This window comes from Syngnathus floridae, chromosome 11 (assembly GCF_059516105.1).
Source record: "Syngnathus floridae isolate MCC-2025c chromosome 11, RoL_Sflo_1.0, whole genome shotgun sequence".
Classification (NCBI taxonomy): Eukaryota; Metazoa; Chordata; class Actinopteri; order Syngnathiformes; family Syngnathidae; genus Syngnathus; species Syngnathus floridae.
This window is the reverse complement of record NC_142423.1, coordinates 11,412,066-11,517,500: the sequence shown is the minus strand read 5'-3', so window position 1 is coordinate 11,517,500 and position 105,435 is coordinate 11,412,066. Positions and strand designations below refer to the sequence as shown.

The 105,435-nt window shown below is 42.4% G+C and overlaps 1 protein-coding gene and 1 long non-coding RNA gene across 13 annotated transcripts in view; both read right to left on the bottom strand.

The window, feature by feature from the left end:
• LOC148391086 (uncharacterized) overlaps window positions 1–4,222 on the bottom strand; it is a 5,163-nt gene extending 941 nt beyond the window's left edge. For 2 of the 7 annotated variants that reach the window (XR_015861485.1, XR_015861486.1), the window contains exons 1-6: window positions 3,937–4,218; window positions 3,567–3,624; window positions 2,783–3,486; window positions 1,206–2,680; window positions 99–1,140; window positions 1–15 (exon numbers count right to left, since the gene is read on the bottom strand). The exon at window positions 1–15 is cut by the window's left edge. This is a non-coding gene — a long non-coding RNA (uncharacterized LOC148391086). Of the gene's footprint in view, window positions 1,141–1,205; window positions 2,681–2,782; window positions 3,487–3,566; window positions 3,625–3,802 lie in introns of all 7 variants that reach the window. The other 5 variants (XR_015861490.1, XR_015861489.1, XR_015861487.1 and 2 more) reach the window with 5 other exon arrangements.
• Window positions 4,223–9,257: 5,035 nt separating this feature from the next.
• Window positions 9,258–105,212, bottom strand: cdh4 (cadherin 4, type 1, R-cadherin (retinal)). Of its 6 annotated transcripts, none has more exons than XM_088390144.1 (17): window positions 104,984–105,212; window positions 103,621–103,732; window positions 43,823–44,049; window positions 40,516–40,698; window positions 40,307–40,339; window positions 32,434–32,589; window positions 29,482–29,626; window positions 25,124–25,296; window positions 20,183–20,320; window positions 18,387–18,572; window positions 18,051–18,304; window positions 15,859–16,010; window positions 13,318–13,554; window positions 12,535–12,768; window positions 11,858–11,997; window positions 10,727–10,891; window positions 9,258–10,657 (listed from the first exon to the last, which is right to left on the bottom strand). In XM_088390144.1, the coding sequence occupies exons 1-17, from the start codon at window positions 105,035–105,037 to the stop codon at window positions 10,451–10,453; spliced, it is 2,796 nt and encodes a 931-aa protein (XP_088246270.1). In that variant the 5' UTR covers window positions 105,038–105,212; the 3' UTR covers window positions 9,258–10,450. The 6 variants fall into 6 exon arrangements, with proteins under 6 accessions (XP_088246270.1, XP_088246271.1, XP_088246272.1 ...); XM_088390145.1 differs by having other exon boundaries at window positions 15,868–16,010; XM_088390146.1 differs by lacking the exon at window positions 40,307–40,339.
• Window positions 105,213–105,435: the final 223 nt, after the last annotated feature.

Below are 105,435 nucleotides of genomic sequence, written 5' to 3'. Positions count from 1 at the left end.
CCCATCCGCTGCCAGCTGAAAGGCAGAAAAATAAGGAAATCAAGTTAAAACCAACAAGTGTGTACACTACGCTTGCAGATTGGATTGCGCCATGTCACCGCCTCTGGCCAGCCTTGGCCAGTCATGCATCAGGCTCCTCTTCAACACTTGGCGACTGCTTTCTTTGGGTGATTCCTTCCTTTGCAACCCGCTCACCAATCGTGGGTCTGGTGGCCTCCGTCCACCGGCTCTTCGTTTCATCCATCGTCTCTTCCACCTTGCAAGACAAGCACAAAAGTCTCGCTGCGCCGTCGCTTGCGCTTGCCGTCGCTTGCGCGGTCGCTTGCGCTTGCCGTCGCTTGCGCTTGCCGTCGCTTGCGCTTGCCGTCGCTTGCGCGGTCGCTTGCGCTTGCCGTCGCTTGCGCGGTCGCTTGCGCTTGCCGTCGCTTGCGCGGTCGCTTGCGCTTGCCGTCGCTGCGCGGTCGCTTGCCGTCGCTGCGCGTTTGGCACTCAATGAGGGCTGCACAACATTTTGGAAAATCAATGATATGGCAGTATTGGGCCAGACCACTGCATTGAGGCAAGTTGTGCAAAATTCTTGGATGGAGGTCAACTATTTGATCGCAATGAGATCAGTTAGATTAGTTAACTTTAACTTACATCAATGACTAATCGTCTTAACTCATTACAAATAGTTAGGCAAGAAAACATCTTTCATTACAGACATGAAAAAAAAATCTTTGCTGTCTTAAAGTGCATGTCAATAACCTAGACCACCATATGGCAGTTTTCCAATACACGTGCAGCCCTACACACATGTCACCATTGGTGTCCAAATGGCAGCCTCGGGGCAACTTGATCAACACCACACGAATGAACACAACACTGCTTTGTAGCACTAAATATCAATGGCAACATTTCGTGATTGATTTAATGAATTTGCGTCAAAGAATTCTGAATTTGTTTCAGTATGCAGCCCTCAAGCAGACATTGGGACACCGCTGGTGTAATTTAAAAAAAAAAAAATCCATTTCACACATTGAAGCTGCGCAGGTCGACGCCTCCAGGGAAGCGCGTCTCCCTCAGAACTCGGCGACTTCAGAGCAATGCCACAGCGGTCCGTTCACCTCTGGTCAGATCGTGTCACATCCCGGTCGCCATCTGCAGAAACCGAAACAAATGTTAGAAACTCAAAGAGCACCCCAAGTTGTCGGTCACTTGCTTACTTGATCACAGCGGCTAGCTACTATTGGTGACCGTCGCCGGGTCGGAGCGGGCCGTGCGCCCCCCCCTTTTGCGTCCGGCCTGCAAATAGCAGAACATGCAATGAGTTGGGCGCTGCTCGCATCATTAAGTCCTCCTCGTGGACCGGCTCGCCCAAACACCGCCCCCTACACCTAGAGAACAAAGGACACAGCTTAGATCAAGCACGACAGTGGTAGGTTAGAAAAAGACAAAATGTTACCATCTCGCTCCAATGCTGTCCTACACCTAGGGGAGAACAAAGAACGCAAGTACCACAGTAGTGGTACGTTAGGGTTAGATGAAGTGCAACAGTGGCAGGTTAGAAAAAGACAAAATGGTACAAGTCAAATTGCAAAATTGGATATTCGGGATCGGCTCGCTCCAACGCCACCCTACACCAATGGGGGAGAACAAAGAACGCAGCAAGCACGACAGTGGCAGGTTAAAAAAAGACAAAATGGTACAAGTCATATGGCAAGCTTGGACATTGGGCTCCGCGTCAAAGTTCAGTTTTGTCTCCATCCAAGTCACCATTTCCTCCCCCAAGTGAGCCGTCAATGGCAACCAAGCACAAGACACCGCTGGATCCAGATAAGCCACAACCTCTTAAGCAAGACCAACCGTCAGACCCCCAAACACTGTCCACACCTGCAACCTTTCCGTCGTGCACCCATAACCAAAGGCAACCACACTGCCCCCTCCTGGGCACATGATCCGCACATGTTGACTTTTGCAGCGTGCTTGATTCTTGACTTGATATAGCATTGCTCCTTTGGATAGGCCATTGCGCCTTTGGATAGGCCATTGCGCCTTTGGATAGGCCATTGCGCCTTTGGATAGGCCATTGCGCCTTTGGATAGGCCATTGCGCCTTTGGATAGGCCATTGCGCCTTTGGATAGGCCATCGCGCCTTTGGATAGGCCATCGCGCCTTTGGATAGGCCATCGCGCCTTTGGATAGGCCATCGCGCCTTTGGATAGGCCATCGCGCCTTTGGATAGGCCATCGCGCCTTTGGATAGGCCATCGCGCCTTTGGATAGGCCATCGCGCCTTTGGATAGGCCATCGCGCCTTTGGATAGGCCATCGCGCCTTTGGATAGGCCATCGCGCCTTTGGATAGGCCATCGCTCCTTTGGATAGGCCATCGCTCCTTTGGATAGGCCATTGCTCCTTTGGATAGGCCATTGCTCCTTTGGCTAGGCCATTGCTCCTTTGGATAGGCCATTGCTCCTTTGGATAGGCCATTGCTCCTTTGGATAGGCCATTGCTCCTTTGGATAGGCCATTGCTCCTTTGGATAGGCCATTGCTCCTTTGGATTGGCCATTGCTCCTTTGGATTGGCCATTGCTCCTTTGGATTGGCCATTGCTCCTTTGGATTGGCCATTGCTCCTTTGGATTGGCCATTGTGCCTTTTCATATGGAATTATACTTTTCCCATTCAGCTCCTCTTGCAGCCTACAATAACACAGAGACAGTCATTAATTGTGTGCTGGGAAGCTAAAACTCGACAACCATTGTGTGTTGGGAAGCTAAAACTTGACAAAAACAGGTTTTCACCTGATTTAGGACTACTCTTCCTCAGTGTCCTCAGCATCACTGAAATAGCTCCTCAAGAGCCTCCGGCTTGCTTTGTATAGAAGGATGCTGGCTGGGCAGCCTTTTCTAGTGCTACAAAAGACAAACAGAAGTTATTGCAACAAAAATAGATATTTTAATTTCATACATACTAAGTAGAGTTTTGCAGTTGAAAAATATATCATATTGTAGTAAATTATAATAATTCAGGGTTATAATTCATATTTTAATTTCATCATTCATCAACTCACCTCACATTGGACAGATGATCCAGGTTGGCGGCGTCCAAAACGGGAGAAAATAACCCGCGCAAATGTTTGTCGCGTAACGGAACGAGAGCGGGCGGGCGCCATCTTTGAATGGATTTGCTCTGATTTGGACATGACGTAACAAATTCGGTACATTTATCAGTTTGCATAACATGGAAATGGCACACGCATAATATAAAATAATATAAAAGTGGTTTAGTTGACTAGAGTCAAACTAACATATCCTATAGTCAAACACGCGCTTATCGGCGGCATCATTTACGAACCTTCTACAAACAAACGAATGAAAAAATGCTGGCCAGCATTTAAAAAAAAAAAAAAAAAACGCGAAAGACATTTAAAATACCACCAAAACGCGCAACGCCGCGACGCAAAGTGCCGTGCCCAAACCTCAAGCACTCCCTAGACAGCAAAATCCTGCAAGAAATAATAAATGGCATCATAAGAAACTACAAACATTTGCTCACGGGCTAAATTGCCTGCGGTCTACAATTTACCTCCAGGCCCACCGTCGCGGTGGACGTGACGTTGCCGAGTCACGAGAGTACGACAATCCTGCGACAAACAAGATAAAAAAAAGCTTGTGAGAAAAGGCAACAAACCACACATTTTGGGGCCTATTAGAAAACTCTCCTTGCGGTCTCCAGTTAACTTCGACGCCTACAGTCGCCGTGTGAAAACATGGCGTCCGTCGTGAGAGACGGCAAGAAACGACAAACATTTGCTCCCTTACCTGAGAAAATGCCACGCGCTCGGTGGCACCTGCATTTGAGAACTCCCCTTGAGCGCGAAAATCATGCAACAAACACGGCGTCCGTCGTGAAAAACGGCAGGAGACGACAAACATTTGCTAGCATGCGAGCTTACCTGAGAAACCGTCCGCCGCCACGCGCTCGGTGGCACCTGCATATGATAACTCCCCTTAACACACCTGTCTTCAATTTACCTAAAGCCCTGACGTCACAGCCGTCAATTCAAATCTTCTTCTCCTGATCGTCCAACGGCGCTCGGCACACTGACGCCACCAGGTGGCTGTCATGGTGACTACTGTGGAAAGGGTTGCTTCGGACTATCCGTTGAAACTTCGAACACCGAACATGTTTGAATGGATACCCTGCAGTAGTGATGTGCATTCCAGTTCTTTTAGGTGAACGAATCTTTAGAATCCGTTCACTCAAAAGATTCGTTCAAACAAATCGTTCAACGAATCCCCCCCCCCCACACACACAATGATACGTTTTTTTTTTTTTTTTAACATCCAGTGGAAATAACCCATACACATTAAACAATACAACTACCCCAAAATTATTATGTTATATGGGGCAGCACACGAGCAACTGTGTTGCAATTTTTTCTATAATAAAACATTTTGGTTTGTACTGGAATTTGAACCTAGGCCATTGGGGCGAGAGTTCAGAGGACTAACCACATCACTATTGAAACCTCATTTAATTTGGGTGGAATATATATGCTTTTATGGATCAGCTCACAAGCAAATAGTTATAAATGGTTACATGGGGCAGCACACGAGCAACTGTGTTACATATTTTTCTATTATAAAAGATTCTAGGCCTCGCTGGGATTTAAACCTGGGTCGCTTGGGGGAGAGTCTGGAGTACTAACCACGACACTATGGAACCGTCGTTTAACTTCCATGGAATATATATGGTTTTAAGGAGCAGCTCACAAGCAAAGAGTAGTTAAATGGGGTAGCACACGAGCAACTGTATAGCAAATTTTTCTATGATAAAATAATTTAGGTCTCACTGGAAATTGAACCCGTGTCGCTGAGGGGAAAGTCCAGAGCACTAACCACTACAGGAACCCTCGGTTCCATCAAATGGAATATATATGGTTTTATGGAACAGCTCACAAGCAAATAGACCACCACGGACCGGTTACGTGTCAGAAATATTTTCGCGGACCGGCATTTATATGAATAAATAATACATTTATATACATAAATAATACTTGCCCTCTTGGGAACTTAAAATCAGGGTTGATTTTTTATATTATGTACTTTATGTGCTCTCTCTGCGTCCATTGCAGCCTGGTGATCCTGACAGCAGGACATGTATCACCTTTTCTCATTTTGTGTCCCCAAAGACATTGTCGGGTGTGTTCAAATGAGATTTAAGACGATGATGAGCATAAAATGCTACTTCAGAAGTAATTAATGGGATTTCCTTGAGCTTTTTCTTTGGCGCTGGTCTGTGCAGCTGTGAGCTTAAAGTTGAAACGCCTCCTTGTGTCATAAATTACACATGTCAAAGTCCTTCTTACAGAATTCTTGGAAGGCTTTTCTAAGCAGAGGCAACGTACACACCTGCATTTCCCTGAGCTCGGTTTCATTTTTGGAATAATTTCACTTATGAAGAATGAACTGAACAAGTTCATTTTAAAATTTGTGAACCGAACTATGAACTTTCCCAACACTGTCCCCGGTGGCCATATGGATGCAATATGGATGAACTGACATGGTACCTTGCGGATTTATTTGCTGTACTTCGTTGTCCGGATAGATCTACAAATCCACTACCTTCATCACGAAATGAGAGATAACTTTTTAGGGTCCATGCATCAGCAGTTTCAGTCTGCTCGCTTCTCCTAACAACTCCATCGCCGATGTGTCCATGACCTTGTGGCATTCGGGTTAATGCTGACTTGAGGACTCTTTTGTCACGAGGTTGACCGGGGCAGTTTGCTTTGGCCTACAGATGCTATTATAGGAGCGCTGTTTATGACTGCTGTTGAAATGGGTTTGTAAGTATGCTGTGCACCGGCAAGGTATTGATGTGGGGGTTAATAGCCTGTTGGCCTCTTTAATGGGGCTACATCAGGTCCGGCAGCAGCCCACGGGAGAGGAACATGCCCATTTACAAAATCATTGCCTGTATGGGGCACGGCAGGGACTGAAATGTGTTGCATCTCCACTTGAGCTTTACATGGAGAAATGTGCGACATGCACATCTCAAGCTGGAACAAACAAGCTGATGTCACGTCGACCCCGATGAGGTTGAAGGAAAGAAGATTAGATACACCTGGACAACATAATGACACTCTTCAAAAAGTAACTTAGTTACTTTGTTGATTGCTTGTCTTTGTTTCTTTACTGATAACTTGATTATAAAAACAACAAAGTTAGATTAGAAGCTCTTTTTTATTTGACAGATTCTGCTTAAAGGGTCAGTGTGTGGATATTCTTTCAACGTCACCTAGTGGTGGACTAACAGAATGCAACAATTTTTGAAAGACGTTTGTCAAATTATTAAGTCTCAAGTTTGAAAGATGGTGGCGAAACATGTCAGCGTTCCGTAAGGTGATGTGATGAAATATATCCAACGATTACTAGACATTAGATTATCGATATTAGATATATGAAAACTACATATTTTTTGCATATTGAAATGTTCTCTCCCACCGTTTAGGAATCACTGAAAGAAACAATTGTGGAGTTTGCAGTGTAAATAGATTGCGTCATGATGTTGCTTCTAATCCAACCTCGTTTGTACCGCCTAAAAATAATATGACCTTGTCAAGCTGTTATCTCAAGTGGTAGACCATCCAGGGAGCAAATGGATGCCACAAGCATGTAGCGCATTCAATTAAGTATCACACTAATTACTCTGAGACAAAAGCATTTTCTTCACATATTAGAACACGAGCACATGAATTATATATGAGAAGGGTTCTGATTTGAAATTAGCATGTATTTCATCTCATGCATTTGTAATAGCACAAGAAGCCCATTACAACATTGGCTTCAAACTGTGACTAATCAGCTTTCATTAGGTAGACAATCTCAAAGCTTGTCGTTCTTCCCTCTCATGTTACTGTAATATCATCACAACATTTACAATAATAATCCCGGACATGTGCGGCGATCAATTATTTATTTATACTAATGACTCTGCCGTGCATCTATTATTCATCCGAGGCTCTGCTCTGTCCTCCTGGAGTGAGGCTGACAGGGGGGAAATGGAGGGGCAGATGGGAAACGGAGCTTGATTGTACCCTTAAGGGCAGCTCAGTCCAACTTGTTGAAGGGCCAAGAGGTAGTCGGCCATCTTAAAATTTCCTCTCGACCAATCTGAGTACATTAAATGTTTGGGGTCTGCTTCAGCGTGTTAGCAATAAGTTTGAGCTCCATAACAGGACACGTGTAGCCGCACGAATCGGAATATTTTATACATGGCCACTGCCCAAGGAAAACGGATGCAATTCATTGTCAACTATAATTTCGCCATTTGCTTCCTCCAAGCATCACTTCTGCACATGCAGCATGTAGACTCAAATGGATTCTGACTGGTGGGGCTGAAAGAGTCCTGTGATTAATGGAGGGAGGGTTTTGGGCACGCTCGCGTCACATTTCTTCCGCTTTGATCTCATTTGAGTCGGAAAGTAGTAGCGGTGTCAGCATGGACGCATCGGTCTATCCTGCATGGATGAGTACCGCGAAACTCGGAGCGAGTGGGAACGCATTTGGCATCGCAACCAACAGCTTGTGGAGTTGTTATGATTGGACCCGTCCCAAGACACCAAACACAAGAGACTCCATCCATCCATTTTCTGTACCGCTTTGTCCCCACGGGGGTCACAGGCATGCTGGAGCCTATCCCAGCTGTCATCGGGCAGTAGGCGGGGGACACCCTGAACTGGTTGCCAGCCAATCGCAGGGCACAGAGAGACAAACAACCATCCGCACTCACACCTAGGGGCAATTTGGAGCGCTCAATCGGCCTACCAAGCATGTTTTTTGGGATGTGGGAGTAAACTGGAGTGCCTGGAGGAAACCCACAGGGTCGGGGAGAACATGCAAACTCCACACAGGGAGGGTCGGAGGTGGAATCGAACCGGCACCCTCCTAACTGTGAGGCCAGTTTTCCACAAGAGACTCAACAATGAAAAAAGTAACAGGTGGACATGACTAAAGAGAACTTTACTTACAACATGCACACACACGTACACACACACACACGAGGCACTGGCTGCCTGCCAGCAGCAAAATCTCAGCCTCCATACTTGTTCATTGTAATTCAACTCAGCGTTACTTTCTTCAGTGCTCACCCTGACCCAGGGAAACCAAGCGCGCCTCCGCTAATCTCTTCAAATACAGTCTCTAAAGCGGATCGATGTTCAAATGACTTTTTTTTACCGACATAATTAACACTTTAAGGCAGTGGATCAGTGCATCAACATAAAGCTAACATGTTGACTCTGCACACACACACACACACATACATACATGATGGGACTTCTTTTATTAACGCAGTGCTTCGATGGCACACACACATCAGATTTGCAAACAACTGCTTCTAAACTTCACTCAGTGTGATAAACTGCAGGTGGAGCTCATCAACAACAAACTGGCTTGCCTTCTCCTCTCGTGTCCGTACACAATGACGATGAAACGACAAGATTTATCTTCAAGCTATTCCCGAGCAAGTTTCCAATGATGTACATGGGCTGGGCTCTTAAATCTCTCCGCCTCGGTCCCTGCCGCCGCTGACCCTCTTCGATCCTACTAATCACTTGTGCGCATGGCCTACCTGCAGATTGCCACCAACTCATTTTTCTCCCGAGCTCACTGCCACGGCTTGCTCTCTGGATGTCTCATTAAAGGCGCTCTATCTAATGAGATTACGCCTTGGGGATTAATGGTGTGGCTAATTGATAGACACGCCGCCAGAGAGGATTTAAATCCCTTTAAATCCCCAGTGGTTTTTTTTGGCACTCCAGCTGACTAATTGAAATCACAGGAATGGACACAAATATAGTTCTTGACCCCCCACCACACACACTGCTTCGCCGCCGCTTCTGCCGAGATCCAATAATAAACCTAATTTGTGGGTGATTTATTAGGAAAATAAAGCTACGGCCTACCACTAAGCGGTCAAGATTACAAGCTGCAATAAATTTGCTGCACTGTATGCAAAGTCCATTATTCTACATTATAGATATAATTCTAAAGACAAACCAATCATCTTATTTGGGGTTTCTATTTCTGTATTCCACGGACATGGCTCATGAACATTTCGTCTCCCAGAGTGAAGGGATAATGTGTTTTGTATCTGAAAGGAGTATTTTTAAAATAAGAGAGCAAAAACAGCATTTGAAATGCAGAACACTAGCAAAACCAAAAGCTCCTTTAACCAAAACCGGCAGCAAATTTCATCACTACGTGAAAATGATGTATGTTACAGTGTTTTTATTTTTTCAGTGTCTTTATACAGAGTATATTTATACAGTTTCTGTTGACTATTTTCACATTCTCACCACATACTAACAAGTGATTTGAAGAAAACTTGGAAAAAAAAATCATGCACCTTCCAAGACTGTCGCTGGACTGTAAAAAACGGGAATGTTAAAGGTGTGGATAATGTTTCGGGGCTTGATTCGGAGTCATTTAAGGTCCCCGCTTTCTTCAGATCATGCCAATAGAAGCTTAACAAGTGTGGAGAAAGCAACACAACAACCATAGAGGGCAGGCAAACATCTCAACATCAAGGCTCCCTAAATGTCTGAGTCCACAGAGGAAAGGCAGGCATTCTCCACCAATTTACAAATCCCAAATCAGTATAAAAATGATGTAACACAATCCCGGCTCATCCCTGGATTTGTGTGATACTTGTGACCGAGAAACAGAACAACTCCTTGGGCAAGAAGTTTGTCCTCGCTAACTTCGGGCCTTGTTCCCGTGAGCGTGAATAGTGTGTCCTGGTTGTGCCTTTCTCTCCTGGACCGCGTTGAAGGGGAGGGGGCGGGGTTTCAGGGGGTAGTGACGGGCAAGGCCGAAGGGCAGGCGATGACGCACGCGACAGACCTCTCCCGTACTGCATGAATGGCAACCGATCCTGAGATAGCAGGAGTCTGATACAAAAATCACACCACAAAAGGCACTTTATAAAATGACAGTGCTTCTGTTCTAAGGAAATTCAAGTTGAGAGAGTCACAGGGCATATCCCCGGAAACATTCTCTTCAGCGTGAGACTAAAGCAAGACGTGGTCATTTTTTCTTGAACAATCAATCAAAGCTTAAGTTCAGGAGGTGCGCCTCTCACTACCGCCTTGATTTGTCCCCAGAGAGTTCGGGGTCCAGCACGGTGAGAGAACAACAACAACAAAAGAAAGAGAACAATACGGACAAATTTGAAAAGTATAAAGCCAGAATACAGTTGCAGTGGACTTCATTTTTCCGGTGAGCTTCAACAGCCCATGTAAGGGTCCACTCCTCACATGTCTCCAACCTGGGTCACGTCTCCGGCTTGAACCCGTGCTTTCCGGGGGGGCGTCCGTCCAAATGAGCCGCCTCACGCCGAAGAACCCCACCGCCCTCTTGCAAGCCGTCCCCGCCCACCCCATCCCCTCCCCTCCTTCGCTCTCAGTCATCGTCCCCTCCACCGTAGAGGTCCGCCAGCTTCTTGAAGCGAGGGCCCCAGTCGTTGAGGTAGTCGTAGTCTTGGTCACCCGAGTTGGTGGAGTTGAGCGAGCTGACTGAGCCGGCGGTCGAACCGTTGCCCTCGTAGTCAAACACCAGCAGGGAGTCGTAGGGCGGCGCCGTGGGATCGTTGTCTGCTGCCCGAAGACCCTGGAGATGTGAGAGATTCATTGTGACGGGTTTTTGAGTGGGACACAATGTAGGTATGGTGAGTCGTACATCATGAATGAAATCTCCAATGTCTCCAGGGTGGGGCAGACTGGGTCTGACGGGATACTGCGACTCTGGGATGACAGGCCTCTCATCCACTCGGCGTACTCCCACCGGTTTACTGATGATATGGTCCAAAGACTCTGGTTGCTGTAGCTGGCTCAGGTCATAGTCCTGGACAAAGACCATGGAGACAAAGGTGCAAAATTTTCCAAAGTCTGTCTGCAAGAATTGGAAAATCTGAGGCTGCAATATTTTACGAATCTCATTAATGCTCAAGGATTGTCAACTGGTGGTCCTTTAGTGGTTTGTGGTGGCATTGCAGGTGGTTCATGAAATTGGAAATGGAAAATAATTGTAACAATTGGTACTAATCCTAACAGAAGCCCTATTACACTAAGTCAACCCGAGAGAATAAGTACTGCGATTCCCAAAATAGATATACAGATGCAAATAAATAGCCTGTATAGGTCAATCATCCTTCGGTGCAAAATAAAATAATATTCCGCCAAAGCAGTGGTCTCCGAGTTGCTTCTTGGTTATAATGGTCCCTTTGAAAAGAAAAAAAAAAGTTGAAAACCCCCGCTGTAATACACTTGTGAATTTCTTTGCTTGTCACATGCTTATACACCCACACATTCTCTTGAGACGCAAATGTTGTTGCACTCATTTAGTTGCGATTTATATGTTCATTATTGTGAAGAGCTTGATCTTTCCTAATTATTATTCACCAACGGTTTCTGTCAGGATAAATAACTACATTCTATATCACATTTGCTAAGATTTTGTTTTGCACTTGATGAGTCATCGCAAGGTCATGCTCCAGGCAAAAGTGGTGGTGCAGCCACTTTTCTGAGAAGACTGGTTTGTGTGTCTGGGCATTTTCGCCACGGGAAGCATTTGTGAATAAAGAAAAAAAAAAAGAACAAACATTCTTGATCTTGCGTGTGTTACCAGAAAAGCATTTTCTGCTCCGCACAAAGTAAACATGCAGTCTTGCTGACCTCGATTTGCCAAGTCTTGTTGAGTTATACACCACCAGGGAGTTATTCTCCCAAAGTTAATGGGAGTTTTGTGTTCATCATGTCAAAATTGCTCGTGTCTGATAACAGCCTTTTGGTGACTGCATTCCCGACATACCTGGTCCTCCTCTCCTCCACCTTCCTCATCATATTTGAGGATATTGTCTCTGACGTCGTCTTCAGGGTCGATGAGAAGGGGCTTTGCCTGCTTCTCCTTCTCTCTGCGTTTCATCCATACCACAAACAGGAGAACCATGCCTGCAAGGAACACACCCAACATTTTCAGCTGCGTGTTTGAAATCTCAAAATAGCATTCATGATCAAAACTTAAGTGTGATGTCACTAATCGCTTTGATACAGTGGTACAGTGAGACTTTTATTCTCCAAAGGGGGAGGGGGGTGTCAAGGAGAGTGTTGATAAATGTGCTATGTTCTTACTGGGCAACGAGGAGGGCAGGGGGTTGTGGAAAAAAAATCCTGGAAAATTTTGAACCCCCTCCAAAAGCCATTTATAAAGCTCTGTTTGGCATTTTCAAAATTCAAATTGAAAAAACGTATTAATTATTAACCGTACACGTCACGCTAGAAATGAAAATACAGCGAGAAGGTTGAAGAGAATTGCTCGACCTTTTTTTCCTGCTCACGTTAAACTTTTATGTGGCTGTGTGTTACCAGGAAGATTTCATTGGCTCTAAAGGCCAATGAAAAGCTGCTATAAAGGAGGAAGAAAATCAGCCCAAAATAAAGACTCCATGAACGACACTCCTGTTGTTTCATTCAGTTAGTCGTACTTACTGAGTAGCACAATGATACAGATGAGTATGGCGATGATGGCGCCTGTGCCGAGGCCGGCGGCGGCGACGGCCCCTGTGGCGCTGCAGTCCCCGTTGTCGTCACACGGACACACTTTGACTCGGATCAAGGAGCGGTTGGAAAGTTGAGGGTTCCCGGAGTCCGACACGGTGATGGGAATCTCGTACACGCCGGCCTCCAAGTATGGAATCCTTAACCTCAGCTGAGCATGGTCGCCTGGAAAGCACATCAGGACATGAAGTGAATCGTGACGGGTAAGCGCACACTCGACTGTTTTTCCTCGTCATATTAGAGTTACAGACTCGTTTACGACTTAACGGCAATGTAACTTTCGGTATGCACGAATCCGTCAACATGGAGCCGTGACTCCCAGTGGGAGACGATTTCAAGTGTGTAATCAGCTTTGTCCTCAAGGCAAGTGTTGTGATACATTCATCCGGGTGGATTAGTTGACAGATGGGTTACTCGGGGGACAAGGGGATGTGAATAGATCTCGTTTGTCACAAATGGTAGATCATATGTCAACGCTGGATGCAACTTCTATCTCTCACTCTGAGACATTTTGTCAAAATTTTGCTCGGGGAGCTCAGGGCAACCCTCTGCTATGGGATGGCAACATTTCTTTTGTTTAGGTTTTGCACCTGACTGTTTGCTTGACATCATGGAGCCAGTTGGTCAAAATAATTGGCTAGCACTTCGTAAATTTGACATGCCGATGGTACAATCACTAAATCCTCCATATTATGATGTCAAGCATGATCTTACCGCTGAGTCTGGTAATGGTCCAATTGCGCCGCAAACTGGGAGGATAGGCCGGTAGATCAAAACCAAACGGTCCCACATTGGGGTCTGAATCAGCGTCTGAAGCTGTGATATTGATTTTGGAGTTTGGGCGTGCCCGCTGGCACACTTGCGCCTCCTGAGGTATCAGCACGGGCGGGTTATCATTCACATCGATCAAGTAGATCTGGAGGGTTCCTGTTCCACTGGCTTGAGGCGAGCCTGGATAGAGAGGAGAGCAACTTGATCAAATGAAGTAGGAGGGAAAACACCGGAGGAGTCGCTAAGCCAGATGAGGGCGAAGTAATGGTGAGAGGAAAACGCATGCAGATGGCATAAAAAAAAAAAAAAAAAAAAAAAAACATAAGAAGATTTAGAGGCAGTCTGGCAATGACGCTGTTATCTTTGCGCAGCACTGCTGGCAGACACAAAGTACGACTCGCAACACAAGCTCAGAGAAGAGCGTCACAAGGATTAGTTTGGGAGACGTTGGCGCTGAAAGTTTGGGGCATTATCACACAAAATACAATTATAATATTATAGGAATATATATCTCTATATAAAGAGAAAGAAATTATATTAATATTATAATTGTTTATTATTATAATTTTACATACTATATAATGATAATAATAATTAAATTATAATAATTATTATCATAATTATAAAATACAATTCTAGAGTAGAATCATTACATCTACAGTGGCTTCTATATTCTACAAGATTTTGGCAAATTTTTGCTCATTTGTCCAGAAAACCATTTGAGAGCGTTGGATGACGGACAAGAGGGCCTGGCTCGCTCTCGGCGTTCGACACATCCTAAAGGTCCTAAAGGTCAGGGCTGTCAAGCGCTTGCACTTCAAAGTCATCTGAGAATCCCTTGATGGCTCTTGCCAGTTATGCCAAATTCATGAGCGCGGAACAGAGAGAAAACTTTAATCAAACTGTTTCCACAAAGCTGGAAGCAGAGACTTGTCCAAAAGGATCTGATCAAAAAGAAGCCACCCACAATAAAGGAAAAGGACTTTTGAGCAAATAACTTTTTGCCGGAGGTTTGTAAAAACGTCTTCCGCAAGCCTTTGCTTGTCCAACGACAGAAGCTTTACAGGACGGGACAAGGATGAGTATTGAAACTTGCTTTTACATTAACATTAGTTTGAGTTTTTGGGTAAAGAAAGGATATTTTAAGAAAGATAGCCGAATCGATCATTCAAACAAATAAAAACTCGATTCTGGAAATTCAGGAAGCAATTTGGTTTGATTCCATCTGATGTGTTGGAAACTAAACAAGCTCCTCTGCTGAACAAACAGGCCGCAATGGCCTATATTGCTGCCTTGAGCAGCATGCAGCCCTTCCCCACACACGGTCAGGAAGCTCAACGAAATTAGTGATGCAAAAAGACTTTCTCACAGAAACTCATCAGTGTGACTTTAACACTCTCCCAGACAGCAAGTTGGTGCATAAACTATGTAAAAAGTCGATTACCAAAAGGCTTCGGGCTCATCGACTGTCTTGTCACTTATGATTGGCTGGGAGCTTTGTTGCTTCCTTTTGGCTTGAGCAGAATAAGTTAACCGATTCCGCAATCAATCAGCTGATGACACTGAGTCGGTGCACTTGATCTCTCGCTTGAATCACACCACCTGGGTCTTACACAGAGAGCGACCTTCTCTTTTGTAAGCATCTAGTTGGTTGTAAACTCTTGTGCTAAATACAAGCTGTTGACATTGACATTCATTTTACTATTATTTGCTCGACGTGGGCTGCGTGAGACTCATCCGTGACAAGCCGCAGCCTCGCTGGCTATGGAACATCGCATTATTCGTGCTACACTGTTGCAAGAAACTGATGAGTTGGAAAAAACAAAAATCACATTGAATGTGCTTGAGGTTGTAATTTGCACTTAGAGCGACACATTGGATTTCATGCAAAAGGTTGAGGTTGGAATCCTGCTGTATAATTAAAGAGCACGTTTGAGTGTGAAAGTAGCATACTGTACGTCGTGGCTTTTAAAGTGCCATTGGAAATAAGCCGGCGGCCATGACCTTTAAATGGGTGAATCACGTGGCTGTAATCAAGACACTCTGTTGACCAACAATGTCTTTAATTAGCGTCATCTAAGTGCAGTGGTGTCGAGTTGGATTTATGGTTTTCATCAGAGGGCTGACAAAAAATATATTGTAATGTGTAATCAAATAATATTATTACATATACACAATTGCATCTGCTTGTTTGTATGTATATTACCAACACACTGAATTTCAAGTCACAGGAAATATAAATGATTCCGTGAAAAGAAATGTTTGTAAAATTGGTTAAAATAAAGAAACAAAATCGCTTTTCAGTCGAATATATTTTTCCTTAAATGATAAGATCAAATCCATATGCCCGGAAACATGAGGTCAAAACAATTTATTTACTTTAATCGCAAACAGGCCTTCAATTTGATTCCTGTGGTCTAAGTTTATAAAAAAGGGCATGTTTGAAAAAACTTATGTTGCGCAAACGCTGTCATCCTCACTTACCGGACTTACCATTGTCGAAGGCCAGAAATGTGGCCTCATAGATGTTGTTTTTCACATACATGGATTCTCGGTCAAGTAGGGCCATTGTCGTTATCTGACCGTTGGTCCTGTTGATCCTAAGCCAGTTTGCGGGATCTGATAGCTTTGAATATCTGTGCACACATTCGTCCGGAGAGAAAAAAAAAAAGACAAATAGCTCATTCAATTTAGCAGAAAGTTTACAATATTTACATTTTCCTGCTAGAGTAGCTGCTCTATGAAAGAAGACTTTGGTTGAGCCCTCCTGAGTGTAAGAGTTCGACCCCGTGCTAAGCTAAATAAAGGCTGTAATGTTATTTTCATCCAAAGAGACTGTATCAATTCTCAAGATATTTGTATACCTGAAATAGCCATCAGGTTTGTACCCTTTGAAAAGTGCAGCTCCACGTGGAGATCAACATATGTTAGCCAAGTATCCTGTGGCAGTTAATTAGCGCAGAAACATGAACGCATCACGCAAAGCTGTTGAACAGATTTCTCGACTGCACGGCTCTTCATACCCATGAGGACAAACTGCAACTTCCGTTGTCGCTGATGCGACAAAGTTGACAGAGCTGAAACTGACAACCACAATTACAGATGACAATTAACAACTGACTTTACGACTAAGGGGGGGGGGGGGGATTCTGTGATTGAAAAAAAGAAAACAGCAAAAGACTTTGTTTCCCAATTAAAAAAGTGGTTGGGTTGTGCCAGGAGGAGAATCCAAAATAAAAGTTGTCATGCCAGCTACTCGATGGGACAAGCCCAAAGTCACTACAACTGTCATGGACATACGGCAATGAAGTTGTTATCTTCCATCATTTAAAAACAAAAATGTGGATAATATCTTACAGAGAGCGAGCTAAACCGTATTAATGGGCAAACCAGATGGCTAATGGCCTCAAAGCTCTTCTTGAAAAGGAATTTTTTTCCTCCTCCAAAAAAAAAAAGCAAGAACCTCAGAAAGCCAATCTGGTTCTTTTCCCATTCACCACTTACTGGTGTTTGTGGGGCTACTTTTGAGCATTACAGAGTCTTTTCTGTGCTCGTGTGTGGGGGTCCACGCAAGGTCACCCGAACCGAGCGCGGCGGCGGTAGACGTGAGCATCTGCTGGCAAGCTGCTGTGGTGGAGACAGCAACTCTGAGCTCATATCAATAACACCACCACACTGACAGAGAAGAAAAAGACCAGCGGTCAGTGGGAGCAAAAGAAAAAGACGAAGCACAAAAGGGGGTTGCCTCTCTCCCTGGGAAAAGCTTGTGAGACATGTAAGCAAAAATATAAATGCGACACTCAAACGCCATTTGTATGAAAACAAAAGTGGCCATTTTTATGTGTCGACAAGAAGGCCACTTCGGTGCTAAACATATGCGCTCGGTGGTTTGTTGGTGGAAGAGGTCATCTGAGTGACATTAAGAAAAATCAATGGCTCTCAGTGGCACTCACGACAGAGTAGAATGAAGCCGCCGGGCCTCGGAGTGCACGGGGTCGATGCCTGGGCGGCGCAACGTGGGTCGGCCACGCTCCCACCGATGCCCAACATAATCAATTAGGAGGAAGAGGGCCCGACGTCCCACTCGTTATACGATGACCTCTTCACACCGCACCGGACCACCGGGAGGCGACACTATCTTAAAGTTTGGGCACGGAGAGCCGCTTGAGAATGTCAGCGTGCGGTGTTGAAGGAGAAGCGTGAACTTTGGAGCAAGTGCTCCCCGTGGATCAAGGAGCGGCACCAAACTGAGAACAAACTCACAATGCGCTAAGAAGCAATCAAGTCAGGCTTTAACCTTTAAATGACTTTTAATGAAAACGAGCGAGTATGGGAATTTAAAGTCATGTTTGGCCAACTCACTTTAATGCTGTCAATTTTGATCAGTGAATAAGTGAGCCAAGTGGGCTAAAGAAACCTAAATTAATTTGATTTTAGCTAGCACAACTTTGTCTCGATTTACTGATCCCAAATCAATGCGAGCCCCATTACGATATGATTTTTGGAAGGTTTGAGCCAATCCCAGCAGAAGGAGCTTGGATTAGGGCCTCCACCCTTGGAACCGTGAGGGGAATTTTTATTGCGCCGCCCTTGTGGGCATATTGGTGGAAAACATGGCCCAGTGATTTCTTAGTTTACAATTTCCATGATAATGAATGGTAACTTTCTGCTAGTACCTGACAATCTGATGGACAAAGTGGTCCGGGTCCTGAGCTGAAAACACGGTAAGCGTCGTCCCTGCCGAAACGCCCTCCTCAAAGCGGATCGGTTTGGGGTTAACCGGGAAAACGGGAGGCTCGTTCACATCCTGAACCGAGATGGTGACGCCGGCAGTGGACTGGAGCGATGACTGGATACCACTGGCCAAGTGGGCTTGATTGGACACCACCACGGTCAGCATAAAAGCCCGGTTCATCTCAAAGTCCACTGGCTGGAGAGGACGCATGAGAGGAGATCAGGAAAATAGAGATTTCTCAGATGATTATCATCAAAGACATTTCATCAAGAGTCACCTTAATTACAGTCAGCATGCCCTCATTGGTGACAGGGTTTGTGCGGATGGTGAAATGTCCGGAAGGGTCTCCGCTGACAATACGGTACACCGCGTTCCAGTTGGGACTATGAGGCTGATCCCGGTCCACCACCGTCAGGTTGGCCACCACCACATTCACTTTGTTCTCTGGCACCTCTCCGGAAAACTGCATAGCGACACGAGGAGGACAAATTGACATTACATAGATGCAACAACAACCACATTTTGTATATTTGTTCAATCCATTCATTATCTCATTCAGGTTGCGAGTGAGCTGGAGCTCAGATGACTGGACAGAATTCTGCTGTGCACTAACAGCCTCATCTTTATGGGACTCAAGTAGCATCTGAGCTACCTCTTTGCGCTTGAGCCCCAACTTCCTCACATCTCTACCTCTCCTCCTGCCATGCCCTGCAGTACGACCCGAGCGACAAGCACGGGGAGTGAAATAAAAAATGCAGCACTGGCTTGCGAGCGCCTCTGTTTCATGCTCGCCCCAAGCTTTTAGCACAAACAACTAAAAACCTTCCAAGCCAGTTTGGCCATGCTGTCACTCAGCCAAATGGAAAAGACGCTCTCAGAGGCACACTTAATGATGCGGACTGGAAGTGAGGGTAAAATGGCCACTCTCTCGACAGAAATGTGAACGAGCGTGGGGCAAACGTTAATTGTTACAAGGGACTCCAGTGCACTTTGCAAATGGAATCGAAAAGTAAATCGGTAAAACCTCATTCAAATGCCATAAAACGTATTGACGACACAATGCTTTCTAGCCTCCTTTGCTGTACAGATAAAATTAAAAATATGAACAATTATAGAAATTAATAAACCTAAAATAAGAGTTGAGGCCCATGAGGATGGCAATGGGGGTTCGAAAACCTGCCAAAGTATTTAGCTAGAGCAATGCAAAATTAATGATTCAATTAGCATGAAATAAAATGCTACTACACTAAAAGGTTTTTCAGCAGTAGCAGTAGATGGCTGCTGTGGCTTCACTGAGGAACCAGCTTGCAACCTTATTCTTATTTTGCCACCTCACACAGCCAAGTCGCTTTGCATTCCTGCTGCTTTTAAACTCACATCAAAGCGGAGAGCAGCAGAGGGAAGCGTGAATCAAAAATCAAACGTTCTCATCCTCTTTCAGGTATTTCAGCGCTTCAGCTTTCGGTTTTGATTAGGACGACACGCGTGGACACATAGCACCAACGTTGGCATCCAATTAAAACAGAATTTTTTTTGGGCCCTATAGCAAGATTCAATTCAATGTGTCCACATCAATGTTAAACTTAAATCAGTGAACTAAGGAAAAGGTAAAGTGCCAGTTGTTGCGATACAACAGTGTCACAACTCTCGTTGATGCGCAACACTACAGTTGACTGCTATCGTGAGGACCGGCGTCGGCGGCCAGCAACACAGATGGAGGTTGTGCGAGCGAGGAGCTCCCCGTTTGCTGACATCTGGGGAGCTCTTATCAGAGCGCGCGACTGGAACTGTCCTGGCATGCGGCGGACAACAGCAAAGCCGAGGGGACGGAGATCACACTGTGTGATGCTGACACTGCTTACATCGCCTGTGGCTTCTGATGCAGAAAGTAACACCATCTCTTGACTTTCAGAATATAAGACACAATATATGGGTTATATATAATCTTACTTCTGTCTTGTGGTGTTAATGGAGCATGAAGGTATTATGTAACACCAAATCTTTCTGGGATAGTTTTCCCCTCAGGAGCAAGAAGTTCAAAATGTTCACTCAGTTTCTTCGTTTTGCACTCACCGTTCTGACTGTTAGTTCTGGGGGATTGTCGTTGATGTCTGTGATGGAGATCAAGGCTGTGGCTGTGTTGGACAAGCCAAAGTTCAAGTTTCCTTCCATGTCAGTGGCTTGGACAATAATAGTGTACTGGGAGACTTTCTGGAAAGAGAAGTGGAGAGAAACAAGGAAACATCAACACACATGTAAAGCCAGCAAAACGGAACAACAGATATCTTCTACTGCACAAATAACAAATTGACTGTATCATAAGTGAAATGATGGTTAAATGTTAAGAAGTCTTGCCCTGAACCCGTGTGTGCCATAATACACTGCAGGACAAAAAACAGTCACTTCATGAAAACAGCACCTTCAATGTCTCACTGTGGTAGCTGTCCATGGTGCTGAAAACGGACCAATAAGAACATACTGTATCTTCATGTATTTGCACCTATAGCAATGGTTGCAGTATTCATAGTGATCAAGTGGTCTCTTTCTAAGTCGATGCAGTCTGAGTCAGGGTGCAGAGATAGAGGAGCAGAGAATGGACGTCAAGGACAGGTCAGAGTCAGCAGAGCCGGCTGCTTTGTTGAACATGTACAGAGTAGCCAGTTGAAAATCTCCTGTTGACAGACTATACATTTGCCTTATTCATCTTTGTGCTGGCTATGTGTGTGTTCTAAAAAAAAAAAAGCTTCTCTATAAGCTGTACTAATGTCAGGAACTGTCTGAAGGGAAGGATAATAAAAGCAGCTCTTTGCAAAGATGGGGGATGGGGGGAAGGGGGTCGTGCCGCCACGGTCGGGTAGCGAGGCCTTTGCCAGATCATTTTCATTTATTTCGAGTTTATTGGGCGCTTTTTGTTCAGTGGCGTTCTGCGGCTCGTTTGATCCCCTTTCTGCATCATCTTGGTCTCTTGAACTCTCACTAACCACGTCCTTGCACATTCTCTGAAACAACGATTTTTGGGGGAATTAATATTGCATCTTATTGTAGATCCACTTGCATCACAAGACATTTAGTGAAAGCCAAAAGAGGTCATTAGGTGAATTTCATGAAGTACGCAAACGCTTATTGCTCCACACCCACGCAGTCGTATTAATGATTGATTCCAACCTGACCTCTATCAGACATGTAATGAAATATCAATAAGAGATCGCCTTCATAAAGCACTTCAGACTAAATGACTCCCTTGGCAGTCTCATAAAGATCCAGTCACATACATATCGATACAAAGACTGCAGCAGAAACTATTGCTTATTTCTTTGACGACTGCCAGCAGGTAGAGCTCTCATATAATTGGGGACGAGAAAGATGCATTCTCGCACCTGCAGTATTTTTTAATCTCTCATCGGAGGCTATTTGGGTGTTCATGGCCCTTCTAGTGCACACATGCGTATCGACTAATGGTCCGGTGTGATGGAACAGGTGGGAAACACGTGCAGGGACACGCACACAGCCAAGTGCACTTTGTAGTCTAAAAGTGGCCAAACAAGCTAGTAAGAGGCTCTCTAATGAGTCCTGTAGAAACGCTGAGCAGTTCAATTAGAGTCCAGCACTGCTTTTTCCCCAAATCCCAAAGCATTCTGCGTATATCCAAAGTGTGTTTTACGCCACTGAAAGCTGACTTTGAAAACCTCTTACCATTGGTCCACAATTAACAACTTTGTGTATTTTACATCAGGCAAGTAAGAGGCGTCGGGAAAACGTTGAATCCATTTGCGGCAAATATCATTTTCCTTAATTATTCTTTTTGTTTGCACAATAATTAGTGTATGATAACAGAAAAGCACAATGTATTTAGCTAGCTTTAAAAAAAAAGAAAAGAAACTTTGCACATTTCTTGTTGAAATGCATTCTTTTTTGGGTGTGTCATCAAGTGGGCAGCAATGTTGTTGGTCGACGAGATATAATAAGATGAAATACTGACAAATAGCATCCACTATTATTATTATTATTACATATCTTTTATCAACACAGGGGTTCCAAGTTTTGCCCACATGTGTATGTATAGAAGCTGCTACCATATTAGTCAGAATGTGATGAATTAAATAGGAACATGACAAGCACAGAATCCTCCATGAATAAGACACAGGGAGAAAGAGAAGCTGAATAAAAGTGACAAGGACACCTTGTTGAACACACAATATGTCTGTACAAACCATCAGTGGAAGGTTTTTGACACATCCATTAAAAGCCTCTTGGAATTAATTACATCACATCTTAGTGGGTGGAGAAGCAACAATGAGTTTGTTACCTCATTTAGTTAAAGAAAGAGATAGCATTCGTCTTAAATCAGTCTAGGTGCTACAGTGTTAAGTGTTCAGTATTTCATATCAAAGTAAATCTTTTCTGCCTATTTGTGAAAAGTGTCAAAAGTGGTTGCAACCGAGCAACAAAAGAAAAGTTTCTCAAGAAAAGGTCAATGCAAAGTTGACACTATATTGAGAACATCTTTTTCACCTCTCTTGATTCAGTGTTGGCTCCGAAATAGCCTCATCCACCTCCATGCATCATTACTTCTCATTCAGCAACCTGCTCACAATTCTCCAGGGGATTAGCTGGTGCAGACTAGCATCCAGTTAACATAACTCCGACCCTCATAGACCATACAGCTCCCATCCGGCCCATTTTAAGCATGCATTCTTCTCCAGGTGGAATGCAAAGACACTAATAGAGCCAGATTGTGGGAACTCATCGCCTGCAGCCAGCACAGGCCGCGTAGTCCTGCATCAGCTTGGCAACAGCGGTGCGGACAGTCTGGCAAAGAGCCACATCACATCGTGCCATACCAGACTGTTGGAGGCTCCGGGCTTGGGGGGATTGAGACATTCTGGGCTAATGAAAGACAGCGGTTGTCTTTGCCAGGCCAGCCGCTGCTTACAAAGAATGTTATCTCGCCAGCTGTGGAACCAAGATGCGGCTGGCTTGAGCATACTACTGAGGCGACGTCAAACAGAAATTTATCACATTGTATAGTTGAGTTGTTTATTTGTTTCTGTAACGTTCGCATCCCATACCATTCAGCCTGTTGTTGCCTATTCTATTTTTATTTTGTCTTTCATGACATGTCTGTTCTTGGTGTTGGATTTTATCAAATAAATCTCCCACAAAAATGCGACTTATACTCTGGTGCAACTTATATAAGTCTTTTTCTTCTTTATTATGCATTTTATGGCTGGTGCCACTTATACTCTGGAGCAACTTTTAGTCAGGAAAATACGGTATGTATACGTATATGTATACATATGTATATGTATACATGTATCTATCTTTATCATTCTATAGATAAATAGATAGATATAGATGATAAACTCTTGATTTGAATACACCAAGTCATCTTACGCTGGCATGATTAACACAAAGCAAGATGACTAAGGCTGTCAAATGAAGCATGTGAAAACACGTGGGTTGAGAGGAGCGAGCCCGAGGGAGGCTATTGCCAGAGAATGCTTATAACAATAATTGGCGTTCAGTAATGTCAGGGGAAGCGATAACTAGGCGAAAGCCCATGTAACCTCATCTCCTCACTATAAGACAAACTGCTTCACCTGTTAATTAGCACATGAATATTCTAATTAAACACCACTGCGGTGGATGAGGATTAGCTCAACTGTAAGAGGAAGCGATAGGGAAAGCTATAAAGGTGTTTATACGACTTTGATTGCTGACACAAACGGGATGTTATAGCACTGGTGTCTTTTCACTACATCAGCGAGGCACCTGGCAGCCATCTTATCATGTTCACTACTCCGTGTCACTGAAATGTGAAAATGCATTCGCAAAGGTGTCCGTGTAACTAAGTGTGTTTGATTTAATGAGCTGAACAGCAGGCCGGTACACTCGCAGTCACAGCTTTGGTGTGAGAAGCCTAATCACAGGAAAGGTAGGACCTAGTTCGGCAGGATGTGTTCAGATCAATCGCTTTTCTTTGCCTCCCATCAGCAGCTATCATGTCTGCAGAGACCAAAATAAGAGCAGGAACACAAAGATGGCCCATACATCAACTCTGAAAGTGTTCCATAAACATCGTCAGCATGCCAACCACAGACAAGGAATGAAAAATGAAATATTATGTTCAGGTTTTGTTCTTTAAGTGTAACTTTTCAAAACATGCTTACTTTCTACTGTTGAACGCAGCTTTCATTTCAAAAGTGTTGGCTCACTGGGTTTAGTGCTGAGAGGGACCAGTGAGACGTCTCAGAATATAAACATTATGAGATACAATCAATAGTGCTTTTATGCCCGCTGTAAAAATCAACCAAGTAAGTTACAAGATGAAATTACACTCATTACGACGGCATACAAATTTAAATGTTTCCCTGGATTTACTATTCGCATTTCCTTTCTTGCAGCAAGAAAAATGCTGCTCCGTGGAGCCTAAAGGCATGGACATAGATGAACCCTGAGTGATCTCCCTCGTTAGAAGAGTCGGGTGGAAGTGGGACAAGTTGTGCTGTTAGGTTTAAGGATAACCATAACGGTAAAAAAAATAAAATAAAAAATACAAGGACAGGGAAATTCTAAAAACCTCATCAGTAGCAATAACTGTTCTGTTTATCTTTATAGTTTCTTTGTCATTAGGTTGGTTATTTGTTGACAACCATTTGGCAGTAAGTTAGCATTTCATGTCTTGAAAGTTTTCTTTTCTGAAGACCAAACTAAAAATTATAGTCTGGCAATTTTTGGCTGAGACATGGATTAATATTTTAAAGCACTGGTTCTCAACTGGTGGGCTAGGGCCCAAAATCGGGCCGTGGATTCATTATAGGTTGGTCGTAGACAAAAATTGACGGGCTCCTTTGTTTCTGACAGTACTGATACATGAGACTGTTTTGAGTTATTTTGGGGGCTGGAACTGATTAAGTTCATTTCAATGAGGAAAATTCGTTTTTAATATTCAAGTAAATGAAGTTACACACTCGGTCACAGTATCGCGGTTCTTTTAAAATGTGTCCCACAAACCTCTCTGTCCAGACCAGCTGCAACTGTGACAATGTCTCCAGTCTCGCTGTTGATGGTGAACATGTTGGGGATGGGGCTGTGGGGCGTCTGCGAGAGAATGCGGTAGCGGACCATGCCGTTAGCCGTGGTGGCGTCATCCGAGTCGCTGGCTGTCACTTGCATAACAGACGAGCCTGCCCACAGAAAAGATGATGACGTCTTAAACACTTTGAATAAATGACAAAAGTCAAGCTCAGAAGATAAACATTGGTTGAAGTACAAAGAATATGAATCCCAATATGAGACAAAGTACTGCTGCTTTTATTAGAGTAGGGATCGTCAGAATGAGTCAAGGCCGAGTGCGTTTGTGTTCAGGAGGTCCATATGTTACTACAAAAGGCCATTTTGTTTCTGCAGCCTTCCTGAGGGCAATTATTGATGAATACATGTTTGTCAGATGGGCCTTCCGGTTCGACCGCGCAATTAGAAACACTTTGTGCTAGAACAAGAAGAAATCTCTGGCTGAGTTTCTAGGAAAATGTTGCCAATTGCAGGTTGTTGCTATTGATGGGATGAAAAAAAAAAAAGAGGCTTGTGTAATGTAAAAATGCTAGAGTGAGCTGACAGTAAAAAAAGGCTGCATTTTCTTCAACTGACATTTTTTTCCGATAAAATCAAGGCTGATCAGTGTCCGTGCTGGACCTCAGAGGGATTCACAGTAAATGGTCATTCCTTCGGAGAGTAAATATGAATATGTTTTCAATCCATATTTTTCCATAATGTATTTGACAAGACTGTCAAAGTCAAAGAAAAGTCAGCAGGTACATCCCCGTGACAGTGTAATTGTAGCCAAGAATTCCATTTCAAACCTCATTAAGCTAGAAAGCAGAGTTTGGCATATCCAGAAAGGAAAAGTTGACAGTTGAAAGAACGTCAAAAGTGAAAAAAAAGGTCCAATTTCTGGAAAGTATGATCAGCCTCTTCACATTTTGGCTCTACTACCTTTCATTATAATAAGAAGATTCATGATCGCCTCATCTCATATACAAAGACGCCCGCCATGCCCAAAAGGGTTCATCTCAGAGCCTGTTTAATTCCTCTTTAATTTGAATACTAATACTGAATCCTAATTGCTTTTTCACCAAAATCACTGGAGGTGAACATTTTTTCTGCTGGCAAATGCAAATATTATTGGTCATTTTGCTCGTGTGTTATTCGTGACCTATATGAGGCTCTTCCACGCTTTCTGCCAGAATCAACTTCTGCCTCCCATATTTGAAGAAATTAGAGAAAGAAGGCTGGATATCAACAAACGGTATGAAATCGCCAAATCGAAAGTGAAGAGGGGAATTAACAAAGTGAGCAGCAGTGAGAGTCTTATCGGAGCAGGAGAAATTGGGGTGGAAGTGCAGGTTGAGGAGGGAAGCAAGTCAGGAGAAAAGGCTGAAATAGTGAATCTTGTGGGAAACAATGAGGCGACGCAGGGTGCTGATAGCCTCTAATGGAGCCCGCTGCTCCCAGAGGAACAAAAAGGAAAGTAACTTTGGAAACTCGCCATTACCGCATGAGGTCACTGGCAGCCATTGCTAGCTCCATGCAAAGATCGCATTCCATGCAAGAGGGTTTTTTCGAAATACGGCAGAGTGGTTCTGTCTGATGGTCTCGGAGAGTTTGGCAAGATGAACTGACATAATTGCATACTTTCAGTCACACAAATCGTTTGGGGGGAAAAAAAAAGGCATTCTGCTGTAGGCCATTCTTTGAATTGTTTTCCATTCTAATCAGTTCTTGATTTCTAATATGCAACAACTGATTACAAAACAGCAGTTCTGAGTTTATCAGAGAAGATTACAGTGCGTGTGTCTAATATTTTGCGACCAGAAAAGTCATCTAAATGCCAAAATCTAAATATGAATTTCAGTCATAATAAAAAAAAAAAAAAAAGAAATCACACACTCTAAGCCATAGGTGTCAAACTCAAGGCCCGGGGGCCAGATACGGCCTGCCACATCATTTTATGTGGCCCGCAAAGACCAATTTTGCATTTGTGTGATTACTAAAATTATAAATTGTCTTCACTTTTCAAATATAGAAATATTGCTAGCAATTTTTATTACCATTCATCTTTTTAAACAATTTGAACAGTTTTGACTCGTCTCTGATTTCAAAACTAGTCATTCACAAGTTTGCTGTGTATTATTTAAAGTATAATAATATAAGGCATTGACAGTCATAATGGCCCTCCGAGGGAAACTATGACTTCAATGCAGCCCGCGACAAAAATTAGTTTGACACTCCTGCTCCAAGCTTTGTGGTTATATAAGATTTCACTTTTATACTGACTATGGCGGATTAAACACCTTTTTGATAACACTTTTGCGTGACACTTACACTTTCACCCGTATCACAGTTACCAATATAGTTTCTTCCACATCCTCCTCACTTTTTCAGTCAGCGAAATCATTATCAGCTGCAGAGCAAGTGTCGTCGATGTGCGACTAGCACCTCGCCTGCTAATACAGCTGACTACTAAATGTGAGATTGTCACGAGCGATGGATTTAATCATTCGACCCTGTGTACACTGTAGATGAGATGAAAAATAGGAAGAGGGTGATGATCACTGTTAATTCTGTAGCTGCTGTACATGTAATGAAATCAAATACATGACTTAATATTTCACACGTTAGTAGGTCAGAATTGATTACTTAAAAAAATCTGAACTCTCGTGAGAGTGAATAGGTCTATAAATGGCGGTGTCCATTTTTCATGATTCATACTTTGTAAATTGAAAGTCCCCGTACAGTGAAAATAAAACCTATTTTACATTTGTCACAGTGCAACGAACAGTGTTGTCATCAGGCCTGTCGAATTTGAATAAATAATTAGAAGAAAAAGTCGCCAGGTATAACAAGGCTCCAAAATCAGTGCCTGTCACCAAAACAAATTGTACATAAATTATTCTCAGTCTTTTTGACTTTTCCATATATATGTTAGCTTTTTCTTTTATATATTTACCGTACTTATTTTGTATGTATGAATTGTCAATACAGAGAGTGGCTTCAAGTGAGCCGGAAACGAACCACACAGATGGCCATCAAAATCATTTCAGGACCGTTAAAAATTTTACTCTGGAACCATGCGTGCACGTTTGGTGGTGTGGCGAGGTGACAAACAAAGCTGGCTCAAATTGATGTTTGCTGTTGCTTTGCTTCCCTCACGGTGTAACATCTGGTGACGGTAATGCTTCCCGGTAGATCTCTTTGGTGGCTTTCATGCTACATTACTTTGGGAGATATGCTGTAGTGCTTCACTGAACCTTTGATAAGTGTGTCTGCAGACGATGCTGCTTGCTATATGGGTGTGTGTGCGTGCATGTTCTCCTTTACTTGCCAATGGTTGGATAAATCTGAAAAAAAGATGTGTAAAAGTAAATATTTATGCTTTAATGCCTTCTTTTTTATTTATTTTTGCACAACTTCAGTTGAACGGCAACTAGCTCATTTCATATCTGAATTGTAAAAATCAGGTTATTGTTCTGTTAAAATTTATTTCATTGTTAGGGATTATTTCCAAAGCGCAATTTGACCTGAAGTGAACCTTAACTGGATCCATTATTCGTGTAGAAAAATATTTTTATCCTTGTGATCTTCAACTTTGTTTCCTAATTAAAACAAATCTATTCAGGATGCAATAACCCAAAACATGACTTGTTTTACATCAAACACAGACAGGAGCAACTACGTCGTAGACGTAACCTCCGTTAATTTGGTTGACAAAACGCGTTCTCATCAAACCTGCATTCAAGCGCAACACAATTGCCCTTTTACATTCTCATTTTGAACTAAGCAGTGAGCATGACAATGATGAAATATAAAAAAAAAGAAAGAGAAATGTCTGGTTGCTCTCTCTAATTAGGTTTTCTGTATATAGATCCACGCTCCACTGAGACGAACCCCCCCCTCCCCTCCCCACACGGACACACATCATGCCTTCCTATATTGTTTACAAATCCCCTTGAGATAAAACTTTGCAACAGAACAATAACTGAACGCTGTGAAAACAAACACGGGTCCTCAGGGTCTGATTGTTAGAACAAGAGTTCGTCCAGTCGAGACAAGAAATCTACTTAAACATTCCGCTCTCGTATTTAGCTTGCAACTGACCACGGCTCTGTTCCTTAATACTCTGGCAAGAGCAACTTCTTTCTATGGTCCACAGCGTTTACTAATAATACATACACTGTTATAGACATGTCTCATGAAGCAAACAAACTCCAAAAACAAGTGCTTTTAACAATTTCCCACAGTAGGAAAACCTGTTCCAGTTATACTGACTTCGCTTTGACTGTCGTGCATATTGGCCTCGGCTTTGGTCTTACCTGGTTTGGATCCTTCAGCTACTGAGCCGTTGTACACCTGATTCTTAAACTCGGGCCTGTTGTCATTCATGTCAATCACGTAGATGTACAAATCGATTGGATTCTCCACCTGGTTGCCGTTCATGTCCACCGCGTGGGCCCGCAGCTGTGAACGCACATCATTGTTACGATTCAACTCAAGGAATGAACAGCGAGGATAGATCTTGACAGCGAGGCTCTCGGTCCAACTTTGACTTGTTCAATAACAGCTTCATTTAATTAGCTAAGGTTTTATGAGATGAATTTATTTGTGGAAGCAAATGTAAGATGATGGCAGTGTTGGTGAATGTGGCCGTTTTGCTTGAACAGATCTGACAACCGTAATGGCCACTCACTTGAGTTGTCTTAATCTATAAGGCTGCTTTCACACCCTCATTTCTCTCCCATAACAACACTTGGCAGGAACTGAATGTAACCATCTTGGCTGTGTGACCCACATATATTGTATATTCACTAGAAACTTAAATTCTTCATCCACAGAAGATTATTTAAATCGGCATCAAACATGGCTGCCAATCGGAATGTACTAAAGCACAGTCCCACCTATCAGCAGAGCGCTGATGCAGGTGGAGCTACATCCCGGGAGAGCCACGGCCATTTACGAGAGCCTTCCTGAGCCACTTAATGACCCTCAAAGTGCAATTTTCCCATTGGCTGAGCCACAGCGACGACGACAACAAACAGAGCAGCTCAATTTGCTTTCGCTGCAGTGAATATGGCACGCTGAAAGATGCGCAACTTCATTAAGTGCGATTGCTGGTGTGCAAGCATGTGTGATAACGCCGCATTTTTGTTTGCATTCTTTTATGACTCTGTTTACTTAGGCCGTGTTGCGTGTGGATTTATATGTGTTATTCAGCATGCATGCCTCCGTCCTTGGTGTGTGTGTGTGTGTTCCTTGGAATATGCCCTGCAGATGGATGGGGCAGTGTGTGTGTTGCTCCTATCTGGTCGAAAAAAATGTAAATGTGATCTGTGGGCTTGGAGGAATGTATGCACTTTGCAAAAGTACATGTGAAATGACATTGGTATTCTGTTGGACTAGTTTTGGTGGAGCAGGTACACCTGAGCTTGTGTTTGCTCATTTGTCCTTTTAAAGCGTCAAACTCAAGGCCCGGGGGCCCGATACGGCCCGCCACATCATTTTATGTGGCCCGCGAAGACAGATCAACTTCATGTGTCGGTGCTAAAATTACAAATTCACTTGACTCTTAAATAATAGAGATATTGGTAGCAATTTTTTTATCACCATTCATCTTTTTAAAATATTTGAACAGTTTTTGCTAGTCTCTGATTTCAAAATTAGTCATTAATTGTGCAGTTATAGTAGTAGTCATAAGGCCCCTCCAAAAAAACTACAATGCGGCCCACGACATAAATGAGTTTGACAACAGCGTTTTAAAGTAAAAACCAAATTTCAATCATGTTTCCACACACCTTTGACTTTCATAGTCCACAAAGACAGCAAACTATGCATTATATTTGAAAAGTCTCTATGTAGAACTTATCTTTTGTCTTGGGTGACTGAGGCCCACTAAAATTCGTGTGCTCGCACAACACTAAGTGCAAAATCCTAAATGTCATTTGCCCGATTGCTTTGCTGAGTCACAGGAGCTTTGGCTGACAAAGCTAAACGCAGACTCCGATCCACTCTCTCCACTTCCCCCTAGTGCAAGTCTGTCAAAAACCGAGGGGGCATCTTTCTGTTCACGCCGGCGGCCAACTAACAAGCTAAGTTTGGCCCGTAAGAGCTCGGTGGTGCTTGGAAATCCCTGTCAAGTTGGAATAAAATGAGAGATGGGCTAAATTTCTCCTGGGCCGATCGCTTGCAGCATTCTCTAACCCTAAATCATCCATCACGTCGCAAGCAGCAACGGGTCCGCACAAGTCTAATTAGGGGCCCCATTCAAAAAGAAGAGTCCACCAACTAATCCACTCGCTCCCTCATACGGTGTGACTCTTTCCGAGGGACTAATAATCTGGCAGCGTTATCGATCCCAATTCACTGGCTGAAACTGCGTGCGGGCAACAAACACGCATACGTGTTCGTTCACACATCCTAAGCGCATAGGTTAAGAAGGCACTCATCTAAAACGGAAAGGAAAACATCCTCAAAAGTACAAGACAATTCAATCAAGAAGACATTCCTCTAAAGGTTTGAGTTTGTTGTGTGTGTGTGTGTGTGTGTTGGCAGAGGCGCTGAAGTGATCAACTCCCCTTTATTCCATCTCTCCTCGGAGACAGGCGCATGCGTTTGCATTCGTTCTATCAGCAGCGCGGCCATCCATCACGCTGACAGGCAGCACAGCCAGCACAGGTCTGATTCTCTTGTGGCACCTTGAGTGGAGGTGTCACACTCTTTGGCGATATCAACTCAAAGCTGCAACGTGTGTATATTAACCAACGGCCTGATATTAAAGGAGCTCTCATGTGCTCTGCATATTTAATTCACAGTAAAGCAGTTTGCACCAGCTTCCGGAGGGGACGCTCGACTCTTTACCGTCTCGTTGGGTGCATGTGGTGACAAAGCGTGCTTGCAGCATTTTTTCAGGGTGGCTCCTGGCCATAACGTTGAACGGGAGGAGTACAATATGTGAGTGGAGGAACCTCCACCTGCTTATGCCATAAACCAGCACTTCTCAATTATTTTCTGTTCTGCCCTTCCAGGAAGAAGAAAATATTTCACCCTTCACCCCAACTCTCCTCAGTGGCTATAAATAGCCTATAAAATCTAATAAGTAAACCTCAGTGGATTGGTTAACATATTCCCTGGGGTACATTGCATTTGAGGTGGTGGTTTTCAAATAGAAGAGAAAACATGTGGCCATGTTTGCATTGGAGCTAACTAGACCAGCTTGGGCGGAAAAGTCAATCTGGCATTGAAGATAGAAAATGATTTGTTTCTTGTCTTACATGGAAGGAGGCTCTCTCCTCTCGGTCCAGGGGTTGGGTGACAAACATGTTGCCGCTGATGGGGTCGATGTTGTAAATGCCGCTGGGGGGCTGATCGGCACCCGCCCCAGTGATGCTATAGCGGATGCCGACATCTTTGTCCTGGTCCGAGCGAATCTGAGGAAAGAGTCATAGTGGAAAAATCAAATCAATCATTTTGTTTTAAAAATAATATGCCAAGTATGGGACGATGTCTTGTTGTCAACTAGAGGATATGAACAAAAGCAGAGATGGTCATGTGACATTTTCTTTGCAAACTTGAGGAGTAAATGTGACTTCCTTTTAGCTACCAGGGTGCAGAACGGGAAGCTTGCTGCCGGGATGATGAAACCTGATAATTGCCAAGAACTAACGTCTTTGTGTGATATCCCATTGTGCACCTGGGGTGTTATTAACACATAATGCAGAGGAACATGTTTTCTTCTCAACACCTTTCAGCGTTTAGCTTTTGCTCCAAAAATAAAAATATCAATACTTTTGGTAAGCACCAAGCTGACAAAAAAGGATGGATTTGTAGGACTTCTTTTTGTGGCATTGATTTTCATTACCTTCCCAAAAGTCACCGTCATTAGAGTGACAGATCGGATCGCTTGGTTACAGTTACTGATGGAACAGTCGCACCTCCGCATCCTTTTTACGACACTGAATGAAGTGCATTGATCAGTCAACGCGGTAAAAATAAAAAGGCTTGTGTTGATGAAAATTTGAATCTATGACTCTTCCATAGTTTTGACATTTATTTATTTATTGGTGAGAATGTGATCAATTGCAAGTGTCTAGAACTTTTGAATTCAGTTCAGCTAACAGATAGCGAAACGTGGAAATGTTCGTTACCGTTTCATGCCCCTAAGACACGTGTAAAAGATGAAATTGCAGTTTGAGCTTGATACGACCTTTGACCCATTACCCTGAATCATTCCACTTTTCACCCTGTTGAAGGCAACGTTACATGATGGTACGTTTGGGGTTTCTGCTCCCTTGTTCAAGGGGCTCAAAAGCATCTCTCACAATCATGCTTTCCATCAGCACGCTCATAATATATTTTCTCAAACTGATTTTTTTTTTGGCGATTGTTTAAATGGGTCTGAACCATTACTTTGGTTACAATTCAGAGGGAATAATCACCGTCTCAAATGGAGAAAAGTGAAAGCTTGAATCATCTTTCTCTTCCTCTCCTATGCAATTTCCCCACTCTGCGAGTCCGCAGATCATGCATGAAAATGAAATGACTTCATCCGTTCAGCTTTGACGGCGGCTTCTGCATAAAACATCTCTCTGTTTGAACATGATACCCTCTCTTTTAATTTCCACACTTGTCTTCCTGCAGCCACAGAGCATGAACACCTTTGCTGTAAACCTTTTTCACAGGTTACAGTTTTCCCTCCGTCGGCACGGCAACGGATATCTATCAGTCATGTCGCCGAGCAGACGCAGCAATCTCCGGATGGTTCTGTTCTACTGATACCATTTGCATTTCCCACTGCCCATTGTTTATCTGCCAAAGTCAGATTCATTAATGAAAACAATTTTATTCACTTTGAATTCCAAGTGAACATTTTCTTCTAGAAAAACATGTTAATGCCAACGACTAGTCCAAGAGGCAGCTTAGTGTGAAATGTTTGGCAGCTACAAGTCACAATGTGTTCACAAAGTGTGGAACAAGCTCAGTTCAATAATTCAAACCCCCCCCACCCGCCCACTACCCCATCCTCTCAATTCTATGTTGCCGGAATGGTAAAGCGGTCCCCAAGTAGTAGACATGTTGCTGCAATATTCCTAACGTGACCTCTGCTGCCAAGCCCGCTTAACATTCCACACTGCCGCCACCTGAGATCGCATGTCACATTCGCTGGTGTATCTTAATAAGCAGACGATATGCGAATAAACGGCATAAATGAAGAAGCCTGACTTCTCCGAGTCCTGGGAATCCCATGAGTGACAACTCCGCAATTGAACCATTTGAAAGGAATACTAATGACAAAAGCTCAGATTCGTTTCTTCCATCCTCCCCGAGCGCTGTCTTTCTTTCACTCTATCGCCATGGTCTATCTGGAGTTCTCTTTCTTATTGGAGTAGTTCCCAGCGGAGTGACTGGCTACTAATCAGGCTAAAAATAGCAGAGAAAGGCAGATGTAAGGGACTTAACTTGATGTCTGTCTCCCTCAGATCAGACCAGACATCAGATAAGTGACCTATTTGTAGCTCTTTGAGAGTGATTTCCTTGATTACTGACAACTACTGGGATCCTCTGGGACAAAGCTATCAGCGTGAGAAGAAAAATGGCAAAGGGTGGCGAGAGGGAGAGAGGCACTGGAACTGAGAACTGGGTGGAGTTAGAGAAGATTAGATGAAAAATCATTGTTGTGTGAAGCTCCTGGGGGGGGACACGGGATGTGCAAAAAGGGATATTCATTGAGCGGAGTGACTCGCTGCCTAATTAGTGTGACGCAAATGTTCCGTCTGTCCAAATCTACTTTGATTGATCCGACCCTGCGCGATGACCCCAGCAGAAAAACACAACTAAATTTCGGCAAACTAACTTTGCTTTTCATATGTTTAACACACATCTGTTGTTTCGTTGATTGTATAAAGCTTCCAGGGGCTAAAAATATTCCCATCATAAGGTTATTGAAGGACAATGTCAGGCAGGGACCTCGATGTAGTACATACAGTATGGTGGTCTACTAACCGTAATGGGCTAATGGAACATAATAATGTGAAACTCTGGGTTTACACACTTTGGTGGCCATTTTATGTCTTATGTCCACTTAATGGCTCAGGCATGTGTTGCAGTCCTTCATTTCAAAGCCTTTTGCAGGCACAGGCATTCAGTTTCCCATCATGGTGCATGAAACACCCCCCTGCAGGTTTCAAAAGCAAAGGCCACAATGGAGAGAGAACGCAAAACACAGCTCCAGCGACCCAAGCAGTACTTGACAGCAGCAACCTTTGTGACGATTCAGATGTTTGTTTTGCGTTTAAATTGGGCATACTCTTTAATAACTGCTGAACCATTTAGGTTGAAATTGCAAGACTGACTCCATACTCATTAGTATTATATTATATAATATTGTATAATATATTATAGGAGTTGTGCGAGCACATGAAAGATTCTGATTTAGATCTGAAAAACAAATAAACAAATAAAAATAATAAACACACAAATAAATAAATAAATAAATAAATAAATAAATAAATAAATAAATAAATAAATAAATAAATAAATAAATAAATAAATCTGTTCAGGTTAGGAGGTTAGGATCACCGTGAACTGCTGTGTTAAGCGGCATTATCAAAAGCAAGTGCTCGTCTGAAAAAGCACATCGTTAACAATTCCTGTTTGATCGCGTCTCATGGCTCCCTGCTGTTACATCTGCGTACTCCACGATGAGCGCAATCCGGATGGCGACACTAAACGCCCTCCCTCTGAAATGTATGCTTTGCATTGCTTCATTGCCCGCTGCTGCTGTGCTGCTCATCCGAGATGATGCGCTCCACTTTTGATCGGTAAGATGCATTCCAGTCTGATAGGCCGCCCGCTCACACAGAACAATATTCCATAAGCGAAAACGGTCAAGCGGTTGATGAAATAAAAAGGTCGGTCAACAAAAGATAGAGACGGCCTTAAGACTTAATTTGCTGCCAAATACAGTGACGACCGTACATACATTCCACTGACTATAAAGAGTCGGGGGAGGTGTTATTAAAGTAGAATGCTGCGGCTTGCTTTATAAATAGTCACACAGGAGGTTTGTAAGAGAAAAGTGGCAAAGGGCTCTGCTTTAATACCTCTCAAATGATTCGTTGACAGCCAACATTCTGCAGTCTTTCCAGATACTCATAAAGAGCACGACGTTAGGGATCGGGAACAAAAGAGAAAACGATTAAAGCTCCAAGCGGCTTTGAGATATAATGTGTTTTTGACTCGTTTGTTGAGATATGTTTTGCTGTTCCATGTTTGGGTTGCCACTTTACTATATCATTGGTTGAAATCACTACTTGCTCTGATTAGTCACTCAGTTTCAAAAATTATTTTTCAGTCCAGATGTTGAACAAACACAATTTAACATCGGGACGATATCCAAGGCAAAATTAAATTGTCAGAGAGTGAAATTCAGATATTGTTTTGGTAAAATATTTCAGTCGACTAATAGCGAACGGTCTCTCAAATTTGAACTTAAAGCCATTTGCTCTTTTCACACTCCTTCGATGAGAATTTAATCGTCTCCATTGTCTGATTTTTGATGAGTTACCCAGCGGACAGAACAGTTTCCCGATTTTTACATTTTGTAGCGTTAAAAAATAGATGAGATGCTTTCTCAAGCATGCCCTTGTGCTCATGCATGCGCGTCACTGCCTCCACCTCAGACCGTTAACCAGACGGCGGAATGAAATGTAGGACCGGGCTTAAAAAAAAAAAAAAGCAATTACAGGGAGAACAAATATTAATGGGAGTTAAGAAGTGACGAACAAACCCAATTATGGCATTAGCCAGGCAATTTAGAGGAACTCCGCAGGAAGACGGAATCCTGTTGAAATGTACCAGCGGTCTCTCTGCATTAACAATGGCGTTAATTCCCCCGAATCACAGCGTGGGTAACGAATGAAGAAAATATATCTATTGAGTTCCTTTATAAAGAGCGGCAGAGACATTTCATGTCTAATGAGATGGAAATGAAGGATGCAGAGGCCCACAGTCTTGTCTTACTTACAAAACTGGCTGTAAAATCTCAGGTTGTATTGTATTATTCAAGCTATGGAAACACAAAACGAGAACAAAAGTAAACAACTAGGTTTTCGGGTCTTTCATTCTGCCGTGTGCTTCCATTAGGAGGCAGGAGGCCTCGAGAGCTCGGCCAATCAGCAGCAACCTGAAGCCCACTTGAAAGCATTTCTGGCATGCCCAAGGTGCGCTGGGTCCAACCTATCAGTTGAAGGCCCGGTTTGAAAGGAGGGCCATGTTTGGATCGGGGAGTGACTGGAGCTGCCAATGAGAGTCCAGAGGGGAGCCGCAGAGGTTCAGAGAGAGCCGCCAGTGGGGTCAGAGTGGTTGACAGTTATTTAGTGAGAAGCTGAGCTTCGCGCTTGGCCACAGCAGCACACGGCCTTTGTACTCCTGGGCCGGCCGGCTCTAATGGGACTGTCACCTTCTAATTGTTCAAGAGGGAATAGTGTGAATGACACACACAATCCCTTGCGGAGACATCCACCAAAGAGCATACAAATGGTCTATTTTGATATCTTTGTTCTTGCTTCAATTCAGAAAACACATTTCAATTCTACAGACCTGAAAGCTTATTGATCAGAGCTAGCGCATGTTTTTGAAATTCATTATTGAATGACTAGATTGTTTTATGAAAATTGTAGACATAATGAAGACAGGCCAATGCAAACATGCACTCCATATCTCTTGAGGGGGAACAAGATGTGGGCCACAAATAGGCAGCCAACGGCCCGGGGACCGCCTATTGAATACCACAGGGCTAGACAAAATTGATCTGGTCAATTAACAGTTGACCCAGAATAGCAGATTCTTATTGAAATATCTGCAGAGGTCCTTTTACTAACAAATGCCATATTGTGTTTGTTTGTCGATGCTAATTGATCATTCGGGAGTATTCGGGCAATTCTGTCACGACAAACAAAACAAATTAAAGGAGCCAATAGCTTCCTCAAACTCAGCATTTGTGTGTATTTGAGTTTCACATCCTACCATGTCTTAAAAGATCTTTATTTTGAAAGGCGTCAGTCGATGATTCTGAGGAGAATTGCTCATTATTGCACACAAAAGCAATGAAAATGTGTTAATTTGCGGTTTAATATGAGGTGCTGTTTCTTTCCACAAAACTTGTTAGCAATTGTTTATGTAAGAACTGAGTCTGTATTTCAAGACAAAGAGAAGCCTCGCAGGTCCTCTCAACTGACAGCTTCATTTAGTCCGACAAGAACAAAAAAACAGTTTTCGCTCAAGTCCCCATTACCATAGCAACCATTACTTTGTACCTTTTCCAAACACAGCAATTGTGTGAATCGAGTGCCTCTCATTATACATTTATCTGAGCGTATATTCAAGGAACAAATGCCCCTATTTCTTGCACTATTTTACATCTAAGTAACAGGTGAATTATTTAAATACATTGTGGAGAAAATGGATGAGGCAGCGTGTCCTCATCATGAAAAAGAGGAGCAAAATCAGAGCAACTATTCCTGGAAACCTTGTTAGTCTGGATGAGTCAGCATGAATGGCACAGATTCTAGGACGACCGAGTCGGGAGGAAATGGAAATTGGGCCCCGTCCTGATTCCAACCTTGAAAGAAAATGTCAACAAACTCTCATCCTGAACATGAAAACTGAAGTGACACTGAATGTCAGTCACAAATGGAGAGCGACACTGCACTTTTGACTCGGGGATGGATGCCATGATTTATATGTTTCAATATATGACAAAAAAAACAATTTGAGGCTAAATTGTTGAAGCAAGAGACAATTTAAGAAATTTTACAAAAATGATTCAAATGGCCTGACATGTACACATTAGTTAATAAATCCATTAAAAATGGGGAAAATGGATGTTTTAATGACGAAATTGTTTTCCTAACACAAGCAATGTGGCAAATAAATAGAAATATTTAAGGATGCTCTTAGCAATATCAGAGACAGAGCCCATGAAATGCCCGCTGTGCTTTCCTGTGGATGTTGCAGAGAGAGTTGAAGATTGAGCTTACACAGAGATTTAATTTGTTACTGGGAGCTACAGCACTGGGGATTCAATTCAAAGTGTAATGTTTCTCCCATGTTGCCTCTCTCCATTAAAATCATCCATCTCGCTGTCTCGCCATAGATCATCTATACCAATTATCCTGTGCACTATTCTATGAGTTTGAGTCTCTCCCAGATGACATCAAGAGAAGAGTAGCTGGTTGGATCACAGTCAATCATAAGGACAATTACATGCACTCAGCTTTGCTATTAAAAATATTGTGGAACCCTTCCGACCCCTCGAAAAAGATCTTTAGGCTAAAAAAAACCTCTCACCTGACAGAAAAATCAAATTCTATCGAGCAAAATTTTTATTCCATATTCGTCCAGTTGCTCCTCCAGTCAGGAGTAAAACTAGAATCCCAAAAAGGAAGCAAGTGGGGATTAATTCAACATCAACATTTTAGTCCTCAAGATGAAAAAGGGACTTAAGGAGTTCCCATTTCCCTGTGAGGGCAGCACATTCTGGTTCCACTCCATCTTGTTGTGTGTGTTTTGTTTGAGTGAGTGTTGTTGAGCTTTAGTGGAAAATCTGCCCTCGTGCCAACACACTTGGGAAAGGCGATTTCTGTAATGCGCCGATGTAAGCCTTGCTGTACAAATGGGCGTGAGGGACTTTGTGTGGATATATACGTGTGTGTATGTGTTCGAAATGCCGGCAGAAAAGCCGCATGTCTGTGTGGGTGACAGATAAGAGGCGGCCAGTAAGGAGAGTTTAGAGCGGCAGCAGTATGCCTTCCGTGGAAACTTTTCTTATTCGAACAATCGACAATCACAACCAGGTTACAAACAAAAGTCATCTCTCACCAAAATTGCGCCTCTCCAAAATATAAACAATCACATTCACGCTGCTGGACTGGTTTGATAAAATGCTGTGTGCAAAATAACAGTCAATAAGTTCGAAAAACAGACTTGAAAAAAAAAATGGAGTCAAATTTGGGCTTCCTGGGTGTTCTAAAAGAATTTCTGTCAATGCTCTGAAATGTAAAAACAACTCCCTTGACTTTAGGTGCAGTGGGATCAAGCTTTTGAGTAGAACATTGATCTATTCTTCGGAGACTAAGCATGTCTTACCTTTTTGTACGTCGTCTGTTCTTGTCTCATTATCTGGAAACGGGAATACCATTCAATATTTTCTGAAAAAAATCTGAGCGCAACGATTTCATCGTCTTGACATCGCACGGAATTACATTCGGTTCGGTGTAATATTGGTTTAGATTTGTGTCCTGGAAGTTATTTCTAATTGAATTTCAACCTCGGCCGTAAGATGCTATAACACTCACCCTGACAAGCATATGAGGAAAGGGTCCTCGGGAATTCTCAGGTACGTTAATGGGCGGGATGACCCAATCTCTCTTCTGTCGCCTGAGTCCATTCCCGTAGGAGCTTCTCTGATGTTTTCGGGTAAATTTGATGACTTTGGGTTGGGAATCCAAGACTCTTGATAGCATTTCTTCAATACTAACCTGGAGAGAGAAAAAAACAAACATAAGCCATAAGAATTTTTTTTTTATTTAAATGGGTATGATTTCTTTTTTTCAAGAAAATCTCAGGAATGATTTTTAATTGTTTACTCAGACGAGAAAAAATGTAAAATAGTAAATATCAAGCAACCGACAATACTTATTTACAAGGGGAACAAGGCATTTTTAAAAACGAGTCTGCCATATTTTTATGAAGCTCCTGGCAATGGCCTCGAAGCAGGCTCTTTGTGATTTTTCTGTATTCCTTTGCACCTAAAGATTTCTCAGACAGACAACATTATCCGCCCATGTCTTTGTCACTGCGAAACCCAGTAAACAATATGACATTTTCCTGTCAGAGTATCATCAGATAAAATGGATATTGAACTCCGGTGTCTGTCAGCATTTTCCCCATCCTCTGATTGATTCAGATCTACTTGAATGGGATTCATTATGTGAAGCTTGGAGGACGACTGTCAGATGTGATTGAAAGTTCATTTACGAGGCGGACTTTAGAAAAAAAATGAACAACGCTTCCAGCTGGCTGGCTTGTTTTAACCCAGTAAAAAATTGAGCCGAGACACTTCCCATCCCCGCCCCTCTCTATTTTGCTTCAGATTGTGTTCTCATCTGTTGAAATGAGGTTTAGAAAGATGGGAACATGTTTTTTTTAATTGTCATCTTTGGTGTTTCTCCTTGTAAAAGGGTTGCATTGCTGTAATCCACCTAATCCTATTGAAGGTCTTTCAGAACACACGCGCATGCACACCTAATCTGGCAGCAAGGTTGTAACCTGACGCACAGGAGAAATCCTTCAGATAATCCCAAAAGGACGCAGCCAACACAGCACACATGCTAACACTTCCAGTCAATGTTCATGTTTTGCTCAGGTGCTCTATTTGGCGTCTCCTATCCACAGAAAAATGATCCGGATTGACTTTGTCACCCTCTGGGACTATTCGTCCAACACAAACATACTCAAAACCCATTGGTCGACATTCAGCGGGAATGGAACGTACATAAAATACTCCACCATTTTACAAATGTTCCATTCATTTTGCTGATTCTCATCTCAAAAAGAATAAAGGTAAACATAATCACAAATTGACGGTCATCCTCCCTCAGAATGTTCTGGCAAGTCATGGCTCCATAAATCACAGCAAATCATCCAGGTCCTGGAATAGCAAAGCAGCACCAAATCTGGAAGTAATCCAGCTCGGATGTGGTCAGTGAAAATGAACTGAAAAATGTGATTAGCTCCAGTTCATTCATGACTTTCCCTCTGCATGTGGATGCGAGGCAGGTCTCAGACTGTTCATTCTCCCCGTGAGATTTCATCAAGTGCGGTGGACCTCCGGGCTTGCTCGGACAAAATGCTTGCATGTTGTTTCAGAACGGACAGCGACTGAGTCTCCAGTCAAGTGCATGCATGCATAATTACGTCAGCAAGTGTTTATGTCCACTTGTACTCAACATATTGTTATGCATACACATTTGAGTGTGTGCGTGCTTGTGCGCACACGCCACAGAGCCAGTTAGTGTGACCCTTGTGTACGAAGGGGGTTTGAAAAAGCCAGAGGCGAACGGGGCCAGCTGGCAGCTCTCTGCTCCCGGGTACGTGCGCATTGTGCGGGACATTCTACAGGCCTGAAGCCCCCCAAGCTGTGGAGCTGACATCTGGAAGTTTTCACTCTGACAAACAAGGAGGACAATGAGCTCATTGCTCACTCTGCGAACATGCAAGATTTCACCTCGTTCTTTTCATATTCAGTCTTTAGCATTGTAGGTCCTCTTGGTGAAGATGAAGAGATCACAGTATTCAGTGAGAACATCTTTAAATGATGCGCGTATAAAAGTAACGACTGAATAAAATGAATGTTAAATTCTGTAGTTGTATTTTAAAAATGACACACAATTGAGCTTTCTGGCCTCAATGTCATACATTAAAATACATGGATGAGAAGCGCAACTATTTAGCATTGCAGACTGTTTTTTTTTTCCGTGACCTATGAACCAAAGGTTCCAATGCATCTCCCACCTGCCAGCTCCATTTGTAATCTAACTTGAACAGGTGAGGCTATCTTGAACCGAGTGTGGTAAAAATGCAAATCAAATAAGCACTAAAACCTGTTCCGGGAACCAGTGGATTTCATATGCATTGGTGCATAACTAATAGGCCCTAAGCTAGTGGAGAAAGCGAGCCACCGTGCCATGAAATCAGTGCGGGTTGGAGAGCACTCAATGAGAGGCCCTACCTGTGTGCCGTGTGATAGCGTTGGTGTATAAACACAGCAGAAAGGCTCAAAGGCCAAAAAATGCTGCATTAAGCACGAGAAAATGAACATTGCAGGTGAGCTATTTTCTTTGAATAAAACAGGTGAGCAAGTGTTATTAAAAGAAAATGAATGCGCTCTCAAGATAGCAACACAAGAAGGCTCTGACGGGAGATAAATCTAGCATGTAATTGGCATCATGTCTCGCTGCACTTAACAAAATGAACTCGCTAGCCTGTCAGCTTTTAGCCGGTCTTTGAGCTGCGATCCTGTGATGTTTCCATGTTGTAGCAAAAATAGCAATGTCCAAAAAAAATTCAGATTTTTAGAGCAAATAAAAACTGAGGAAATTCTGTAGTTTATTTTACCTGCAAGCACAATGTTGTTTCCAATAATATCAAGAGTTTGTTAGCCTTGGAAAGCAAACACTACTACATCTAACATCTTTGCTAGTCAAAAGTGACTCATCGATTTAATGCAAGGGTGTCAAAGTCATTTTTTTCGCGGTCCGCATTGTAGTCATAGCTTTTTTCGGAGGGCCATTATTACTGTCAACCCAAATAAATGTATGAGCACCTCATATTATATACAGTCAAAGCTGCAAAACAAACTGACAAATAACTCGTTTTCAAATCAGACGAGTAAAAACTGGTCAAAATTAAAAAAAACATATATTAAAAGTGAGGAGAATTTGCAATTCTAGTAATGACACACGAATTTGATGCACAATTTGTCTTCGCGGGCCACATAAAATGATGTGGCGGACCGTATCTGACCCCCGGGCCTTGAGTTTGACACCTGTGAATTAATTCTTTAAATTATGGCGTATGGTTAGCAAACAAGTCTCAAGGTACCTTGGTCAGGGGTAACGGGTGCGGATGTCCAGCGGGTGCTAGCTTAACAGTGGTCTCCCAGATGTGCGGGTCAAACAGCTCTCGAGCAGTCACCATGAATTGCACGGGTTCCGAGAGGTTGGCAAAGGCCTGCTCGACATACACGACCCCGTCGGGCCTCACGCTGAAGTTGGGGTCGCTGCTAACAAAGCCCACCTCTCTGCTGTGTTGGCAGTCTTCAAACTTCACTGCAGGAAAAAAACACACACAGAGGGAAAGAGGTTACAGAATGAGAGAACATCAAAGTGAGATTTACTTCATGAGGGTTTGGCAAATCCTTGACACATTTGAAGATTAACCTGCAGCCATCAAAACGTATCTTGAAATATCTCATCCCTTTTGCTGTCACTTGTGATTCCTCCCTTTGACATCTCTGGCAAAATGAACTGCTTATCTTTTTCTGAAGCAGATACACAGGGGAGCCTAATTCTCTTTTGTATCATTCTTCTTTCCCAAACTAGACAGATAGCAATGTCAAAACAGAATTTCTCTCAGCTTCTCCTGGGACAGCATGAGGAGTAGCTCCAAAGGATATTAGGCTGACTGGGCTGAACGGAGCCGAGGCTCGGCTGCCAAGCACGTACAGCAATGGTGTCATGTTTGTTGGCGGCACATGGGGAGGACGGTGTTTTTACTTTATATCGGCATTCCGCCGCACGTGGACTTTGTTAGGGATTCCCAGTGTTCGATTAAGAATGCAAAAGCGGTCTGGTTTAATAATTACATTTTCTTCCCTGGGGCCTTCCACCTCTGTGCACGTTCATTCACACCAAGTTCATCCAAGCATGTCTTTATGGACCGGGGTGCAGTCAAGCTGGAAAAGAACGAAGCCTTCCCCAAATACTTCAAGCGAAGAAATGTCCAAAATGTCTGGGTAAAAATCAAGAAATCTTCACGAAGACGAAGGGATGGAGCTGCAGCCCCCGATCGATTACATCACTCGCCATTCTGTCCGCATGAGTAAATGTTTGGTAAATATTGCAAACACGCAGAAGAGATGATGGGTACTCTGGTGCTGATATCCACGTGACAGCTGATATTAATACAGACCAAACTGACGGCATCAGGAAAACACAACAGTTTCATCCAAGTGCCAATTTTTATCAATGCTCAATGCATCATCATCCCGCCATTCGCAGCATGGCACAACGCCACTCGTGCCGAGCATAAACAATGTCTCTGTTTTCTGCCTCGTTACGACACTCACAAACAGCAAGTTGAAACGCGAACACTATGATCATATCTCAAACTCTGGCCGCTGATAAAAAGACAAATTGATTTCATAAATCACCCTGGCAATCGAGCTCCTGTTATGAGCAATGGCAGAGTGATTTTTCAAAAATCCAGTCTGAAGAATTATACACAGCCAGCTTTTTCTTTTTTTTTTTTATCAAGCCATCTATTTAATTTATAGCTCAGCATCCCGTCAAAAGTAGCTTCCAAACAACAAGCTAATGAAGCAGAATCTTCTCCGCCGTTTCGGCGTAGCATCCAGCAAATGGCGCCGCTTGTGTTCGCCAGCTGAGTAATTGAAACGGAGGTAAACACGGCATCGACAATGTGTGCATCTGCCTTTGTTGGCATATTTGTATTAAAGCAAGACAGCCTATTGAACAATGGCCGCATGGGAGCGAAAAGCTTTGTGCAAGATTATCACTTGGCTTTATGCCGCGCACAAAAGCCAAAGGTGATTTAACAACAGGTTGTGACGAGATAACAAAGACCTGCTTCAAATTGGCCACAGATAAATTGTGATGGCAGGCATGCATTATGTAAATGGCTTCAATTTGCTTGAACTGAGCGGGCTAATTGTTGTCACTCCGATGGGTCTCTCGTGGTGCAGCTGGATCCGTGACATGTGCCACTTATACGTGTGTGTCCCTGTTCCTGCGTGGGTGCGTGGCAGTTCGTGTAGGAGTTAGTTCAGAGTTGAAGAAGTTGGAGCCAATGCAGAGCTTTTATTTTTTAGTTGTAATTCTTCACTAACACTGTCAAAGGCTCCAAGTTTGAAATCACTGGTGTGTATTTGTTTTATGAAACATAAGCAGCACTGTAACTTTTTTTTTCCCACTATAAAATAGTATCTGTGCAGTAGGATGGATTATGAGTAATTTTTGTAAACATATTTGTGTTTTTCTTGGTGTCCTACCATCTACGACAATAGCTGACAGGCTGCTGAGGGTCTGGACACATGCAGCAGAAAAAAAATGGTGGCATTGAGCAAAAAAAAATGTGGGAGGGAGCTCAAACTGAGGAGCTGCTACGCCGACCAAACATCAACTATAACTACATCAAGTCATGCTTTTGCACTTTGTCTCCATCTTCCTGCTTGCAGATCATCTGCAGTGACCTTCCACCATCGCAGTCTATCTTCTCCTTGTGTTGCTTCCACTAAATTCCTCCAACTGAACTCACTTGCACTGGAAAAGATGACAATAACAAAACTAGTCACAACAGAAATACCTCAAGCAGCCGAGCTCAAAGGATTTTTCCGCTCCTCTCAACTCTGAATTCTGATTAATATTGTAATCTAATCTTGCGTGGGTGGTTTTGACACTCGCTTTGATGAATATGGCTGTAATATGTAAGTATATATGCGAGTACATAAGTCAGCCACATACTTCTTGTTTTCAACTGCTGATTAGCCGCGGTACAATTACCAACACCTTTATGACATTGACAGCTCACACGCCATGTTTTTGTGGCCAACATCGGCCCACGCGCACACGAAGCATCCGCTTCCTTTGTTTTCCATCTATCACCTCCCTCCTTCTGCAGGTAGAACATTTGTAAAAGAAAATGCTCTCGCCATCCGGAGTGAAGGCGTAGGTGCCTACAAGCCTGTCAGGCTACCAAGATCTTCATACCGCGTGAAACCCGATGATGTGGCGTGGGCCTCGTGAGCAACACGCTTGGATTTGGATTTTCTTTTCTATAATATGAAAAGTGTTTTTCATCTCAGTATTTATTTCACTTGTGACTATACTTAGATAGAAATTTAAGCTAGGTCGCCGCGGTGGGGATGGAACTCCATCGGCCACTTTGAGTAGATTATTAGAGGATTTGGCCCTGCTGTTTATCTCTGCTTTAGCCGCCTCTCATGTGTGCATTGATGAGGAGGCTTGAGGAATGAAAAAAGGGGCAGATAAAGAGGCAGAGTGGGAGAAAAGCAGAGCGGATGCAATTAAACGGCTGGCTCGCAGATTGAACTTGCAGGCCTCGGTGACTGATACGGTTTCTCTCTTCTTGCCTTGTGCCGTAAACAATCATTTTTCACATGAGAGATGCCTCACATAATAATAAAAATAATTGTTCTTATTGGTCATATTGTTGGGTGCCTTTTTGATAGGTTTTTATTGTAACAAAATATAACTGCAATTATTTCACTCGGCTATAAATACTGTATTGTTATAATTCACAACCGAAATATTCAATGCCTCAATGCCTTGTGGATGTTAATGAGCACACACATTGCTCGAAATCTCATTTTTGTGCCTATTTTTTGGCTGGGCGTCAGTCACATCAGCAGCTACCCACGTTAGGGACGTGAAATCTGGCTTCCGATCAATCTGAAATGTGCATCAAGGCGGCAGACAAAGCCTGAAAACGTCCTCAATTGATCCACTAGCCCCATGTCGGATGGTAATGAGAAACATTTCTCTGAAATACAACCGGCTACACCAAACACCATTTTTTTTTCTTCTTTTTGTTTGTTTGTTCTGACTGGATGGCACTTTTAGACGGACGCTGCCCTACAGGCTTAGCATTCCATTTAGCACATGGCGAGAAGGAGCCATGCTTATCGCAGCAACATCTTTTTTAAAGAGGTGAAGTCGGGAAACAGCCGGAAGGCAATGACTGTCTACACAATGCCTGTTATCTCCTTGTACAATGTAATGATTTTACACAGCTCGAGGCGAGGTGGTGGGACACCGTTTGGGCCAAACCAACTTTGGGCTGGTATCAAGGAACAAAAGGGCCTTGTGGGTAATATCAGTGCCTCTCACTCAGGCATATAATTACTGTGATGAAAACTCATTATTCTCATGTAAGTACTTTTTTTTTTCAGAGGTCTCACACCACACTAAAGAAAATGGTTTAATGTGAGGAGCAAAACTTTTTCGTTTTAGATAACGTTTTAACTTTATAATAGCTGACATGAGTGCCTTCCATTAGAATGAGAGAGATGTTTTGGGCGACTTACACATTGTGGGTCACGTGTCGATGAGTGCAGAAGTATTTCATACTATGGAGGTCATCCTAAATGAGAAGTTGCCTTCAGAGACAAGGTCACTTTCTGGCACTTTCCTGTGTCGTAAAATCTGCTTTCGTCTACACCATCTTCCTCCTCATCTTCTTCACTTCCGTGTTATTAGCATAACTGCGATTGAAATCTTCCCTGGTGGTTGTTTAGCTACCGTGTTCAACATCCCGCCTTGATACCCAACAATTGGTCTAATTAGCATTACAAAAATCCACAGAGAAATGAGCAGAAATAGCTTATGCCTGGAATTGGGTGCTGAAGGATGAGGGATGAATTTAAGAGAGCTGTACCTAAATTAGCACATTATAAAAAAACAATCACGAGATAAACATATTATTTAAGTATTGACGTAACTCACTGAAGAATGTGTTTGCATTAACCGATTAGAGCAGCTTGAGCAATGAGGCAATGATGACATGTCAGTCTAACCACAATATAAAACATCCATCTTATCTTGTTTACCTCTCCGACACAGATCATGATTAGACTGAAGATAGATCCCATTTGTTGTTCCTGGCTAATCCAGTGTCTCCTCAAACCCCCCCTGGGGAAAGTTATAGTTAGTCTCGGGGCTACCGAGATGAGGGACACAACTAATCTGTTTATCCTTGAGAAGAGATCAAGGCCGTTATAAGGTTCAGGTACACAGACTGATAGATGACCACCCCCCAATGCTTTCAGTCATCATTCATCTTTGCCTTTCCACTCTGTAGTTCACACAAGGAGAACCAGAAGCATTTCTACATAGCCAGTTAAGGATGCTGAAGTCTGACTTCAATTTTGAACAAATCCATTCCACCGAGTTTCTACTGAGATGTTGGTGCTAGCTTGTATGAACAGAAACGATCGCATATAATCTCATTAATCACGGTCCTCTTTGAGATTAGCCACACTTCAGTGTGAAAACAACCTCGGCCTTGCAGAGTGGAATCCGCTCTTAAGCGACAAATCTCAATTCTTTTTAAAGGATATTTGCTTTGAGGTCACCACCCCAAAATAATCACTTGACTACATTTGCATCCAACATTTCCTTGCGCTTTGTAAAAGGCTTTATGTGGCTCATGGTCCAACAATGTACTGCCTCAAGTGTGGCCAAAAATATTTGAACGGTACACCAATGTCCAGCTCTTGCCCTTTTTCCATTTGGTATATTTCCTCGAGTTACCTTTTGACAGTTATCAGCGCCATCCATCTCTTGTGATCCTTCAAGCCGGCATGCAGCAATCCCATAAGAGGGCAGGGCTAAATCTCATTGTCTGCTATCGATGAAGGAGACACAATAGGGAGAGGGGCGAGCAGCTTTTTGCTCAACTATGAGCGGGAATGGGCGGCTGGTCTCCAATGGGCCATGCAGCTAAACCATTATTCTTATCACTACTGGACAACTCACCATGGACCAGGGAAAAAAAAAAAAACCTCTAGAAAGGTTAAATGAGTGTCTCCTATCATGTGTGTGTCTATGCACGCTTTGTATGTGTGTTTACCTCCTGCCTCCATCTTTCAAAGCAGACGTTTGCCCATTTCTCATTAACTGATAATGTATCACTCATGACCTTGATAAAAAAAAGAAAAAAAAAAGACCAGAAGTCATTAATTGATCAGGAAACATGGCCTTTCACTTAAAAGGTGAGGATCAATTACATGTTATCACACAAGCAATGAAGATATAAATTAATGGCTCGACTGAATGAATAAGGTCCAGCGTGATGATTATTTTCTCACTTTGAAGCACAACATTCATTCGGGCCACTGGTGGTGTAACAATTTGCTTTCGTGGTTTAAAATTATGGACAAGAATTAGCACAAACATGCTGGATCCATTCTGGTCAACATACAGAATGTCATCATGACAAAGGGACTTTGGGGTAATGGCAACATTTATTGCATTAGACCAGATGGAGAAAAAAATGTTTGCTCTCAAATTAAGAAGTTTCACAGGATTTGATATGGAGAAACAATTGTCTGCACATTATGACGAAGCTAAACTGTTTTTGTGTTGTGATCAACTATCACTGACAGTGTAGCGGTGTCTTGGTTCAGTAATCTTCATTAAGTGCCACTACGAATGTGGGTGTTAATGGTTATCTGTATTCCAACTCCAGCAGAAAAAAAGTGTAATGGGAAATGGCGAGATGAAAGTGATTGTGTTCTTATCATTAGTAACAATCAACAGATCAACTGATACCGCCACTTGCATGCCCTTGTTCTGACTCGTCCTCATTCGTTGCTGTTTGCACTCTATTTCCATATTAAAGTACAAAGAGGCATTGAGGGGATTGTTGAATGTGGGAATAAGTAAATTCTGCAGGCGGGACTACGTTTGAACACAGAGAGCGAGATTTGTAGTTACAACGGCAAACGAACTGCATTTCTATTTGGCTGCCAACTCACAGCTGGGCTTCCGACTGGTGCCAGCAACAGTTTGTAAGTGTGCAAACCGCGGACGTTTGCAACGCTTAGTCGGTCTTAGCCGTGAGCCAACGGCGTTAATTGCGTCATATGCTAACTTGCAAAACCCACAACATATGCTTTGACTTGAGCTGTCTGCTGTGCATAAATCTCAGCCTTGCTGTTGGCAGCGTGCTGACAGAGAGGCAGACGAGAACATCCAGTGGGATGAAGGATGACGCTAGCCTTACCCGCTCGGGGCCACGGCCACGGTACAGCATTGATCCAGCCACTCCTGAGCCTGAAGAGCAAGAGCGGTTTGGCTTTGTCAGCATTGTTCAGCTCACAATTGCTTGGAAACTCAAGGGGGAAAGCCCAACATACTGGAGCAAGAAAACGTCAGTTACCCTTAGCACACAGCTCGAAATCTTGTCCGAAATGGAAAAAAAAAAGAAACCAATCTTAATCGATATTTCTTGTATTTTCTATTAGTCTTATTATAAATTAGACCAGACCTGATTGAGGAAAAGCTCATAAAAGTATCCAAAGACATCAAATAATGGACTAAGATGGCATTTTCCTGCACTGAGCTCTGAGGACATTGTGTGTTTTAAATGAGTTTATCCAAGCCTGGAAATGTCACGACGGCTGTCATTACACAAAAGGTGACGGTTTTATTTCCTTGGCTATTGCTGTGATTCCATCTCTGCCAGCAGAGTTGTTAATCTTCACAGGAGCACATCAGACCAAAAAAAAAGACACAAAAGTGGCAATTATTCTTAGATATGAGTGAAGAAAGGAAACAATGCTTTACGATGCTTAATCTGGAGCAGGAAGGAGCAGAATGGGGGAGATTATGGATGGGGAGAGGTTGGAGATTGGGGAGAAAGCTGAACAAGCGCAGCCTTGAAAATGAGACCGGTGACAGGCGGCGTGTTTGCTCATCTCTCATGTTCTCTCTTAACTACAGTGTGACTGTGAGGGAGACGGCAGGCGGGAAGATGGAGAGGAGGAGAGTGGGCAACAGACAGAAAGGTAGACATGATGGAGTGACAGAATAGTAGCGAGGCAGAAGAAAAATGGGGGCGACAGAATGAGGTTTACAGCACAGGGTAACAGAAAGCAGACCCGATCCACTGGGCTTACACACCAAAACAAATTTTCAAAACAAGTATTGTGTATTTGGGCTCGCCATTTATCAAAATGTAATCGATTTTGGCCTTCTTTCAAACGTTATGATTCAAGAAAACAGATTAATGTGCAGAACCTGTGTGGTGAGTTTGCAAGTTCCAATATTGTTCAAATATCCTGAACACTCCATATTGATTGCGTAACAAGCATTTAGCGTCATGTGATTGTGCTGGGACTGCTTTAAAAAAATCGAGAGTTTGAGAAACGAGTGTGATGTGCAAGGGAGGAACAGGCATGAGGAGCTGAAGGTCTGAAGTCACTGAATAATCGTTTTATTAATTATGATTTGAATTCCAGTCTAAATAACCACGATTATCATTATTTCCATAATCGTCCAGCCTGTATTGTTCCAAGTATCAGTTGCAAGGGCTCAGACGAAAGCGGCCATCCTGACACTGAGCCGGGAGCTGACGAGCGTTCTGTGACTGCGGGGGCCATCTGTCAACAGGACAGAGGTCCCGCCCTCATCAATGTCGATACAGGCTCACAACCGAAGTCAAACACATGAGCTTTGTTAGACTGTAGGAGAACTTTTACCGCCCTCCTTTCAGATTCATCCGACTTATTCTGTCAGCCCTTCAAACTTGCTCCATTTGCACCTGCTTCAAGCCAGGCATTGAGAGAAACTGGGAACAATGAGTTCATCTAAACAAAAGAAATGTCTTTTGTGTTCTGTGTCTTTATGCAAATGCCAGAACATCGTTTGCCTATTTGTCGTTGCGCATTTGTGGTTATTCATAGATAAAAAAATAAAATGAAGAACGGGAAGATAATGAAGATATGATCGGAACAGAGCAGAGAAAAGCCATCCAGGAATATTGAAATTTACTTGAGCTGCTCCGCTGCTCTCTCTGCTCCGATGGCTATATGTGCTCATTAAATATTCATCTTTCTACTATCACATGAGAGCGGAAGTTTTGGTATGAAAAGATCGAGACGGATAATGTCTGGAATAGCTGTCGTATCGAGCCTGCTGTTCTCTTAAAGCTAGCTCCACATTAGCATGTTGGAAAGAAGTGATGTAGTCTATAATGAAGTAAAAACTTTCAGACAGAAATCCAATTAAGAGAGAGAAAAGGAGTAAAAAAGAAAATAGAATGCTTTTCTCATCTACAATGTTGTTTCATTGTTATATTTTATTTTTGTAAAATTGTGAAGAGGTTTTAGAGGTGGATCATTAGGGGCACTCAAGTTCCCACCAGGTCTGGAATGCGCCGCCCGCCAGCATGTTTGAGTACCCCCGATTTAGAGTCAATCATGTGGGAGCAGCAGTTCTGGCAAACGTGAACTTGCAAAACATAATAGTTGCTTCATCCAGTTACTAAAAGAACATGCAGTAATATCCAACATGATAACACGCACATATTATATTTAATATTTATGATTGAAAATAAAGAGCATGGAACATTTTGATCCACCGCCTGTACATCATTTTGCGATGAAAACTTGAGATGACAGTGACAGTTTTTAAGGCAAGACATGGGTTCTGACTGCAGAATGGAATCCATCAAAAGACATAGACGATCAAATAAGAGATACAAAAAGACCATCAAACGGTCGAGAGAAGAAAGAAAAGAAAGGGGAAAAGCATGAAGATTAGCAAGCATGCCGAGGAGCTTTTGAGGAGATAAAAATAGACCACAGAGCGAGGCAAAGAGGTGAAGAAATGAGTCCTGTTCATCATAAAATGTGCACTTGGAGAGTGACTGAAAAGAAAAAAAAAAACTCTCTGGATGATAGAATGGCTAGATCACAAAATGGGCCATTTTTTGGGGAAACAAAGCTCGCCTTTTCATGCAATAAACCGATACATAGCAAAAAAAAAAAAAAAGGAAGGACGCAAAATGTCCTCCCGCAACTATTTTTTTTCTGTTGTATTGGAAGCAATTGTAAGCGTTCAACAAGTATTTTATACGACAGCGCCATCTCGGGTATCCTCACGTATCAAATTTTCTGACTGCAGTATGTCGTTTTGCGGCAACTACAGGATCTCTGTGTAAAAGTCAAGTATCCGCACTGGTCATCAAACCAGGGTATATTTTTCCAAACTGGATTGCAGAGACTGTTCTAAACTGTCTTTTTTTTTTTTTGATAATTCATTGAACGTTGTTTACATTTGAGAAAGGAAATGATATCGTAATAATAATGAATGTATACATGGTATTCAGGTTTAGGATTTTCGACTTTCGTGTTGGGCACTGCTGGTTGTTCCTTTGTGATATTTATGTAATCTCATGGTGTCTTTGTATTGATTACTTCACTCTCAGTTATTGCCCAGTCAGCGAGAAGGAGACACTGAGATTTGTCTCAATATATGACGCTGCCCGAACCCGTTCTCCGGTCACACAACGTTTGTTTTTCATTTTTTGCTCCCATCCCACTGTGAGATGTACAGACGAAAGCAGTTTTGGAGTTGCAATGGTGAATCTTTCCTTCTTGCTAAACTTTTCCTGACAATCCTAATATGCTTTGTCAAACACTTTCCAGTGCTACCAGCTGTCAGACCACTTACAGTAGGTGTCCTGAAAAGACTCCATTTTAATTTATGAGGGACAGCGCTGCTCTCCGCTGCGAATTGCTTGCTCATCAGAGCTCTATAGGTGGAATGAAACTTCCAGGCAGTTTTAATGTATGAACTGTGTGAGCTAATCACTTAACAGGACCGCAGAGGGAGTGTGCTTGCTGAAAGTCTGAACTTCACATAGCCCAGTGTGGGAGAGAAAGCGTGTGTACCGCTGAGCGCATGCGGCGGGGAAGACGGAAGGCTTTTGGCAGAACGAGGTCATTCTGTTCTACCAAGTGAAAGTGCGCGTGGATGCAGCGAGTGACACAAGTGTAGGCCTCTGTGTTTTTAGTGTTAACCTCTTTACAACTAACACGGCGCTCGGGGACAGGGACGCGTTGTTAAGTACATGAACAGAGATGTAAGTCGTTTGCAAGTAATTTGCCATGCAAGCTGTAAGGTGTTGATGAGTTGTCATTATAAAACATTCTACACTTGGCTGGAGAAAATATTCAATATTATGCAATTTTACTCCTAGGGTAATGGCTGCTTAGAGTGAATTGCAGCTGATATAAAAAGATCGCTCAATTTTTGCTCTTTCATCTTAAACCAGATGAGAACAACCTGCAGCTAGCCTTGTTGCTATGGGGGGGGGGTCTGCTTGACAACATGATAGTTTCCAAGCATCGGCTTTTCAATTGGCCCTCAAGGCAAATACACGCAATGAAATATAAATAGACAACCGATGTAGCTGATAGTGACCTCAGTGTGGTGAGGAAGTCACAGTGATGAAAAGAATAAATATAATTTTAACAGTCCAGATCGAAAACCATTTTTTGAACATGTTGATTTATTTGTCTTATTGGCATAACATGAAATGATGTGAAAATGTGAAAAAAATGATTTTGTGTTTGGTCGATCTCATGTTCAAAAATAAACTTCCAATTCACATTTTAGAGGGCCATTGTAAGTACAACTTTTGAAACAGCTCGTACAAGGTTTATGGCTGGGGAGGTACTGACAGAATCCGTTTTACACATTTATGAGCCCAACATCTTTGCCATTACTTAAAAGCTTGACGTTAAAAACTAGAGAAAAAAAATGACTGCGTAAAAAATGGCAGTAATTTGCCGAGTACACTTCATGCAATTTTCAAAGCTCAATGTGGAGCACAAATTGCATATTAAAAGTGCTACAAAACATTGTAGAATTGAGAGACATGAACAGGCAAGTTTAGTTAGTTCGGGCCGTGCACAATCTGAGTCAAGGCTTCTCACTGCCATGTATTTGAATTTTAAGTCAATTTAGCAAGCTTTACAGGTGCAAAGTCGCTGTTGGCCTTTATGATCACCCCATGATTGCTCCCGATCGATTAGTAACCACCTAAACTGTACATTCGAATCAATAAAGACCTCTCAGTCCAATCTATTGAACTTACCAAGACAATTTTCTACTGACATTTTCTACTTCCTTTTTCATCTCTATTCACTTGCAGTAGAAACAATATCTAGCCGTTTTTTCCTCCAATTACTGCCTGTAACTCGTCTACCAATATGTGAGGAAAACAGAAAAATTGAATCTCAGGGGTGTGAATTTTTTTCTTTGAGTATTCCGGTTCAAGATATCTTGGAGGTCTGTTTTTATTTGTCACCCCCCAGGGTGTATTTTATTTTCTGCTCAAACAGCCTTCCGTTTATCACATCCGGCGCTGAAAAGACACCTGTCGCATAGTGGGCATGAGAAGAAGAAGGCAAAATAGAGCCTGGAGGAGAAAACTAATGTGCAGCGTGCTTAGTCCTATGAATCGGTAGCCTGCCGCTGGAAAAGTGTTGAGCGAAAGCATTCTTGTAAAGACCGTGGGAGGATCCTCCTGCCCACTCCGCCACGGACTACAGAGCCCTACTTGTGCCGAGGTGACCCCCCATGTGTACTGCGCAGCCACGACATTCAGCATGGTTATGTATGAGCAGGTTGGTCCTTCTGCAGGGACACTGCATGCCACCTGTTTCAGCAGCACCTCAAAGTGTCACGCAAAGGTGAAACTGCAGGCGCTGAAAGCAGCTGAGCAACATGGAGTCAAACTTTTGGAAGAAGACGCGTGCATATTTTAGGAAACGGATTTGAATTTTCAAAAATCCAAACAAATAATGACTCAAAATGTTATTTATCTGATTATTACTGTGGTTGTTTTGTATTTAATTTGTCTTTGTGCACATCTTATTCTATTTTCATGCATCTTTCTACATAATTAGTATTTTGATTGTTAATGAAAGGAAACAGGTTGCTAGATACCAAAATGGCTATCAGGTAGATAACGTGGCTCTGTAGCGCGAGGCTCCTGTTGAGTTGTGAAGGTGTCTTCAGCATGCGCCCTCACATGCGCCCTTCAACTTCCATTTTTTTCTCTTGCTTTGCTCAGCGGCCAAATGGAGGCACCATGAGGAGTTTGAATAAAAGGAATGTCAGACATCGATTTCTATGAGGTGACTGGATCAGCATGAGACTTGGCCTACGTCTCCGGTCAAGGACGCCGTACGCATCAACCGGGCCGGCTCTCTGTCCGTCAGGCATCAAATGAGCTGCCCCCAGTGGGACACTGAGATCAGAGAGCAGAGGGAGTCGTCTTTCATCTCTTCGGGATTAGTACTTCCATCGGGGCAAAATACAGGCTGTGGATGTGTCCATTCGGGAATACGCTCTCCGGAATAAGTATCTACATGTTAGCCACGGGCTAACTGCTATCTCATTCGACTGCATGCCAACCTTGCCCCTCAGGTGGCAATATATGCGGCTTCTATGGAAGCAGCAGGAAAAGGAGAAAACATCCTGCAATCTTCCTGCACTACCGTCTGATGTCAAATATCCAGCATTTAAAAACAGTCTTCAAAGCCTCCCGGTACGTTGCAGGCATGAGGCCATTTGTACGTTACAGGCAACACGCAAACGTGCAAAATGTTGACGGGTGGTGCAGTGAGATGCCGCCGTGCTAACGGTAGCGGAAGCATTAAACATGGATGAAAGGCTTCAGTGCCATGGGAGGCGGGAAGGTGAGACAAAGAGCTCAGCCTCATGGAACGCAGTCATCGCGTGGCAATTTGGAGACTTATGGGCCATCAACCACTTCACATACAGCAACACCTGTTAAGAAGATTCTGTTCACAAGCACAGCGGTAGAAGACCACTTGTGACACCAACACGTTGGATCTTCTTCTAACACCACCATTCACTCCTTTGTCTTCATTTCACACACATACCAAGACTGGCACGCATGCACACAGGTCCATTTCCTCCTCCTGTCTTGAATTTGGTCCACACAGTCTGACACTAATGGCAACTTTTCACACCCTTTATGGTGAGTCTGCACGACTCCATGCACTGATACAGGAACAACGACTCAGCTCTAACTTTTCAAAGACGCCTGTCTGCACACAGCCAGGCACTAAGAAGAAATGCTGAGACCCAACATGATTTATGTCCAATTATAGAGGTCTGAATGGGAATGCATCAGATGATATTTTCTGAATAAAAATAATGTCCAGAGTGTATTTATGAATTCAGTAGAGTTTTACTCTCTTCTACTGTACATCCACAATTAAATAATGAGGGTACTGGATTAACAAGCACTCGATGGACATCATAACGTCTAACACACCCAAGACCGGCTTTGCTTCTTCTCATTTTCCATCCTCTGCCTGAAAAATGGCTGGCCAATGATCATCACTAATGAGAACGCGTGACAATTCTACCCACAGGTGACTAAAAAAGCACACACTTGAGCAAAAGCACATATAGCAAGTGAAGGTATGCACCGGATGAGTGGTGGAGCTGATTGGCAGGCAAATTGTTACTGCTGTAGCAGCAGATTGACAGTGAAAACTGCCAAATGCACAAAAGACATTTAATGCAGGTAAAAAGACATTCACGGAACTGGACTCGCCAGAGTTTGCATAAAAGCCAGACTATTTTGCGCGTCTCTGAGAAGTTGAGGCTGAGGTGAAGCATTCGGTAAAATATGGGACTTATTTATCTATTTTTTTTTCAGAAGAGATGCTCTTTATAGAAACAGAGAGACTCAGGTGCCAATCATGAGCAGTAAACCCGCTTTCAAGGCTGGAGCTTATTCAAGTGTGGGTGTTGGAATTTCTTATTTCTTACACCTTGAAGAGAGGCGACTCAAGATGCTGTGCCACGAGTGGATAGTAAATAAAAGTGATAATAATAAAGCTGCTCCACATTTTTTCATCAAGAAACCATAATTCTAGTGTCCGTGACAGGCGAATGTGCTCGGGTTGGACCAGAAAAAAATGAACAGTATAATAGGGGAAGGTGAGTAAGAGGGAAAAAAAATCATCTCACGGCGAGAGGTGATCGTGAGAATGAGAAATACTAAGCAGTATTTGGCCATTTCTGCTCCTCATAATGTCCCACAGTGTAGGTATAATTAGACCCGGGAAATGGTGTATCATTAGTCCCAGCCAGGATGTTAAAATAAAGTGGGAACTAATTGGTGGAGAATATACCATGCCTGAAATAATAAAGCAGGTGATTATGGGAGTAGACGCCGTCCAATTAAAATTGATACTTTCAGCAGCGTAGGGCAGAATCCAATAATGATTAAAAGAGGCGAGAAATCCACATAAAACCGATCATCTGCTCTTGCTCTAAACTTGAGTTCTTCAAAGATGGCCGACATTAAACTGTTGTCAACTCGACGAACGCATCGTTGTGTAGGTTTTAATGAGAATATTCACCAGATTTCAGAAAGCTCTGCAAGATCGAACACTCTGCGAGAACAAGCCACATAAAAGCATGAAAGTCATGTTTTCGAAAATGAAGGTACATGGGATAAGAGTTGTAACACGTGTAAGTCCATTGGGTGAAAAAGCACTTATAGCCATTAAGCTCGCTCGCTCGTGTGTGTGCCTCGACACAAGCGTGTCAGCCTTTGTCGGCAGAAGCAGCAGCTCGGCTCTCTTGAATCAACTGGGACAGACGGTTCGGACTCGGCATCAAGCATCTGTCAGCGCTTTTATTTTACTGGCAAAAAAATACATCAGGTGTTTCAATCAATACTTGATGTTTTCAAGCATTTTAAGAGGGAAGCAGCTCAAACATCACCGCTGTTCGATAAGTCAAGCGCTATTCTTGAGCAGTTCCAAATTTGCTAATGGGGAGTCGCAAACCAGAAGACTTCTCACTGGAGACGGGATGCTATTTTCACGCTTGTTGCCTTCGTTCTTTCCCAGTAGCTTTTTGCACATACCTTTACACAAACCATCTGCCGCCCGGGTCCTTTGTGAGTTAGTTCGAGAGCTTAGTGGCTGTCTCCGTTTGTTCAAGAGCCGCTGCAGACAAAACAACAACTTTAATTGGAAATGCAGGGGCGAAAGAAGAGGAGGCCTCCGTAAGACTTGTACTTCACCTGGCTCAGAGTTCTTATTTGAGTCATCGATCACAATACTTGTCATGTCAATATGTGTCTCAAGACATGATAGTTGGCTCTTTTTAACAGCAAAATAACGACAGCACGGCAGGCTTCTATTTTTGGATATTTGGGTAAACGGTTTAGATGACGATACAGCAAAATAACCTTCAGCGATTACGTAGATGCAATTAATAAATCAAACACAACTAGCAATGATCAGCCAGCTTCATCAGCAGTTTACGTCCAGTTTATAGTTTGCTGATATGCATTGTGCTATGGCCAAGACAGAGTTTCCAATTGCACTTGATGGGCTTGAACAATTTGCACGGCTGGCAGAAAAAAACATAATCAATCCGGAGATTATAGAAAAGGACACTAAAAGCAGCCAAGCGCAGCATTTTCTCTTATCACAATTACACCTTCGCCTCCAGTCTCAGGTAGAGCCAATTAAGCTCCGAGAGGATCAGCCAGCGACCACTTCACATCCAGAAGCCTTTAAGATGACTGACTGCAGAGGGGCGGCACGCTAATACACAGCGAGGATCGATTTATAATGCAGGTATATGGAACACTCAACCCTGGTATTTTTTCAAAGCACACAGCTATTGATTTGGGGAATGACGTCGAGGTTGCTGAGTGACGAACGGCTGCATCAACCGTTCAAGGGCATTGGCCAAACACTTCCACCATTTACGCTTCCATCGCTGAAAGTTCATTCAATACTCCCAGACTTGATTTTTTTTCTGTCTTTCACTGCGAGAGATCCCTCATGGAAGGTGATGACTCAGCAGAACAGAAGTAGAAAAGCGTTTTAATATGAATGAATAAAGGCGAGTAAGAGATGTGCTAACAACCGAGACTATAAATGAACACGCATTCTGTCGTGTTTGTGTTTTATTCTCTGTAGAATTTGACATTATTCTTTTAACAACGACGGTGTTGGAAGTAAACCAAATATGGAAGAAGACACAAACTTGTAAGATTTTGCTTTCATACAACTACTTGAGGTTTGACGTAAACTAAAAGCTGTTGTTATAACTCCATTGATCTTGGGTGAATGACAAAGAGTGGCATTGCAAAATATTGTATACGAACATAGATCATGGTCATTGGTGGTAATTATTCCGGCCTTGACACCACCGCGAGGTGATGGAAAGAGAAGAGACAGGCTTGGAGGCTCCTTTCCACTGCCCTTGCTGTGTCCTCCATCAGCTAAGATTTGATCCGAAGCAATCTCCACAGCTCTTGTTTGCATTCCTCGCCCGGCTATTTTAATCAGGAACCTCGCTAAACAAATTCCAGCTGTTATCAGATCCGCTCAATGTTACCGTATCACACGCCGCACAACTTCAATTAAATATGAAAACCTTTCGACCTCAACTTTGCCAGGACAAATTTCATTATTGAATAAAGCAACAACATTTCAAATTAGCTTTCATCTTCTTCAAATGCAAGACCTGAACCATTGAGTATGCTGACCAGGTTAGATGGATTTGGCTAAAGAGGATGCCGATGGATGACTGACTTCCTCAAAATGATGACATCAAATGTAACGGCGAGGAACGCAGCTCATATGCTCGAAGCCTTCATGAAAGCTTTCTCATACTTTATAGCTTGTGGCAACATGGCCAACAAGTCTCACTAGCATTTATTTCAAGGCGAAACCTGCACTGTTGGATTGATGTACGCCGACCAGTATTTCGCTTGACCTCTTTGCCTCTGTCGATATGCCCCTCTTGGAGCCTTGAAACTCTCTGAAATGATTTGTGACGTCTAAACTGGCCATGTCATAAACCACTTTGAAAATATGGACTGAAAAAATAGACGGGAGGCTCAGAAGGCCCGAGATGATGTAAGGTCTTCCACAATAAGCAGTTGCAACAGTGTTGCAGTTAGGCCGAGCCAGTCTCTTAATTATTTAATACAAATATAAAATACATTTGCTGAGCGAATAAATGCTTTTATGGATCTGCTTTGTTTGCTTGCCAGCTTTTGCTTGAAGCAAAGTTCAAAGTTCCATCAAGTTTAAGTCTTAAGACAAAACCCATTTGAGTTCATTTCATTTGAAAAGTTTCCCTTATTGACTTGTTAAAAAAGCAACGAACATCCATCTCTAAATGAGGGTCTTGCTGATAGCAAGCTTGCGTCGCTCTATTCTCTCGCTCTCGCTCTCTGCATGGATATCCCAATAGAACTTCCCTCCGCACATGTTCAATTATTCATCTCCCTCTGTCAAAAATTCAGCCTTGCTAGCACTTGCCAGTATCCCACACAAATTGGCAGCCATGCGCATATTTGGCATATGGTGCCGAGCAGCACGGCTTTTTTTTTTTTTCCCCCCCACGTCTTATCAGTTAGTCCGCCCGCACTAACACAAATGGCAATAAACTCGCAAATACATGTACATTTACAGATACACTCACACAAAGTAATGATGTTCCGTGTTTGTCTGCCTTCCAAAGTGAAAGCTCCCGTTTGTCACCGCAGCGTACGCTTTTGCACTTTTGTCTGATGATCTCTTCACATGAACTTCCAATCTTGAAAATGTCATGCTTTGTTGTAACACACAATGATGAAGGAAACCCTTTATGACTGCTAACTATCATTCATGAGACACAGAATTACCCAATGGGAGACTAAAGATGGAGGAAAATGCAATTGTTTGACACACAGACCAAAGTGAGTGATGCAACCCACTGACAACAGTGACTGGAAAACGGCAATTTGTGTAAGCTATCATTAATAGCCAGCGTTTGCCCTGACCGGTTCCCAAAGTGGGAAGTTTGTGGTACTACCCACTGAGGCATCCAGCAGCCAGAAGAAAAATGAAAATTGAATACAATACATGCAGCATACAATCGGTTGGTTTACTAAAGGTTTGCTTGATCGAATGCAACACAGAAACAGTGATTACCCAACAACATACAAATTTAAAAAAATATGTTGGCTCTCATGCATCTACTTTGTCAGTTTAAAAATATCGGTCGGGGATCCGGTCACAGAAACCCGGAACCGTCACGTAGCTACAAACAAATACTTAAATACAACGTTGCGAATTGTTCAGAACATCATGTTGCACCACACAAACACACACAACCACCTGCTGGGAGCCTAAATGGGCAGTGAGCGCATATGTGTGTGTGTGTGTGTGTGTGTGTGCAGACGGAAGCTCATCCCAAATATTCTTCTTGCCCTTGTGATCATACGAGAACAATTTCAGCTAATAAATAATACACAGAAATCAAATTACATTGAACAAATAATGATGTCGACAAAACTATTAATCAGAGCGCAAACATGTATTTACAAATATAACACTGGCACAAACAATCAATTATTCATAAAGGACGGGTGGGGTAGTGGGCTTCTTCCCGGGTGAGATGCTGCCATAATTGGAGTGGGACTCCGTCAGCGCCGGCTGCTGTGTGTTTACATAGATCGGCTGAATGCAGATTATTGTGTACCTTTACACACGTTCACAAACAAGCATTCAAAAAAAAAAGGACCCCAAAACCTTTACCAGCAGTCAAGTGCCGGCTCATTATTACTTAATGACTTGTCTGATTAGTACCCAATATAAAAATCTTAGAGTCACAAGCTATATGTTTATCTTGATTTATTATTGGGCTAAAGTTAGTGGCAGAATGATGAGGCGTATTAACATTTTGTGGTCAAACAGCCGCTGGGAGAAGAGCAACTTAGTTCTCATTGTGACACATTAAACATTACCACTGGCAGAAGGGTCTTTAGTTTGAGCTCGTTGTCGGTCCGCTTTAGTGTTTTTCTCCTCCGTGTGTGTGGTGCATCTCCAAATAGGAAGCGTGGGTGATTGCACTTTATCAATCAACCCGCACATGACAATGTTGCGTGTTTTTCCACACACTTTTAAGTAGATTAGCCCTCAAACGTCCGCATTGGTGGCACTTTTTACTTTTTATGTCCCTCTCTTCCCTTTGGGATGTGTTAACAAAATACTCAAAGACCTTGCGATAATTAATCAACAAGGGATTTGTGTGTGCCAATCAATGTGTGTAAATTGTGGGGGAGAAAAAGATCTGGCGACATATGCCCACTTTGTTTCTACACATCTAAAATACTATTAAAGAGTTTGTGCAAACTACTATTGTTGACTTGGCTTTGTGTCAAAAAAATATTCTTGGTTAGCAAGTAATATTTATTCAAGCTAAGCCTCATAATCAATTACTAATTATTTTTGGACTATTAGGCTCACCGTATTATTGATGCAACATCAACGAACGGGTCGATTTTCATACATAAGGCACATTGAGTTATCTTTGTGAAACATTGCGTTCAGTCTGAAAGTTCAGTCGACATGATGTGGAAAAGTTGGCAGAAAAATAAATATGCAAGTACAGATACTTGAAAAACCTTTCAAAGAAATACAAAGAAAGTAACTAACAATACCCTTTGGCTAAAAAGTGAACATGACCTCCAATTGAGTAAAACCGCCTCCAGTGGAGCACGCGACTCTCCCGCCTGGTGCGTCTTTAACGAATTTCCATTTTCCGATTCGCAGCTTGTCCCTTTTCCCGTTGCCACCATTCATTGTCGTAACCTCTTGTTAACAACCCGAGGGCCAAATCATGTGTTGCGCAAAGTGCTCGCATTAATGTCAAATGTCGGAATAGCAATCGCGTTAATATTGAAGCACTTTTACCGGAGGCTAAAAGCATCTGATGGTTGGGGAAGGAGGGAGGGGGGGGGGGGGGGGTGGAGTTTCTCCATCTTACTGTTAATGCAGTGCAGGTATTCATTATCATAACCAATAGTGATGAATAATTACATTGCAGTGGGTGGCGGCTTGTACTAAATCACGTTTAGAAACGCTTTTGCATAACCTGTGATTGAATGATTGTACGAATGTTATGAGATAAAAACACTTTGCTTTTTGTAACTACTTCAAGCAAGGCAATGTTTTTTGCTTATCAGAGACCAGAGCAGGATGGAAACATCCTGACATGCTTCTTCCATCGTGTGTGTATGTCGCCTCTTTTGAAATTTCTGGGTGTTATTGTCTCCTGTCTCTGGTGTATGTCTTATTGTAACTTTATTGCCCGCATCAAACATGTACACCGCTTGACACCCATACTTGGTTGTACAATTTCTACTTCGGCTTCTCAAATGAAAGCGTCCTCAGGGGCATTGCACATTGGGCCAGATTTACTGAGTGCCACTAAATTACACATTTGCCCTATGCTGGTGGGCGTCTTGCATATGATTTAATATGATAATAACAGATTACACAGGTTACTGGTAATTTTCTTTACCTTCCGTTGACAACAATAACCTTCGCCTGGGCTTGTTTTTTTGCAGTTGTAAATCAGACCCAGAGCGGTGTTTGTGAACGTACTCAGTGACGGAAGCAAAAAGGGAAGGTGGGCGTGAAACTGTTGTCGCAGCTGTGATGAACTGGTGCTGACACAGCCAGATGTTTAGTTTAAATGCAAAGCCCCAACGTAGGATGATAGGAGGCGCTGACGCATGTTCTGGGGGCTTTAGGCAGCAAAGTGCTCCTCTGTTTACACCCCCCATAGGTAGAGCATGTGTGCACTTTATCACACAAAATTGACATTTAGCTGAGTGTGTACATTTGGAGGCATGTGCGCACATTTCCATATCTGTGCTACATGGAGCATACGTCGGGTTCTGCCGTCGCAGTTTTGTCATTGTGGAAAAAACACACATGCAAACACACTTGCCACCATAAGCAAATGATATCAATTTGGAAAAGAGCCATATCCCAGTGGAAGCTCTGCCGTGGAGAAATAGTGAGAAGGAATAAGTAAGCGACATCTGTGTCATGTGATGAAATGACATCAGTAGCTCATCATCATCATCACTTCTACTTGCACTATCATCGTAAATATGATCTCAGCCATTATGCACCTGCTGGGTGCGTTTGGCTCTGCTGCAGCGAACCTCGCGGGTTCATAATGACAAACACGCCTTCATGGTAACAACTTGAACTTCATGTCGGCAGGCAGGTGCTTCTTGATAGCCTAATTGACACACTTACAAATTCTCACTTTCTTCCTCACTCATCTGCTCATGTTCTCCCTATTCAAACTAATCTCATTTACCGGTATCGTGAATTACAGCCAACGAATGTTATTAAGACGGCTGGTAGACAGCCTGGGGAGATCAAGAGCAGGTACGTGGGGAGGGCAGAAGGTGATTAATTCCATCCTGTGGATTAAGTTCACAGAAGGAAATAATGGTGAAAAACAAACATGGACACTAAAGCCACTTTCAAACCCCCTTTTGTTCCCCTCGGCTCCATGCGTACGTCATCGAGATTTTAAAGGGGACTAGAAAGATATAATCAAAACTCTTACCACCAATAGCACCTCTGATTCTGGCTCCATGTTGGATTATCACCATTTGGGCCACCCGGCTGCATCTCCCAACAGTCCCATTTAGGCATGAAGCCCTTCCCGCTCTCCAATCTGTCTCTGTTTCCTTCTAGAGCCTCAAACCCACTGACAACCATGAGGTAATGGGCACTGTGAAGTATTTCGCAACCACCTGGGACCCATTCTTGCAGTTATGTGTCCAATGTGTGACTATTAGACGGCAGCTAAAGGCTGCCATCCATCGCTTGGGTATCTGTTTGATGAAGCCCACATGGGAATACTTCACCGCTGGTCTTCGTTAACCTGTCGTTCTATTTTAACAATCTCCCTGGGGTGGCTTTACAGTCTATTATATTTATGCCAGAGAGGCTGCGTGGTATATGATTAGATGAGTGTCAATAAACTATATTTCGTCCGTGCCCCTGTACGGTTCAATTTGTATCAGCGAAAGAAAATCATGGCTCGAGTGAACAACAAACGAGTTAAAACTGCAAATTTAATTAAATTTATGTTAATCTTAATCTTTCGGGAGATTACTTGGGACAACAAATTTACAAGACAATTTCCTTTTAATAATATTATAGCAACGTTGTTGTAAAGAATATGACTGCAGCTGAACTTAAATGACGTGCATCATGATGTCTCTGATTTCTGTTAATGCGAGGCTGTAAAAACAACTTTCTATGAAGCAGTGCAGGTCTAAATTCCCCAAAACTAAAATTAGACCAAAAAACGTGTCTAAATTCTTTGAAACCGTGGAGGCTGGTTCTACACCACTACAAACTACCACTGCAATTATAAAAAAAATCTCTCCAAAGAATCAATAAATGAGCCCCCATCGTATTTTTTTTTTTTTGCGTTGGGCTTGATTTATATGTTAAGGTGGGCATTAGTGATCGTCCCTTGAGGATAACACGCAGCAATTTTTTCCCGTTTGACCATACCTTTCGAAATGGCTCCACTTATATCATGCACATCAATATTTTATTTGTTGCAGAGAATGCAGCGCAGGTAAGCTATTATTCTCCCTCTCAAAGGATTTGTAAAAAAAAAAAAAAAAAAAAAATCCAACTTTTGCATCCTCTATGTTCAGGAGCAACAACAACAGCAGAGATAAAGCACCCGAGAGAGTAAGAGCAGAATTGTGTCTGCTTCCCGTACTCCCCTTTTTTGCCTCTAGTGTTCTACATCTCGCAAACACAAGCAGACCGCGGTGTCAAGTCTTCTTCACAAGCTACAAGTGACAAATATTTTATAAATGCTGGCAAAGTTTTACGATAGCAAACTTGATGGCGCAGTTATGCGGGGTAATGTTTGTGTTTTTTGTTTGTACGCTGACTTTTAAGCGGCGAGGGAGGACAAAATAAGGCAGACAAATAACCCAGGCAGCCCTTTTAATGACGTTGGGGTTTATCCGCTCCTTCTGCCTCCTCTAATTTCCATCAACCTTGACAAACCCATTAAATGAAAGCTGGACCTAAAATAAACAATGTTGTGTTGAGTTTAAGTGACAAGCAGTGATCACACCTCTCAGTGTCGAGGGAGGGAGGGAGGGCGAGACGATTTGAATTGAAAATGTGCCGCTCCGAAACATATCACTCAGCAAAACGCAATTTGCTAAGAAATCTGCACGAGCACATCAAGAAAGCAAATACGTTGTTTGTTATTGAGCAGGAAAATTGTGCGACATATGTTCTGGATTACAGATCAGGATTCATCAAATTTGGTGAATCCTGATAAATGGTATGATCCTGTTCCCTCAATAGATGGCGTGTTTTTGTTTTTCTTTCACTTGCAGTTCGGCTCCTCAACACTCATGAAATATGAAGAGCAGGACTCCATGTTCTCGCTACAGGTCATCGTCATGTCTTCTCTCCTGCCTGGCAATATGTTTTGTTAAACAGGCCCGGAGGGAAGTGCTCTTCAAATTCAAAGAGTCCAAGGAGTCGGCGGCGCCGTTCCAACCCTCGGCGGACCGCCGAGGACAATGTGACCTCGGCAAGGGTGATGTTAACACTCGTGGCGATTGACAGGCGCCATTCTTTCTCAGGGTGACGTCTTTATCGGTGGCCATTGTCATTCTGAAGGAACACAGTGCACCCGCCACCTTGCCTGGAACAAAATTTAGTTTCCATGACAACGCCATTCTTCCAACTTTCATGACATTTTTGTCACATACACTGACTTAAGGTGAGCCACTCAGAATATTTCTTAGCGGATTTCAGTTCAGCTCAAGACTCGTCTTGTACATTTACTGACACGGACATTCTTTAGAATCTTTCTTTCTCAGACTTGCCCTTTTATTTTCTTTGATAGCTGATCTACACTACAGAGCTGCACCTCAGGGATGTGAAGCTTTGGAAAGACAGCCTATTTGTATTTGACTCAAGGCAACTTGATGGTTGTTGACCATATGAAACCTTTTTTTTTTTTCTTTCCACTACATTCATCTCAAATTCTTTCGAGAATTACAAATCCGGGTTTTAGCGTGGAAAAATATGAGTTGGGGCATGTACAGTATTTATCTATAGATCCGTATCTGCCGTGCTCTATGTGAATGTCAGCCTGTGCAGGAAGGTGGAAGAAACACCTTTTTTAAAATAAATAAATAAATAAAATGTTTTCAATATTTCAGAAGCAAAATAAGGTTAGTAAGATTAATCAATGCCGAGCTTCAAATCAAGACCATGAGCGGGCCACGGGGTGCGCCTACCAAACCTGAATTACGATTGTGCGGAGTATGAAATGAATCATTACCTCGGCGGCAGAGAAAATATCATGTGTCGTGCTCCAAGCTATTCCCCCTCGTGAGGACTGATTTGCAATCCGAAGACAGATTGTGCATTCAAGCAACAATGCCGCTTTTAGCTTTCAGGCTGCCCCGGCGTGAGGGATATACGGGATGCAATCAATAGGTGAATTAATTACAACACGGGCAAATGGGACTATTGTGTGACCAGAGGAGGTGTGAGAAAAGATGGCGGCATAACAGTCAACATCAATTCTTAGGCCGAGTGTCACCGCAACATATGGGGTTCAAGGAAGCTCACGTGGGAGCCTGCGGCACGCCTTCATCATTTCTGCATCAGCGATACGCACAAATACCCGGCGGTTCGATTCGACTATGTGCATGACAGACGCGGCAACGCGACGCTAGCTTACAAGGGATGCTCGTGTCTCATTAAAGTGAGCGACTCATGCACATTAATGATATGAAAGCAATTAAGGAGTTGAAGTGAGATGGAACTAAAAGAAAAGGGCAGCTTTGAAGAGCTGGCGTGACACTTATGGCCGCGGTCCACTTCCCTCACTTTGCACCATCGTGAGTCTCAAGTGGTGGCGGGGATGCAAGCGTACTTCCTGCTAGCGTGATCGTCTATTTCGAGGAGCAGTATGTCGCTCCGTTTGCCCGTGGGCTACATTTGCCTCGCTGCTAATATATTCAATAACCACCCCGTGAATTTCTTAAGAGAACAATCGAGAGGAGGGGCGGGTGAAGGGGGGCACAGCTGCTGACCTTGCCCTGGCACTTACCCCGCTTCCTGTTACTCGCAGCGGCAATATTCCAGGCTGTTGTTTTGCTTCTATCAAATTTTCCATTAAAAGTGACATTTCATCTACATCAAGCCCCGAGGTGCAAAAGCCACCCAATATTAAAGGAGGTGAGGGATGGAAGAATACGTTTGCTAGGTTTGCACACACACATGCACGACTGTGTGTATGCCCCCAGCTTCGACTGTAACTGACTCCATTATCAACATCAAGGCAATTACATGCTTCTCTGTATTCACTGTAGCTATTAAAGCAAACAGCCAGTCATTTATCACAAGTATGTAAACACCGGAGTGTTTCTCTCTCTTTCTCATCATTTGCCGCTAATGTCACACCATATATTGAAAGATGCCCCAAAAGTAAACTTTTTGGGAAACGGCTACATTGCAGCATAGACCTGGAGAAAATGGAGTTTGACGTACAAGCACAGAAACATTTTCTTCTGTGACAATGTTAACACAATTTAAGTTTCAAAGAAATCAACTGGGCAAATCAGTTTAGTAGCCAGTTGCGCATAAGCTCGAGAGATTTATGTACACAAGGCCTTCAATGACTCATAAATCAAGAGACTGACTCATAACTCATGCGAGGGGAAAAAAAAACGTCAAAATACTAAGTGTAAAAAATCTCTGAGTGGTTTTCATTCCCTCCTGAGCATTAAAGCGTAATCAATTGTGATTAAATCGTCTTGCACTGGATGAGGTTTTGTGAAATATGATGTGCAGATAGTGACAGCCTTATGTGATTATCAAAGAGCTCTTTGGAACATTATAAAAATGCATTTATAGAAACCCAAACCGTTTGAAAGTAAGATTATATGTAACTATGGAAATTTAAGGACATCTACAGCTGTCAGGGTGCAACTTTATTTCTCAATATCTTTGCATTTTAGGAACTATCTGGTGGTCAAGGGCAGAATGATGACCCCAGTTATACTTTTTTAAAATTTGAACTAAGTTAGCATATTCTATATCACGACTTTTGCAATTCAATTGTGACCCTTGTGAGCACTCCATCGCTTTGTGAAATAAATCCTGACACCAATAGCCCCTAATAAATGAATACAAGCAAACAAGTCAACTGCAGTTTTAATGAGATGTAGGTATGCTTGAGTAAATATAATGAGACCTGAAAATGTGATTTTGCTCCAGTCTGTGCGCTTTCACAAAAGGTCGTGGGTTAAAAAGACACATTATTAGGCACACTCATAATGAGACAACAAGACCCTTAGTCAAAATTGTGACCTCTCCAAGATAATAATGATGCTCTTGGTGTACATATGGATTTTAAGAATCCTGAACAAAACTCACTAAAAGGTGTCCCCTAGAAAATCCCCCATAAAATGACACCCACCGACCCAAACGCAATTCAGTGAAAAAGCCTTGACAGATCTGATCAGATGGATCTGATTGGCAGATATTTTGCATTTTATAAAAAATAAAACCCTGTGATTGGTTATAATATTGCTGATCAATCAGCAAACATAATCTCATTCAGTCTAGGGACATTTTGTGCTCTCATCCTTAATAATCCAAAGCATATGCAGTTAAATTTTCTTTTCTTAATTTTTCTTTTGGGAAGCATTACCCCCTGCATTTTCCGTGTATTGAGTGTTTATCAGCGTTATGGGGAAACTTATTATTAATTGTGATTTTTTTTACCCCATTGCTGATTGGCTCCAAAATCCTGATCATATAAACTTTATATGATTTACATTGTAAAGCCTAAAATAAGTCTGCCATGCCAGGACGCAGGAAACACCCCCCAAAGTGTGCCTGAAATTGAACAGGAAGTCAACCACTTTGATTATACAAAGCCATTTTAGCCCCAGTAGGGATCTTGTAACCAAAAATCAAAACGGACAACATTTCCCTTCGAATCTTTCACATTCTACTTTGACAGGCAGTAATCTCACCCTTGGCTTGTACGGACTGCCCGCCCCAAAAACAAAGTGCCACTCGGATCCAATTCTGTGTGCCTGCCTCTGATTAGGAAAACAAAGAAAATTTTGGGAAAGCAAATGAGAGGGAGCGAGCCTAGCAATTAGATATCTCAATTTCACTGATTGGGGATGACAAGGGCAACACTGCGCACAGCTTCATACTCTCAGACATGCACGCAAACCCTGTCCCACGTTGTCTTCTCTCTTCATTTTGCTCATGCAAACACACACACACACATGCACACACGCACACAAACACACACGAGACTACTATGCCTCATTTACTGCTATTCTAAATTGGATCTGATTCGCAATTAATGGTTTAATTGGCCATCGGAGGGGGTTCTTCTCTCCCTGGAGCCTCGCTGGTTCCGCTCGGTAGTCATGTGGGGAAGGCAGGATGCGGAACTGATAGAGCCGGATCAATCGAACTAAATAATCCCAAACTTGTTAGCACACAGAGAGGAGTGATGACACATGGCCCTACAGGGCATCTAAACTACAAATTGCTCATTAGGAGATCATATGTGGCTGACAAGAAGAAAAAAATGACAAGATATTTGATGATTTCCTTTCAGATCGTGGGCTTGTTCAAAATATTGTGGAACTGAATGTTTCTTCTGGAACTGTAGCCTTATTTTCTCTATCTGTATGTGACAATGAATTGCAATGGAATCAAAGTAAAGGAAGGGGCAATGCAAACTAAATGAACGACGTAGCCAACCATGTAAATGCCTTCAAGGTATAATAATGTTAATAGTGTCTGAAATGTGTATCGATTAAACATTTATACACTGTAGGCTTTAATGGGTGTGGAGCCTAAAAAAAAAAAAAAAATGGAGCATGAGAACAATAGCTCCGTTGCCCCCTTGCTCGAGTCATATTGCAATTGAGTGAGTCAGCAGAATTATAAATGCTGTTCATTATTAATCTATCCAGAGGCACTGTTCCAGTGTGGAGGGATGCTTCTGTTATGTGCACAGCGAAGCTGTCAAGTCACCTGACGGGCTTTTTTTTTCCTTGTTAGCACACCTTAATTTGGCACTAAAAGTCTCCAACTATGCTAACATCTAATAAGGTAGCCAAGAACATAGCTTCCCAAGGTGTGAGCTCGACCCTCGAGGTTGTGAGGGGCAAATCTACTGCTGAGCACTGCAGGATTGCAGCGATTGACTGATTTTGCTTTTTAGGCACTACATTTCTTGTCTTCCTGGAATCAGAAGGGGCGAGCCGACCTCATAAGTGATCTGGCCGTCATCCCGCCCCACACACTGCCGGGAAAATGGCAAATGCAAATTTCCTAACCACATAGGCTCTCCCAGAATGGAATCAGGCAACTATCATGAACAATCGAAAAATCTGCATTGTGGCAAGTTTGCTGTATTTTATCATTGGCGAGAATATTTACTATGTAGCTCAGGCTTTTATCTCCGTTTAGCATTTTCTGAACGTTCTTGCCCGAAGATACACCATACTTGATGTGCAGAGTAAATTCCCTTTAGCCTGCAGCATGTCAGCCAAATCTCCCTGGAGGGAATATACAGTGGGAATTTAGTCCGGACTGACAGATGAATGGATAGACAGAGATTTGCTTAGCGCAGATGGAGCTGAACATTTGACCGCTTCACTTTGATGCCGTATTCTTTTATTTTGCTGCAACTCCCTGCTGCATTCTTCTGCGAGCGAAAACGCACAGGTGTGCACGAAAAGCAAGCATGCTAGGGCATCTTCAAAGCTTATCTGAATTTCCCCAACACGTTAAGTAACAACGAATCTAATATGTCCCCTGGGGGAGAGTGTCTGTGAGCTTGTATTACACCATCTACAGGTAGCACACGCTGCGTGGTGTTTGGAAAAAATATCCCGTCATATCATTGGTGACAGATCAAGCCGGACAGAAAATGAGCTAGCTGGAACATACTCTGTATACACTACCGTTCGAAAGTTTGCGATAACCCAGACAATTTAGTGTTATTTCGATGACATTCATCATGTTTTCGAAATACTATAAACAGATTCTTTTGTTCAGACAATAAAATTTTTTGACTCCAGTCTTCTCCAGAGCTCAAAATCTGACATGATGTATTAATGGTGCGCCTTATAGTCTGGTGCGCCTTATATAAGGACGTTTTAAAAATGGGGCATTCATTGAAGGTGCGCCTTATAGTCCGGTGCGCCTTATAGTCCGGAAAATACGGTACACTATTGCATTAAAAAACAGACGTTTGCAGCTAGAAGAGCCATTTATTAAATTAACATTGTAAAGAGTGTACTCCTGATTACTTTCATTGAATAATTCATTGAAAAGAGAGTTTTTAGTTGAAAAATAAGGACATTTCCTAGTTACCTCAAACTTTTGAACGGTAGCGTACATCAAATTATAAGATGCAAATTAAACAGTAGTGCAACCAAACAAAGGAGGAAACATGAGAATGGAAGGCAGATGAGATGTCCAGCACCTCGAGGTCACGAGAGCGTGGCGAGTACTTAATCGTACTGACACTGCGTTCCTTCATTCCTCTCTGACAATAGCTAAATTTGAGGCAGGAATGCTGATGAGGTCTCCCACTGAGCTGGATCTGAGGATGAGTCCGCCACAGACACCACCTGCTTACATGGCATCGATGCCAAGCTCCCCTGCTTTTATCCTCGCGTGCATTCCCCCCCTTTCCTCTGTTGTTGCCCCTTTCAAGTCCTATCATAGATTTGCAGGAGGCTTGTGCTTTTGCGGCATTTCTCTATCTCTCGCCACGATCTCTCGGCCTATCTCTTTCCATGTCCATCTGCTACTTTCTTTCGTGCTCTTCCTTCATCCTTTACTCTCTTTCCCTCCTCTTTTGGCTTTTCAGTGTGTACTTCCAATCAGACAACTGAGCCAACAATCAATGCCGTTTTATTCAAGCGAAAAAAAAAGAAATGGAATTCCACCTGAGTGCAAGGCAGCAGGCGAGGAACAAAGACCTTTCTGTGGCACTGACTCACACGGTCCATTCCTAACACTGAAGGCCAGATCTCAGCCTGTTCCGGTCCCTATCGCCTTCACACACACACAGGGTCGCTGACAGTGACCCTTTTGCCATTTGCACAATGTGAAGCTGTACAAACAAGTTAACAAGAGCAGAGTTGGTGGGGGAGAGGCGGGACACAGGTACAAGTGTCAGCTCAATTTTAATGATTGCATGGTAGTCAGGCCGAACGAGGCACGGACTGCTCGTTTTTGTTGGAAGGGTCGATATGCACTGCGCTTAACACGACGTAGCCACATTCATTTTGCATGCAGCGTGACGTTTAAATTCTGACTCTGACTTACATAAATATTAAGAGGAAAACATATTTAAAATTGTAAACTGAAGATGAATTTGCTGAAAGAAAATTCTGCAGTGCTGCAGTGATTTGATGGACACGTTTCAGCAAGTGCCCACCTCTAGCTGCTACTCATGTGACTGACTCATCGACTTCCTTGAATTTCTTCTGACAACCGAGGATCAAGCAGTGATATTCAAAAAAGCTTTCTGTCTGATGTACAGCTTAACAATGTGCTGAATCAAGACATAACATGAATGCCACAACCAAAAATAGAAATAAACGGGGGAGGAAGAGAAAAAAGGTCGACTAAGAGAAATTAAGAAGCAATATCGAATCAAGATTATGAGATATATATGGACTTAAATCCCTTGATTTGTTCCCAACGTGAGCGTGAATATTTGAGAAAATAAAACCAACTAATACGGACAAGTCCTTTTGTATTAAACCAAAAATTCTGTTGGAGACTTGGGTCTATCCAATTTTATTTCTGATGGCCCAACTTATTTGGTGCATAAAATAAAATCATTCAATCACTTGATTAGGGGTAACGGCACATTTGAATAAGACCCAATAGTTTCAAAGATTCAGCAAAAATACTTCTTATTCTCAAGTGTGACCAGAATTTTTTTTTTTGTCTTTACAAATCTACGAACACAGGCAAATGATTGCGTACATTGGCAGCATCAACTGCCCAGCCCAGGCTGCACCGCTATTTTATGTGCCAGCTGCACGGGGCTCCCTCCGGCATCAGCATGCCTGCATGTCTGGCCAGCTGTGGACATTCCCTGGAGCAAAAGAGAAGCGGGAAAAAAAGAAAAAAAGAAACCATGGTGGCATTTGAGCGAGATGAAGCAGCTGGCCAGCTGTGAGAGCCCAACTTCTTTTTTTGTCATGCGGTGCAAAATGCTGTTAACATTAATTTCACTCTTGGGCTTGAATACGGCTCTATATTGGAATTATTCAGCCACTCTCCAAAACAGAATGCAGCAGGTACAAAGTGAAAATGGAGAAATTCTCGGAATCTACACAACGCCGAATAAACCCACTGAGCTAAGGAACACCCAGAGGAATTATTAATGAATGCAGTGACATTTTCTTTTAATCACTGCGCCCTGTTAGATGCTGTCCAGCACCGTGGGAGGTGTTTGAGTGCAGCCACAAAAAATGTGTTAACAGATAATGAAAAACATAATGCATCAGCATATGGAGCACTGTGCAAAGGACGACGGAAATAAGCCAGCCATCCCCGAGGGAAAATTCTGCCACGCTAGAGCCGCCCAGGAAGTCCAGCTAACATTAACACGTATTACATGCCAGGCCAGACGTACAGCAGGACACCCATCACATGCTGTTAGCAACTTTTATCTCTTACTCGCTAACTAGAATTCATTATAGGTAGGACTGTGAGGTATGTGAATGTTTAATTTGCTCGCACAGAGAATATATGTTGGATATATACGGTAATCTTTACAGTAAATGTTTTCATTTTTCTTTTGTCCCCAGCAAATTTCCTATTCAGCAACTCAACTAAAATCCTCACATTCAAAATCTCTTAATGACATATGCATCAAAGATTTGCATAATAGTCTACAATGTGCTCCTTGGTTGAAATGAGAAGCACTTGCAAGTTTGATTAAATCATTTTGCAACTAGCATTAAGTGTAATCAGCCAGGGGAGAGAAAATGTAAATTTCTTTTAATAAAATTTGCATGTCATATTATACTGATAATGTATTCAGTTCTTTGGCAAATAATGTTTCCTTGCTTACAAATGCTGCTAAAAAAATTCTTGTGTTTGCTGTAATTACCCAGAAGGCAGAATTAAAAAAGGATTTGTTTGTTTCTTACATGTCCGGTAAATACATGCGTCGATATTTCCTACGCCGTGTCTGATGCCTCAATGGGAATACTTTTTATCACACACACACACACACATGCTTGAGTGTGTGTGCCAATCAGCAGATATGCACTTAACTGGCGTACATACACGCCTTGGTGAGCTCCATGTAACTAATGAGGGAATGTATTTATTCTGCAAAACGTTAATGATACGGAGGAATCATTTTGGTTCCATTGCCCAAATTCAACTCTAATCACCGCTGCCACACCTTGCCTGTTGCCACACTGATGGATCAACTTCCCCCATCATCATTAAAAACATAAAACGCTGTCACTGCTCCAATCCACTCTTCAGCATCCATAAAAAAAAATTTAAAATACGACTTTATAGACAGCCAAGCTGACATTAAAGCGGATGGATTTTCCCTCAATCCGCTTAAGACATCAGTTGCCGGGGACTTTTTTTTTTTTTTTTTAAAGAATCATGCTTTCATGTTGGAGTGCACTCCCACTTTTGCAGATATTGAATTAGCAGACCACTGCATGACAGATTTGTGATTGTTCAATATGAGTGATGAAGCAATTTTAGGTATCAGTTTGCAGTTCTGAAACTGGACCTGATCCTTATTCAGTGATCATGTGACCTAAGCAGTTGTATCAAAAATGGAAATGAATGAATGTTTGTCTATTGTGAATGCATTTTTTGGTGAATTCCAATGCTGGCTTGGTAACGTAGCCATCTTCTCAAATACAGCTCAAGAAGCAACTCAAGTCCAAAGGGACAAATTCATCCGATCCTCACACGGCATGGGTCAAAGGTTGTGACCTGTCTCTTCCATGCCATTTCTCTACAAGGGGCTTACATGAATATACTCGCACTGATATCCCCTCAAGAGCTTTTAGAATCAGAGTGGCACCTTACCCTCTGCTCAAGAGGAGAAAGGAATCCTCCTTCATAACGTGCATTTAGTCAAAGGTTGGGCTAGGCAAGGTTAAGTAATATTTTTTCTTCCTCCAAGCACTGACAAATATTTTGCGATTTGTCACGTCAGGTGTGAAATTGTTGTAGGCATACTAAAGTAAAAGAGTACTAATACATTCAGGGAGTGTTGAGTATTTGGGCCACGATTTGCTTGAGTGGGGTCCGCATGAAAGAAGCAGCACTGCAGCAAGTCCTACGTCGTAAATCATGCTCCGTTAGATTGGTTTAAATTCGGCGACTCAAACAACGTCCCTGTGCTTATTAGAGCCTCAAAAAGGGAAAAGTGCAGTATTCATCAGAAAACACCTTCAAAACAGAAAGGTGGCACGGACAAATTCTTTTATCAGAGGCCCTCAAAAGCAGATATTTGAAGTGTCTCCTTGTATAAAAAATTTTATTATAGTGAAACACTTATTATTCTCAAAGAGCTTTTTTTTACTGAAGGGTTAACATTTTCCCTTGTCACATTTAATATCAAGTACTTCAAAAACTCCCTGTTGTATAACTGCAATGAGCATCATTAAAATACAATTGTGCAAAAAATATTAGAAGACCAAAGTGCTTATGAAAGAGTGCAGAAGTTTTTATTCTTATGAAGGATAATGTCAACTTCATAAAACAATAGCCAAGTCCTTCCCCCCCCAAAAATTGAGCTAAATACAGATTAAGTAGCACAACAAGAGTTCAAGGTGATCTTAAATATAGGAAGATTTAAAAAAAGAGAAAAAAATCTATTCTACAAATACAACTGAAGTGCACTGAACGAATGTACTGTACAGAATTTTTAAAAATATAACTGTGTTCACGCGTGCGGTTTCACAAGCTGATGTGGAAGTGGTATAATTTTAGCTTCTCATTGTTCTGCTTTAATTATAAGGCCTTTTTTTGACAGAAAACAAGAAAAATATGAAGTTGCCTACGCAAACAAGAAAATTGGGCACCAATCATGTGCAGCCAAACAGAAAACACACGCTAAGAAAAGGGTTAGAAAGCAATTATTGCAAAACAGCACCGGCGCATTGTTGCAGTGAGCAACGAGGGATGCAAAACAAGCACATCTGCAGCTTTTCTTTGCTGATCAATACAGACAGGAAATCCAAGAGCCACATCAGGACACAGCCCCAACAAGCGTCTTTTCATCACTGGGATTGTCGACAGTTGACAAGCCAAATGACTTACACCTACACATAGGATATTGACAGAATAAAGATATTAGTCATTTTTTAATGCAGGCCTAAATGAGTTGATTTACGGAGTCCTTGACAAAAATTTCGTTTTTTCTCCCCCAAAGCGAGAAGGTGGAATTAGCACAGCGGCATGCTTCAAATAGATCTCGGTTCCGTTCATAGGGCAGAGTTCAATGCGAGTAGCCGGGATGGACAAGTTGGAGGCAAGGTGACAGCTATAGTGAGGCAGGTGATAAGCCCATCCAAGAAGGTCAGCCATAGCTCTTTCTTGTCAGAGATAATGGGTTCAAAGGCAGGCCAAAGGTCAAACAAGATACATGCACGTGCGTGGGTGGCGGGATAATCGCTGTCACACAACAATGTGCTGCTGCAGAGAAAATGGGAGTAGCAGGATATGCACAACGATGCACATGACCAACATTGATTTAAGTGGAGTTGATAATGTTTTGGCTTCTGAGTTATTGGATTTTTCTACCAAAAATAAGCCAAGGCAATTAATTTACATGCTGACTATTAGTGTTTGGTTGGTTGCCAAGTGGCGGTTGTCGTGGTGATCGTCCTCTCATACCAGCAAATCAAAATACCGTCCAAATTGTTTGGATTTTAACAAGGTATGCTAAGATATTATTTTGAAATGAAAATGTAAGTGTTGGAAGCCATGCCTAAGGAGTCCTGGAGTTGTTCTGGAGCTGAAGATGAACTTTTTAGTGGTCCATTCGGCCAATGGGTGGCATGATTGAGTGCAGAAGAAAATCACTACGCTATTACGATAACTATGATACAAGAGCCCGAGATCTACGTTGCGAATGGCACAAATGTGCTGAACATATGGAGTGGAGCTGCAGGGGCATTCCAAACCATATTTTGGTCGCAACATAAACACATCACGATAACAAAATTTGTTTTCTCTCAGCAGATTGCAGAGGAGTGTGATCAATTCCGCCTCAGAAGAAAGACTCTGCACTGCACCTCTCTGCCGTTCTATTTTCCTTGAGCGGCACAACCAATATTCTACCGGCGCATTTCCAATCTCTCTGCCTTAAAAACAAAAGGGAGGGGTGGGTTGAAAAATGAAAAAATCTGTGAAAATTGGAGAAGCTTGCCCCAGTGGAAACTGAGGCACTTTAAGGCTTCAAACAGAAGAGGTGATTCTCCCGGCCGGGCAATTTGGGAACAATCAGTGTGAATTGTCAGGCGGCTCCTTCTAGCGAGACTGAGGCAATGGTACCATTGTTCATGTCAGCAGAGCTAAACGTGGCCCTCCAGAGCACTCATTGAAAGGAGCAAAGGAGAGAAGGGCAGTGAAACCTGGAAACGAGGCTGACTAACACGCAAAACCTTTCGACTTCACATTAAGGTTCTCACATTTAAATTGAGCGCTGAGCTTTTTGGCCGATGGCGCCAATGATCTGCTCGGTTGCCTGTGTTTGCAGTTCCCTTCTGAACACTTACATTTCCACAAACCAGCCCTTAGGTAATCCATCATGAGAAATCAAGTCACATATCGCTTCTGACTTCAAACCGCGGTCAATATGTTGTTTGGAGCATAAAAGCCAGCCTGCTGTAAAAAACAAAACAAAAAAAACGACACCCGAGACGAGCAGGTGTGTAGTCCGAATCGACAACGGGTTCACGACAAACAATAAATACGTTTGGACGACTTTGACATTGTCCAAAAAAAATAAAATAAGATCCTTCATTGATGAGGGGTTCAGGAGAGGTTTTATCCCAATATTTCATTTAGTGCGGTGACCAGGCCATGAGAAACATGGTCAGGTATCCATCCATGCAGCACAGGATATTCATTTCATACATGAGAGAATAAAAAAAAGCTGTACATGCTACGGCGAAAAAAGGAAGTGCTGAGTCGAAGGGAACTGAGCTCGAACCCAAATAGTATGAGCTATTTTGAAAAATGACAAACGCAGAGCATCACAGACACAACTAAAATGGCAAAACCCACACCAGCAAATTTACAAAGAATTTAGGATTCAAATGGAGCCGAGTAAGGCATGACATCACAATGACTTACTGTGTACCACTTTTTGGTTTGACATTCAGAACTGAATTGTAGAATCCGATCTGACTTTTGAAGCTGAAAATCTTTTCAATTATTATACAACAGGATGTGTGGGACATGAATACATTGAGTATTTGCCACGTTATTTCAAACAATGAACTTCATTCAAGAGAAGCCACAGACAAACTCATTAAGAGAGCGAGAGAAAAAAAAGCTCTGCCACAAACCAAGAAGGATCAAACTGGGACATGCAGTTTGGGAAAACAAGTTGCTTCTTGAGCACTGCTGGTCTATCCTTGAGCAATGCATCCAACAGCCAAGACCCTAAGGCATGAGCCTCTTTTGTGCACAGCCCCAATTTCTCAACAGTATTGTACGCACTTGACCGTAAGCTATATCAGAATTTTCCTAGGTACTCCCGAATCAGGAATCATCATGTAACCAACGAGTGACCAAAAAGTATCACTAAATTTGAGCTCAGTGTCAAGAGAACGCCACTTGCAGTCACTTCAATGACGTTTACTTCCTTCTTTTTCCCGCTATGCAACTTTGCATAGGCGAGCCAGCCATGACAGTTTCTCGTTTGGCTTAGTCCAAGGTCTTTGGCAGCACTAATCCAAACTCGAATGTTGTCTCTCTAAGCTTTATTGTAGTACAGTTGCTTGAGCACTTGGCTGCGTCGCCGGATCACATCCAGCACCACTTTGCTTCGTAAAAGAAAATACAAGTGTTTACTTTAAGGGTCTTCTTGTATGACTCAGATTATAAAAAGAAGCATAACATAAAATTCCCCTCATAATATTGTAAAGTTTAAGGCTGTCGTTAGACCTGATAAAGTTCGGAAAGAATAAGATTACAGAATTCGGCCAAATTTGTTCTTTGACATTGGCAATTCTCTTCGGCTACTCCAGCGTAAATGTAATTTCCATTGCAAGTTCAGTTTATTATTGATGGATGCACATTGATATCAGCGCAAGCTTGTCAATTCTTCTGTCTTATTATCGTTTGGCATTTTGTCTCAGGGAGTTATTTGTTTGGATATGTCAGAGCATATGCTAAAACTTTTTCAAATATTGCCATCAATGTCTGACGTAATCAGTGAATTTCCCAACCCGACGCAAAACCTCCCATTGTAGCCATCAGCATGGCATTTTTATAATCCATTCTTAGCTTCAACGGGGAGGCTCCGAGCAGGCTATAGCAGGTGATGAGTCTTAGTGCTCCATCTGATTCTCTTTTCATTTTTCTGCTTGCGTGCACTTCACATTTACTGACCTTCCCAGTCCATTCCTTACAGTCTCTGAGCATGCTTTCAGAATGCAGCGGAAGGAAAATCTCTATCTCCAGGTCGGTAAATGCACGAACGTATAATCTCTTTCTTATTAAATTAATTCTCCCTACACTTTAAATGTCATTGCAACTCCAGTATATTCTTTCTATTCTCATGTATGTTTTATTCTTACGTATGTTTTTCTTAAAGACATGCTTTGTACTATAAAGTCTGTATTGAAAAGTGCTTTTATTTATTTAAAATGTACCTAGACGTAGGCAGCCTCTCCAATTGAATCATTTCCCCCTACACATTTTAAATGTCATAGCATTTTTATTTTTAACTGCATACTTTTGGTTTTAATAGATTCGTTGCTCTTATAAATACATCTATATTGGTCTTGGGAGAGAATATGTTTTCCTTCTGTCCCTGTTGAAGGGCTGGATGTGTCCATTAATGACAAAGAGGCACATGGGAAATGAATGGCTTTGTGTCGGCGGGGAGAACGAAGCGGAGCAAAGAAAACCAAGCAGGTCAGATGTGTGAGCACTAGTCGACTTCCGAGCTGCCCGCCGGCCGACGGCGGGCTGACGTGATCTGCATCTCAAAGGCTCGCGTCCTGTGGCTGGATCGCAACTTCCTCCTTCACAACAAGCGGCAAGGAGGAAGAATGAGGCTCACAAGCTTCAAGGTCAGATATGAGATCTAGATGGGAATAATAAACACGTTGAAATTGACAACCTCGTCCCTGCCGGCGCGACCATTCAATTACAGATCGACGGTGTGCTAATTTGATGCTAGATCTAAGTGGCTGATTGAGTTTGAATTGTTGCCGCTTATGGGATTATGAAACATGACAGGCTTTTTATAAGGTGTAATTAACGCTTTGAATTTAGTGGGGGCATGACAGCTATTAAATTGGTTTCAGATCTCTACGCTGAGACTCTTTTGACTTGTCAACTATGATCAATTAACACATCAAGTGAAACCTTTGACAAGTTCTCCCAAAAACTGTGACTTTGAAAATGAACATGATGAGCATTTTGACGGAACACATTTACTAATTTAGGTAAGAAAAGCTGCTCGAGGTTTCATTCTCAATTTTGTTTTTGTTTTGCCAGTACATTTTGTAATGTTTGACGGAATAATCTTAAAGGATTAATACAAAAATAAAACCTGTTTAACATACAGTAGGCAGCATGGTGTGGAGTTTGCATGTTCTCCCCGTGCCTGTGTGGGTTCACTCCCGGTTTGGTCTCAAATTCCAAAAACATGCATGGTAGGCCGATTGAGTACCGTATTTTCCGCACTATAAGGCGCACCTAAAGACCTCAAATTTTCTCAAAAGCCGACAGTGCGTCTTATAATCAGGTGTGCCTTATATATGGACCAATATTGAGCCACTACAGCAGGCGTGTTCAAAGTCCAAATCTACATATCTCATATATGGACAAAGTTTTAAAATGGGCCATTCAGTGAAGGTGCGCCTTATAATCCGGTGCACCTTGTATATGGACAAAATTTTAAAATGGGCCATTCATTGAAGGTGTGCCTTATAATCCGGTGCGCCTTATAGTGCGGAAAATACTGTACCTGTGATTGGCTAGCGACCAGTTGGTGGGTGTTCGCGGTTCAACAAATGAATATCCTTCAGTAGCTGACTCATTTGGTTATCTGAAAGCCAAATATTTTCAGGCGTCCTCAGTTGACTTTCTTCTGATTTCTGCCTCATTTTGGAGATGTTGTGTTCAACCACTGCATCTCTTGTTCTGTCTCGCGCTGATGTTTTTTCCCCCTTCTCTCTCTCTCTTACATTGTGAGCCCCTGCTGTTTCCATTCGAGTCTAAATGGGCAACAGCTACAACATCACCTGGAACAACATTTATGTGCAATCTTCCAAAACACGTACCCATTCCGCCATTTCTGTCAAAGTCAGCAATTGCTTTCAATCCCTTTTTTGGCACACATACTATCAATTTAAGTGTACAATAGCTGGCGAAAAAAAGTAGCAATTAGCAAGCCCATCTCTCCCTGAGGCAAAAGCTTTCATGGGTATTCAGTCCCATCGAACAGATTGTTGTTTTGTTTAGTTTTCCCAAACAATAAAGTCGAAAGAAATTTGGAGAAAAACAGGCTTTTGTGACAGCTTGACTAATCCTAGGCTTTAGACATATATATTGAAGACAGCTAATGGCATGGCCCAAATTGACGCCAACCCCACAGAATGTGTTTGCCCTACTCGGCCTTTATCCTCAGTGAAGAGGAGCCTCCATTTCCTCTCTGGAGGGTTCACGGCTCTGGGGCTGGGGCTTGTCAGAAACGATTACATCCCATGGTCCCCAGAAGGGCCTCCTCTTAATATGATCTGATAAGCATTTCCTTGCATATTAGCAGAGAGTCGCGGCGGTCGTACTGCTCCCGCTAGATAATGGAGTGAGCTGGCAAACAGCATTTGTCAGAGACAGCCACTTACCTGATCCGTGCACGACATGCTGAGCAATACTAATAATAGCCTCTCTGCCAGACTAGCAGTTAGCGGGCCACACAACTCTGCGGCTGGCCAATCGATTGTCATTTACGTGCCTTTCAAATCAACAGGAGGTAAAAGATGTAGCGAGGCCACTTCCTGTCGTCTTCAGACACACGAGACAAATTTTTTTTTTTTTTAACCAATGATGACACGCAAAACCTGTCATCGGAATATAAAAATATTCTGTAAAGATACAAGTTTAATGGCTAATTATTGTCCTCCAGTGGTATTAATGCGAAATATAATTTATAAATACATAAAAATCGTAACTTCAGAATTAAATACATATATTAAAATATTTGTACTTTTCCTTTTTGACCAAGTCCAACATGATTTTCACCGTAGAAACCCCACTGAAATGATATTCGATGGCAAGAAAAAGAATGAAAAAGAGCATGAGGCTGAAGGAGTCAGCGAGCTGAAAAGTGAAGAAACAAACAGAAGACACAGTGACTATTTTCCTGTTCATCATCTCCGCTCATGCAGAACACGAGCAATAACGGCATCCATTTGGCTGGCGAGGGAGCCTGAGCGGGACCTTGTTTCCTTATGGCCGTCGGTTGGCATTAGCCCAGCGCACTTATATCGTTAAATCGCTCATTAGAGGCGGAATAAAATACATAATTTGATTTACAAAGCCAGAATCACTCCCCCAGCAAACAGGTAAGCTGTGCAAATACAATTACATGGCAACAATGACTTCAGGGTGGCGGAACTTATCAGCAATGCCCAATGGCTTTCTTCAAGCATAAATGTGCATTGACATTTACCCAAAGTAGCTAGCAGCAGAACTCCTAACCATTTTTATTCACCATGTTGTGGGACTTGAGAGAAACCAAAGCCAAAAAAATCTCACAATGAGCTGAACAGGGTTATACTCCGCTTGTGGACAGCAAAATAAATCCAACTTGTTACACTTGAGATGAAAACAAAAAAAGATGAAAGTGGGCGGCATTAAAAATTGCAGCCGCGAAAGAGTTAACAGTCTGCTAAGACGAGCGCAAAAGTGACAATAAAAGGGGCACGGGACACTCATGGTGGATTCTCTCGACTCACAATACATCAACGTTTGGACACAAATGTGCGTGTAAACATGCCAAGTGCAACATCTTTGTGAGGACGTTCTCCAACTACCCTCACTCATTTGCACCTGAATGCTTACGCCATGTTCCACAATCCTTTCCAGACAATAGGGGACATTCCAGTCCAAGCGACAACGCCGTCCCAAATTAAAACGCTGGGAAACGTTATTCTCTCGGCCGCAAGAATGCAGACACGCAACCCAATAAAGCCTTTTGTACCTGTGCTCCATCCTGGTCCTGTGGGGCATTTTCATCCCCTCTGTGTAAGCAAAACTGACATCCTTTATAAAAGATTTATGAGGCAAAGATGCAAACGATGGAGCGTGAACTCTCTTGGGTACGGCATCTTCCATCTGTGAAGGATCACCTGTTCTTAGGCAGGCTAAAGTGCTTGTTCACCACTAGTGCTAACAGGCGTCTGGAAGCAGGTGGGGGATGTAGGCGGAACTGTGGATCACTTGCTACCAGCAGACAGAAAATCCCAGCACGTCGACTTCCTCTATGGACTTTACATGTTCTCTCTATTTTTCCATCACTTACTCCAGGCCTTATGGCTTCTTTGCCAAAACATGCATGGTAGGTTAAATGAAAATAATTAATTACCCACAGTAGCTGGAATAGACTCAAGCTCACCCGTGACCTAAATGCAGACAAGTGTTAAAGAAAATGGATGAAGATGAGATTTGACTGCAAGTTGAAATGAGATGTGCAAATACAATATATATATAAAAATAATGTATGAAAGGAATAAAAAAAAAGTATTTCTCAGGATATAGTCTCAAGATGTTGGTTACCCCCCCCCCCCTGTTCTATGTGCATTCTGATTAATATCGTGTTTGTAAATATTAACGTGTCGGCATCCACTTTGTTCTTTTTTCTTTGAATCATTCATCTTGTTATCCAGATAACTGAATAGTGAAGCACAGTGCCTTTGAGTTGTGCTCCTGGAGAGCGACATTCATCCAAGGCTCCCAAAGGGGAGGGGGCGGCGACAAAATGCCAGGCTTTGTTTGTTGCTTGCCTCATCCCACAGCTTCGCTACTCGCCAATTCTCTCTATTGACCTTCTGGGGCATCTTGCCACACCTCCTCCCATAAGTATGGAACACAAACGTAGCCTCATTCAAAGTGGGGTCACACTTGTTGCTTTTATCAAATCTTCTATTCATCCCTTGCACGAACTTGATACTCCTCGTCTCGAGCATCCCCCACAAGGTGGCTGCGAGTTTAAACTGTGACCAGTCTCCGACATCATCTTGCTACAAAATAGAGACGGCATTTTGTTAGTTGCCTGCTTTAAGAACACATCAGAGCTCGATTGAAGTCATAAACGGAACAAGAAATGGAAGGCAACTGTTCACACATTGCATTTGATCCTATTGTGCGGTTGGATGTTATTTTGTTTTCAAAAAGACTTGCCAAATAGACAGCCATAAATAAATAAATACATAAATGAACGGGCGGGTGGACCAATGAACAACCTAATAAATAAATAGATAAATAAATAAATAAATATCCCAAAAAGACATTTTGGAATGAGTGAAAGGGTGCAGATTCAGTTCCATCTCCATTTAACGTTTCGCCCCTCTGCCTACGTTTTGCGCTAACCTCGGTGTCCCTTTTGCCGAAGCAGCTCGCTCTACCTGACACGAGAAGACAGAAGGCTTACAGCTGAGAGTAATGTTGGGCCAAGTGACGAATGCCCAAGCTAATGAAACATTATCTCGCGCCCCATCCCCGCTGATTCCACAGCAGTCCTTTTTTCCCCCTCTATTCTTTTCGTGCCATTCTGCCAAATTACTGCGTCACTATCCATCAGGGGGCCCTTGAAAAAAAAAAAAAAAAGGCTGTGGAAATGCAATACAGGTGCAAAAAGACGAATCACTTGGAAGATCTGATTTCATACGATTCTGGCTCTGATCCCACTCTTCTGATTTAATCAGTCACATATAAACTTTATCCATCTAATTCAGGGCAAAATGTCACTCTTAATGAATGAACGATGATCAAATGGTAACCGTGTCAGCCTGGGCTTTTAAAACTGTCCACATGGAAATGTTCATCTTTTACGTATTTGAATTTCTAATCACCTATCACCAGCTGACATGGATTTGCTATCACAAATAACATATTAATTTCTGCTTGACCTATGTGCGCCCAAGCACCGCACATTCAAAGAGGAAATGACAGAATTATGATTTCATATTTTCCCATCTGTCTCTTGCTTTGTCCGTGCGGCTGCTTCGGTTTTGTCCCAATCCTTCGTCTCTACTTTCTCTCACGTCGTGTCTGTCTCCAAGATCTATGATGTGAAAAAAGGGGGGTGACAAAAAAAAAAAAAAACACGAGCAACCCAAGCGGCAGACTAAAGGCTTTTATAAGCCATACAAATAGGCTGCAAATCGGATTAGGGCGGAGAAGGGATCCTTTTCTATTGAAAATCCATCTCGTGATAGGGTGGACATTGTATGTACAATGACAGGCAGACATACACTTGTGAAAACGTGCGAGGGTGACAAGCACGGAGAATGCCGCTAATCTACATAAAAGAGGAAGCTTTCTTATTGAAAGTAACAGAGGAAGACGCTGCATTCGATTATTGCACTAAAGAATATTCCAGACGCTTTGTGATCAGCTATTATGATCTGTGAGAATGAAGCAAAAAGGGGAATAAGCAACAAGAAAGGACTAATGGCGGCCAAGAAAATACTATTTACATCAAAGAAAACGAAGATGCCTCATTTGATTGAAGAAAGGTTTGTTTGAAAATCGTTTCTGTTGCATTCAGCTCCCTTTTCGTTCGAAATGAATTCATATCAGCAGCATCGTATCAGCACAAACACACAGTTGCATTTTTTTCAAAATGGCTGAGTCCCGCAACTTGTTCAAACCCCAACTTTCATTTGCAATCAACATCTGAAATATCCGTCTATGGTGAGCTTCAGCCGGGACACCATTAATAGATTTGAATTAATCTAACCACATTCAATCATCAACATTCAGAGGTTCTTCTTAAAATATATCACACGATTTTTGAATATTTTTGGATTCAGTGATTGGATTTCCAAATAAAAATAAAATGCAACTACTGATCCGTTTGCATACACATACAAAAAAAAATCCTCTAATTTCAAACGTTCTCGCCAAGCAAGTCCCAACTCCGAAAACCGTCGATTTAAATCAGTCTCTGTCAGGTCATGCAACCTGAGAGTCCCATCGCTGCTCGAAGCTTTTTGGCCACAAGAAGCCTCGGTGCCACAGAGGGCACGAGCTTTATTTTGCCTTAGATGCTTTCTCTGAATACGGAACGCTCTGCTGAATGCCAGCCTGTGTGGGAAAGGAGAAGCAAATTGAAGCCCACTTGCACTGTGCTCCTCATCAGGGAAAAGGCTATTGTTGTGTGTGCACTCCAATTCCCGAGTGACAGGCGGACTCTGCACATCCGTTAATGTGCGGAGCTCGGAGATGGACAAACCACGCTGGAATTTCATTACCTTACTTACTCATCCTTTCTGTCTCTCTAACTCTCACTCTTGGCGAGTTGATGAGAGGCGATTCCGTTGCTCCAGCAAATAACCGGGAAAAATAGTACAACTCAAATTCAATTAATGGGTAATGATTTAGTGTTCCATTCACCCTGAAAGAAATTGGCATTCCATTCTCAGAGCTGCTGGGATGTCGTGTTTCCTGAATGGATAGGACCTAGCTAGAAGGACAAATGGTTTAATCACAAAACCAAACTCGTCTGAACAGAAATGAAACCATGCTCGGAATGGTCTAATTGTGACATTTGGTGACATTTGAGAAAGCAATGTTTACACTGGGTGACATTTTTTCTTGAGTTCGGTCCAACAGCTGTTTTTAGCTCATATTTGGGTGCGGAACCCTAAACCTGCCTGATTTTTTTCTCTATCTCATCAAAGCTTTTGAGCTATGGGATCTCTGTTTTCTTAAAACATTTAAATAATTGTGTATGTATGTAATAGTTGCATTTTTGAAAAGTAAAACAGCATAAAACAAAATTATGGACTAAGCGTGATTCAGCTAATTTGGTGTGGAGAAAAGAAAAATGAAAGAAAAGAACTGACCGCATTATTGGATTTAGCCTGCCAATATTATTGTTAATCAGTATAAAACCTAACTGAATAGAGGTCTGCGTGATAATTTAGTATATTAATGGAATACACATGCAGTGCAATTCAAAAAGCACTTGTGGCAAAAGTTAAAAGGGTATCAATCAATGAACAATGGAAAACAGCACTGAGGTACGAGAGTCGTGAAAATAAGGAAAAAAAGGACAAGAAGAAAAGCGATATGAAGAAACGTTTTCCTCCATAATTACCTTATTTTTCTCCTCAGACTTTATCACCCACTATTTTCTGACTGTTCTCATGCCTACTCATGTGAACTCACTCAGACTTCACATGAGACATTTGCCTATTATTTGTACATTTGACTTGAACTGGAATTGTGGGTTACTCACCTGCAGTCTAAAACACAACATCAGTTGAAGTTGAAATGTTCACAGTTTTGCCTGGGAACATTTCTTGCAAATCAAAAAGCCACACAAGAGTGGATGTGAGTGACTGGTGTAAGCAGTAAACCAAAACAGAAATTCCCATGGATTGTCTTTGGTCTACTTGCTTGACTTGTTTTTCATCTTACAAGTCTAAATGTGACTAGACACATTAGTATCATTTCATTATAGCAAAAATATTTCTCCCAAGGAAATTGTTAATTAAAACGGCTTCTGGCGGGAGGAATGTAATCAAATCCCAAAATAATTGCAGATCCAACAACCTCCTGAATCACATTCGATTTTCGATGGCTCATTGTAACCTGAACTTTTTAGTTTATTTGGATTTACCAATATCATCTGATATCAGTGGCGTTCTTTGTGTAAGCTGAAGCATCCTTTGGTGGAATTTGTTTCCCATTCCAAATATGGGCCTATCCAAAAAAAGACCAACGTGCGAGCTACGCCATCGAAAAAACTCAAATAGCGTTTCTGTATTCAGGGAGAGCTGCTGCATTGACACAATGTTAATAATGAATTCTGTCCTTCATCTCTTTGTGATTTATTCAGCACCATATTGATTTATACAATTGCAGAGGCACTAAGGAGCACACTCTGCCTGATATGGACATTGGCAGTGGCCGGCGTAAATGATTAAGCCAGATGTCTGAAAACGAGCTTCTGCAAAGGACTACGGCATCTATGCTAATTGGATGATGGTGCTTAATCTAAAGAAGTGTAAATTAAAAAGCTTCTACAGCGGGCGCTCACGTCCATAGTGGAGGAGCAACCTGGAAATAGTTTCACATCAGTCAACCCGTACACAAAATACAAATTGAATTCATCGCACTTCCACCACTTAGACACGTCTTGCCTGACATCAACTTGGAAAAAAAAAGTTGGCAAGCGTAAGACGTTTTGCACACATCTTTGTTTTGTTGATTCTTAATTTCCACAAGCCCATCCCAAGATCAATCACTTGGCCAAGCATGATGGAGGAGCCTGTCAGACCCCACTGCTGTGGCCTTGATTCACTAAAACAAAACAGTCGGCGGCTTTACAGAAAGGTTCAAATAAAGAAGGAAAAAAAAACGCGAGGCCATGGCGCAGGCGAGAAGGAAGAATAATGAGGGCTGTGAATGTCAAAAAGTACGGAGCGAAGAAAAATGACATCCCGAGACTAAATTGATATAAGGGGCATGCCATGCTTGGTTACTTAATACATGAGCTAAAGTGTTGGGATTTCGAGCTACGACACCAGTTGTGAGCTTGGGTTCTCCCTTCTGACTAAAGTCAGCAAGGCCTCATTATCTGATGTCTTTAAATCTCATGCTGACACTTTAGTGTTTGCATTTATCCTCCTCGTCGTTCACCACAAAAGATTTCGAAAAGGAAATGCCACCATGAGGTCGTTAGCAAATAAGATCGATGTGAAAGGTCTTTTTAATTCCGGCGTCTTTCTTGTTCTGTTTTTTCCGTATGCCCTGAAGCACCATGCTGCCTCTTACTGGTAACTCTTAATACTACACCAGCGTAAATCCTTAGCTCATGTAAATCACATGACTGCGGAGACCCATCTATTAATTTCTCACATATCACAACATCAGAGCATCGCACGAGTGTCAGCAAAAGAAACGCTTCGCTTCTGATGACGATGTCGACTATATAAGCAGAGAACTGCATCGTTCAGCTCAGCTCAGCTTGATGTGATTAAGCAGCATTTTCAATAAAGTGTTCGACAACACTTTTCCGCAACATAACAACCCGAGGAAGCCATTATGCAGCGTTGTCAGCAGTTAACCTTCCAGTTGCACTTCAAAGCAAAATCCACGGCCAAGCAGCATGGAGGTGAACCCCCCCACCACCACCCTCGCAACAACACACACATACCCCCCACACACGCCTCTGGGAGGCCAGCGTAGGACCAAAGCACTGTGCTCAGCACAGTCGCCGGGCTCACACATCAAACAACTTCATTCTATAGCCATAGAGAGCACACACGAAAAGGATGAGACATGCATCCCATTGGCTTGATTGGTCGGAGAATGTCAGAGGGCAGAGGTGTAAGACCAGCTGGAAGCCGCACAAAAGCCAAAGGAAATTTTCAATCAACTTCTATTATGTGACCCATCTTGCATGGTGTGGGGCATGAACAGGAAAATTCTCTATGTTGACATATATTTGTAGTAATTGGGACAGGTTGCTTCCTCAGGATTATAAATGTTATTTAGATAATCCTATTTATTGTTGTTTGCTTTTAACTTTATAGTCTTTGTCTTAACTTTCCTACAATAATTAGTTTGGAAATTCCTCATGTTTTGCCCTCAAAGGGTGCATAGGATTGAATTTAAAAAAAAGATTTCTAATCTTGTATTCAAAATATGGCTTCAAGATCAAGATATTGACAGGCAGAGCAGTATTTGCTGGAAGCATGTTTATGCTGCATATATTTGCATGTTCATTTCAGTCTTATGCCATACTGTTTGAGAATAAATTAATATTCAAATAAAACGATCCCCCCGCCAATATTAGCCGAGCCACACTTTTTTCCCCATCCTCTATTTAAAATGTGCGAGTGTACAAATAAGTGCCTCAAAGGCCCTCCCCCCCAAATAAATCCATCCAATTATAGTTTTGCACATTGGTTCTCAACTCATCACATGGGGTGGCCCACTTGTTGAAGCTGTCACCACCCACTTTTATAGAAATTAAAACCAATTACGAAAATATTCTGTGTTCAGATAACTTTTGAAAACATAATATTCCAAGACAACTGGAACCACATCATGCATTCTTACCCTCAACATCTATACCAATGAAATTTTGTATGTCTGTAAATTTGAAACCTGAGGAGCACCTTCAAATTTTTACTGCCTGCCTTGACAGCCCAAAACAGTTCCATAAACTCACCAGTTGAGAATGGTTGATTTAGGCACACAGTGTTAAAAGCCTAAAACATTGCCAGGGTATGTCAAATAAACGCTTAAATAGACATGTTTAATTAGAATTTTTCTCAATGTATTTTAATTCCGTAAATAAAATTTCACACGCGTGAACCGGCATTGCTAAAAAAAAATATACATATATATTTATAAACACATTTGCCAAGCTAGTGAATGAGATACAAGCCGTGCCACTTAGTCCTCGTGACAAATAGAGGTGTGAAATGTTGAAATCGAAGTGTGAAATGTTTAATTGTTAACCTTGCATGACTCTTCATCAGCATGTCTGTCACCTTTCTATTGACGCTTTATGCGTTATGTGCCATTAATGAACTGAGGCACTGTTTATAAATAATGATGTTTATCATTTGGGTCTCTTATTAAAACTTCATAAAGAATTCAGTGTTGTAGTCTCATGAAGTTTAGATAATCTAGTCATGTATAAGACTTTATAATATCCATTTACTCAATGCTTTGGAATTATACTGTGCACAACAGCTAACACACACACACACTCAGAGGTGAAAGCGTCATTGCACCATCAAGAGTGCCATGTGAACGGATGGAGGCTCGGTTCATCTGCAGTGCGTCAGAGTCTCGCAAGCTGGCAGGTCTCCTATTCTCCATTCGCTTATTCATCTCTTTCACTAACAGCCAACATCGTCTGACGCACACACACACACAGACACACTTGGCATCCAGTCACACACCAGGACCAGAACAATACCACTTGATAGACCACAATGTCGTCATTTTAAGCAAAGCCAAATCACATTCAGGTGCACCGCACAGTCGCCACAAAACAAACGCAGCTAATTGTCGTTTCCAAAGCAATCGCTTCTTGGATGGAATGCAATGTACAATCAAAGTCCATTAGTGTTACAGCAAAAGTCCAGCGGGATGATTCCCAATGGTGTAGTACTGAGAAATGACTAAAGAAGACAGCATAAAGAAAATCTTCAGCCACGAGAATAAATTATGCATACAAATTTGCCACAGGTTCAAAAAAATGCTTTGGCAGTTAGGTGGCTCAGGCTGCAGATGAAGTAAATAAATAATCCTCTTTAATAATTCATTAAAATTCATGTTGCTTTGCCTCCAGCCTTGACGGTATTTAGAATGCAGCCTGCAAGGGTTCTGACTTATGTTTGAGGTAAAAAAAAATATACATATTGAAACCTGAGGAGGAAAACCCAGAGAAGGAAAAAGCATCCTCATAATGATATCCACCAAGTTTTAAATATTTTGCAAAAACACTGAAACCGATAGACACTTGTCAACATCTCATCCCCTGATTGCTCCACTTCTCCTTAGAATGAGATATCCAATCTCGAGAGTGTGGAGATAAGTTCAGAAAGAGCTTGGGGCTGCATACGCCAAAGCTGTAAAGAAGCAACACAGACACAGCCAGACTGCAAATTGGAGCTAAAAGTCAGCAGATGAAGACAGCGAGAAGGTAAAAGAGGAAAAGAGTTCATTAAGTCAGCAGCTAACTTCTCTCCTAACAATTTGAATGACAACGGTTCATAAACCGTGTGTGCGTCGGTGTGTGTGTACGCGCGCGTGAGATGGTGTTTAAATGAAGACTGGCGCCCCAAAATCAATCACACCTTTTAAAATGCATTTTACATGATTTTTATTCAAATTTGCCAGCGCATTCTGCCTGCTTGTAGTTGGTTGCCGTTCAAACATTCAGAAGCTTCTGCATAATAACGACTCTGGGGGAGGGGGTGGCTGGTGGTCGTGATTCAAAGAACATTTTCAAAGCAAAATCAAGTGTGCATTAAACACCAAGTGTATTCACAGGACAATTTGTGTGGTTATTTTGTATTGTCACCCAATTCGGAAGCAAGCAAAGGCTAAACACTAATTAAGTTATCACACAGAGCCTTGATTTAGCTGCGACGTGTATTTATATTTGATATCAGGACCTTGCTGAACATGACAAAGTCTTAATATATAACGAGAAAGTTTTTTCCGTCGATGTTGTCATGGTTTGCTTGTCAGCTAATGATGCAAAACCCATCGTGATGTCACTAGGCCAGTGATCAGCAACTGGCAGCACACTGAGGTGCCTCTTGATTGATTAAAAAAAAAAAAAAAAATCCACTGGAGAAGGGTGGATAAGGGGGGCGGGGCAGTGTGGGTGACATATGACCCCAAAACAAACAATTACAGCAACTCCCTTGAAGCAGCTTTCGCTTTGGATCATTAAAGGTTACGACGCTTTAAATTATGCTGTAGCATTAAAATATAACAACGCTGACACAAGACACATCCTTTCATTTAGTCTCCCCGTGAACATCAAGAAACTTCACTATCTGTGGACTGATGTCATCAGCGTCATGCTGGGTACACCCTCTTGCATGTCGTGGCCATCAAGGACATGCCACAATCATTCTCGTCTAACGTCGCTGTGATTGTTGAACAGAATTCTCAGTCGACTCAGTCTTCTGCAAGCCTAAGCACAATTTACGTTACCATAGAAAGCGCAAACCATTAGCACAAAGAACAAATGTCACTCGCTATGCTATCAGAGAAACCCAGAGATGTTCATGTATTATACCAACCCTACTTTGTTGAACATGCTGTCGGACGGCAATGGTCTTGCAGCACCAGGTCACACCGCACTAATGAGCTTGACAGAGTCTCAACGTGACCCGGGCCTCAGGACTAACAGAGTGAGACCATTACCAAAGTCACAGTGATGCATAATAATTGGATGGTTTGATGGAGTCAAAGAAAAAAAAGCACCTCGGTAAATCACCAGATGGAATCAGGAAGCCCAGCAGATCCGCATGGATGGTGGGCGGCCCGACCCGTTGGAGGAAGCAGTACGCATTCAAGCAGGACATTTACTCTCTATTCTCTAATGGTACCTTTAGAGGGCTGTTCAAAGCTTTATCCTCTGGTTGGAATTCAGATGGCTCCATTTGAAAAGACGAGCGCCTGTTAAGCTGCTAACCTGTGGCTTGCAAATCAAAATGCTACACGTGGGAGCTCAGACGCAAATTGATGCATTGAAAATGCAACCAGCTCTCAATCCTTTTAACAAACACCCAAGTATTCCATAGCGCTCGCGGAAGGCATATTTCACTAACTGTATGTGCCAATTGCGACTTGTCATTTTGAGCATGAGCCTTGATGCTAAAGTGCTTCACACAGCTATGAATTTAATGATCAATTTAACCGGGTTGTAAATCTCTCACTGTCATGACTCAATTTAAAAGAGAAATGTTCTAACAGGGAGCAATTTTAAGATCTTGTCTCGTCTGTGAAGACAATGTGTCAAATTATTACCGTATTTTCCAGACTATAAGGCGCACCGGACTATAAGGAGCACCTTCAATGAATGGCCCATTTTAAAACTTTGTCCTTATATAAGGCGCACCGGACTATAAGGCGCACCATTAATGCATCATGTCAGATTTTTAATCCAAATCAAATCATTCTCCATTTTAGCTTCTCTATTTCAACTTCAGACGCAACAAATTACTTTATAATCACAAAATAATGATCCATAGTCTTTTTGATTCATGATTCATAGTCTTCAGCGGGCCACTTATGATTGATTTCATGACACAATGCTACGGGCCAGTTTAAATTTAGGAGTTTTGTCCACATATAAGGCGCACCAGACTATAAGGCGCACTGTCGGCTTTTGAGAAAATTTTAGGTTTTTAGGTGCGCCTTATAGTCCGGAAAATACGGGACATGAAAGTACAGTACATTTGGGTTGTGTTGGACACTTCCAACTTATTGTATGTACAAAGAAGGAAAAGTTATTTTTTCAGTGCAGATGTTCCTTCCACGCTTTACTTTGCAGTAGTTGCCATGCCAATCCTTCACATTGAGCGTTTGTCTACCCAGGCTAAATTGCAGTTTATGGCAATCAGATGGCATCTTTTTCCTGGAGGCCATAGTTAGTAAGACGTTCTCTTCTGTCTTACTGCTGTGGTGCGGAACGTAAACACTGTCACGGGGGCACCATCCCCTCCTCCACGTTTCTCTTCTCCAGGAGTTCGCAGAGCTATTATTCTTATCTGAAAAGCTTGCAGGCTACAAAGACGATAGACAAGAGTCGGAGAATGAGAGTGGAAGAGAGGCGCGCCTAGCGACAAAACAAGACAGGAGGGAAAAACTGATTCCTCTGAAGTCAAGATCGATGCTACCGTTGTGTTCCGGCAGCGCGTATTGGCAGCAAAAACGAGGACTCTATTGATTTGTATTTCAATCAAAAATGTAGGTTGTCTCTTTTGTAATTTCCAGGCTTCCTCACAATAGAAAAACAAAACCCACTCTATTTTTTTTTTTTACACCCAAAGGACACTGGGACATTTTTGACATGATAATTATGTTGCACTTATCGCTATCTTTTTCTTTTCTAAAGTCGGAGTAGTGACTTTTTTCATGGTATTCTTCCTTGTTACATCTCCCGGAGTATCGTTTACTGGATTACTGCATCTAACTTGTGCAAGGGCCTTCTGCTCAAAAAATATTTCCCCATGTTCATTCTATGAAGCGCTAAAAGAAATCCTGTGTCTAATACAAATCAAGACACTTTATTTTTCCAAAGTGTCTACTTTGAGGAAATCGGTTATAAAGGTATGAGATGATGCTTACAGCAGCAAGAGCAAGTTCAATCTGCACTGCGTTATGGTTCCATTATAAGATTTTTGGAATGAAGGGGAAGAAAAAAAAACATCACAAGGGATAAAAACAATCTTGACGTTCAGAGATAACAACTTGGAATGTACCACCTTCAGTAGATCATACGAGAACATGTCAAAGGAATGTGTTTGGATATGAAAATATTATTCAATGGGAGAATCGTTAGAATAATCGATTCAAATATGATCTTATAGTGACATATACAGTATTCGCAATGTTTACTGGCTTATTACTTGAATTAAAAATGGATGCTTGTTCAAAATCTAGTGCTTGTGTGCCCTCATGTGTCGTTCTCTGATACATTCTTCTGCATTGCTCACTAATTAGCTTCAAGATTGACGGCTGGATCATTCTGCCGGTCTATAATCCTTTAAGTTCTCCATTTAGGATAATGTGCTGACATTAAACACAAACAAATCCCCAAAATTCATTGCATTGATTTTATTTTTATTATTTTTCGTCTTTGAATATCCCAAACTTTTCTCCTGTGAAGACGAATGAGGTGTCTGAGCACAAGTGATCATACCAAAACGATGTACCTGAGACTTTCCACCACTACGTCGGGTCTGATACAAGCTACTAAAAAATGTTGTTCACCGAATACTGAATGCATAAGCTCTCTCTCTCGCTCTTTTTTTTTTTATGTCACTTCATCTTCACTAAGCAGTAAACGTTTTATTTTGTGTCGGCCTGGCTGCCTTTCGCCTAGACCGTCATAAATACAAATCGACAGCTATGAATGTGCTTTGTTGACAAGCTGTCTGGGGTGACGTTAAATTATTGACACATTATTGCTGGTAAAGTAAACAATTTGTGGTTTACATTGCTATTCTGAATAGGAGAAGCCCTTATTTTTAAGTCAATGCAGGTATTGAGAATTTGGGGTCTTGTTTTCGCTTTTCTTTATAAGGTTGAGTAAACTAATAGGCTAATAATTACCAATCCGATAATCCACGAGTAAGCGTCGCAAAAACAGGTCATACAGAAAGGATTGTATGCCAGTGAATAATTTAAGATGACAAAACACCACTTTATCCAGAAAAGCCGATTTATGTTTAGTTGTGTGTAAATCCTATTGTCCACGGCGGCGGTGAAAACCTTTGGTAATGAACTGGAAGATTACAGGTTATTTTTAAAGCCAAAAAAGGTGACACAGAGGTCTCTGCGTGGGAACGTGATTTGTTTTTATGCCTCAACAAAAAAAAAAAAAAGCCAATAAAATCTTAATCAAGGCTACCGATCCTTCGCATGCGCAGAGATGCAGAGCGCAAATACAAATTGATTGAGGGCTAGCTTGATCAATAGCAAAAAAAAAAAAAAAAGAGCTACGGTAAGAAATGCAGAAAGTATTCACGTGAAATGATATGACTTAGTCGTTTGTGCCACTGTGTGATCAAAACAAGCTATATAATTTGTTTCCAAGAAACATGAAAGAAACTCACATTTATCCCATTTAATGAACGATTACGCCTTTAATTTCCTCTTCAACACAGTCCTCATTCCCTTGCCAGTGACTCCAGTTTTGGCAGCATCAGAGCTAGCTAGTCCTTGCCTTTTTCATATAATTGCTTCATGATTTCCCTCACAATCTTTTTGCAGATGCAGGCTGGAGGCTCCATTTACCTCCATTTGAAGGTCACGATTCAGAGGATTGGCTCGCATCTCTTTTGGTGGGAAAAGTGCAACAGCATGCAGGTGGCATTATTAACCCTTTTAAGTTGTCATCTTTTTAGTCTTTTGTCAAGTATATTTATTGAATCTTATATCAGACCCCCGGCATGTTTTTTTTTTTGAGCGCAAGTGAAAGCCAGCCGCTGTGTGAATATCTTGAAGAGCTAAAGGTCAAAATGATACACAAACAAGTGCATGAGGTAAAACTTTGTAATTCTAAAGAATTCAGCAGGCGCCCACTGGAGGAACCAGTTTGAGATTCACAAGGTTTTCTCCACACAGAAAGACCTTGGTTGATGGACAGCCCCGTGCACAAAAGCGCCACACAAATGTCATGTTTGATGTTGTTGCAGCAGTTCACAGAAGGGGAATTAATTCTATTTCTATACAGCCTTGCTTATATAGCGCTAACCTAAAGAGACCTGGCTCTCAACTTTGCACAAATTTGATACATAGATTGTCAAGAATAGAAAATGGACCCTCATGAGGACAAGTGGGATAGAAATGTGTTGTTTTCTTTCATCACAGCTAACTACGGTATTGCAATTTGTTTTCGCTCATACAGAGAAAGCCACTACAAAAGAGAGAGGAATATTCTAGCATAACTTGGGTGGCTTGCTAGATGCATTTGGCTCCACACGCGTGTCATGAAGCAGAGAGTTGGTTAAAGCCAGGAACACAGTCTGCCTTGCTACCAAGGCTAACAAGAGAAAGAGAAATGATGCAGCTCATCATCGCTACCTGTATTCTATCGCCTCACGACAGACTGCTGGTCTTGGCTGCAGAGATGAAATACTCTCTGAAGGACAAGAGAGACCTTCAGGAGTCAAAGGCAAAATAGCATCCCGCTTATCACATGCATAGACACATAATCCCTCCAAACCTTCTTTTCCTCACGCACGCACACACAAACACACGCATAGAGTTGTTGGGACCAAACATACTTATGGACCGACGGTCTTTTGCTCGCTTTGGAGCCGGACGGCGGGCTGTTGCAAAGCAGATATGGCTCCATGCCAGATTCTCCTTGTATAGTCTAATTGGGGTCACGTAGCGAGTCATTTTGTGAAAGCAACTTCTAGAGACGGCACCAAACAATAGGAAAACCACACTGAAGTGTTTGGCTGTTGGGGTCATGATCCTACTTAAATTTATCTTCTACTGTACTGTTCTTCTACCCTGCAAAAGTGGAAGCAGTTAATAATAGTACGGTAAAAAGGCAATAAATCAAAAGCGCTGGGATGAGGCCAGTAAGGAGGGACACCTACTTCATCGCTTCAGAGAGAAAGAGCAAATAAAGGGACAGAGCTGATTTCCCACTTCTTACAGTCTTCTAAGTCTGTTCTAAAGGTCCTCATGGAGATTTTTGCAAGGAATTGTCAAGTCATATGCACGCCAGGAATGTCCATACATTACTTTTCCTGTGACGGGTGCAGTCAATGAATGAGGGTGAGGTAGCCGCTCAAAATAGCCACACGTTTATTCTCATCCACTCACTGCCGGAGCTAGGAGGCACGGGGTCACTAACCATCCTCTTGTTTTATGGTTTCATTTTAAATCATTTTCAATTGGTGGCAAAAATAGAATTTCCCTCCAAGTTCTACAATATATCTCCCCAAACGGAACACCTTCCCTGTTCCACTTCCAAAACTGAAAAGTTGGAGTTTAGTTTAGAAATGTAAAGCAAGTTTTAGTAAGGCATCATGTTGAAAGTGTATTAGAAGGCTTGTGAAGCAGACAGAGCTCTGTCAGGTGAAACATCACTGACAAAGTTCTGGAAGGTGTGTGTGAGTCATTGTGTGTGTGCGAGAGAGAGAGAGAGACATAGACAGAGCAAAATGGTGAGAGGAAGCAAGCAAGAAAAGGAGAGAGAGCAAGATAAGGTGTCTGTCCAGCTCTTGGAGGGTGGCGATGGTTTACACAGCGCTGTGAAATCATTGGAATATTTCTTTTCATGGCTTATCTCGCCACAGCGGGAATCTGCCCGAACCACAACTCCAATTCAACTTCTTTGTGGGTTGCCTGTGTACCGCCACCTCCTGCTCCCGTCCTGTTCGAGCTCACAGTCAAACGTCTCCATCGCAGCATAAGATGATTTATTCAGAACAACTTAGTGGAAGTGCTGGGATTTTTTTTTTATTCTTTTCAGTGAATTTAACAAAAAGGTTTTATGGACCTCAAATGCGTATGAATGGCTTTTGAACTTCAACAACAAGTCAAGGGAAATAGCAGAATGGGACATGTTCTCTTCAAACACTACAGGAAGGAAAAAAAAGATTTTTGACACAAGATTTTGTTGAATGCGCATTTTGTTCTTGCTTGTACTAAAAATCAAGACTGCTCCATTTTCTTCCAGGGGTTGGCTGAGACCCCTTAGTGGCAATCAAATTTGTATTCTTAATTTTTCATGGTTGTTATGCTCCAACTTTGTCCCCCACTGCAAAAATGAAGACGTTTTGATGATGTTTACCGTGGGAGCATTCATTAAAGGTCGCAAATGTCTCCTAAACATACCAGCGCAATGGATTCAGAAAGGCCCAAGATAGAAGAGTTGCAATACCATTGTGAAACCAAAGCAAACACACAGCACATGACACATTGTGTTTAATCACACAAGATATACGCCGAGAATGAATGCAGAATAACGCTCAATTAGTCCTACTCAGGAAACATAATGTACTCACATCCACAGCGCCCACACATGACAAAACAAGTCCCATTTCACCGCAGCGTGAGGCCCCGATGTGACTGGAAACAGAAGCCTGGTTCACAGTGTGCCTGCTGGGCCACAGCCCTTTGGTCCTTCCCACAAATGCTCACTGTCATTTTCTCCGGGGACACAACAGCCTCGGTCTCTAGCGGTCCCGCAACCTGCTCGCAAGCGCCGTAGCGGCCGAAAACCCAACACAGCTGATCCATTTGTTTTCTTGAAAGCTGACAGTTTCAGGTTATACTACGTGCAGTGAAGCCGTGTTAAATAAAGGATTCCTCTCGCTTAGCGTACGAGCATACAGAAGGCAGGGCTTTGGTAAATCGAGCGAGTGTACATTAATCATCGCACGACGACCGACACTGCCGGAGCCCGACGAGTGGACGATTTGGAGGGCGGCATGGTTGCCAGATAGCGGCCGCCATACATCACGGGAATAGCGAATGTATTTGACTTGGGTTCAAAATGTCTGCGGCAATAAGGACACGTTGGCCCATTTCTAAACAGGCAGAAAGTGTCAGCCCCCGAGGCCGCTGTGGTTCTTTCCCTCCCTCCAAAATAACAAAACAAACAGCATAATTCAATTGTTCCAGCGGAAGCTGAAAGATCCTCATGTCAACTGCTATTGCAATGTGTCAAAAAAAATCCTCTTGGCATTTTTCATTTTAACAAGACAAAAATGGACTTAGCATCACTCGCATCACAACAACACTACAAAATATCCTTTGACCCCTATGTCACCAACATGACTTCAAACAAAAAGACCCTCGTGCAAACTTCTACATAAGCCAAAAATAGTGGATGCTTCTTTGGTAGTTTCATACCATGGGTAAATTTAAAGAAAAAAAAAAAAAGAAGCATCTCTCAGTTATACAGTCTAGAACTCTTGGCTGCAGCAACGATGGATTTTTCTATTACAGCAGATTCACCAATACATAGAAGAGGTATGCGGGAGAAAATGCAGCATAATTTCTCATGGCCGGAATGAACCTCACGATGGATGCACAACACTGGCTGCTCTGAACGGAAATGGAGCAAATGAAAACAGAAGTGCATTGCCTGCAAAAAACCCAAAAGACTTGGAAAATGTCTCATTATACATTGTAAAATACTCGACCGCTTTCAGGTTTGGACACAAATCGATAAGAAATGACAACGGGCGCACAGAGGAAAAATACATTCTGAACCCATCGTTGCAACTGCTTGCTTCAGTATCCACACCTTTTAGAGTTCATATTACACAATCACAACCTTCAACACTGCAGCATAACAAACATAAAGGTCTCGCACATAGGTTCAACATGTGAAGAAGACCCACACTCAATCAATTTCTATATGAGGATGATGCAAAGGAAAAAAAACAAGTCAATAATTGAAATCCAGCAGCAAACGTACCTTTGAGAATGTTCTGGCCGTGCAGCGCAACCCTGGGAACTATCACCGTGTAGAAGTTCTGGGAGAAGCCTGACCTGCATGGAGGTTTTACGGACAGGCCCGTCTTACTCCCCTGTGAAAGAAAACGAACTGTTAAGCATCAGCAAATTAATTTGCAGTTTCAGTGAGTCATTTCATAATCTTTTTCAGGCTGGTATTATCGAAAACATTGTATCGTTAGACTACTCTGCTAAAACTTTGACCCAACCAGGGTGACATTTCCTCCTAAAACATGCAAGTACATGATCTTGAAGATCGTTATCACTATTACAACCTTCATCATCATTGCCATGTGATGAAAAAGACAAGCATGGGGCTCAATGCCTCGCGGGAGATGCTAATAAGAGAAGGTCAAACATATGTGATAGTACAACCTACAACAGAGACCCTAATATGAAATGGTATTTCTCAGCTTTCACATTCATGCCAACCAGACGATCTATCAAGATAGGCATTTATTTACCATTGTCATGATAATCATGTGTGGAGTTAAACTGAAACTTTTTTCCTAATTGATTCCCAATCACTGGCCTGCAGAATATAATGTGTTGCAAGGTGTGCCACGGGAAATTAGCCAATCAAATATTACTTATTATACAAATGAAGAATTGTTTTAATGTATCTATAGAAATAAAATAGTTGGTGACAATATTTGGTTGTGTGCAGTGAGATTTCTGTAATGTAAAATAGAGCCTTGGCTCAATCAATGTTGGGAAAAAACAGTCTACAAATGATAAACACATTCTCGTTTTATTTTTAGAAATGATGCTGATTGTGTACTGATGCAGTAAAAGGCAGATCAAGAAATGCTGAGGCAGTGTCCAAAACGGAGCATTAGACATCGCAATGGATAAGAATGTGCAGGTGTACCTAACAAAGTGGTCGATGACACGCACTAAGCATTTGGTCTGATTGGCAATAAAAACGTTGTCACGAGTGATGCTTTGCCCTAGAAATAAACCTACGGATATCCAACAACCACGACAAACCTAAAAGTTCAATACTAAATAAGGGCACGGCGGTGCGTAAATGTGCGTGGCCCAAGTTGGTGACACCATCAGCCGTAACAGAACAAGGAGCCCATTTAAAAATCCTTTCTGCAGCTCAGCCGAAAGACAAGCTAAACGAGAAGAGTTGCCAGAGACTTTTTCACCACCAAAAAAATAACATCTTCCCAACAGTAAAGCCGCTCGACACTCGGGCTGCTTTTAATTTTTGGCGCATCAGTGGCACTGCGGGATAAAAGTGCTCGTTCCATGGCCACTCTCATGCACCGCACCAGTGCAGCACTCCCACAACACATTTAGCAATTAACTCATCTTACCGAGGATGCTGCGGCGAATAAGGTGCACGCCGCGATGACGCAGCCTATGTTCATCTTTGCAGAGTTTAGGGGGAAAATGAGAGTCTTCTGCTTTGCTCAGTAGACCTCGGTAATTTCCCGGATTTTGTCTCTTCCTCTTGGGAGTGCGGCGAGGAAAAATGCGCCTACTTGTCTGGCGCTGGAAGTGGCGCTGACAAGAGAGATGCTGAGCTCTCAGCTCTGGTCACAGAAAGAGCCGCCGCCGGTACCGTTGGAGCAGCCACCGCGTCACTGTAACCCCTCCTACCTCCAACAGGGGAGCAGAACAGAGCAAAGCGCTCACTATGCGCCCCCTCCAATTCTACCAGATGTCCCGTAACTGAGCTTGGAAAAGAATTAAAGGCACTTTTTGTTTGGATCTGCACAGTGAATGCCGAAAGATTCAATCTGTCATGCTGCTGGGTGCATAAGGA

What these genes read in the sequence shown, in the direction of transcription:
- cdh4 (XM_088390144.1), bottom strand. Translation starts at nt 105,037, where the DNA reads ATGAACATAGGCTGCGTCATCGCGGCGTGCACCTTATTCGCCGCAGCA. An exon ending in AGGAGAGAGCCTCCTTCCAT is followed by an intron (nt 29,627 to 32,433) that starts GTAAGACAAGAA and finishes GTGCGTTCACAG; the next exon opens with CTGCGGGCCCACGCGGTGGA. An exon ending in CAGCTGGTCTGGACAGAGAG is followed by an intron (nt 20,321 to 25,123) that starts GTTTGTGGGACA and finishes TTCTCTTTCCAG; the next exon opens with AAAGTCTCCCAGTACACTAT.